Source organism: Spermophilus citellus (genome assembly GCF_964194105.1).
Source record: "Spermophilus citellus genome assembly, chromosome: 18".
Taxonomy (NCBI): Eukaryota; Metazoa; Chordata; class Mammalia; order Rodentia; family Sciuridae; genus Spermophilus; species Spermophilus citellus.
This window is the reverse complement of record NC_138200.1, coordinates 63,170,152-63,292,047: the sequence shown is the minus strand read 5'-3', so window position 1 is coordinate 63,292,047 and position 121,896 is coordinate 63,170,152. Positions and strand designations below refer to the sequence as shown.

Sequence of the window (121,896 nt, the reverse complement as noted above, 5' to 3'; positions counted from 1 at the left end):
ACACATTTCCCAATAGACTAGTACAGAAACTCATCCAGATATGTATGATGCCTGTTTCAAACAAGAAAAGGTCTAACATCTGGAGTTTTAAATTCTTCATTTCTTCATTCCCTCTTTCTCATTTACTCTCCACTTCCCTCTTGACTATAAATATCAAACAGACACCTCCTTTAGTTCTGTTAAGAGGAAAAGATGTCTATCAGCCTAAGATGGATGGGACTCTCCTGACACCCAGAAGAAATGATCACCTTGTTTTCAGGTGCTTGTACCAAATATGCAATAGATGAACTTTCAAAACTCAAGGTGTGAATGTTAAAGATTATCAAATTGGAGGTGAGTGAGGATTTTTGCTATACTCAGTGCTTGTTAGGGAAAAAAAAAGACACATTTGCTACTTTTTTTTTTTTGGTGGAAGGGTCTGTGATATGTTCCACTCATTGCTATGTAATCTTCTTCTTCCCACCAAATGAGCTAGTCAAGTTGAGGATAAGAATTTTAGGGCATGAGCTCCACTGACTAGTGACAAAACAACAATACAAAGAGAATACTGACATTATAAAAGGTAGCCAAGATCTGGAGTGTACAGTCCATCAATGTGATCCAGTCAGTATTCCAAATGGAGGCAAGTAGAAGCCTATATGTAAAATCCTACTACTGCTGCCTAGCAGCTACTTAAGCTATACTTAAGCCTTCCCATTCCACTCTTGGGCAAGTTACTTAACCTTTCTGAGTCTCCAGGACTCATCTATGAAATGAGAGTGATACCTTCCAGAGTGGGGTTTGAGAAGGCTTAACAAGAGGACATTTGCACAGTGCCAGGCACATAACAAGGACTCAATAGGTGGCCATAATTTACTCAGAAAAAAAAAAAAAGGAGCATGACAGGCCTTGCATGCCTCTGCACAATGTGCTGACAATCCTTCCTATAGGCCTGGGCCAGCTCAGTGCAAAAATCCAGTATTTCTTTGGTGATGAGACCTACTGTATAAAATTTCTGTGTTGAAGGTGAGGTCTTTCCCAGAACTTAATTATTTTCTGTACTCTAGAATCTGGACAAGGACTTGGGCTTTTCTCAGAACGACTTGGTCACAGGGCTGGCTGATTAAGCAAGGAACTGTCCATGCTGAGTCTCAGCTTGGCCTTTTGGACACTCCTGAGTTAGAGACTGGCTCCAGTTCAACTTCCACCAAGACGCCATTCCTGACCCTTGGTAAATTCTTTGCCCTCTGGAATATTCCCGGTTCTGCCTGTCTCTTTGGGGCCTCTTGGGATCTTGTAAGGAAATAAAGTGGGCTCCGGAACTGTTTTCAATATTTCAAAAAAGTCAGAGGAACTGCATGTGTCTATGCGACTTTGGCTAATGCCCAATAATCATCTTTGGGTTGGAATGAATCCAGCTCTGGATGACCTTGCTCCTGTGTAGAAGGGCGGGATCGCATCCTTTAACGGAACTGGAGGTGCCTTACCCTCTCAGGACTCGAAGGCAGGGAAATAAGCCGGCCCAGCAAAACCATCTCCAATCTGGAGCTTTGCTCACTGCTACCGCGGTAACGCTGCTCTGCACGCACTCCGCGGGCCAGGGAGCCGCCGGTCCAGCAGGCCAAGCCTTACAGCTCCCGAGAATGTCCCAGAAGAAGCCCCTCCCCTCCAGTAGGACCTGCCTCCCAGCCCAAGCGGCCCAGCCAGGCCTCCGCCCGACACTAGTCCCCGCCCCTCTTCCGCGACTCCAAACTCTTCCACATGTCCACGCCTCTCTCATACGTCCCCCTATCCGAAGACGAGTACGCCCCTGGAGTCCCCGCCCCCCTGCGCACTGCCCAATCATGACCCGCGCAGTCCAACCAGCCCACTCCCGCCGGGGTCGCAGGGCGGCAGAGGCGTCGCCGGCGACCCTCTGTACCCTTGTGAATATGGCGCTGCGAGCAGTCCGGAGCGCGCTAGCTGCGGCCCGCAGCTTGCGGGCAGCCCCTGCGCCCGTTGCGCTCTGCCCGCCGCGGCCCTGGGGGGTGAGGGCGGGCGCTGTTCGGACGCTGCGCACCGGACCCATTCTGCTCTCCGGTAAGCGCGGCGGGCACGTGAGCAGGCCGGCGCCTTCCTCCCTTCGGCTCGCTCCCGGGGCTGAGCTGCACGCGGAGAACGTCGGGCTCCCGCTGCTGAGTCCCTGGCGCGGAGCGAGGGTGAGCCCTGCCCCGCGCTTCAGCTCGTTGCTGGCCTCCCTCTTCCCTGCCATGTCTCTAGCTCTTGAGCAGGCGTGAGAAAACACTAGTGATCTTTGTCCCGTGGGTAAAAAAGTGGAGCCGGCAGGGGGGCCTGCAGGAGCCGGGTAATGGTGTATGGGCCAGCTCCCGCAGGTGAGTTGGCTGCTCGGGCTGGAGAAGCTAAGCAGGCATCACCAAGGTTCTTTGTGACTTTAGTAACTCTCGCATTTGTGTGCTCTTGTGAGACTAAATGTGGAGGTCTTTACTTTGTCTTTAGTTTGCTACATGGGCCACTACTGAGAACTCCCAAGTAAAATTAAGGAGAAGCACTTATTAAAACTGGATTTAGATTTTTACTAGCTAAAATGAGCGTAATGTTGAAAACAGCTGTCTCCTAAAAACGAAAAACGAAAGATAAAGTCTTCTGGATTGTTACAGAAGTTATAACGAGTTATAAAGTCTGTATTAGCCCTTGGGGCTGAAAAAAGACCTAACTTAAACGGACTTGAAATAACTGGGAAACCTGCCCACAAATGGCTTGGCCATTTTGCTGCTTTAGCACAATTAGCGAGTGGAAAAACAGTTCTCTTTCTTTATGCGCAAATACTTGCAAGACTGACTACATTTTATAAGAACTCAGGCTGCTAATTTAGGATCATAGATCAATATGGCTGTTGTCTCATTTAATTCATTGTTTTACAAATCTGTTGGAACTGGACTTGTTGATCATTTTACTCGAAAGTTTGAAGCATAGTCAATTTTCTTTTTTATATTCCCTCAACAATTTGTGACACATTCCAATGCATTACCAACTTGAATACAATGGTACTGCATTTTTCAGACAATTTATTTTCATGTCTACGGATTTTCTTTATACTATCTCTAGCTGTTTGCAGTTGCTAGTTATCTATAGTTAAATATTGTCCAAATTATCAATGCCCATTATCTGGTTAAGCACTTAGGTTTTAATTTTTGTTTATTATTTTTAATTGACACAAGAATTGTATGTATTATGGGGTAAAATGTACCTGGATTTGTTTGTTTTTTAGTTTTTTACTTTTTTGGTACTGAGGATTTAACCCAGGGGCTCTTTACCATTAAGCTACATCCTCAGACCTTTCTTTATTTTTTATTTTGAGACAGGGTTTCACTAAAGTTAATAAGGCTGACCTGGAATTTGCCATCCTTCTGCCTCAGGCTCTGGAGTCTGGATTATGGGTGTGCGCCACCGTGTCCTGCTGCATCTAGGTTTTTAAAAGCAGATAGATCCAACTTCCAGTTCTGGTTCTACCTCTTATCCGCTGTGAGACCTTGGGCATATGGATTCAACCTCTCTGAATCTGTTTTCCTCATAAAGTGGAGGCAATACTTAACCTCAGAGTTATTGGGTGAATGAAAGGAAATAATGTAACTGCTGTACACACATTCTGTCACTAGGGAACACTGAAAAAATATAACCTGTTAAATATTAGTGAAGCATCAAATAAATAGTAAGAAACTGACCAACATTTAATGTAAAACATATCTAATGACCTGGAAAGGGAAAAAAAATCTAAAATTTTAATGAATTATAACTCCTGATTTCTTGATGCCAAAAACCATGTTTTTTCAAGGCCAGTAAGAAAGTAATTATTTACCTAGTCTGTCCTGTTGGTCCAAGGGTTAAAGGAGAATTGTATTAACACTGCTTTTAGCCTAAGTAGCATGCCTGGTTAAAAAAAAAAAAAAAAAAAAAAAATCTATGGCTAAAGACATAAGTGCCCTTAGGTGCACTGATCTTTTGAAGGCTCTGCCTCCTCTACACTGGGGTTGCTCAATTGCTCAGTGATTGCCAGACAACCTGACTCCTGAGATTATCTTCACAATCAGACAAGATGGCCAGGACAGTAGTCTCAGACAGGTCATCTATTTGTATTTGTCCAGCCGTTACTTTCAAAAGTAAGGGTTTATAACTGGTAAAATCTAAAGTTCTGAAGTTGTAGCAGGACAAGAGGGACAACTGAATGTGTAGCCGAAGATCTATATATACCATCTATGTAGCCCAGAATCCCCCTTAAGTTTTTCTTTTTTGCAGTGCTGGAGATTGCACTGAAGGCCTCACAATTACTAGGCAAGCACTCCACCACTGAGCTACACTCCAAACCCTAGTATTCTTTAAACAGCAGTAGCTACTTTCTTCAAGGGCAGGTTGACATTTGATAAAAGAATTTTAAGATGGGGCTGGGGATGTGGCTCAAGCGGTAGCGCGCTCGCCTCGCATGTGTGCGGCCCGGGTTCGATCCTCAGCACCACATACCAACAAAGATGTTGTGTCCGCCGAGAACTAAAAAATAAATATTAAAAAAAAAAAAAGAATTTTAAGAACTTAATTTATAATTGTTTCAGGAGGCCAGTTTCATTCCTTATAATTAAGCTTCAGTTAAGATGTCTTAGGTCAACTCTACTTAAAGTGGCACATTATTTTTTTTTAGGTTAAATCTTTTGTTGTTGTCTCCGACACCCCAAATATGGGGGTCTCACTTTGCTGCCCAGGCTGACCTTGAACACTAGGGTTCAAGTGATCCTTCTGCTTCAGCGTCCATAATAGGTGGGATTATAGGTGTGCATCATTGTACCAGCAAGGTAAGGCCTTTTAAAGAAACAATGCCGCTGGTTTTCTGAAATATTGGTCTTCTGTTGTAGTGCGTAAATTCACAGAGAAACATGAATGGATAACTACGGAAAATGGTATTGGAACAGTGGGAATCAGCAATTTTGCACAGGTATTGTCTTGAAATATTTTTGATAGTGTCCTCTCATATAACTTGCTTACTTTATGTAGTACTTTCAGCCTTTTTAAAAGGCTCTTGGAAGAAAATCAGAGATAAATCAAGTAAAGTGTACTTTAGTTAGTTCAGTCAGTATGTGGTATTTTAAGAAATCCTGGGTTATTGCTTAAGAGTAGGAAACATACCTTATTCCAGAAGGCCATAGGTTTTATATTGAACAGTTAAGGAAAGAAGAAAAAGGAGCAAACAAAAGTGTTGGAGGGTTGCCAGCATTTTGTGGCTACTGTGATACCCACATGGCCTAGGGCCATAAAGAAGAGGGAAAACTCAAATAGGCACAGATTAACACATAGAAACCTATTTAGTTTTTCTCTACTAATCTGCCTATTTCCACGGACCTCATAGTAGCATGGGACAGTGACTTTCAATTAGATTTGTGTAAGGGGCAAGGAAGGCAGGAGAAGAAAGAGGAAGTGGGAGGACACAATTCCTCAGATATGCTAGATGGATTTTTGGGTATCGAGAGTCACTGACTTTATCAGCATACCTGTGTACCATGGGGTGCAGCACAGAGTGTTTGGGAAATACTGTGTAAGATGCTGTCCTTGCCTCCTGGAGTTTATCCATGAAAGTCACCCACATGGAAACGACATATAAACAACAGGTGGAAGGGGTTTCCAGGTACTGCCAGGGATGGTGGTCCACTCACCTGATGGAGAGCAGCCTTATCTCCTGGAGTCCATGTCTACTAGGACTGTGGTCCACAGATCCAGTGAGTAGGATACAGCTAGAGCAGTAGGGATCATGGCCTAAGTAGAGCTGCAGAGGTGGGAAAGCAGTCTGTTAGTGCTGAGAAGAGCTAGTAACTATTTGTAGCACATAGATTGTGCTGGGGGTCACTTCAGGTGAGGGGCCAGATTTGGCTGGTGGGTGGCCTGTTGCAGTGCAGCTTCTGAATGAAGAACAGATTGCACACTTTTAAAGGGTTGAGAGGAAGACCAAAGAATCTAGTCTCCTGAGTGTAAAAATATGTTGCCTGAATTACAGGGAATTCAGTGTTTTGTCCCTACTTACTGGGGAATTTAATTTGATGACTTAAAGAGTTTTTTGTTTTTGTTTTTTAGGAAGCTCTGGGAGATGTTGTTTATTGTAGTCTTCCTGAAGTTGGAACAAAATTGAAAAAACAAGGTAAGAGTTTTTCTCATCTTGGGATGTCACAAATCATGCCATAAATTTTCATTGTCTGTCTTTACCTGAACACCTAAGCGGTTTGTTGTTTCATAAAGGCTGGGGATAGGTGGACACAGGGTTAGTTCACTGAGAGTCATTAAGGACACCTCCACTTGGTGAAACTTTTTGCCTCAGTGTTTCGAGAGTCCGAAGAGGGGCAGGGTCTCCTTTGTTTTTGTTGAGAAAGAATGTCTCACCAGAAATCTCAGCAGAGGCTTTCTCACATTTTACCAGGCAGGTCTGGGTTGTTTTGTCCTGACGAGCTGTAAGGGATGGTGAGAAGGAGAATTTTGAGACTTGATAATGAAAGGCAGAAAGAGAGGGAAATGGCTCTTAATGCCACCCTCCTTACCTCTACACGTGTGGATTGGTACTGTATAATTTTGCTGAAGTTTATTAAGTTTAACAGGCTGGGGGTCCAGGTGGCACACACCTATAATCCCATGACTTGGGAGGCTGAGGTGGGAGGATTGCAAATTTGAGGCCAGCCTAAGCAATTTAGTGAGGTCCTGTCTCAAGAATGAAAAAAAAGGAGGGGGGGGTACAGCTCAGTGCTAGAGTGCCCCTGGCTTATGCCACTACCACATACACACACACAAGAGAAGGGGGTGGGGGGAGAAATTGCCTTTTGTTTATTTTCTAGTGTTTTGAGCACCCAGGCCATTCATTGATTGTTAACATAAAACCTGAAAATGCTATGAAGATGATAATCTCCTTTTTTTTTTTTTTGTAGTGGGGATTGAATCCAGGGGTGTTTGACCACCTGACCATTGAACTACATCCCCTGCACTTTATAAAAAATATTTTATTTTAAGACAGGGAGTCATCAAGTTGCTAGGATTACATGTGTGTGCCACAGGATGCTAATTTCCTTCTAAGCACTATTTTTAAAAATCCCACAAATTTTGATGATGTATTCTCATTATCACTTATTTCAAAGTATCTTTCAATTTCCCATCTGATTTCTTTGATCCACAAATTATTTGAAAGTATGTTCATTTTTAAATATTTGAAGTTTTTCTAGATCGCTCATTATTATTAATTTTAAACTTAAATTTGTTGTAAGTAAAGGAACATACTGTGTAAGATTTTAATTTCTGAAGCTGTGACTTACATTATGGTTCAGCATATGATCTTAGTGTTTCATGTGTACTTAAAAAGACTGCATTCTTTGTTTATTGAATATCTTAGTTTGGGCTATTGTAAACTGTACCACAGATGAGGATGCTTATGAGTATCAGAACTGTATTATAGTTTCTAAGTTCTGGAGGCTGGAAATCTGAGATCAGGTAATAGCATGGTTTGGTCTGGGTGGGGCCTTATCTGGGCTGCAGATTGCTATCTTCTGGTAACCTTATAAGGCATAAAGAAAGGGGGTCCCTTCTATAGGAACACTTAGCCCATTCCCAAGGGTTCTTCTTGCCAGAGGCCTCACCTTATATCATGGTGGGGTAAGGGTTAACTTTCAGTTGATTGATGGTACTGTTTCAGTATTGATGGTACTGTTCAAACTGTCCTTACACCAACAAATCAACTTCCCACTTAACTCCTGGTTAAGTAGAAAATTGTGTGGATGGCTTCTGAAAGATCTGCATTCTAAGCTGCTTTATAGGGAAACACTTCATTTCAAAATCTGGACCTACTTTCTTCAGTTTGCTATAATCCACATTCACCGAGTAGAACTATTGATCATCAGGGCCCAGTTTGTTCAGGGTTCTGGGTTATTCTTGTCCCAGCTGACTTTCTTTCCCTTTCTTCACTGCTTGGAACCACACATGCTGTTTTCAGAGGTTTAGTCCATAGATGGCTGGCTCCAAGCAGAACTTCTTGGTGGAAGGGTATGGAGAAGGAAGGTTGCTCAGCTTGTGGCAGTGGGAAGCAGAGAGAGTTAGAAATAGTTAGTTATATGCACTTTTAATAAAAGATTCTTAGTCTTGCTGATGAGTTGATCCATTTGCTGTTTTAAAAAATGGCCCCTTTTAATTTTTTTAGTTATAGTTGGACACAATACCTTTATTTTATTTATTTATTTTTATGGGGTGCTAAGGATTGAACTTAGGGCCTTGCACATGCTAGTTGAGTGCTCTACTGCTGAGCCACAACCCCAGCCTGAAAAAAATGTCCCTTTTTATCTCTGGTAAATTCTTGTTTTGAAGTCTACTTTGATTTTTTTTACAATACTGGGATTGATCCCAGGGCCTAGGCAAACACTCCACCAATGAGCTACATGCCTAGCTCTTTGTTCTTAATGATGCTATGCTAACTTTCAAGTGTGTTCCTTGAAGACGGCTTATAGTTTGGTCTTATTTTCTTGTCCATCTGACATCTGCCTTTTGATGATTATTTAGTCATTTTACTGTAATACTGATATATTTGAATTTAGGTCTTTGCTTTCATTTTGTCCTGTTCTTTTGCCTTTCTAAATTTTGGTGTTGGATTTTATTTTTTCCATTTTGTTTTAATTTTTTTTTTTTTTTTTTTTTTTTTTTTGTAGTGGGGATTGAACCCAGGGGTGCTTACCACTTAACTATATCCCGAGTCCTTTTTAAAATTAAATTTGGAGACAGGGTCTTGCTAAGTTGCTGAGGCTGGCCTCGAACCTCCTGCCTCAGCCTCCTGAGTCTCTGGTATTATAGGTGTGCCACTACAGCTGGCCTCCACTGGTTTTTAGAGTATACCTCTTTGTACTGTTCAACAGTTGCTCACAGTATGTCATATTATCACAGTTTATTTAGAGGTAATACATCACTTCACATAGCATGTCAGACATTTAGGACAGTGACTTTCCTGTCCATTCATTGTGCTGTTCAGTGTTCTGCATTAACAGATGCATATGCTCTACAACATGGTATTATAGTTTTTGCTTTAAACAATAGAGTGCCTTGTATAGAAATTAAGAAGAATGTGTTTTGTATTTATTCATATTTACCAGTTGTAACACCTTCTCTCCTCACTGTAGATTTGAGGTGTCATCTTGTTATCACCTTCAGTGCAAGAAATTGTATTTCTTGAAGTGAGGATGTGCTTATGCCTCCTTATTTATCTGAAAATGTCTTTGCTTCACTTATTTTACTTTTGGCCTTTTATTCTATAGATATACATAAAGATGAAATTCACTGGTATATTCATATATATATATACACATAGATTTTTCCAATCTTTTTAAAAAGTTTTTATGTTTTTTAGTTATACATGACAGTCTATTTTGACATATTTATACAAACATGGACTTTATCTTATTCTTATTAGGATCCCAGACTTGTGGATGTTGAGATTCACTGTGGTGTATTCACATAAGTACATAGGAAAGTTAGGCTAGATTCATTCCACTGTCTTTCCTATTCCTATCCCTTTGCACCTATTCTTGAAGGATATTTTTGCTTTGTATGGAATTCCTGGTGACAGATTCTCCCTCCCCTGTCCCCAGGGCTTCATAGTTTTCATTCCATTGTGGCTGGCTTCTGTTTTTTGGGATGAAAAGTCAGCTATTCTGTCATTCTCCTTTGAATATCAAATTTGGAGATTTATTTTGGTCATTATTTCTGCTTTTATTTTTTTCCTAATTCCCTCCTCTTGTGAGTTCAGTTGTATGTTTGTTGGATCATCTGATATGTCCCATAGGCCCTTTTGGCTCTGGTAACTTTTTTTAAAAATATTTTTCTAGTTGTTGAAGGACTTTATTTTATTTTTATGTGGTGCTGCTGAGGATCGAACCTAGTGCCTTATGCTTGCTAGGCAAGCACGCTACCACTGAGCCACAACCCTAGCCCCTGGCTCTGGTAACTTTAGCGTGGTTAATTTTGGTTGATTTTTCTCTTCACCTTCATTGGTCCTTTCTTCTGTTGTCCCCAGTCCGCTATTAGTTCTCTGTGTTGAGTGTTCTATTTTAGGTATTAGACTTTCCATTTCTAGAGCCTCCATATAAAATTTTCCATTGCAAGTATTCCTCCTCATATTCCCTCACTGCAATAAAGACTGTCTCTGAGCAACTTCCTAAGAGCTACTTGAAGTTTCTCTGCTAATTCCAACATATGGGTTATTTTGGGATCCATTCCTGTTAATGCCTTTATCCTTTTACTGTGATTCCATTCCTCCTACGGTTTCAGCCCCCAATTCCCAGCCACTCTGGCAGCTCTACACTCTCCTCTGACCCCTCTGCCGAACAAACTGTCTCTTTGCATGTGCAGTCACACTGTGTGGGAGTGAGATCTCACCTAGTTTGGTACCTTTCTGATTGCTCTTATATAATGTGGTCTGATATGGGGTGCTTCAGCATTACTGGAGCTCCTAAGGTTTTTTCTTTTTTCTGAGACATAGTTACTCAAAGAAAATTGAGTTTTACTGAACATCATAAACACATCTGGTATTCAGATAAAATCATCATTTGTTATTTTTGGTGTCCAGGACAGATAGGCTCACTTTACTGAGGGTATTTATACCTTCTAATAGGAGTTATGAACATGACAAAACCTATGTTTTGTTTTGTTTTTCCAATTAAAGAAATTAAAGTTTTTTTTTTTTGTTTTTTTTTTTTGGGGGGTACTGGGGATTGAACCAGGGATACTTTACCTCTGAGCTACATCCCCTGCCCCTTCTTCTTTTTTCTTTTGAGACAGAGTATTGCTAAGTTGCTGAGGCTGGCCTCCAACTTGTGATCCTCTTGCCTCAGCCCCCAGGAGCTGGGAATACAGGCATGTGCCACTATGCCAGGTGAAATGTAAAATTTTTAAAAATCACGATTTTAGGAGAGATGACCATTTCTCCATATTTTGTATTTTCAAGTCTTTGACTTGACGTTTAATATTTAAAATTTTTTTTCTCCATTTAGATGAGTTTGGTGCTTTGGAAAGTGTGAAAGCTGCCAGTGAACTCTATTCTCCTCTATCAGGAGAAGTAACTGAAATTAATGAGGCACTTGCAGAAAACCCAGGGCTTGTGAACAAATCTTGTTATGAAGATGGTAAGTTGTTTCTTACATTTTTATCCTGATAATCTAATGAAGTGTGTGTTAGTAGCAGTTTTCTCCATTTTATAAATGAATTGAGCTCCTCCTCTCCCCAATTTTCCTGTCAGGAGCATGCAGCCAGTAAATGGCAAATTTAGGATTAGGTTGTGGTTCTTTGCTTGCCATCTCACCCTTCTTTCTGCTGCTTTTTGATGCCTTTAACTGCAGCAGGTACAGTATGGGTCTATCTTTTGTTAAAGAAAGATGTACTTGGCCTTACATATTTGAATCCTGTATTTATAGTTTTAAATGACAGTTGTTCATGCTTCTTATAATCTAAGAGTTTTAAATTTTATCATGGTATACTCTATTCTGGCTGTAAATTCTTTCTAATTATAATATACAAATATATTAATTCTTAGTGCAGGAGAATCACAAGTCAAAGCCAGTCCCAACAACTTAGTGAGGATCTAAGCAACTTAGTAAGACTCTGTCTCAAAAAATAAAAAGGCTGGGGATATAGCTTAGTGGTTGAGTCCCCCTGGGTTCAGTCTCTGGTACAAAAAAAAGTTCCATAAATAATGTATTATTTGTGTACATTGGATTAATTCAAGCAATTGATCTAGTATACTAGAGGCACTCGGAAATTTACATATTGAATGAATTTGACCTTTTAAAAAGATAATTTGGGGGCTGGGTTGTGACTTAGTGGTAGAGTGCTTGCCTAGCATGCATGAGGCACTGGGTTGATCCTCAGTCACATAAAAATAAAATAAAGATAATGGGTCCACCTAAAACTAAAAAATAAATATAAAAAAAAAAAAAGCAATTTGGAATGTAAGCTTTTTGTTTTGGTTGCAGGTTGGCTGATAAAGATGACACTGAGTGACCCTTCAGAACTAGATGACCTAATGAGCGAAGAAGCATATGAGAAATATGTAAAATCTATTGAGGAGTGAAAATAGCACCCTAAATAAACTAGTGTGGAATAATTGCAGCAGTTGTCTTATAGAAGACTTAAAAACTATTCTTAACAATGCTACTGGAAGAAGATACCCCTTAACTTCCCAATGACTGCCAATAAACACAATATGCATCTTTTTTTACAATTCCTTATGATTTTTAGAGTAGGCACTAGGTTGATATCAGAATTCATGAAATTATCTGTGGTAAAAATACTTATAAAAAAGTATGTAATTCAAGGATAATCTTGTTATAAGCCTAATATAATACTGTAATGTGCTTACATCCATCCCTGGATCTGGGTCAATATACTTAATGATCTTCCACTTGAAAAAAAACTGGACATAGAGGAAAGTGTGTGTTGTACAGTGTCAGAAGAACAATACTGTCTTAATTTTATAATGTACTGCATTCACTGGTGTTATTTTTATACACTGAAACAGCAGCTTGCAACAAAATAAGAAATAAAATATTCAACTTCATTAATCATGTTTTTTGTTTTGACATTAATATTCCATTTAGTGACTCTGCTATTATTTATGAAAATGGTCCTTTCAACTTCTGCAAAGTCTTTTTTTTTTTTTTCTGTGGTGCTGGAGATCAAACCAGGGCCTTGAGCAGGCTAAGCATGCACCATCTATCACTGAGCTACATCCCCAGCCCTGGAAACTTAATTTTTGAAAAAAATATTTAAGCTATAACAATGAAAGATTTAAGGGAAATTTTCCTTTTAGTTACAAATCAGTGTTTTTCGGAAGTGAAAATTTAATTGCTTGATAGCATTTAACACTTAACTTTTGTCGTTTTTCATCATATTTGGTTAGAAGAGGAAAAACAAGGGAAGGAGGAAATTTTGATCTGCATAGCACATGGTGTCTTTAAGAAGTTAAACCATATTCAAAGGTTTCCACTTCAGTAATAGGAATAGAAGTGGACATGGTGGAGCTTTATGGGCTCAGGCGTTGACTGACTGAATACTCTTGGAGCTTAAGCATATTTAGAGTACCAAGTGGTATTTTCAGATGACTAACATAGCATATACCCTCCAATTTAGTCAATTGTAAAATGCTGACTTGGGGCAGGGCAGGTTATATATGTATAAATAAATTTATATGCATAAGGCACAAGCAGACACCTCCTCTATTTCCCCTTTTACTACAGGGAAAAGGACACATTTAGTTACTACCACCTGGTGGTAATAGCAAATATGAGAACTTAGAGAAACTGGGTGGGTAAATATAGTTTCTTTGCTTCTCAGCACAAAAATCATTATTTTCCAAACTGTGCTTAAGGCCAAGTGTGCCTTATCAAGGAAGTACCTGAGTCCTGAATGACTGTCTCCTTCTCTCTCTTATGAAATTACCAGGTTAATTAATCTGCTTTGGAAATAGGGATGAATAATAATTATAGCGAAGGTGATCTAATATATTACCTTTGATCTTTACAACCACCAGAGTTAGGTAGGACTATCCTTTATGTCCACCACTTCAAAGATAAGAAGGTGATAGAGATAAGAGATCTGTCAAATATTTGGGTGGTGATGGTAAGGGTTTTCATCTGTCTTGGTCTACTTTTCGACAGTCCCTTAGCTATGTTAACTACAGGTTGAGCATTCCCTAATCTTAAGAAGATCCAAAATGTTTCAAAATCTGGATCTTTGTGAATGCTAACATGATGCTAAATTGGGAAATTTCACATCTGATCTCATGTGATGGAAGGCAGCCAAAATGCAGGGACACTAAAAATACTCTTAAGATTACCTTCAGACTATGTATAATGAATATCATGTTTAGGCTTGGGTTCTATCACCAACAATCTTATTATGCATATGCAAATATTCCAGAATCCAAAGAAACCTGAAACACTTCTGGCATTTAGGACAGGTGATACACCACTATATAAAAATACTTAAATGGGAATGGGGGTAGGGAAGGGATATTCTAACACTAGGAAGCAGAAATGGCCAATCTTGACTATCATTTCTGAAAGAAGTGGGCAATCACTCCCATCCCTTCCTAAGGACACAAACAACTTTCAAAGAGCAGAAAATAGAGCAACTTGTTTTTTTTTTTTTTTACTTAACTATGAAGCCAATTTCATTGTCATTAATTTGTGACACCAAAAATAGACTTTTGTTTTTTGCCTTACCATGGTAGGCAAGAACTCTACTATTGAGCTACACTCAAGACCCTCAAAATCCAGGCTTTGGCCCTTCAAATTGACTAAATTAATAGAATTTTATTTCCCTGACCTCAAACTCCTCTAAGGTTTTGGCCTTAGCAGAGCACCTTAATAAAGGCCTTGATAAATGCTTTCTAGTAATATGAAATCTTCAGAAATGAAGTAGGTTGCCCTGTGTTAAAATTTTTCATATCACCCACCTCTCAGGTGCTTTAGAGGCTTACAGCATCAGGCTTTAGTGACACCACTAGAGGGCACTCTGCACAGACCTGGTATGGAAGTGAGGCTCGTTTTTCAGACCAGTACAGCTCCATTCATCAGCACATCACAATTTCTTATTCTTTTCCCCCAAGTTTTGCTGTTTTTCTGGGGCTGCTTGTAAGAGTACAGCCCATCCTAAATTTAAAAAAATACACTTAAAATAGTGTTTTTTAGGAGTCTGGGTATGTCATTCCATAGTAGAGTGCTTACCTAGTATGTGAGAGATCCTGGGTTTGAACCTCAGCACTGAAGGGGAAAAAAAAAAAAAGTCCTAGCTATAAGTGTCTTCATTACTGCTCAACAGTCATGTAGTTTTTAAGATCTAATCATACATGCCTTCCATCTCAGAGGGGACCCTTTCCATTGGGATTAAATTCTTCTGTGCAACAAGGCTTTACTGTTGAGCAAGTACCCATCTGTCTTCCCCCGCTTCTTTAAATAGATTTTATTAGAACATTTTTTAGTTTCACAGCAAAAGTCAGTAGAAAATAAAGTTCCTATATACTCCTTGTCTTTGTCTCTCCTGCACACCAAGATTTTCCTAGGTCCACTCATAGTTTTGTCTTTGAAACATCCCTTTTGCTAGAGTTCTACTTGTTTTTGGAATAATCATTAGTTAATTACTCTCCTTTAACATTTCTGATCAATTATGCTTTCAGGCTTTTGCCTTCTGGATTTCAACAGTAATTACAGAAGATTTCAAACAGGGGCATACAGGCACACTTACTATGAAGGAAATCAGTTTCCAGATCTTTAAATTTTCACATGTACCTAAGAGAATGTCCTTTCAGTAAAGTTGTTTAATTAGTGGTCATACATTAAATTTAGTTAAAGACTTTTGGTAACTCCCCCCAAACTGAGAAACACCTGCAACCACTGTTATTTGGGAGGCTGAGGTGGGAGGAACTCAAGTTTGAGACTATCCACAAGACCTTGCCTCAAAACAAAAAAGGGCAGGGGATGTAGTTCAGTGGTACAGCACCTGTGGGTTCAATTCCCAATGCCATAAAAGCAAAAGCAAAACAAACAACTGAGAAAGTAGCTTTATGACTGGATAACAAATCCTGCTAGTCAGGTGGATCCAAATTCTGTTTTTAAGAAAGGTGAAGGAGGACAAGCAAATTGTCAGTTGAAAGAACATTAAAATATTTTTTGGTTAATGATTACTATGTGAATTTTGATGTAAAAAGTTTTTAAGTTTGAGACACTGATTAACAAAACTGCTTCCATTTGCATCTTCATATTTTTGTTAAGATATCTCAACTGACATTCATGAAAAAATGTAATTATGGCTGAATCTACCTCATTTTAGCAATATAATACATACACATACATACATTAATGGAGGAGAGGAAAAGCTTTGTCCATTTCATTCTGATACACTTCTAATAATATTTTTTGCTTAATATTTTACTAAAATATTTGTCAACAGAGTGGGAATAAAGAATTATTAGGAAAAATTTAACTGTTTAGCCTGTGACCACCTTAGGAAAATTGTTTCCTTTTCAATTTATATATATATATATATTTTGTTGTTGTTGCTGAAAGCTATAACAGACTTACTTAAAGTAAGTCTTGACTATAAATATGTTAGAATAAAGAATAAAAATAGTTATAAATTTAAGGAGAAAAAGCAGTGGAAGATTATTCACTGTTTAGCTAGGTTATTCAGACATTTTAAAGTAGATGATTGATAGGTATCAAATTGCTATTGAACTTGGATTACTTTTAATTTTTTTTTTTTAAAGAGTGTGAGAGAGAATTATTTATTATTTATTTCTCGGCGGACACAACATCTTTGTTGGTATGTGGTGCTGAGGATCGAACCCGGGCCGCACGCATGCCAGGCGAGCGCGCTACCGCTTGAGCCACATCCCCAGCCCTTGGATTACTTTTAAGAGTGATAGATTTATATATATGTGTGTGTGTATATAGATATTATATATATATAATATATATTTTAAATTAAAAAAACCCTAAAAAAGTAGTTATTTTAAAAGAGTACTTGGTTCCAACATCATAATGTAACATACACAACATTTATTTCCATAGCTTTACATGTTCTTAAATCAATGCTGTAGGTTGCGGCTGTGGCTCAGTGGTAGAGTGCTTGTCTAGCGTGTGAGGCACTGGGTTCCATCCTCAGCACCACATAGAAATAGGTAAATAAAGGTATTATGTCCATCTACAACTAAAAACAAAATTTTAAGCAAAGCTTAAAAATACTGCTGTATATTCTGTACAAAAGCAGTAATACCTGGCTATCTTTCCAAACGCCTTTAATCTCAGTGGTAAAGAGGATTTAGACGCTAATGTTCCCCACGGCAGGGACATTCGCTTTCGGAGCCCTAAAGCTGAGGGGCCTTGGACTCAGACTCCAGGAGCGCCGGCCCACGGCTCAAAGCCTGACTCCAGGCAGAGGTTCCCGCCCCTGGGTGCACCCTCCAGAGCTCCAAAGCACCAATGCCACAGGCGGGCAGCGGAGGGGCGGTCTGCAACGTCGTCAACCGACTGCCGAGTAAGCACTCAAGGGTGGCTCTTCTTCCATTTATATGCCCACGTCACCAGAAGTTAAGTGTCAGTTGGTACTGCTTTAGTCAAGGAAAACAAACAAACAAACAAAAAACAAGGAACCCTCCCATGGGCTGCATCACCCAGGCACAGGTTCTCCGAAGGGCAGTGGCAGAGTCGCCCAGAAGGGACAGGTGGCAAAGCGTCTGGCATCTCCCAAACGCCCTGGAAGACACGGATAGTCGGCTCAATGTCGGCGATAGTGGTTGGCAAGCTCTCTGCCGGAGCAGTGGTCGCGTGGGTTTTTGACCGGAAGCCGGTCCCAACGTCCCGGCTGTCAGTCACCGCCGCAGGGTACCTGGCACAGCCGACTGGGCTACCGCCGCGGAAACCAGGGACCTTCCACAAGTCGGGAGGCGCGCGGCCGCGCAGAGCCTGTCGGGAGCACGCACGCCTCACGCTCCCGGCTTTGTTGTACGTCACTTCCGCTGCGACTAGAAGTGGGCCTGCCCCCAGCGCGGCCGTAACCCAGGACAACGGCCGGGTGGCAACAAACTGTGTCGCTCTAACCCGCCGGCCGGGACTAGCTGCTCCGGGGCCTTCCATCCTGCCTACTCCCTAATGAAGGTGTGAGCGGCCGCGTCCCCGACCCAGGGGCAAGGCCCCGGACCCTTCCACGGGCAGCGGAGAGAAGCCCTGCCCCGTTCGCAAGGAAGCGACCCTCAAGCAGAGAAGCAGAAGAGAGGTACTGCGGTCTGGGACTGGACCGGCGCAGAAGGGGCGGGGCAGTGGGAGGAGCCAGCGGCGGGCGGAGCCCTGGGCGAGGTCCGGGGAGGAGCTAGTGCGGTAAGCCCGGCCCTTGTGAAGGAAGGACGGTGGTCTAGTGGCACGGAGGAGGCGGGCCGGCCTGGGAGGAGGAGGGTCTGTGCGGAGAGTGGGGTCTGCGGGCGCTGTGAGGAGCTGCAGCCGGCCGGGAGCTGACGGGTCAGGTCCCACGTGGGCTGTGTGTCTTGGCTTGTGCTTTCCCCTGTGCAGTGGGAGAGCTCTGGAGACGCACGTCGCTTTACCGTGTTAGTCCCGCGTAGGCACTTAGTGAATTAAAGATGTGAGTCGAAAAGGCGGAGGAGTTGGAGTAGAAAAGGTCAGATCTGGAGGATGGTTGCAAAGACCCCGCTCCTAGGAAGGAGTCTAGGATTAATCCCGGCATCTGTGCCCCGTAGGCATATGATAAGCATAGGCACAGTTAATTTACACGGGAAGATAGTATTTGTAGTTGAAAATATGAACAAATTGTGCAAACTGGGAGGTGCATGTGTAGGACTTTGGGGCAGAAGCCCAACTACTGTGTTCCAAAACTATTTGTAAGTTAGACTGGAGTCCCATTGGCATTTTTCTGTAGAATCTCTTACCAGAAGGGGATGCCCAGGCTTTTTTAATCGGTTCATATGCATGAAGCAGAGCCCTATATTAAACTTAATTTCTATCCTGGCTAACAGTGTTTATATTCGTATATTTATTCATTCATCATACAGACTGACAGAAATTAGACTGGCTGAAATTTTAATGGTAGATTCAAGGTTCCTTCAAACTTGTAGCTTCTAAGAAAATGAGGTCTAGAAGCAATGAGTGTAGAGCCAGTGAGGAGTTGGGGCAAGGTGGTAGGGAGTTTTGAGGAATTACAGACTGCTTTTCACTTAAATACCCTGAGTTTTGGCTTCTCTTTGCTCTTCAACATTTTTCCCACTATTAATAGATTAGGAATGTGTCAACCAGGTGCAGGAATGTAAGGTAAGGCATTGTAATCTGACTATATTGACAAAGGTAAAATATGGCATGTTCGCTACCACTCATTTATTTTGTGCAGTCATCATTAATCAATCACACAACTTTTTTCCTGCAATGGTCAGGTTTCAAGGTCCTTCTCAACTATAGGTAGCCACTGGTTGTTTGGCATTGATAATTCTTAATCTATTCTTCATTCTTCATATAGACAATAAATATAAGAAAATTAATAGATTAATATAAAGAAACACTCCTACAACTCTTGGTAAAGTTTTTTTTTTTTAAGTTAGAATTACCTAAATTAATGGATCTAAAATCCTGTAGATGATATTTAGAAGTGTAGGCCAGGCAGTCGTGAGGTGAATTTGTAGCTGGTTTAGTAATTAGTAAATGCTCAAGTGGAAGGGATCCACAGGGTGTTACCCTTCTTTCTTTTTCAACATTTTTATCAGTGATGTAGATGAAAAAGATACAGCAGGTATGCTGGTCAAATTAAAGGAGTTTAAAGCAGAAAGGAATGTACAAATTCAAGGATCTCAGAGTTAGATTCTAAATTATCTAAGCAGATTAGTTGATGGTCCAAAACAAAGAAGGGGAAATTTTATAAAAATCTGATATATTTGGAGGCTATATCTAGCTAGAAAAAAGGAAGGAAAGAGAGAGGGAAAGAGAAGGAGAGAAAACAAAAGCATGAATATAGAGCGAAGACTGGGACTGTAAACCTTTCATGGGAAAAAAATCTTGAAGTTGTAGTTGACCTCACTCTTAGTGTTAATCAAGATTCGGATATAGATGGGCCTGGTGGTGCAGTCCTGTAATCCCAGAGTCTCAGGTGGCTGAGGCAAGAGTATCACAAATTCCAGGCCAGCCCCAGCAACTTAGTGAGGCTCTAGCAACTTGGTGAGAACTTGTCTCAAAAAAAAAAAAAAAAAAAAAAGTGTGGGGGGATGTTGCTGAGGATTTAAGTGCCCCGGGTTTAATCATCAGTATAAAAAGAGATTGGGATATAGCTATTTATTTATTTATTTATTTTTAGTGGTGGTGGTGGTGCAAGGAATTGAACCCAGAGTGCTTTGCCATTGAGCTATATCCCCAGTCTTTTTTATTCTTGCTTTTAAATTTTGAAATAGGATCTAAAGTTGTTGAGACTGACCTCAAACTTGAGATCCTACTGCCTCAGCCTCGGGATTATAGGTGTGTGACATTGTGGCAAATATATAGCTTTAAAAAATCTAGCTATATTTTTTTGTTTTTTTTTGGGTGTGTTTTTAACTGGTATTTAATATTTAATTAATAGGTGTAGATTTCAGATCAAAGGGAATTAGGTTTCAAAATAAGTGCTTCTAGTCAGACCATATTTGAAGTATTACCCTCATTTTCAGGCACTACATTTTAAGAAAGATATTGATACACAATTGTGCATCTTTAAGATGTTGAGGAATTTGAGATGTGTGTCTGCAGAAATGATAGCTTACCTCAGATATTTTCAGGACTGTTATTTGGGAAGAATACCCAGAACCAAAGGGCAAAATTTGCAGACTTGCAGATGTTTTAAGATTATTCTTACCTTGAAATTGTTAGTGGAATGAAAAAAGATACTTGTAAAGTAATGAGCTCTAAGTAGTACTTAAGCAGAAATAATTAAGCTGAATTATTATTGTATTAGTTTTCTGTTTTTGCCACATTCTCTGTTTAGGATCTCTCAAGGCTGAAGTCAAGTGTCAGCCAGCCTAGGTACTTAACTGGAGGTCCTGCAGAAGAATCCACTTCAGAGACAGACTGTTGACTGAATTCCGTGTCTTGCAGTTGTAGAACTGAGTTTCCCACTTAATTCCTCATTGTCAGCCAGGGACTGCTCTCAGCTCTTACATGCTGCCTACATTCATGTAAACCCTGTTTTCCTAATCTCTCAATTTGAATCATAGTATCTAGAAATTCTGTGGTGATGGTGTTAGGCACTTGTTAAGTGTTGGTTGTCCTTCCTTCCCTCGAGCTTACCTTTTTCAGTGTAGTTTCCTAAGAAATGAGACTCAGCTGAGTGCCTGGTCTTGTAGCAGCCCAGCATCTCTGAAGGCCCCTCCTACATTTTGGCGATATTACTGCATTATGAGTATGCACCTCAAGGTAGAACAGGACACTCACAGCCCTCACGCTTGTGAGCCAGGATTCCAGCATGTGACTTGGTTTACACCGGTTAGATCCTCACAATACATGCAGTGACAAACGAATAACAAGAAGTGGTCTTTTGCAGTGGAGTGAAAGAAAATTCTATTCTGATGACAGCAGATGCACTTGATGCCTTAGGGCTGGAGGTGGCAGAGTGTTGGGTTCCATTCCAAGTGTCTTCTGAGAGCTGAATCCCTGACTTAATTGTATTGAGTGATGTAGTTGGGCATTGTTAACAAACTTACAGCTTCATAGTTCTGGCTCTGTGACACACTCCTTCCCTGGGGCCATCTAGTAACCTTTGATAATTTTTCTCTTCTTATTATAGACCAGTGAGGATTCGGTGTCTATATCTAAGGGCCCCAGCTAATAAAAATTTACACTTCCAGTTTGAGGTCTCAGATTCCCAGATAAAATAACAGTTATGTAAGGATAATGTGTTATATTTATATGCACTTCATAGTTTATAAAGAGCTCTCGGGAATTAGTATTTATTTATTTGGTTGTTTCATGGTGCTGGAGGTTGAATGCAGGGCATTGTACTTGCTAGGTAAGCTCTTTACCATTAAGCTGCACCCCTAGCCCCAAATGTAAATTTTCATCTTTAACTCAAACTGTTTCCAAAGTATGCCTTTCCTATTAGCAACTGTCTACATTTGCTAATATATTTTTAACCTTTACTAATGTGTTAAATATGCTGTTACTCTCATTATGGGTTTCCTTTTTTTATTTTTAAAATCATTATATAGTAAAAGTGATATTCTTGTTGCAGAGGTCTTATGAATTTTAACTTGTATAAACACCAATCTCAATACCATCACTATAGTTATTTTTTTTTTTTTTTAGAGAATGACATAGGAATGGAACGTGCACTCCTATATACTATACAGCATACAGCATAACTTTTTGGGACTGGCTTCTTTTGCTCACCTTACTATCTTTAAGACTGATGAATGTTTTACACATATAAAGAGTCTGTTTCTTCTTATTGCTGAGTGGTGGTCCATTACATGGGTGCACTACAATTCCTTTGCCTCTTGACTCACTCAGGTACATTTGAGTTTTTTCCAGTTTAGAATGATTATGGATGGGGTTTTTGGAATACCCGTGTACAGATTTTTGTATGAGCACACTTCTCTAGAATGGAAAAACAGGAATAGGAATTCTGGGTAGTATCATGAAAGTATGTCTGTCTTCTTTTATAAGAAGTTGCTGAATGGTTTTCTGGAGAGGCTATGCCATTTTGCATCCCCCCCCCCCCAGCATTTTATAAAAATTCTGGTTGCTGTAGGTGGTATTTTAACCATCTTAATGTAGTGGTTTTAATTTGTATTTTCTTAATGACTAAGAAAATACTGTCTTTTCATGTACTTATTTACCTTGCTTAATATCCTTTTTGGTGAAGTGTCTGTTAAAGTATTTTGTCCATTTTTTACTTGGAAAATTAATTTTTAAATTTTAATTTGTATTTCCCCCCCATTGTTTGCAGAGTTCTTTACATATTCTGGATAGAAGGCCTTTGTCAAATAAATGATTGTTAAATAAATTTTCCCAATCTGCAACTTGGTTTTTTTTTTTTCATCCTCCCTCCCTCTCTCTCTCTCTCTCTCTCTCTCTCTCTCTCTCTCTCTCTCTCAGTATTTTTAGTGGTAGTTGGGCACAATATTTTTATTTATTTATTTTTGTGTGGTGCTAAGGATTGAACCCAGTGCCTCACATGTGCTAGACAAGTGCTCTACCACTGAGCTACAACTCCAGCCCTTTTCATTCTCTTAACAGAACCTACAGCAGAACAAAAGTTCTTAATTTTGATGAAGACCAATATATTGTTCTTTTTCTTTTATGGATCATGCTTTTGGGGTCATGTTCTAAGCACACTTAGCCTATCACAGAGAGTCATGAAAATTTTCTTCTAGAAGCTATGTAGTTTTCTTATACTTATATTTTTGATCCATTTTGAATTAGTGTTATTTTTGCTTATGGGTGGTCAATTATTGCAACACATTAGTTGAAAAGGGTATCCTCTCTGTATGTAACTGTGTAATTATTTTTTGGGCTTTTGTAAAAAACCAAGTAACCATTTTTGTGTTTCTGGACTCCATATTCTGGCCCATTGATCTTTGTGTCTGTTCCTTTATCAATGCCATGGTACTGTTTTTATCACTTTTTGTCTTAGACCTGGGTAATGTGATTGCTTGCTCCACTTTTTATTCTCTTCAAATAATTCAAAATGTTTTTCTTTAAAAATTTTGATCTAGGGGCTGGAGTTGTGGCTCAGTGGTAGAGCACTTGTCAGGCATGTGTGAGGCCCTGGGTTCGATCCTCATCACCATACATACATAAATAAATAAAAGAACCATTTACAACTAAAAAATATTTAAAAAAAATAAAAATTTTGATCTATTTATGAGCCATTGTATTTTCATATAGAGTATGAAAAAAATTTCAAGAGCAGCCTTATAATGTTCTAAGCACATAGTCTTATTGTCCCAGTATCTAGTACTTCCCTTTCCCAGAGACTCTGGACCCTATTTTAAGGGTAATAAAAGTCCAAATTGTAGGTAGTGATATTCACAGTGCACGTAGGTCATCTTCTTTGTCACTGCTGATGATAGTAGTACTAGTCACCAAGACCTGGCTTTTTTCACTTTTGGGAGATGGAAGAGGAAGTATATCATCTCTGCTTCTCTATAAAGTTAGGCAGTGCCCTGTGCTTTGTTCCAGCTAATGACATGTGACCTAAAGTCTTGAGTTCCTTCCTGGAAGAAACATCTAAGCCTTTGTGCCTTCTCATGTATGCCATCACATTCCCCCATCATGGCTGGCCATGTTTTCCAGTGATGGAAGCTCCCTCCTCCAGAATGAGGACAAGGTGGAGCTGAGTCCTGGATATTACACAGTGGACATATAGCATGAGTTAGAAATAAACTTGTGCTTTTTTTTTTTTTAACCATTGTAAAAGAATTAGAGCTGCTTGTTATTGCAGCATATCCTCAGCTACCTTGACTAGTACTAGATAGCTGAGGCCAAGAGCTGGTAACCATGCCAGATTGAGTAATGCTCTGGTAAGGCTGCCAGGGCCACCTTTTTCAAAAAGGACCTGTCTGCTCAAGTCATATCTAGGACAAACAAAGAAATAAAAAAAGAAAATAAGCAAACAAAACTTGAATTTATTTTATAGATCCATTTCTAACTTTGGTTTCATTAACATGGTAAAGTAACCATCATATTGCCTTCTTTATTAAAACAATACAATTTATACAGAGAAAAGCAAAGGCCTTCTCTGTGCTACATACCATACTCCCTTCCTGCTTGTTTCTTCTCTTTAGCTACTAGCCTTTCTGGAACTTGTGTTCTTGGTTCAGTGGTCTTCTTTTTGCAGTGGTTTTTCTTTGGGCAGCATCATTTATTTGTAAATGGTAGATATGTTCACTATTTTAGTTTATGTTGATTTTTCCCCCCCCCTCCGGTTTTAACTTTTATATGATATATGGGAGAAGGTGTGTCCTGTTGATGTGCCTCTACTATTGACTGGTAGCTGATAGAAGTCTTTGCTCATTTGAGAAGCAAGACACTTTGTACCTTAAGTTATAGATCGACTATGGTGTTAAAATTGTGGTTTTACATTTTTGCTAGATGTAAAAGAAAGAGGTGTTCATAAAGAGTCTGTACCTTTCGGTTCATTTACAAACTAAGTGATCTTAACATAGTGTCAAAGATCCAGATGGTAGTGTCTGTCTGTATTTCCAGCTCTTTCCTTGGCAGTTCAGTATATTCATTGAGAAGACCTTGTGACTCTGACTTAAGAATAATTGGAATTATTCATGGAGTTAACTTCCCTTCTTAAACACTATTATCTGACTAGGTGTACACCTGTTCTTTTCCAGTAAGTCTTTGTTCATGGTCTTTACTCCAACTTAAAATTCTACAAACCGTGTTCTCTCTCCTGTGACACCTTTATTTCAGTTTGCTTAAGGTCAAAATTCATTGTACCCTGGCTTCTACCATTATTCCATGTTTCATTTCTTGAACCACTCTGATAACAATGGCTTAACTTTTTTTTTTTATTATGGGAAATCTCACACATAAGAATAGAGTAGTACAGTTAAATCTCATGTCCTCATACTCATCCACATAAAGAGAATTCATGACACTTTTGTTTCATCATTCCCTCTCATAGCATAACCTCCTACCTCATCTGGCTTATGTTAATAAGATATTTTTAGAGTTCTCTGGCTGATCATTTTCTTTCTGTTTCTGTGTTTAAATGCTTCTAGAAGACTATTTTCTGGATCATGGTGAATTTCCACAGGCTATTTTTCTTAGACTGTTATTCACCTTCTCTATTTCATTTCCATATATCTTAAGTTCTTTGATCAGTTTATCTTTGGACATGAACTCCAGAGCCTGGAGCTCAGTCAGCACTTTCTCTGTACTTGTGGGTCTAGTCCCTCAACGTAGCTTGTGTGATAGAGTTTAATACCTTCTAGCCTACATGCGTGCCTTTCTACGTGTGCTCAGATCCTAGAGTTCTGCAGATACATTTCCCCAGGAACCACTTTTACTGTGATATTTGAGTTTTCTCTATGTGATATAAAACAGTTGATGGACTTTGATGTATGCCTTTTATTAGTCATTCTCAAACTGAATCAGTGGAAGCCAAGAAGTAGAATGGCATGAGCTCTTGATTTCCTTGAAATCTGTTAATTAGGTACAATTTTACTATCAGAAAATATTATATCAATTTAGATTTCTGCATCCAACATAAAAATAAAATGGTATACAATTAGTAAGAAATTGCAGATCTATTCTTTTAGTCAGTCTATGCTTTTTGTACATTTCTATTTGTTATCTGTTAACTTGTGATAGAAGACAAGAACCTGTAATAAAACTTGATGGTACATTTATAGGAGGAAAACTGAAATTAAGACTATTATGTACACAAACTGAATTTTTAAAAAATTAAAACCACTGACCCTGTTTTCTTTTTTATATTTATTTTTTAGTTGTAATTGGACACAATACCTTTATTTATTTATTTATTTTTATGTGTTGCTGAGGATTAAACTCAGGGCCTCACATGTACTAGGTGAACACTTTACTGTTGAGTCACAACTCCAGCCCCACTGATACTGTTTTCTAGTTGTGTAATACCTTGATTGTCTGAAGTAGCATCCAGTGATCTGGTGTGCAGAAATCTGACCTTTTGACAAACACTACTATGTTTTCTGATGTCAAAAAAGTCAATATAGATCCTTATGATTCTCCATTAAATGAGCAAAGTGCTTATTATAACAGTATTTATAACAAATATATAAAGTGCTCATAACCATTCCTGGCATATAGTAAGAGCTATAAGTTTTATTGTTAAATTTCTTTTGCTACTAGGTAATAGAACGTGACTAACTTCTCTTCTGGTACCCTATTGGGGACCAATTTCTGCTGCAGAATAGGGGCTTACCTGATATCGTATCAGGTAAGTATCTTTGGACATTCTACTTATTTCCAATATGATATAAAGGGAAATGAACATAATGTTCTTCCTTTGTCTGTGTATGGTTTCTCAGATTTTTCACTTGACATATGAGAAGTAGTTGAAGGAGTTGGAGATGGTTACCAGGATGAGAGAAGAGCAGGTGCATGGAACCATTTAATAGGGCTACTGTGATGTTGAGACAGTGGGCAGTCTCTGGATTGAGTACTCCTAACCCTTTTGTGCTGATAGGCCACTTTGTGATTCTGGTGCAGGCATTTTCAGAGGCATCAGACCAAGGACCACTGGGTGGAAGATGTTGATGGGGCCTGGGAACCAGTGTTGGTTCAGGTTAAGGAAAAATTTTCTACCCAAGCAGCCATTCTCCAACTTATTATTATTATTACTACTACTACTACTACTACTACTACTACTGGGGATCAAACCTAGGAGCATTTTATCTCTGAGCTATATATGCTGCACTTTTTATTTTATTTTGAGATAGTCTTGCTAAGTTGCTTAGACTAGAGTCAAACTTAGGATTCTCCTGCCTCAGCTTCCTGAGTAGCTGAGATTACAGGCATGTGTCACCATGCCTGATTAACTTTGTTGGTCTTTAGAATCATGTAGGTTATTTTTTAAAATCCCATCATCTAGCCAGATGTGGTGGCATGCATCTAAGCTACTTGAGAGTCTAACTTGAACCCAGGAGTTTGAGGCCATCCTGGGCAACATAGGGAGACTTGGTCTCAAACAACAACAACAACAAACCTAGTATCTATGCTTCACCAAGACCAATTACAATCAGTCTTTGGCTAAGGTCTTAAAATCAGTTTTTTTGTTTTGTTTTGTTTTGTTTTGTTTTTTTTTTTAAATAAAGCTCCCTGTGATTCCAAAGTATAGCCAAGCTGAGTGCATTGTTATTCCAGCTACTTGGGAGGCCGAAGCAGGAGGATTGCAAGTTTTTTTTTTTTTTTAATCCCATGCATTTATTCAAAAGATTTTATAGAAAAATACCACAGCATTGAAATATGTTCATAATATATAATGTGAAAAATTAGGTTAACAACTTGTACAACATCACTTCTAAAAAAAAACAGCATACATTTTAAAATATATTTCAACATAGAATAACAAAGGAAAGACTACACCAAAATATTAACAATGGTTATCTCTAGGTTGTATAATTGTGGGGGCTGGAGTTATTTTTATTTTCTTTTAGGATTGCAAGTTTGAGGCCAGTCTTGGCAATTTAGCAAGACCGTGTCTCAAAATAAGGACTTGTGATGTAGTTCAATGGTAAAGAACCCGTGGGTTCAATCTCCACTACCAAAACACAACAAAATAAAACAAAATGAAAAACAAAACCCCCGCTAGTTTGAGACCAATAAATTAGAGAAATTTGTCATTGGAACAGGCTAAGTAGTAAGCACCTTGTCAGTGAAGATAATCCAAGCACAGAACATTCTTCTTATTGATCTGTACATCCTAACCGTACTTAATCTCTCCTAAACAGCATCTGTGCCTTTTCTACATTAACCTCAAGCTTAAACTTATTTCACTATTTAATAAATGACTTTGCTTTTAAGACATATCACTGGGGACTTACACCTTGCTTTCAACCACTGAGAGGACATTTTCTTTCTAACTGTACACTTGTTAAGTCTATGTTCATTAGTCTATGGAGGTTCCCTGGTACACATGCGTTTGTAATTTGGAACAGAACAAGGTATGAGTGTGCTTGTAGAAGCTTCTTGGGGCCGGCAGTGTCTGAAGTGAAACTTTAAAATGTGAATGGATCCAGCTGGTTAGCACAATCTGTCTTATTTAATCATCTTTCTATTTATAAATACATGCTTTTAGCTTTTAGTCACTTACAGCATTTTTTCCTTTTACATTATGTTCATTTCCCTTTATATCATATTGGAAATGAGTATATTGTCCGAAGATACTTGCCCTTCCAAAGGTAAACAGAACTTTATTACCATTAATATGCCACTTTAAGCCTATATGAAAAAGCCACATAGTAATTAAACAGATTTGTTGTAATAAGTACTGATCTCTATCTCAACAGAAAATGAAAAAAATGGTTTTTGGGCAGGAATCATGTTTGGGTAAGAGAAAGCAAGGTGTGAATCCCCAGGGCCATTGGTCTCCTCATAAACACTTCCCTGGGAAGATGTGGCTGCTCTGCAGCACTCAGGCTAGACCATTGATGGTCTCTGCATAGATTTTTGAGTTAATTTTCACTGCTCATTAGTCCCAAAAGGGCCCCTCTGTCTGAGGGAGGGTGATGTGACCATTCCCCTTTTATAGATGGCCAGACAGATCCAGAAAAGTAACTTGTTCATGATCACACAGCTAGCAAATAGGATTGGAACTATTAGGCTATGTGACACCAGATTCTGCTCCAGTCAGGATCAAAACTTTCCCTAACCCTTTGATTAGAATTATCAATGCCAAGTCTCATTTTCCAACCTGGAAAAATGTCCACTAAGGATAGTATCTTTCCTGTCATCGTCATCACAGTCTCAGTGTTATTGACATTGTGGGTGCCTGCCTTATGCACTCTAGGATGTTTAGTAGTATTTGCTGGCTGCTACCTATTAGATGGCCCCACTTGTGACAACTACAGTGTCTCCAAATATTACCCCATGTCCCCTAAAGGACCACATCGATCTCAGTTCATAACCACTGCTCTAGGGATTATAATATACATCTTTATTTTTTATTCTGCTTAGAATTAGTATTGTACAACTTTATTGCAACATATAAAATCCTTGAAATTGTATTTGTTTCCCACTACCATCCTTTGTTTTATGAACTATAGCTGTTTACATCATAAATCCTATAATAGGAAGTTTTAAATTTTGTCTTAAATAGTCAAATGTATTTTGAAGAAATTAAGAGGAAAAAGAGGCTTCTGTGTTTTCCATTGTATTTGTAATTTCTGGCTTTCTTTATTCCTTCAAGAATTTCACATAATATTACAATTCTGTTCACTTTCTTATAGTGTAAGTTTGCTTCTTGAAACTAATTCTCTGTTTTTTGTTTATCCAGAAATGTGTATTTTGCCTCCTCTTTTTTTTTTTTTTTCTCCACTAGAGGCATGGGGGATTGAACTCAGGAGTAACCTCAGCCCTTTTTTAAATTTTTATTTTGAGGTAGGGTTTTGCCAAGTTGCCCAGGTTGATCTCGAACTTGGAATCCTCCTGCCTCAGCCTCTTGAATAGTTGAGATTACTAGATGTGTGCTACTGCACCTGATATTCCCTTCATTTTTTCTTTTAGACTTTTTTTTCACCTTTATTTTATTTATTTTTTATTTTTATGTGGTGCTGGGGGTCAAATCCAGTGCCTCACATATGCTAGGCCTGTGTTCTACCACTGAGCCACAGCCCCAGCCTCTGATAGTATCTTCATTCTTTAGGGTATTTTCACTGGTTATGAGTTTTGTGTGACCTGTCTATTTTCTTTTGCCATTTTTAAAACTTTTTTTTAATTTTTAAAATGTTTTAATTAGTTATACATGACAGTTGGCATTTTAATGAAGTCATTCCACTCTCTGTGGCTTCTGTTGTTTTTGATGAGAAGTTAGAAGTCATGTATTATTATTTCGTGTATGTGATGTGAAATTTTTCTCTATTTGGGGGATTTTTTTATCTTTGGTTTTTCAGAAATTTGACTCTCAATGTGGCTAGGTATGGTTTTCTTTGTATTTATCCTTCTTGGATCCATGGAACTTATGTCTGTAATAGCTTTTAACATATTTGGAAAATTTCAGCCATAAGTTATGTTTTCAGAAAGTATTTCTGCCCTGTTCTCTTAAAATACAATTTATATGTATTTTAAACTTTTTTTTTTTTTTTTTTTAACTTCAGGGGCACTTTACCACTGAGTCACATCCCTAACTCTTTACTTCTTACTTTGAGATACTAAGTTGCCCAGGCTGGCCTTGAACTTCGGAGCCTCCTGCTTGAACCTCCCAAGAACCAGCCACTGCACCTGGCTCTCTGTTCATTTTATAACTCTTTCTCTTTGTGTTTTTCACATTACGTGATTTCTATTGACTCCTGTCATGTTTAGGGTTGTCATTAATAATGTGCTATTAATTTTTCTTTGAATTTTATATTTTTAAAATTTGGCGTTTTCATTTTCTTTTCTTCTTTCCTTTCCTTTCCTCCCCTTTCCCCTTTCTGTTTTCCAGTACTGGGGGTTGAACCAGGGGTACTTTGCTTTACCACTGAACTACATCTCCTGCCTTTTTCAATTTTAAAAAATTTGAGACAGGGTCTCACTAAGTTGCTGAGAGTCTTATTCAGTTGTTGAGGCTGACCACAAATTTGTGATACTCCTGCCTTGGCCTCCGAGTTGCTGGGATTATAGTCATGAGCAACTATACCTGGGCTTTGTGTTTTTATTTTTAATAAATGGTTTCCATTTCTCTACTACATTTCCAATTTGAATATATTTTCATTTATGTCCTTGAAAACAGTCACAGTAACTGTTTTAAAAGCCTGTCTGCTAGCTCAGTGAAAAAGCACATGAATAGCACATGCCAGGCCCTGTGTTCAACCCCAACAGCCTGTGTGTTCCCATACACTCAATCCTGTCTGCTAATTTCCACAACTGGGTCATCTCAGGGGAAGTCACATTTTGTTTCTCTATGTGTCCTGTTGTTTTGGACTAAGTCTTGGGCATACACTGTAGCAACTCCGGATTTTATAATATTTCTCTGAAATATTAATTTTTAAAAATCTGGCAGTTATTTTGCCTGGACCTAAACTGTATACTCCATTTATACTGCAGGAGGGTAGCAACAGAAATTTCTGTTCAGTTCTTATCTGGGCCGCTTGGAATGTGAACCGTGCCTGTATAGTTCAGGGCTCAGCCAGAGCTTTGAGCAGAATTTCTGCAGAGAATTTAAGGATACCCTATACTCTAAAAGGGACATTTCTCTCCCTTCTAGAATTTCCCTCACTCCCCTTTCCATTTGCTTTAGTTTTCCTGAACCCTGTCCCTTGGTTCTTCAAGACAATGCCTATCTTCAGACACCAAAAACCTGTAGAAAACATGAAATGAACTCAGCCCATTTCCTTTTTCCAAGGCTAGACCCCCCTCCAGAGTCCTCCTGCTTTTTCATACTCTCTAGTGTCTTTGGGATTATTTTCTTTATTTTGTTCATTGTCTTAGTTGTTACGTTCTGGAAGGTTGGTTCAGTAGATGTTTCTTTCTTTAGAAGAAGCCACGGCTGGCTTGATTTCTTTCCAGTTCTTTATTCTCCTTTGCATTTCAGCCTTACTCGGGCTGATTCCTCTTATAGTCCATTTGGTCCCTTATGTACTGAAATGACATAAGCAGCTCCTAGGACTATACATTTTTTCTTTTGTGACTAGCAGGACAAAGAGAATATCTTTGACCTGTCAGTCTGTGAAAAAAATTCTGTAATTCATTTTGTCAGATGTGTGTGTGTGTGTGTGTTTTGCTGGGAATTGAACCCAAGGCCTTGCGCATGGTAAGGAAGTATTCTACCACTGAACTGCACTCCCACCCCTGTAATACATTTTGATTGAAAAAATTTTAAAAAGGCGTCATTTACAGGTAGTTTTTGGTAACTCAGTCTTGTGCAACTCTCATCATTGTCTAATTCTAGAACATTTTTATCACTCCAAAAAGAAGCCCCCTGACTTCCAATTTTTCCGCTTCTCATTCCCCTAGCAACCTTCATCTTTTTGTCTGTGAATTTATCTAATCCTGGATAATTTATATCACTGGATTCATGCAACATGTGGCCTTTTGAGTTTGTCTTCTTTCACTCAGCATGATGTTTTCAAGGTTCATCCATATTGTAGCATGTGGTATGTGTCAGAACTTCAGTGCTAGGGATTGAGCCCAGGGCCTTGCACATGTGGGATAAACTTTACCATTGAGCTATTGTTGGGTTTCATAATAATTTCGCTTCACTTAGTAAGGGGTTGTCAAACTGTTTTCTGAACATTTTCAAAAACAATTTTTCATCCCGACCAGCAATGCATGAAGGCCCTGATTTCTGTATATCCTTTCCAACACTTGTTTTGCCTTTCTTTCTTCTTTCCTTCGCTAGCACTAGTAGAGTGGGGACATATGGGTAGAAGTTTGGGAAGGGGAATGAACTTAATGAACACTGCTTTGCCAGCTTCCTCAGAAGCTTAGGGATGTCGAAGCCAGTATGGAGGTATGTGGGGAAAGGGAGGAGGTGGCAGGTGGGAGTAGATAATCACATATCATACTCTTCTCTCAGTGTCAGCACAGTACTGTTTGGACCAGCGTGGAGCGCAGTATCAGGATGCTGGAACCTCTGTATCGTAATGTACTCTTTGCCCCATCACAAGAGACAGCCAGTACTAAGGTTTTCCTGCCATCTTTTCTTCATTCCTAACTTTAGCTTTAATTACATTCATTGGTATTTAATTAAAATTAGTTTTATCTTTCATAATGTCAGTAGTTGGCAATGGATGATTTTATTTGTCCTTAGTCTTTTCCTGAATGCCTAAAAGATATTTCACCCGAGTTACTGAATTGCTTTAAAAATGAATATTGAAAATTAAGTGCAATCTGCATTTTCAAATTGCAGGAAGATGTTAAAAACTATTATCAACCATCCAAGTAATGGATCTCTATCAGGAAAGTGAGACTCATTTAGAAAATAATGAAAATAATGAAATTCAAAGCACAGAAGAAACCGAACTAACCTTCACTTGTCCAGATGGAAAGAGTGAAAAGAATTATGTGTGTTCTCTTCTCAACATCAGTGATATTACGCTTGAAGACGATGAAAGAGCCACCAAGTTGGTTATGGGCACTGGCTGGGAAGAAGCCGTGAGTGTTGTCTTGCGCTGGGTCATGTCAGTATTCCATGCAGGCCATTTCCCCAAAGTTGTGACTGTTCCCACAGCACGGGCAGTGGATGAACTGTGGAGCCTTGGAACAGAGGCAGAATCACTCGTGACAACAGCAGTGCCATTTTGGTGTATGTGGCCACTTAGTATGTGGCTAGCTCAGGACTTAGTGCTCCTGGTACATTTGTTCATTCACTTCTTAGTAGCCATACCCCAAAAGTGAAATAATGTGCCAGAAGTCATCAGCCAGTCATTGGGCAAGGCAGGCTTGTTGCTCACTACTATGCTAAGCTCCCCAAGAGACCTGGAGAGCCTGTGCTTGTGGTTCTATGTAGAATCCTGTGTGTTTGTTCTTCATGTGTTCTTAGAATCAAGAGTGGAATCCTAAAGTTAAAACTGAAAGGAGACTGGTCAAATCCAAGGTTAAATGTGAGGTTGCCAGGTTTAGTAACTAGAAATACAGGACACTCAGTAAATTTCAGAGAAATTCAGAGAAACAGCACTTAATTTATTTAGCATTAAGTATATTGCAAATGTGGTTTTATTTTTTACCTGGAAAACCCCACTTTCTTATTTTTTTGATACTGGAGATTGAACCCAATGGCACTTTACCACTGACTGCATCCTCAGCCTTTCTTTTTTAAAATATTGTTTAGTTGTCAGTGGATCTTTATTTTTTATATTTATTTATATGTGGTGCTGAGAATTGAACACAGTACCTCACACATGCTAGGCAAGCACTCTACTACTGAGCCACAACCCTAGCCCAAGGCTTTCTTATTTTTAAGACAGCATCCCACTACATTGCTTAAGGTTCTTGCTCGGTATCCCAGGCTGAGCTTTGAATCCTCCTGCCTTAGCCTCCTGAGTCACTGGGTTTATAATGGTACCCCTATTTTAACAGAGATCTCTCTAGCTAGGTTAGCCAGGGGACTAGAGGTTTGGGCACAGGTAGGCTCACAGGGCTCTTGTGCACCCAGGATGGGCCTCTGCTTGTTACTATCCTTCCAACTTATCCAGGGAACAGTGTTTCTTCACATTTAAATGCTTGGAAGTGGAATAAAAATGAACAGTTTATTTATTAGTTCTTTTTTTTTAATCATTACTGGGAATCGAACCAAGAGGTGCTTTGTACATCCTCAGTCCTTTTATTAGTATTTTGAGAGAGGGTCTTGCTAAGTTGCTGAGGCCAACCTCAAACTTTTTCTGAAAAGAAATAGTCTGCTTATCAAAGTGTCCATTTACAAATATTATTGCCTACTGTTTTAGTATTAAAAGATACTATTGCTAGCATTTAGAATTAACATATACTATTATAAATATTATTGCTCAGTGTGAGGCTAAAATAGGTATTAAAAGATTTTTTTTTTTTTTTTTAAGGTGAGTCAGTTTTAAGATAAAATTGGGCTGGGCATGGTGAAATACCTGTAATCCCAGTGACAAGGCAGGAGGATTGCAAGTTCAAGATCAATTTCAGGGCTGGGGATGTGGCTCAAGCGGTAGCGCGCTCGCCTGGCATGCGTGCGGCCCGGGTTCGATCCTCAGCACCACATAGCAACAAAGATGTTGTGTCCGCCGAGAACTAAAAAATAAATATTAAAAATTCTTTCTCTCACACTCTCTCTCCTCTCTCACTCTCTCTTTAAAAAAAAAAAAAAAAAAAGATCAATTTCAGCAATTTAATGAGGTCCTATGCAATTGAGTGAGACCCTGTCTCAAAATAAAAACATAAAAAGGGCTGAGAATGTAGCTCAATGGTAAATTGGTTCAAATAAGACTGCCAAAACGGGGATGTGGCTAAAATTGGGGCATCTTTGTTGGGTAATTTGGCTTGAGAAGTAATATGCTGGTTTATTTGCAGGTCAAAGGCTGGGGAAAGGTTTCTCCAACTGCCTGCATGTGGCCGAGGAAGAAACTAAAAAAGGCGAGGGTAGGAGAAAGTGCCAATAGCAGCTGCTTATTCTGCATCAGCCTTGCCCAAGCGAGTCTGGAAGCCAGCCCTCCCACAGAGACCGGGAAATTGGAAGCAGGGGCTGTGGCTGAGGGGGGCCTTGAGAAGAATAGGAGCAGTACCCTCCAGAGTCAGGGGTCCTATCAACGTCCTACCACCACGTCCAGGGAGGTTAACAAAATTTGCTTTCCCTCCTATGTTCATGGAGAAAAAAAAAGCCTGCAAATCAAGGAGTTTATATGGTGCGTGGAAGACTGGGCCACCCTCGAGACTAATAGTGGCAAGGCCACAGGGAATCTAAGTGGAGGTGCCAACAGAGGGCTTTCCATCTCTGACTCCTTGACTTCCAAGGCCCTACTAGTTCTGCCTCCCTTAAAACCTTCACCCTCAAGCGGCTTGGAAATTCTGGGTAAGAAGAGTAAGAGCGTGACTTGGCAACTGGAAGACAAGGTGCCGAGTGTGGAGAAGGATGAGTGTGTGGCTTGTGTACATGGATTGAAAACAGTGGATGGGAAAGATGAGAAAAGACCCCTTGAGGTGGCCAAGCTGAAGGTCCACGACACGCCACCTTTCCCTTCCCCAGCGCTCTGGACATCCCCGCTGGCTGATATTGAGCAGTGCTGCCTGCATTGGCCTTTCCTACCTGAGGAGAGCCCGCTGGGCCCTTCCAACCCCAGCCCAGTTCACTACCTTGCAACCTTACAGCTTTTACAGAAACGGGAAGTGCAAAGCTACAAAGCCAAATTCAGAGCCAAGGAGCTGAGACCACCCAGAAACACCCAAAAGCATGTTCTTCCAGGGGCCAGGCAGGAAAACCGACCCCGAATGCTGGAGACCGAAATGTTCCCAAGACACCTCTTGCCGTCCCTCACAGTGAGCAGAGTTGTTATCCCCATTTCCACTCACAGATTCCTCTGACTTGTCACAATAGAAGTCCTTAAAATAATCACTGCTTGAAATTAATTTGTCTATCTCCTCCTCCCTTCATATCCTTTCTTTTCTTTTTTTTGTAGTAGAACCAGAGGAAATTGAACTTCTTTGGGTGTGTTTGGATTTATTCTCTAAAATCCCATGTTACCTACCTCTGCTGCTAATCCATTTATAAAATGAAAATTGGCAGTACCAGCCCCCACCTCTACCTACTTTACTTCTCTGTGCCCAGTGGAAGTCATGGGGAAGGTGGACAATTCAAAGTGCCTCCCTCTACTGTCCTTGTGCCAGCCCAAGAGCTATTTGGCAGGGACTTATTCTGTCCCACCCCAGTGCCTTAAGCTATGTATCCTGGGTTGGCTCAGATTAAATTGCTTTCTGATCTTTTGAATAAGCAGTCAGTATCTGTCTACTGCTTCATTTTCTTTTTTTTTCCAATTTTTTAAATTGATTTTTTAAAAAAATAAATGTAGAATGCATTACAATTCTTATTATATACAGCACAATTTTTCATATCTCTGGTTGTATATAAAGTATGTTGACACCAATTTGTGTCTTCATGCATTACTTTGGATAATGATGTCCATCACATTCCACCATCCTTGCTAATCCCCTGCCCCCTCCCTTCCCCTCTGCCCTATCCAGAGATTGTCCATTCCTCCATGCTCTCCCACTCCCTACCCTACTATGAATCAGCCCTCTTTTATATCAGAGAAAACATTTGGCATTTGTTTTTGGGGGGTTGGCTAACTTCAATTAGCATTATCTTCTCCACTCATTTTCTTTTGTAACAAAGATCTGAAGTTCTGTTTTCATAGGAAATTTCAGCCTGTGTCCATGTGACGATCCTGGTGTCCAAGGTATCATATCCTTGCATCATGTTTTGGCCGGAGTTGCACAAAATCCAGTCTGAGGAGCAGGTTTAAGAATAATTATCCATTTACAAAAGAAAGTCATTGTCATCCCTGACCTGATGCTGATGCTTGGGAACCCTCAACCCTAGACATGTAGGGAATAAGCTGTTACTTTTCCCCCATCCTGCCTTTGCTTTCTTATTACCCCAGTGCATATTTTTTGAGATTGTATATAAATAAAACATTATAAAAAGTTTTATTTTTAATGACAAGTGATGTTATGTAGACAAATGGTCTAACCATTTTTTATGTGAATAACCATGAAGCTCCTTTGGAATTACATAGCTTGACTTGCTTAAGGCAGGTTGTGCCTGGATTCTGGACTTTCCATCTCCTAAAGAATGGAGTGAACAGTGTATGATTGTATTTGTAAACATTTGCAACGTGTTGACTGTTAGCCCGATGTGCTTTGTTGTGTTGATTTTTAAGAGACACCAGAAATGCTTGAATAGCACAGCCAACATTAGAAGGTCATTTGCACTTCCTCATAGGCTTGGTTGTGTCCCCCTGAGGAGGTCCATTCCCCATGTTTCTGGACAGTGGGGTATTAGGCCTTGTGGCTCTGGCATCTGCTCCTCTAAGTCAGTGACTGTAGAATCCCCTTTCTAAAGCAGCAGATTAGTCAATAAGCTCAATATGTAGAACTGTTGGAATCATGTGACAGGAGATGGTGACCCCCAGCAGGAGTGAGGGTCCAGAGGCCTTACCTGCTCAGCCTAGAGTACTTACCTTTTGAAAAAAATTTTTTTTAAATGGTACTAGGGATTGACCCTAGGGACACTTAACCACTGAGCTACATCCCCAGCCTGCTTTTTATTTATTTTGAGACAGGGTCTTGCTAAGTTGCTCAGGGACTTCCTGAGTTGCTAAGGCTGGCTTTGAATTTGCAATCCTCCTGTCTCAGCCTCCTGAGTTGCTGGGATTTGAGACCTTAAGGCAGTTTTAAAACACTAATCTAGGTTACAGTGGGGTTTTGTAATTTTAGGAAAAAGTTTTCCATTCAGATAAGAGTTGTAAATTCTACAGATTTGGGTGCAGTGGCATATACTTGTAATCCCAGTGACTTAGGAAGCTGAGGCAGGAGGATCTCAAGTTTGGGGCCAGCCTGGGTAACTTTGTGAGATCCTGTTTCGGAATAAAAAATAAAAAGGGCTGGGCATGTAGCTCTCAGTGGTAGAGTGCCCTGGGGCTAAATTCCCAGTGCCAAAAAAATTGTAGATTTTGATGAAAACATGATATGGAGTGTATGTGTTTATGTATGTGTATGTATTTATACTTATGTGTAGAGATATATATGTATAATATGATGTGTGTATAGGTACATTTTTTGTGTGTGATGTCAGGAACTGAATCCAGAGCCTCATGCATGCTAGGCATGTGCTTTATCACTGAGTCCTATATAATAATTTAGCACTAAGAGGAGGGTCAGTCTTAACAAAGGAAAAGCTCAAAATTACTGATGATTTATTGAGGGACAGGGATCTGGCTCATTGGCACAGTGCATGCTTCACATGTTTGAGGCCCTGGATTCAATCTCCAGCACCCACCCACAACAACAAGATTTGAGGTATCCTTTCTGAACAGATAATTATTTTGTCTAACAAAATATTGACTAGAAGATTCCTTTGTGAATAGATTAAGAATGTTTTGCATTTGGTGTCTCTTGGCTTAGGAAGTTATTCAAGTACCTAATAACTTCCCCTCAGAATCTTCTCTGCAGCCCAGGCTTATCTTGTTTCTCTGGGGATGAAGTCACTCCAGGCCTTGGCCCAGTTTTTGTTCGGATTAGCTCAGGACATCTAAACTAGTCCATTGCTGTCTCAGTCTAGCTAGATAAAGGCAAAATGTTGAAAAGAATATACCTTCCCATTGGGATCTGCATCGCTGACCAAATTTCTAGGGGACACTCTGTTTTAAGAACTGAAGAATGTTAAATGCAGGTGTCAGTGGCCTCTCTTGAGGGGACAATCTCAGGTTTGGTTCCTCTAGTCCTCTCCAAACCAAGAACAGAGCTTGTGTGTCATTCCTTGTTCTATTAATTTTAGTTATTAGTAAAAATTTCTTGAAACTTTCAAACTCGATCAAGTGAAATTTTGGCAGCATCACATACAGGATTCCCACAGAGCCTGAGGTCACTCATGGGCAAGCTGGGGGTTGAGGCCTGCTGTGGCTGCTGAGATCTGGTGAGGCAAGGTTGACTTTTTTTTTGGCAGTTCTGGGGATGGAACCCAGCACCTCACATAATGCTAGGCAAATGTTCTACCCCTGAGCTACCTATGCTTCAGCCCCATTGGAGCATCACTATTTTTTTTTTGGGGGGGGGGCGGTGCTGGGGATTGAACTCAGGAGCAGTCCCTAATATGGAGCCACATCCCCAGTCCTTTTTATTTTTTGAGACAGTATCACTAAGTTACAAAGGCTGGAGTTGAACTGTGATCTTCCTGCTTCAGCTTCACAAGTTTCTAGGATTACAGGAGTGGGCCACCACACCTGGCTTGAGGTGCCACTCTTGAAGGATAATGGGAAGGCTATAAATGAGAATAAGGCCTGGCTATATTTGGACAAGCCTTTGACTACTTTAGAAGACCTTCACTACTTTTAAATCGTATCTTATTCAAATCATTACTTCAAAGACCATGCTATACAATGATTTGAACCCAGAATCAAATTTGCTTTCAATCTCTTCCTCCAAGTACAGAAGTTTCAGGGCCCAGAGAGACCACAGAGCCCAGGTCATCTCACTTTGGCCCCACTGGCCAAGCAAGTACAACTTCAGGCTGCACATCTGGGGCTCATGTTCAGTGCTGCCTTGCGGTTGTAGCTTCAGGGTTACTGAAAGCAAGCCAGGGAAGGAAGAAATGGGGCTTTTTGACCCATAGTAGCCAAGGACCATCCTTTGTTCCATCCTTGAACACTGTCTGCCAGGCAAACCATGAGCCAGGAGCAGAGCCAGAGACTGAGCTCTTCATTACAAGCTAAACTGTGCCCAAAGCTGGGAACTACTAGGAGGCTTTTTTTTTTTTTTTCCACCCCGGCTCTGTCAATGGTCATTGCTGCTTTTGCCCATTTGAGGGGATTAATACCTGAGGTTCTTTCTGTCATTTTAGTGCAGTTGACTTGCCCACAAACCTTATTAAAGACTCAAAATGGTGAACAATTCTTTCTGTCCCAGATTTGTTGTGAATCCTGGCCTTTCCTGTGAGAGAAAAAAACAAAAACAATACTAAGTGAATTTAATATTTGTAAATAGTAAAATCCCTGAGGAGGTTTTTAAACATACTACTGATCTCAACCTTTTCTATTAACACATACTTTCTAAAGAGCACCATAACTTAGAGGACTGAATTGCATTTATAGAACGCTTCAAGTTCCACCCATCCCAGCAACTGGCCATCTTTAAGAGCAGGGCTTTTCAACCTAGGCCCTATTATCATTTTGGGCTGGTTCATTCTTTGTGTTGGCTGTCCTGTGCATTGAGAGATGTGGAACAGCGTCCCCAGCCTTGACCCACTAGGTGCCAGTAGCACCCCAGCTGTGACAACCAGAAATATGTCCAGAGTACCAAATGCCTCTGGAGGGCAAGTCACCTAGCAGAGAACCACTGCTTTAGGGAATCAGCAATTCTAGAACACACTGTTTTCTGCAGCTTCTCTGATGACCTTACTCACAAAGCAAGCAGAAGCCTTGATCAGAATGGGAAGGGACGCTGGGCAATACCCTGCTCATCTCATCCCTAAAGGCACAGGTGCCCTCTCTTGTGTTCTGGTCCTTTCTGATGGTCTTGTCCAGGTCTTTAGATAGTCTAAGAACAGTCTCTCAAGAAAGAGTAGAGCCCACTTCAGGAGCGGCTGTGGGCCTCCCTGCCTTCCTCCTTCAGGATGATGTGCACGATTGTTTTGGCAAGGTTTTCAGGATGATTCTATTAATATTTTTACATTTAATGCTATTATTCAGAATCCTTTAATGTTTAAGCAACAGATTCTTTTCCATGGTGACTGCTTGTGCTGAACAGGTGTAAATATTAAGAAGCATGTGATACACCTCGGTAACCACTGGCAAGTATATGCTTCATAAGAATACATGAAAGCAACCTTTCTCCCCTGAGTCTCTTAAATGGAACAGTTTTTCCACTTTTTAAAAAACTCTTGGTGTCACGTTAGCAGTGCAGGAAGGTTGTGACTGTCCTATGTCTTTGAAAGCAGAACTTTTTATAATCTCACTTGTTTTATTCTACATGTGCTCTGACAAGAACTAGAATCTAACATAGAACTTGAGACAAATACCACTTGCCCTGTTACTGTCCACAAATCTGTCATTTCTTTGTCTATTTCTTCAAATCCTCAGGATTGATTTCTTTAAATTTCAGGAAAATAGGAAATCAGAAAGATACTAATCATTGTGGTAGCTATTTAGCAAACTGTTTCTTGCACATACCTTGTTACAGAAGAGTGATTTAAATGGTTTTTAAATACATCACATCTTACTAAAAAAAGATACAAAAGAAAAAAGGATCAACAGTATCTTGCAATTCATTAACAGTACTCTCAAATATAGATAAAACAAAAATTATTTCCATGATATGACCTAAGATGGTATAATTGTTAAAGCAGGTTGCCAGAGTTTAGATGGCTTTTTAAGTTACGGAGGAGAGTTTTAATGGTTAAATATCCTTTTGTGAGAGGTTAATTCAGATGCACTGACTTCTGCCAAATTTTTATTTTAGCGAGGACACTGCATTTTCTGAAGTCACTAAATTTCTTATTGCAGCTCAAGAAAAAAGAAGATAAAGTAGTAGAGGGATCAATTTCAAATTCATTCCTAAGCAGCAACATGTTTGAGACGCACTCATAAAACCAAATATTGCTCCCAGGACATGGAAAAAGCAATGGATCACCAAAAAGCAGAGAGTAAAATGCTGTAAGCAGAAATAAGAAAATGTGAAACTCAGGACAATTACACATATCATGCTATGCTACAAAGCTCACTCCTGTAGGGAGTAACACTTGTACTTTTAAAATTTTTTTCCTCTTAATATTTTTTTAGTTGTCAATAGACCTTTATTTTATTTATTTATATACAGTGCTGAGAATCAAACCTAGGGCCTCACACATGCTAGGCAAACGCTCTACCATTGAGCCACAATTCCAGTATTTGATAATAACAAGTCACTAATTTAAGTTTTTTCAATTTCAGAAATATTTTATTTTGCTGATAAAAATACAACGTATTTTAATTATTTTGTTGTTCTTTTTTTAAAAAAATTTTGTAGCCAAGTATCCTGTAACTTTTTTTTTTTTTTTAAAGAGAGAGTGAGAGAGGGGGGGGAGAGAGAGAGAGAAAATTTTTAATATTTATTTTTTAGTTCTCGGCGGACACAACATCCTTGTTGGTATGTGGTGCTGAGGATCGAACCCAGGTTACACGCACGCCAGGTGAGCGTGCTACCGCTTGAGCCATATCCCCAGCCCCGTAACATTAACTTTCTTCAGAGTAAAATACCAAAAATTATAGAGGGGGCTGTGGCATTAAGTTCCTCATAGGCAAACTTATGAAATTTGTGTTTTTAGAACAAAGTTACAGATGTTTTTGTTATTTATTAGTAAGGCAGTTATAGTATTTTCCCTAGGTTGTCTAAAGTTTTGAATGAATACTGGTAATCTAGTTCAAGTGTTATATAGACATTGTTTTTATTTATTTACAATTTGACCTTCTCCTCCTTCCAAAAATGCTTGTTTTTAAATGTAGCCCATTTTAGTTAATGTTTGGAGAACCTATGGACCTTCTCCTCCATGTGTTCTTTCAACCTGTCTTAGTGTGTAAACAAATATATTGTGTAACTGTTAATAATAAATACAATCCCAACAACTGAGAATCCCTTGGATTTAACCATTACAAAAGTGAAGTCATTTTCTTTGGTCATATGAATATTTTACTTACCAGCCAGCATCTTCCTGAAGGAACTCGATTAAAACTCACATCACTTAACAATTGGAGTCATTTAGATGTTGAGAGTATGAAAGGGTATATGTTGTCTTCTCCTAGCATCAGATCTAATTAATGGCACTTCAGCATACTTGTGGTGACAACAAACATACATATTGTGAGGTAAAAGGAAAATGAAACTGCACGTACTATCCCTACGTTCCTAAAGTTAACTTAAGGTCCTTTAATGTACCAGCATTCTCTCCATCAGTATTAGCAAGTTTTGATGAGCAGTTTTGAACTGAATTACTATCTCTAAAATTGAGGCCAGAAAGGATTAAATGAAAACAATCCCATTATTTGGCAGAGTTAATAAAAGTTATTTCATGGCTAGACCAATACTGTTCAGTGTCTTCACATGAAAAAGTAATTTCAGACTTTACTCAGCATCTTTCAGGTAAGTTTACAAAATTTTTGTTTTCCTGTGACCTAAAGCAGTCAGATACACAATAGTTCAGCTTTCCTGTAAATTGGTGATGGAGCAAAGAAATAATTATTCTAGTCCTCTTGTTTTTACTCATAAGCCTAGAACCACCTTATCTAGAAACAAAGGTAGACCATTATAAAATGGTAGCATCAGGTAATGTGTGAATTGTAGTAATTGATTGCCATTTTTAGGTAAATTATTCACCTGAAATTTAAAAAGGAAAATTATTAGTCTATTTTCATGAAAAAAAGTAAAACAATAATGAAACTAACAGCACAGTTACTTTGTCATGTCACTTTTAGAAGATGAGTCTGTAAAAAAGCAACAAAATAAGTCATTTCATGAGCAGGTCAAAAAACTCACACAAAAAGAATTCTAGCTTCCTTTTAATTATTGAATTTCAGTTTTTACAAATGATCTTAGGACAATCCAGGTAACTAAAGTTTTGCGGGGGAACAGTTCTTGTACACGAAGAACAATCACATGCTCCACTTTTTGTAAATAACTATTGGCTGGATTAACAAACATCGTCACAAACAGAAGTAAAGCCATAGATCACTGCATATGTATTTACAAAAAGCCATAAACAAACATGCATTTCTTCTTTATCAGGACGACTTAAATAGATGTTTGAACATTAAGGCAGTGATGATTCTAAAACAATGAAAATCTAAGTTAAGGCTTTATGTTCATTTTGAAACTCATATTCATAGGCAACTGTGACCAAAGCAAAGTTATCTACTAGGTATTAGTTCATCTGCTTGGATATGTTATTAATCCATTACCAATTCTCTTTCAGACATATGGGATAAGCATTATTACCAACACTATCAATTTACTTTAATGAATCATTAGTTTCCTTCTTAAGTTCTATTTTGAGGAGTTAGGTTTCAGCAGCACAAGCATGTGCCACAGAAAAAACAGAGCATTTTTGGGTAAAGTTTGAAACACACAGGCTGCACTTGCCTGACAGTTGGGCAACAATTAAGAATTCAGTCTGGGCACAGTGGCACACACCTGCAATCCTAGCAGCTTGGGAGGCTAAGGCAGGAAAATCTCAAGTTCAAAAAAAAAAAAAAAAAAAGCCAGCCTCAGCAACATAGTGAGGCTCTAAGCAAAAAATAAAAAGGACTGGGGATGTCACTCAGTGGTTAAGTGCCCCTGGGTTTAATCCCCAATTCCAAGAAAAAAAATCAACAAACAAAACAAAACAGGATCTACTAACTAGAGAACTCCCAAAGCATACTTGATGCTGTCCTTGTCTCAAAATAGAAAATATTCTTGATTACTGAAGCAAGTTTGATAGTTTATTCTGCTAGCCTCAAGACACAAATGATATATTTATTAGACCTGTGTTTCTTTATTCAAGGAAAAGATGGGTGGTGGATGGAAGGAAAAGTAACTTTAAAATAATTGCAGATTGCACTCTCGCCCTATCAAGCTCAGAAGTAGTTTTGAAATCTGGGTTTGAGGGGTAGTGTCCTCTTTCCCTACTTTAACATTGAGGACAAGTCAGATGCAGCCTGTATGTGAGGTGCATGGTGGGAAGCAGTTCTGGTGCCCCACTTTGGTCTGCTGTGGAGTGCAGGAAGGGTGTTTATAGATGTGGTAATATTCATATTTGGTCTCCCTCCCTGGTAGTAGACAACTCCTAAAATCCTTGTTATTTCCAGCAATTTTTTTGTGTGCTAATGAGATCATTGGTAGCTGGCAGCCCCTAGGTAGCTTTATAATGAGGACTCATCACAGCAAAGACATGATTAGAGGGGTGGGATTATCTTCAGTCTTACCCTGCCTTAACCCTCTACCTTCTGGGAGGGGAGAGAGGCTGAAAGTTAAGTTGATCACGGCCAGTGATTTCATCAATCATACCCTTGAAGTTTCAATAAAGGCCCAAAAGGACTGGGTTCAGTGAACTTCCAGATAGTCAAACCTGGATTCCTGGAAGATGGCTCTCCTAGTGAGGGCATGGAAGCCAGTTCCTTCCCCCATACCTCACCCTGAGCATTTCTTCATTTGTATCCTTTGCAATAACCAGTAAATATGATGTTCCCCTGAGTTCTGCCAGCCACTCATGAATAAATTGAACCCAGGGAGGAGACTGTGGCAACCCCAATTTATAAGTGCTGGGTTAGACACTCTGGAGGCCTGGACTCCAGATAGTGTCAGAATTGAAGACCATTAGAGGACACCCAAGTGGCATCTGCTGCAGAGCTGCTTGCTGGTACATGGGGAAAACTCCCACACATCTGGGCACAGAAGGCTTCTGGATTGATGGTGGTATGAAAGCACAGGACCACACACCCCAGGATGAACTAACAGGCATGATTTAACAACCGTGTCTCCATAGTCTGGATGTAGTGCTTAGAAGAATCACTATTTACACTAAGTGCTTGCTGCCCTTTCTCTAGGCAGTAATAATTTCACAGCAACAAACCTCTTGTGAGGAAAGGACTGTTCGCGCATGTTAGCATCAGTAATAGCTCATGAGTGGAGGGATGGCAGTGACTACATGGAAACTTGCAAAAGCTGAAGACAGCTGTAAATTCCCTTGGTGTCTTCAAATCAGAAGAGAGATGGCAAAGCAGATGAAGCTGCAGCAACAGGAGTCTCCAACCACAGAAGCATTTTTCTAGAAGACATTTTAGGTGCAATTTAAGTATGTTACACTTTGCTAAAACATTTTGGAGATTTGGTAAGTTTGCACTCTACTACCTTGCAAGCTTGGCTTCAGCTAAATGGCTGTATTGGTTTTATAGGAACAAGATATAGTTTTAAAGATGGAAAGACTATCTATAAAAGGGCAAATGTATGCAACACAACAACAATCATTTTTAGATCAACATCTTACACTTTATAATACACTCACATTTATACACAAATTTGTGTTTACAAGTACAAAAGGCAAAAAACTGCAAAGAATCTAAGCAACTGCATCATCAGCTACATTCAACAGAGTTAATACTGTTGTCCCTGCTCCCATTATCTAAATCTGGAAGGAAATAATAAACACCATCCAACCTGGACTTCACCTTTAGAAGTTGGAGACTGCGTGCAACTCGGCGCATGTCTGAGTTTCCACAGAGCTGAACTGAGATTCCATCGTGTTCCAGGCCAAATCAGCTAGAAGAAAGTCATCCATTGCTGTCTGAGTTTCATTGCTGGTAAAGAACAAGCTCCCCAAGGTTTCAAAACCTGAACTCATGGTCTGTGTTTCTGTACTGTTCAACTGAACTTTGCTCTCTAGGGCAGATAGGTTTTTAGCAGCGGAGATTCCTTCAGTTTGGGTCTCTGTGTCTGATGAATCAGTGCTCATGGAAAAGCTGGAGTGTTTCAAGATGCTGCCAAGGGGCAGATGAGGGCTACTGTCCAAAAAGAAGTTTAAGTCTGTCTGCGTTTGCGTGTCAAACATCTCAAGGCCTAGGAAGTGAGAACTTCCCCTATACCCGTAGGGCTGGACAGATGTGTCTGCAAGTAAGAAGTCAGTTTGGGTCTCTATGTCCAGTGATTCCAAGACTGGCTCAGTGTTCATGGTGCTAAGTTCACTCTCTTCAGTTTGAGTCTGGATATTTGAAGCTGAGAAGAACTCTTCAATATCAAAATCTATTCCAGGATTCTGGGTTGAGCCAGATGGCAGCTGAGTGTCAGGCCCAGGGTTTGTGTCAGACAAAAGACTACGGTTATCCAATGTCTGATCGGGCAGATTACTTGACAAGATGTTTTCTAAATCACTTAATAAATCTATGGTTTGGGTCTGATTATCTGTCATGTTCTGTGAAGGAAGCATACTATTCTGTGCACTGAAGCTCAAAATGGGTGCAGATTTCTCAATATCTCGATTTAAAGTCTTAGGGTCATTCTGAGGTAACAAACCACGAGTTACTGTCTCTGCTACTAAGCTGCTGCTTATAATAGTGTCTGCAGGGTCACTGTATGATGAATGGACACTCTCAAAAATGTCTCTGCACATTCCAGCTTGGTCCATCTGTACTTGGCCATGTGTGGGACTTTGGATCCCACTGGTTTGGGTTTCTCTGGAGATCCCACCTGGCTGATAACAAGTGTCCATAAATGCATCAGTCTGAGCGGCTATAGATGAAGTTACCTTAGAGCTGGGCAGAAGCGTCTGGGTGTGAACACTAATGGGAAGGGACACTTGAGAATCAAATGACAGATCAGTCTGAGAACAAGATGATACAGAGGAATCAGGGCCAACCCACTGTGCAGAAGGTAGGAAGTTTTGTGAGGCATAGGACAGATCCGTCTGTACATTGATTGAAGAAATGCTGTTCTTCTGACACGTGTTCCCTAGTTCTTGTAAAGGATTAGACAGATTTTTACCCAAGTTCACTTGAACACCGGTACTAACTGGCTCAACAACAGGATTTATAATTTTTGAAAGAGGTAGGCTCTCCTTAAGAGAACAAGCCTCTGACTCTAGGCCAAGGATCAGGGTTCCTACTGACAAGGGCACTAAGTGCACAGCACCTGCAGTGGAGCCCTGATCCATACCTAACACCACAGGCTGGGCCGAAGAGTCGGCTGTAGGCACGAAGACAGGCACAGGAGAGAACTGCATGACTGGAAGTTTAACTAAAGCCACTTTGGGCTTTGGTAGAAGCAACTTCTGAGGATATCTCGGAGGTGTTGTGACACTCTGTTTTCTGGCATTAGAGCTGCAAGAATCTTCAAAAGAATTTACTAATTTTATTTCTGAAGTTTCTAGTTCTTGAGGATCTGGTCGAGGAGGGGGTTGAGTGCTCAATGGTTCAATGGTCTTATTAGATAACTTCTGGTTTTGTAGATAGTTTTCCATTTTCCTTTTTTTACTAGGTGGATCCCTAAAGACAATGACAAAGCAAAAAGAAAACAATTTTAAAATGCTGCTTTCTGAGCTGGGTGAGGTAATCCCAGCTACTTGGGAGGTTTAGGTGAGATGATTGCAAATTTGAGGCCAGCCTAGTCTAGCACGTGAAAGGCTCTGGATTCAAGCCTCCATACTGGGGGGGGGGGGGGGGGAATGCAGCTTTCTTAGACCATGACACTATGTCTTAATGATACATGCTACTGCCCTTATCACAGGTCAGACCCCACCCAAAGAAGACTATTCCCTTCTTGAACTTCTGGGAATGGGGCTTATTATGGGGCAGATATTCAGAAACATGCAGATAGGGAAGAAGAAAGCATATTTTTTTTTTTTTTAAATGCTGTAAGTACTAGAATTTAACCATAAGGAAGCCAAAAGAGGTATACATAACACAAGTTTCACCATCCGTAAAGTTGGAAGCTATTACAACAAATAGAAATTTACTTTTTCTTGAGTACTAGGGATTGAAACCAGGGGCACTTTACCACTGAGTTACCTCCCCAGCCCTTTTTAATTTTTATTTTGAGACTTGCTGAGTTGTTGAGGCAGGCTGTGAACTTGAGATTCTCCTGCTTCAGCCTCCCAAGTTGCTGGGATTACAGGCATGCACCACTGACTGGCAAGATGTTCCATTAAAAAATTTCTAAAGACCTAGTTTTCCCTTCCCTCAAAAAGAAGTACAGGGTTGGTGTTGTGGCTCAGTGGTAGAGTGCTCGCCTAGCACACGTGAGGCACTGTGTTTGACCCTCAATACCACATAAAAATAAAGTCATTGTGTCCCATCTACAGATAAAGAAAAATATATGGTAGTACAGAGTCATGATAAAACTTACTCTTCAGCAATCTGATATTCCTTACCAGAAGATGGTGGAAATTCAGATTTCAAATGGGCATAGTAAGAGACCCTGAGAGAGTTGGCAATAGAAAAAGGAGGAATAACTGGGTCAGATTCCAGAACCAGATACAATCCTTTGCTAGCACTGGTGCCATTTCCAAAAGCTCCCTTCTTTGATGTCATATTGCTTGTCCATCATTCCTTTTCCTCTCCTTGTACTGTTAGTTCTCCAGGAAGTTTCAGATGAAACTCCTCCACAGCTACTGACTTATGTGCCACTGTTTCTTTGCTCTTTACCTGTGTTCTGCAGGGATCTCGTGACCAGTTCGGTAGATATGAGACTGTAATGCCGTTCTGCTGGCATAGGGACAGCCGCATGTGCACTGGAAGGTCTTGCCACAGTCCTCTGCGTGCCTTTTCAAGTCCCACTCGGTACCATAGGAATTGCTGCACTTGCTGCATTTATGCTTCTTCTCGGCATGCATTTTCATAAAGTGCTACAGAGAGCAAAGAAGGAAGGAGGGTGAGAAACAGCCACGGCACCAAGTCCTGAGAACATCAACACACCCAGCTTAATAGTGACTTCACAGGTACAAACAGAACAGTCCACCCTCAAGAAAAGAACAGGGTAACTGCAGTTTATCACCAGACTCTTCTTAGGGCTTTAGCTTCACGCACAGAGGAAACTACTTTGGAATGGATCCAGGGTACTGGCCTTGAGACTGACCTACAAAGAAGTGCTGCAGGACAGGGAAAACAAAAGTCTTTAAGATGCTCTCCTCTGGACACCCTGCAGCAGTTCCTGAGGAAACATTCCAGAGCTTTCTTCCAGGCCCAAATACCTCTTTCCCTAGTGGCTGGGCCCCTCCCTCCTCTTAAGATAGCTGCTCCTGAAATTGTTTTTTTCCTGGATTCTGCAGGTTCTCACTTCCCTGGGAGGACAGTGGCTTTGTGTCTTTGCCCTAAGCCCTTGGAAGCAGATTCACCTAAGAGAACTATGAGCACAAATATTCTTGCTCTTTGATGGAGAGGTACTTCTCTTCCTCTCCAACCCACTCCTGGTAATGTTCCCTCCAAGATAAGCCTCCTTTCTGTCCACTGGAATTACACCCACACTCAACCCTTGTACCTACCACTTGGGAGGTACAGGGGCAGCAGCTTTAGCAAGAGCTTATTCTCAATTCTCTGGTAATGTTTGCTAAGTAATTAGACTGCATACTAGGTTTATACCATCTGTATATCATCCTCAGAGAAATATATTAAGTGAAATACCTGTTTTACGAGAGAAAACTGAGAAAATGGTCTGTCGGGACCTCTAGGGCATCCTTCAATTGGACAACAGTAGAATTTTGGTATGGTTTTCAAATCTTTTCTTATTGTTGGATTTACTATGCCATCCTGCAAAAGGAAAATTAAAAAATTATTTTCAAAACACCCACAACAGAACAGGCTGGTTGTAGAAATAAGGGAATATGTGAAAATGGGCACAAGCATTCTTTTTAGGGAATGGAAAATGTTTTAAAATTGGATTGTGGTGATGGGTTTACACATCCATAAATCTACTAAAATAATTGAGTTATTCATTTAAATTAAATATATTTTATAGCATGTAAATTATTATTCTCAATAAATTGTAAATTTTTCCCCAACTATGTTTTCTTAAAAAAATAAAATAAAATATAAACCTGACTTCTCTCTATCCCTTTAAAACTCTTCGAAACTTAAAATCCATATTCTTGCAGCTAGCTTCTCTTTTGCAAATGGACTCACACAGTTATTCATAGTCAAGATTGGGGTGTCACCTTTGGTCTTCTTTATTATTCTACCCCAAGATTCCTTGTCTTAAGTCCCTGAAAAAAACTTCGTTTGACTAGGGCCTGGGGACCCCCTATTCAATGGCATTTTGTCTTTCTCTGATCATTGCACTGCCCCCTAAAGTACCAAAAAACTAGTTGACACCTTTACACAACTGTTGATTCAGGCTCAGTTCTAAGCACTGACTACATACCAACTCACTTAATCCCTTTTTTTCTTTAATTTTGTATAGTTATAGACGGACAGCATGCCTTTTTTTTTTTTTTTTTTATGTGGTGCTGAGGATCGAACCCAGTGCTTCATGCATGCTAGGCAAGCGCTCTGCCACTGAGCTACAGCCCCAGCCCCTCACTTAATCCTTTTTTTTTTTTTTTTGGTGGCACTGGGATTGAATCCAGTGGTGCTTTACCACCAAGCTACATTCCCATCCCTTTTTCTTTTTTGGGAGAGGGTCTTGCCAAGTTGCTGAGGCTGGCCTTTTTGAACTTGCTGATGCCCTTCCTGTTCCCTTTCTCAAACACTGTCCCACTCAGCCTAATGCTTTGCCCACCTCCAGTTGGACCCACTATATCCATTCTTGGATGAGTCTCCTTCTTTGAAGGTTCAATTTGAGCCCCATACCCTTCTTCTACCTTCAGACAGAAATCAGGTAGAAGTGCATGTGGCATTGGAGAGGGCTGGGTTTGTACTGTTTCCATTACTGACTAGTGTGATCTTGGGAAGGTAGTTAACCTCTGAGCCAGTGTTTACTTATTTCTAAAACAGAGGGGACCTGCTTCTCAGGATTACCTGTAGCTTAGGTGTCTGGATTAGCATGGGCCCAGCCCAGCTCAGTGCTCTAGACTGTCCAGTTCCTTGTTCTGTCACCACCCTGAAGATCTTTCTCAGAATTCCGAGAGCACCTATGCTACCTTAAGAGCTGTCATTTTTTCTATAGTTCCCGTCTCCCAGACTAAGCCTTTTTTTTTTTTAATTTATTTTTTTTTAGTTTTTGGTGGACACAACATCTTTGTTTGTATGTGGTGCTGAGGATCAAACCCGGGCCGCACGCATGCCAGGCAAGCGTGCTACTGCTTGAGTCACATGCCCAGCCCACCAGACTAAGCCTTTTAAAGACAGAAATTTAACACACCTCTTGGAGCCATCTTCCTCCTTATAGAAGACAGCAGGCCACCTGCTACATGCAGTGCACTGGAGGTGGGGGTGGGTGCAGGGCTGGTCCCTGCCCTGAGAACCACCAGTGCCTGGACTCAGCCCCAGGTTTTCTGGTCTTGGAACTGGATTGGAACCCATATTTGGTTTTATAACCTTGCTGGATGACCCCAGTGTGCAGTCTGGGATAAGAACTACAATGTAGCTGTACGTCTGGAAGTTCTGGAGCTGGCCTGCTGTAATTTCAACTCTCTACCTGGCCACTTTATGTGACTAGAGCAAATTAAACTGGCTGGTCTACTTACCTACAAAGTGGGAGTAACAACACTGTGCATTTGGGGGTCGCTGTGGGGACTGAACTAACACACAGAAAGGCTTAGAACAGTGTTCACCGCACAATAAAGCAATTAATGTTGGCTCTGGCCACTGGTGGCAGAGGCTTTCCTTTCCTTCTTTGCTTTATTATGCCAACCAACTCAACACCAGTAAACTAAAGTGGTACTTTAGCTATTCAATTGGTCAAGTCTAACTGCCCAGGCTTTTCTTGAACACCAAATCTGCTGGCTCTAATAACAACTGACATTGTCCCTCATCCCCAACTTCATTTCACTCACCAATTCATCTAGTGTTTTGTTTTTATGGAAATCTTTTACCATTTATATTCCAGCTTCTAGGCTGTCACATGCTCCATAAACTGCTGACTGGCTCACTTCAAAACTTCTGATACATCCTCAGAGGTGCAAAGCAACCCTTTTCTTTCAAACTCCCTCCTGTGTCCACACCACAAACTCACCCTCTTCAAGCACCTTTTCCACCTCCCAGATGTTCCTTTCTCTCTATTCCTGGTTGAAGTCTTCTGACTCTGGACTGTGTTGTTAACCTCTAAATATGTCTTTATCATTCAGACTTTGCCAGATTCATCTCTCTCAAAATACAGCTTTAGTCATGTCATTACTTCACCCAAACATTTCTAACAGCCTAAGAGTATGACCCAAGTTCAGGACAAAGTCCCTAACTACACACTTTCTAGGTCCCTTTATCTTCTCTGATTACTCTTTTATTGCTTTGGAATCAAAGTGTTTCAGATTTTTAAATATTTGTATACACTCCAGCAGTTGAGCATACTTAATCTGAAAATCCCAAAATGTTCTAAAATATAAAACTTTTGAGCATCATTTTGGTACTCAAAAATTTACCAGATTTCAAGGCATTTCAGATTTTGGATGCTTGAGCTGTAATTATAATTTCATAAACCTTTTCATGAGCAGGGATTTACTTGTGTCTTCTATTGCATTTAGGAATATTCTGAAAAAAGTAAATGTCCAATATAAACTTGTGGCACTGTACTACACATATTCAAGTGGCCCCCTAAGCCAAAACTATATCTTGTGGCAATGAGGCCACTAAAGACAGTCATATTGGATATCAATAACCCCAACATTATATTTTTATATTTTATATTATGCTCCATAATATGTTCTTAAACCCAAAGAACAAAGAATCTCTAGCAGTCAAGAAAGGCCTATTTACTCCCACTCTTCCTGCCATTTTACAGGCCACAGTAATCACCTAACACTGTATAGCTCCTGAGCTTTATGGGGGCCAACTCCTCAGCTCCCCCATCACAGTAGTCCACTCAGTTTTTGAACCTTCTTCCCATTCTGGTCCTGAAACAGTAAGATCTTGGGTAGGCTGGGGAGATGAGAAATGGCAACAGCAAAACAAAACAAGAACCACAGTGAGAAAGCGGTGTTTATGTATAAACCACTTTATCTATATATAACTTACCAGATATGGTACTGCATCTTTTATGTGCATGATCGAAAAAAAGTCTACAAAAAAACTTCACGTAGAAATATTTTAAGTGACAGAATTTGAAAAATTATCTACAAGAGGAAACAATCCAAAAACAATATGGAAATAAAATAAAGGTTTACTAACAACTAAAAAAATGTTAAAAACAATCACCAATTGTTTTAAAAAATATGGAAAAATATACATACAAAAGAAAAGGGAAAAGGAGGGACATAGTTGTAAAGGATAAAGGGAAAGGTTTGTAAGGACGGTAGCAATTGCTGTCCAGCACCAGATCACCTTTACAGAAAGCAACCAAGAAGAAAGCTAGTTTGCTTTGTCATCTTACTCTAAAGCGAAAATCTGTAGTCTTTGCAAAATGTTGTCTACAAAGCAAGTTGGCACATTAAAAGCAAACCACTAGACTGAACATAATATAATATCCTCTGGGCCATGTTTTAAAAATATAATGTTGCTCCATAATAGGTTCTTAAACCCAAGGAACAAAGAATCTCTAGCAGTCAAGAAAGGCCTATTTACTCCCACTCTTCCTTTTTCTGGATCACTTTAGCTTCCATCCCAAATCATCATAGCTCCCATTTCTCTATGGATCCCACTGCAGGCAAGGTTTGATTAGGATACTTCAAATTTCCTTAAAGCAATGACATAGAACATGGAGATTAAGAACCCACATAAACCCAAAAAGAAGAAAATTCCTTCCAGCTTACAATTCAATCCCCCCATTCTTTCCCATTATCCTTTAGAAGGGTTTGTTAATCATTTACATTATGAAAGGAATATTAAAATAAGAACCATACAACAATGAATGGGGTAGGAACAAAAGATTATCATAACCTGGGAAATAAAAACAGAGGAAAGAAATCAGAATGATGCAAGTAGTGTAACCAAAACAATGAAAATTTCCACTGAATATAAGAAAGTGGATCGATCAGACATACTTAGAAATAGCTTTAGACCAGAAAGGGATTGCATGTACCTGATTGAGGACACCCCTAAAGCCACAGAGAACTTCCTGGCCAGCCCAAGTCCCCAGGCTTCTCTCTTGCCTCTCTCTCCTCCCAAACATGTTGATAACATCAGGTATCAAGAATAAAGTGTGAAGAGTTTTCCAGGCAGTAATCAAGCTAAGGGTATAGATTTGCCACCCTGGGGCACCACAATACAGGCATGTCTATTTTGTCACATTGGCTACTTTCATTAAAGAAAACGGACTCCTTTCCACCAAGACAGTGGATGTCCAGGGGCTACTGGCACTCTGGTTAGAAAGGGAATGGCCAGGTGCAGCAGCACATACCTGTAATCTCAGCCACGTGGGAGGTGTAGCAGGATCTCAAGTTGGAGGGAGACCCTGACTCAAAATAAAAAGCGCTGGGGATGTAGCTTGGTGCTTGCCTAGCATGTGTGAGGCCCTGGGTTCAATCTCCAGTACTATAACAAATAATCAGCAGAAGAATATAGCAAAGTGAGCTGTTTGAAAAGAAAAAATAAAAACAAAAATAGTGATGGTTCTGAAACAGAGTTTAATTCTTGCTTAAAAAGGTTGATCCAGGGCTGGGGATGTGGCTCAAGCGGTAGAGCGCTCGCCTGGCATGCGTGCGGCCCGGGTTCAATCCTCAGCACCACATAGCAACAAAGATGTTGTGTTCGCCGAGAACTAAAAAATAAATATTAAAAATTCTCTCTCTCTCCTCTCTAAAAAAAAAAAAAAAAGGTTGATCCAGTGACTTTGAAGGAATCTTTGAAATGTTCATCTTTCACTGCTCTACATTTAAGTTCAGAAAGAGATCCTGAGTATATTGTGCTGTCTTCAGATAAAAGAAAACTGAAAAGTGAATGACGAAAACCAAATGACTTCACCTAATTTCTAGGCAAAGGAGGATACTAGAATTCTGAAATACTTAATTCCATGTGAAGGTTTAACTATCAAAACCTGTATTGGGGGCTGGGGATGTGGCTCAAACAGTAGCACGCTCCCCTGGCATGCGTGCAGCCCGGGTTTGATTCTCAGCACCACATTACAAACAAAGATGTTGTGTCCGTCAAAAACTAAAAAATAAAATATTAAAAAAAAAAAACAACAACAACAAAAAAACCTGTATTGGTTCAAACATACTTTTTCTCAGGCCTATTTTATGTTATGTACTGGTCTCTTGTGGATTTCTGACCTTTACATTATTTTAAAAACATAATCAGAAATAAACCTACTCATACTGTCAAACTAGTCCTGAAGACTAAGTGGTATATTTATGTTAAACAGAGGCTTAACAACATCTTGAAAGTTAGAGTTCCCAACAGCAAATCCAGAGAAAAGAAAAATATAAATTGCTAAGAAATGCTGGTTAGAATAATTTCGTTAACACAAGAGAGGTTCCTGGACAAACTGGCAGCTTAGCTTTATGCTCAGAGACATACTTATGTCTACCAGCCAGGGGACAACACTGAAGGTGGATCAAGAACCTAGGTATCAGGCTGGAGAATCCCCGACCAACGTTAGATTTAGTTATAATTTAGTATGAAAGAGAAAACAGTACATTGAAGATCATTCTGGGAAACCCAACTCTTCTGTATAACACCACAGCCTGCCTGCAGGTCTTCCTCAGCATACCCCCTGCCTGACAGATTTTCACAAGAGAACGCTGTTATATCTTTGGTTCTGTTGGTGTAAAAGAGATCACCTTTCCCAGACAACACGTTTATCTGTTCCACTCCGGATTACAACCTCAGAATTCCTGTTGATCTTATCAGAAGTCGGGTTCGAAGATGGTTTCCTATGAGGATTTACCTGAAGCTCAGAACATGCAACACTTGGGTAACCGAGTCAACTCAGACGCTGGAGAGCTACATATACACAAACTTGCTTTACAGTGACTTACGTTTTCCTATTATGTCACTGCTGGCATGACAGTAATGACAGAAATTATGACTTAATAGGTTGGGGTAGGGCCAGTCCTCTGGATTTTTAATAGCCTTTCCATAGAGTGCACCAAAGGTTGAAAATCACGCCCCCTTTTACATAATGTGGGTTTCTCAGACCTGTCACGTTACACTGTTGCCCTCCTCACGGAAATCCACGGGAAGTCCCTGGGGTCCCATTCCTAAGCAAGTGACGGCACTTAGGGCCAAACCTGCAGCAGCTGCTTTCTAACAACTGGGCAGGACCCACTCGGCATCGCTGGCAGGCGGAAAGCAAGCGGGCAGCACCTGTTTCTCATCCACAGAACCCGGACAAGGCGCCCTCGCCAGGCGCGGCAGGGCGAAGCCACGCGAGGCAACACCGGGGCTGGAGCCGGGAGCCGCCGCCCCCGCGCGGCCACCCCAGCGCCCCAGGCCGCTTTGTCGGGCCGCCGCGCGGCGCTCACCTGGAGGCGGTGGCTCTTGACCAGGTGCATGTTGAGCGCCGGACTGTTGGGCAGGATCTTGCCGCAGCCGCGCACTGTACACAGGATGTTGGTCCGCACCGCCCGCGACAGCTCGCTCACCGACGGCTGGATCAGCTCGCGCGCGGGCGGCGCCGGGGCCGCGGGCTGCTGCCGTGCCGCTGCGGGCCGCGGCCGGCTGCCCCTCAGCCGGGACCCCAGGGGCCCCCACGGGCCCGAGGCGGCGGCGGCGGCTCCCCGCGCGGCCTCCAGGACGGGAGGAGCGCCCGCCGCCAGAGCCGCGGGCCCCGCCGCCGCCGCCGCCTCCGAGGCCGCCATGGCTCCCGCACGGCGCCCGACCAGCTCGCAGGCCCCGCCTCCGCCGCAGCCACTTCCGGAAGGGGGCGGGGCTGCCGGGCTTATTAGAATCCGGCCGGCACGGCGGCTGCGGCGCCACCTATCGGTGGCGGAAAACGCGTGTCCGCGGGAGCGCACACCCAGGGAGGAAGTGGAGGGAAAGCTTGAAGCCAGCAGGTAAAGAGTATTTGGTCCGGCTGATGGTTGGTTCTTAGCGTTCCTAGGAACTCGACCTCAGGCAGCAGGTGGAGAGAAAGAGCAACGCGTTGAGGAGCTCTGATTCCTAAAGATCATCAAGAACCCCAAAGGTCAACTGCACGAGAGGCAGTAACCCTAATTTCTACTGTGCTTCATTGAAGCATACCACGAACCAGGCTCTGAAGGTTGCACTTTCCACTTAGTATCTCATTTGTGTCCTCAAAACCACAGAAACAGGTGTGTCTCCATTGTGCAAAAAGGAAATTTAGGCTTAGGGAAATTAAGTAACTTGCCGGGTGTCATGGCATACACCTGTAATTCCAGAGACTCAGGAGGCTGAGGCAAGAGGATTCCAAATTTGAGCCTAGCCTGAGCAATTAGTGAGAGCTTCAGCAACTTATCAAGACCTTGTCTCAAAGTTAAAAAAAAAAAAAAAGGACCAAAAAGAAAAAAAAAAAAATCAAGTACCAAGGGCCCAAGGTCACACTAGGGATTAAATGATCATTGCAGTTGTCAGGGTCGATTCTTTTAAGGCATTCATATTTACTTGACTGTATTTTACTTGCTGAAATTCTATTTCTTTTCGGGAGACAGTGTAGTTCAGTACATGGAGATCTACCTAGAAAGACGAGGAATCCTGTAAATGGGAATATGTGGTGGTGGTAGACAAAAGGGAGGGGTGAGGATTGCAGTAAATTGGAAATACATCTTTAAAAGGGGTGGTGGCTGCTATTCATCTCTGGTATTGCTAGTTGTATGTGTGAAAGAACTTCCAATTTTTAGATATTAGCATCTGTAAGTTTTCTACTGCTAATCACAGAGGACCACAAAATTGGTATCTTAACAAATGTAACATCTTACAGTTCTATAGAAGTCTGAAATGGGTGTTATTGGCCAAGAGCAAGGTGTCAGCAGGGCTGGCTCCTTTTGGAGGCTCTGGGGGAGACTGGTTACTTACCTTTTCCAGCCTCTAGAGGTAGTCTGCATCCCTTGGCATATGGCCCTTTCTTCTCCCACCAAATCAGTGAGTTGAATCTGTCCCATCACATCCCACTGACTTCTTCAGTAGTTGTTTTTTCTTGTGACTTTTATTCTTTTTTCCACCTTTTCTTCTCACATTTTTTGTGGTGCTGGGTGTTGAACCTAGGGTCTTGTGCATGCTAGGCAAGCAGCTATTGCTGTACTACGTTCTACTTACTCTTGGGGACCCTAATGGTCACATTGGGCCCATCCAGGTGATCTTCCAATTGCAAAGTCCCTTTGGCTCCTAGGATAACATGTGGATTCCAGGGATTATGATGTGGATGCTTTGATGGGGGGCAATGATTTAGCCTAATAGTGTCTAGAATGCTGGCTGATTATGACTGCTGGCTTTTGCTTCAGTAAAACAAAATTAGTAATGCTATCTGCTTTATGAGATTATTAAAATAAGTCAATGGGACATTTAGCACAGTACTTGATACTTACTAAGTGTTCAATGAGCATTAGTTATTTATTCATTTTTGGAAAACTTTCAATTGACTGTGGAGGTCATTGACTCTGCACTTACTGCTGCATCTGTGTCCAAGCAGCATTTGAAGGGTGATGATCAAGTGCATAACTTGATGATTGGGTAAGCCCTTAGTACTGTCACTTTCGTAAGCAGGAGGCTGTCTGAGAAGGCCAGAGAAAGCAGTCTCAAGAGATTCCACTGTATGTAGATAATATGACTAGTGTCTTTCTTGTTCAGACTATAGATACATATTCCAACCATGCACCAGGGAGAGCTGTGAGCCCATGGGAAAATCACCCAGGAATCTAGGCTTCTGCTGATCTAACACAGGCATTCAAGCACTGGGCAGAATACCTACTTAGCATGCACACACAGGGAAAGATGCCCTAAACCATGACTATGGCCAAAGGGAAACTAGAATCATTAAACCCCAACAGACTTGGTGCCTCACTTGGGGATGACTGAAGTATCTGACAATTCTAAATTACATCTAAAAGCTACGTTCTCCCATTTAAGATGTCCTAAATAAAATGACATTATAAAGTATTATTTAGTCTCCTTTAGTTCTGACTTTGTTTTTATATTCTGTATATTAAACCTTTTTTTACTTTTATCAAAAGTAATAGATGGTCCAGTTTTTAAGCATCTTTACTCACAGACTGGTGTTTCCTTTCCTCCTTTTGGCTACTGGCACTCCATGGTAACTTTTCACCCTTCCTGCAACTGGAGAGTCACTTATTCATTCTTATATAGTAGTCTTAGCTTACTCATATTTTGTTCTCCTTTCTTGTATGCTCATCTGCCCAGATTTCCTCACCTTTTAATTTTATAATTGTAGAATGTTTGTGTAACATTAATCTTCTCTGGAACAAGATAGGGAATAGATTTAGATTTTAAAATGCTATTACAGAAGCATGTTATTTGGGGCTAGGGATATAGCTCAGTTGGTACAGTGCTTGCCTCACATGTACAAGGCCCCAGGTTCAATCCCCAGCACTACCAAAAAAAAAAAAAAAAAAGGAGTATGTTATTCAGTGATGTCATGAAGGATTTTCATCAAAAGTGATATACCAGTTTTTCAGTATCTTTATTTACAAATAAGTATTATAATGGTCAGTTTGGATGTTACATGTATGATAAAATGCATTATGAAAAGTATCATATTTACAATGAAACAATTATTTTATAAAAATGAGTCATTGGATATGTAACTTCCTCCAGTAACAATTAGTAGACCCAATTTTATTCTCTGAATGGACTAATTTTATGATTCTTCTAGAAGTTCTGAGTTGGGTATAGTTCCTTTTAAGTGTTCAAGGCTTAACAGAAGATCCCTAGAAAGGAACAATAGGAACTAGTCCTCCCTAGGATTGAATAGAGGCAGGAGTGGGGAAAAGGGCACTATATATGAGGCCAACAGGATCAACCACAGTGCCATATGCTTGGCTTCAGAGCATTCTGTGCTACTAAGGTCAATCCAGAGCCCAATACATATCCTGTGACCTCTCAAATGCCCACAACTGCTATATTTAGCAGGAAAAGTGGGAGAGGAGGCACAAGAAGGAAAGAATCAGTCCCAAAATTATAGGAACACTTCTACATTAGCAATACTAAGGATTAATTTCTAAAGTAAAGATTACTGCCAGAGGCTGTCCATCTAGCCATTAACTAGAATGCTTGTACACCATCACCAAGGAGCCCCTGGGTTTACAAAACCTTATACAGCTTATTTGTCTCTGATTTTAAAATAATTCATCCCCTTGTTTGGTATGCAAGTGAGCAGTGGAGAAAGTGGTGCATCTGCAATACCTGAAATACAAATAAAAAAGAAAAAGGTTATAATAATCACAGGAGCAAAGATGTAAGTCACTTTAAAAATGGTCAAGATTAGAAGGTGGATTATGATTTCTCCCCCATTAATATTATTCAATAAGAGAAAAATCAAAGGCAGGTCTGTTGTTAATTGGTCTAATCTGTAAAATAAAAATAAATCGATCACTCACCAGCTGGTGCTAAGGATTTCAATGCTTCCAAAAGATGTGGGCTAGAGAATTTTATTAGGCACCGGAGGGGTTCTTTCCTCTCAGCCAAGATGCCCCCATTTAAGTCACTTTTGAACTTCGTTTCAAGCTATCAATAAATATATTTATACATGACAATTATCAATTAGAATGGTAAAAGTATGAAATCAGATTATATATTTAATTATTGTCATCAAGAAATACAGTAATTAGGGGCTGGGGATGTGGCTCAAGCGGTAGCATGCTTGCCTGGCATGCCTGAGGCCCGGAGTTCGATCCTCAGCACCACATACAAACACAAAGATGTTGTGTCCACTGAAAACTAAAATAAATAAATAACTCTCTCTCTCTCTCTAAAAATAAATAAATAAAAATAAAAGCACGTATTAAAAAAAAAAAAAGGAAAGAAATACAGTAATTAATGGAGAGAGAGATCATTTACTTTGCTAACTGCAAAAATTCGAGCACCCAGCAGGATTAAGGACATCCAGCACAGAATAACAGCTGCACAGGGCCCGGCACAGGGAATGCTCCACTTTGGTTCCACCTGCACACGTCCTTCAGTTTGAATTCTTAGTGGAAAATTACTGCTGCCTTTGTATATACCATTTCAACACACTTCAATTTCTTACTAAGGAAGATGTAAAACATGTATAGAAGTAAGAAGCACAGTATGGGTCCCATGTGCACATGACCCAGCTGAATCAATTATCAACTTGTGGCCAGTCTGGTTTCATCTGTTATCCCATCTTCCATTCCCCACTGCCCACCCCCACTGCACTGTTTTGATGTAAATCCAAGACACTATAGAATTCTATCAGCATGTTTCTAAGAGATCTGGAAGAAGTCTTTAAAAAAACTGAACCTCAATACCACTACCATACAGAAACAAAACAAAAAACAAAACAAAACTCTGTATTATAAGTATCTAAGTTTTGCTACTTCAATAGGTACTTAAATTTCAACTATTCATTTAACTTAAAGTGATTTTTAGTATTTTAGTATTTAGAGATAATAATCTGAAATATTTGGGGGATGAATAATATCTGCAACAAATTCAAATGGTTCAGAATAGAAAGTGTGGCAAAATGTAACAACTGATGAATTAAAATGAAGAAGAAATGGATGTTCACTGTAGTATTACTGCCAATTTTCTGTTTTTCAAAATAGAAAGGGTACAAAAAAACTAGTAGCATGTGAGAATAAATGTGTACTTAGACTTTAGAGCTCTAAGATGTGTACAAAAGGAAGTTTGTGAATCAAATCTTTATATCCTAGACCAACTGCTCTTCAGCTTTAATGTGCAAAATCAGTAGAGAGCTTGTGAAAACAAATTGCTGACTCCCCTAACCTAGAAGTGGAATGGTGCCAGGAATCTACGCCACTTATGCATTTCCAGGGATTACTGATCCTGCCTGTCTGGGGACCTCACACTGAGAACCCCACTGTCCTGGATTACAAGCTCTTTAAAGGACATTGGTTAAAACCTGTCGTTAAGGGAACCCTACTTGAAAAGTTTCAATCAAGTTCTCTCACTAAAAACAAATCAAACCAAATAGGCTTTGGACCTAAGTGAGTAGGTTCAAAGCAGATTTTAAGTGTGTCTTGCAGCTGCAAGAATGCCAAATAGAAATAATTTTTTTTGGAGCACAGAAGGTGATATGAATATGAACATAGACTCAGAATAGGGTGATCATGATAGAAACCTTTAAGTTTTCCTAATGGTGGCAATGGGCTTGCATTAAACACCTATATCCCCTCTCTGGCCCTTGTGGTAGGTAGCAACACACTTCTGGAATAAGCTACATTTGCAGTATCACTATGTAATGCCAGCAAGGCTATATAATGAGTTGTTTATTCACTTTCTTTTTTTTTTTTTTTTTTTTTTTTTTTTTTTTTGTGCACTGTTCCTGGAAGTACTGCAATACCAGGTCGATGCGTGGAGTGGACGGAGCAAGCTCCTATTCCATCTCCCTGCTCCAAAAATCCATTTAATATATTGTCCTCGGATAGAGGACGTATCAGATATTAAACTGATAAGAACAGATACTACACTTGATCTTAGCCAAAAGGCCGAGAAGCGATAACACTTTCTTTTTTTTAACAAGTATTTATGAGCACCAATTTGCCAAGTACTATTCTAGGTGTGGATGGGCTAGAAGGTGTAACCTCGTCCCCCCAATAGAGATCAGAGCCAGTTATACATACCCGAATTAATATGTAAGAGAATAGGCAAATACAGAATTTCAAAAGGTTTCCTTTATGAACACAGAAACTTATAATAAAGAGATCTATTTAACTTATATTTATTATACAAAATTAAGGTGATCAATGAAAATGAAACATTTAAATTTGTTTTTTTCCACATTAAAAAGGTTTTTTTCTCTTTAAAAAATGCCAACAAGTTGCAGGTAATGTTTATGGCAACATCCTACCTTATATTGTGCAAATTCTAGTTGTGGTTGAGGATAGTCTCCAAAAGATTCTTGAGTTATTCTTTGGACTCTCTCGTTTTCTACCTTGTTTTCATGAATGATCCTTGAATCCACTGTAGGTGCAGGATTTTAAATTAAAACAGCCATTAGGAATATACTTCATCCTTATAGTATCCTCTTTATATTCCTAACTTTTCAAGCTATTCATATAACTTAAAATAATGTTGCCTGTTCCTTTTCTTGATTGTAATAAATTATTATGTAGGACACTTGGAAATTACAGGCCGATTAAAGAGAATTAAAATACCAGTAATTCTACCAACAAGAGATAAATACAGTTAATATTTTAGCCCAGCTCTTTTCACAATGAATAAAAAGATTGTGTGTGTGTGTGTCTGTGTATTTTTTTGAAGCCGGGATTATAAAATACAGTTTTGCATTCTGCTTTTTTGCTAACATGAAATCAACAGCACTTCCTATGCCACTGGAAAGTTATAAACATGTTGGCTTGCAACAGCTATATTGTTTCTATTTATTACTAATTCACCATAGCTTAGGAGATGGGAAAGTAAGCAATTTTTAAAACTTCATATTACACCAGGCACTTTTGTGAACTTCGGGGTCTACCTTATTAGCTACATATTCTTTTCTGTCAGGTTTTCTAGGGAGACACAGGCCATCTAAAAGTATCAGTACAGTCACTACTCTGACGTTCTCAAACCAGTACACTGGGATTGTGGGCTCACAGTCATTCAGGCCTGGGATTATGTCTGGCTCTGCCACTTCCTACCTATGTGCTTTGCCTGGAATTACTAAGATGTTCTGAAACCCAAGTTTCCCAATGAACAGCACTTGTTGATGGAACTACTGTGGAGACTGAGGAAATAATACAGATAAACATCTTGTTATTGTGCTGGACACCAAAGAAAAGCTCAACAACTATTAGTTAGCTGTTGTTTTTGTTATTAGATATCATTCTAGGAAATTCATAAGGAGACATATGGTAGCTTGCCTTTCTTCTTTCAACAAATATTTAATTTTCAGTTTTTCTGAAAGCAATAAATAGTTTTGAATCAGAATCTGAGTACATGTGTCATTACTGAGTAACAAAAATCTGAAAAGGGAATAATGCACTTCCAAATTTCAGTTTCATATGAAAACATACATACTATTTACATCTAGTCCCAGGCATCTTTCCTGTAGAGGTGTTGTAGAGTTGTGATTTTCAAAGGTCTAGAGGGAGGGGAGAAATAAAGAATATTTATCTAATTTTAAACCTTAAAGTACAGATATTAATTGGATTTAATATGTGAATGTATGCTAAATCTTTATTTTTTTTCAACAAAAGGACATCTGAGGCTACTTCCTGGCTGAGCTAAGCACTGCCCCTAATATAGGATGCTGGCAGATTATCAGGTGGGGCCTACAGCTTGGCTGTCTTGTTTGAGGAACTCTGTAATCTGTGATCATAAAAGTGAATTTGGAAGAAGTACAGGTATGATCTGACTTGTTTCCATCTTTCTGTGTTTTGTTTTTTATTTCCCATATTACATTGCATTGTAATCTCAATTTTCAGTGTGAGTGCAGAAGCTAAGGAATCAGAGACACTGACGTTTTAGCTTTCCAACTCTCTTCATAACCCTAACAAATTTACCGAGATCCCATTTGTGAAAATAACTGTCCTACTGTGAGTCTGAATCTCTAGAAGCTCTTCTCCCATCTTTCCCTACCGAAGCCACTGTTTTTATAATTAATATTCGAATATGTGAATTTCCTTAGGAATCAAACTGTCATAACAGAACAATTGGTATCAATTTGGTGGGAGGAGGGAGGACAGCTGGGAGAGAAAATTCTACACTTCTTCACGTTGGATTTTCTTCCTTAAAGAGAGACTTGCAGAGCCATCACTTCTTTCTACCAAGAACAGATGAGAACACACAAAGATAACATCTGTAAGGACTCAAAGACACATAGAGCATTGACCACCCCCCTACACACCAGCAAACATTTGCCACACACACAGGAAAATCCCAGAGCCTGTGAGTAAGGACAGATCCATCTTTGTCATTAAAGAACAACCACATATTTAAATAATTTTAACAAATAAATCAACGTGGGACTCGATAAATCCATGCTTTCCCTTTAATTTCAACCCATGTCACCTGCTTAACTGGTAAAACAAAAATTATGTTTCGATTTTGCATGAGAGTAATATATTTAGCTTCAAAAGACAGCATCAAGTTACTCTAAAGAGAAAATAAATTCTAATCAGAATGGCTGATTTGGAAACTGCGATCTAACAGACTCCAATGAGAAATGAGTGACATAAAACATGATACAATAAATTTATACAATAAATAAAAAGATGATAGTGAGAAATTATTTTGTTTTTGTTCACGTTAACTAACTGAAAGTGTTCTCCATTTCATTTAAAGTGATCTGTTGCAGGTGGAATCCCACCTGCACATTGATTCTGTTTCTAATGTGATTCAACATTAAAAATGGAGTTGCTGATTGGCTTACCTGATCATACTGTTTAAAAACAATAGCCTTGAGAGAGTCCAGATGTCGGCTTCTCAGATCCATTTTCACAATCTGATGGTGTTTGCTAGCAACTGTCAGTGCCTTGGATTGAAAATGAGCAACGCTATTAGGATTACTGTTGCCGTGTTTATAATATTTGTCAAGATTAAATATAGAGGCTACAATCAGTGAACAGTTTCCACTAAAAAGTGAAAAGAAATGGTCAGTTTAAACAAAAATGTGGTCACTGGCATTAAAGATTCTCATACAGGCAGGCAGTTTTAGAAACGTGATCCTATTTATCCTGTTCAGACTTAAAATGAAAAATACTCAAACGTTTTAGAATATTAGTCATCCAATGCTACAAGAGATTCTCATGCAAAAATAAAAATATTTTAGGAGAACCACTGAAGAAAAAGCTGTGTATTAAATGCAGTTTACAAGAGCTTCCTGTCACTTGGACAACAAGTTAGAAGACTGAAACAGAATTACTTGAATAAGGTAATTTACCTGGTCTAGAGGGTAGAGATAAGTTTGTCTTAAGATACACAGTAAGAATGAACATTATCCTTTTTTTAAGATATTTATTTTTTAGTTGTAGTTGGACACAATACCTTTATTTTATTTATTTTTATATGGTGCTGAGGATCGAACCCAGGGTCTCGCATGAGCAAGGCGAGTGCTCTACCACTGAGCCACAACCCCAGCCCTGAACATTATCCTTTGGGGTGATATTTAAATTACTTGTAGCAGGGTGCACTCACCTGGCTGTAAGTGGATGATTGTCCACTATGTATCCTGAATGAAGAAACCCCAAATGTAAAAAAGTAGAATTAAGTGTTAGAGGGAATAAAAGCAAGCAGCTGTCCATCTGCTATCCAATAAACCATCAAGGATCTTAAGTGACAGGCAACACACCCTGTACTGCCTACGGCTTTTGTGTTCCATGACAGTCTAGTGGGTAGTACTCCACTTTGCTCTGCCAGACTCAGGTGTACAAGGAGACGAAGCAGCCAGGATGATGGAGTTGCTGCCTTCCAACCAGATGAAGTGGGAGCTCTAGAACAATGGGAGGTGCTATGGTAGTTATGAATGCTAAAAGGGGCAGTAGCAGTTGCCAGGCCAATTTAGGGGTGGCTCATTTTGGGGAAAGATGTGAAAAACTCCATAATATGCAATGCAGAACCACAAAGAGTGGGATGCTCTAGACAAAAGCTGCATCTTAGGTCACAGCAATCTTCTTATGCACAAAATGTGGGGACAATGATTATGAATGTCAATAATGGTCCTTAGTAGACACATTGTACAATCAGAAAAAAAAATCACTGTATGTAACCATATGGAAATGTTCTGTTAAGTTAGAACACAAATTACAGAACCACATGTACCACCCTGGCTTTTGTAATAAAACATCTTTTGAAATGAAACAGAAAACTAATAAGTTATTTTGGATGAATGGGAATTAAGGGGGTATTGAAGTTTTAAAGACTTTTTAGTGTTGATTGTATTTGTTTTTTACATTAAGCATGTATTTCTTCTTTAATTCCAAACTAATACCTGATGCCACATTTCTACTTGTAGATAAAAATGCTTTTCTGCTCCTTATTTTAGAATGGAATTAAATGCAGTATTCTATATCAAATGCTTATTGAGTGGTTTAAATCCTTACAGACTTTGAGATGAGGATAATAGAAGGTTACAGCTAATAGTAATCTGTTCCATACCTGACCCAGAAGGGGCATAATGCTCTTCAGCTTGGAGGAGGTGAAGGCGTAGGGAGTCTGGGGGTAATGCACCACATATGTAGGTTTGTATTGGTTCGGCTTTGTACACTGTGTTCCCCAGGCAATTCGGATCCAGATTGCATTCTCCTCAGCATCTCTGAAGCTGATTGTCACCTTATTGAGAAAAGATTTCTTAAGTTTCTTGGTTAAATCTTATGTGGCACCAACTACAGATGTTTTTTTAGGAGCAAATAATATTACTAATTTGGCATGCAGGTTGATACCAGGTACAGTGGTGCATGCCTGAAGTCCCAGTGATTTGGGAGGCTGAGGCAGGAGGATTAAATCAGAGGCCTGCCTCAGCCATTTGGTGAGATTGCCTTAAAATCTGAAAAAGAGGCTGGGTATACATACCTACAGGTCAGTGGTAGAGTGCCTTTGGGTTCAATCCCCATTCCTGTGGGGGGGGGGGGTGGATTTTTTTTTTTTTTTTTGAGGCCTGGTAATTTTTCCCCTACTTATGAAAGTATTTTGGGAATCCTTGGGAAAACATTTTGATTGTTTTAGTAAGACACATTTATATCTTGCAAAGTCTTGTGAAAGAAAATATTTCTTAAAATCCTACAATAAGGATATGACATTTTAATTTTTTCCCTTCTTCCTTCCCTTGGTGTTGTGGTGCTGGGAACAGAATCCAGGGACTCATACATACCATGCAAGCTCTACAACTAAGCTTTATGCCAGCCTGACATTGCAATTTTTCCATAATTTCTTGGAGTTGTCCCGAAAGTGGTCTTCCACATATAAAGGTTTATAAAGACAATTTTTACAAATGAGATAGCACAGACCTAGTGCACACTATAAAGCTGGGTAGTAAGATTTCTATGTAGTAATGGCTCTTACACATTTAGCTCAGAAGCTAAAAAGTACTTAAGGAGGAATGTTAAATGACAAGAATATAGGAAGTTCTACTTGGTTTTCAGGTGTAGATAAATAAACTTGGAAATAAAATTACCAGCTGGACTGGAATTTAATAGCCCACTCCCAGTTCATCAGCTTGCCCTAGTCAACTTCCCCTTGGGCTGAGCCTGGAAAGGAGGAACTCGACAGATACACATGGCTTGCCTGCTCTGTTCCTCTCTTGCAGATCTTACTACAGGAAAAACAAGTTGTTACATGGTGGCCCCTGTGCTAGCAAACTCTGCCCCCTTGAATCTGGCTGCTTTCCCAAATCCCCTTGGTGCAGGAGACAAGGAGTTCTCCCATCCTGGGTGTGGAGGTGCAAACCTTGGTTGGCTCCCTTGGCAGCTCAGTGGACCTCTGTCAGCTAGAATAGAAGGGGGTCTTAACTCTGGAGAGCTTCTTTGCTTCCCATTACAAAAGCAACAATGCCTGTAAAATCAAGGGTGCTCCAGAGTTGTGCTGACCAGTAACAGAGCCATTAGCCACACGTGGGATTATTTAAAGGAAATTCATTAAAGTTTCACAAGATGAAATGTTCAGTTGCTCAGCCATAGTAGCCATATCTCGAGTGCCTAGCAGCTTTGTGTAGCTACTAGCTACTGTACTGGACAATGGTGACAGAGAAGATTTCATCACTGCAGTTCTTTTGGATGGCACTGCTCCAGAGAAAGAAGCATCAGGCCCTGAATGCACAGATGAGGGCAATTTAAAAACTACCTAAAGTGTTTGTCTTTGATACAGAGTAAAACATTGTGGAACACGACTAATTCAGTTTCTTACAAATAAAAAAAACCAAAAAACCCAAGACAGTAGCAGAGATGTCATTAAACTGAATTTTATGCTTACATTTTTTAATGCTCTCTGAAGAATTTTCTTAAATGAACGTTTGAATTGTTCCATGTCAAAAAGGTCAACATCTTCATCTATCAAAGTGAAAAGAAAAATTAAGGGAGTTACAATGTATTAAAAAAAATATTTGCAAAGGACCCCAAAGCTAAGCATCTTGTGCAGACTCAGAGCAAGAATGATCAGATCACACAGGGGCTTCCACTATCCGTGACATGGCACCACCGGGTGTTAAGTGTAGCAGTCTCCTCATTTCAAAAGAAAGTTAAGAGGACACACTGCTGTTCATCTTAAATTGTCAAGCTATCAAACCCAAATGTTCAATTTAAAATAGAAAATATTACCTGGTTCTTTACTCATCTGAAAAACATCCCAAACTTTTTGGTGCCGATGTACTTGAGTATCTGAGAAAAGAAGGGCTTATTTATATTGTATCTTAGGACTTTGAACTAATGTGCTTATAAATACATATTTTCAATAATATAACTGAAGGAAAAAAATTGTAATTCACAAGTTGAGTGATTCTTATCCAAAATAAACTTTTATATGGATTAAATTTAATTTTTTTAAGAGAGAGAGAGAGAATTTTTAATATTTATTTTTCAGTTTTCGGTGGACTCAACATCTTTATTTTATTTTTATGTGGTGCTGAGGATCGAACCCAGTGCCCCTTGCATGCCAGGTGAGTGCATTACCCCTTGAGCCACATCCCCAGCCCAATTAAATTTAATTTAAACATAAACAAATCCTAATTATCAATTCAAACCAACCTAGATAATACAGTTCGGTTCCATCACTTATTCTTAGAGCATTTATTATACCCACACAAATCTACTCCACATAATGCAGAATTTCTCTGTGTGACAGAGGAACGGACTCACCCTGCCTTGTTCCTTCCAAGGCACTCATACTACCTGATATTACATATTCAGGCACTCATTTATATACTACTTGTCTACCCAGCTAGATTCTCATGGAAATGAGGGCCTCATTCACACTCTAGTCCTAGATCTAAGCGCTGGGGCATAAAGCCTTCCGTGTGCATCTGAGAAGGAAGGGATGAAGGTGAAAAGGTAGTCTTTAGGAGTGCAAACTTGGGAAATAACCTAGAGAGTTAGCATGTTCAGCCCTAGACCACCCCTGCACTGACTTCCCTGTGTCAACCCAGACCAGGCTTCCTCCATCCCACACAGAGGGGTGTGGGCACCAGCACTCCTGGGCCCCACCTTACAGTGCTTCTGGCACTTGCTTTTCTCCCCTTTTCTTGGGTTCAGCATCGATTCTCTTTTGGTGCCTGGATATCCCCTTGCCCGCCTTCCCCTCCCATTATGGCAATGGGCCTAACAATTCCCACTGATGACCTGCTTTTGTCTAAAGCAAGGGTAAACAGGTACACTGTAGTGCCTACTCAAGAGATAGCACCCTAAGGTCTGTTTTTCTTCTAGTACACTCTTCCTTGGTCCTGTGGTTCACAATAGAGATGGTCTGCTAGTTGGTCTCTAAATAAGGTGGGTGCAACGATAGGAATAAAAATTATTTGTTAATGCCATTAAACAACAGTATCTAAAGGTTCATGAAATGAATGGCAAGGACTTAAATACAAAGGAAAATATTTCTTATTGAAAGAGAACACAGGCTAGACTAGTCCTTGGTTTCTGTGACAAATGTTATCCACCTGCGGGTGAAACTTCTAGGCTTCTCCTCTAGTCTCACGAGCAGACATATGTGCTTCCACTCGCCCCCTCAGGCTGCCTGAAAGCCCCTTCAGTTTGAATCCTGGTATTCCTTGCCCCACCAAACCCTCTGTCGCCTCCCTACCACTTCACCCAGGCCACAATCCTCTCATTTGTACCTCTCCAAAAGACTCCCACCGGCCCTCTCAATCCTCTCTGGTCTCTGTGCTGTAACTACTTCTTTCCTGCTCATAATCCTTCAAAGACTTTGAATTATTCTTAGGATACAGAATAGGCCAAAGGCCTCTCAATTTTTATTAACAGACTCCCCTCCCTGAACCCTTGAGCCCAGCTGGACCCTTCTCCTGTAGCACTGAGCTTTTACCACCCACCTTCTCTCTGCTCCTAGGTATACTTTCTCTTGTTTCTACCCTTTCCCCTCTTGCTCTTTAACCTCCCTTCTTACCTTTGCCTGGTTAGTGCTAACTCATCCTTTGGATCACAGCTTAAATAGTGTTACCTCAGGAAGTTTCCCTAAACCCCTGCAGAACAGTGGGTCCCACTGTGCTCTCATAAACCTAGTATGTATTTTGGTGAATTGTTTAACCTCTCTCTTCAACTGACTAAGGCATCTAAGGAAGTGTCACCCGTTCTGCTGACCACTGCCTAGCATACTTCTTGGTACACAGTAAGTGCTTAATATTTAAATAAATGCACGAGAAAAGGGAACTATGTGGATACACATTTGTGGCTTAGAATCCAACTGTTGGAAATGAGACAAATAAAATCAGAGGCAAGTACTCTTAAATAGATTCAGTTATGTCACAGTTGGAGCAAAGTGTTAATAAAGATAACATATGATATACTTCCCTGTCATAGAACTAACCAGTAAATACCAGGCCCTGTTCTAAATACTTGTCGTGCACTCTCTTATTTGCAATCCTCACTACAACCGTATGTGATATTATCATTGCTATTCAGATTTGTCAAGTAGAAATACTGAGACACAGGAATGTTAGCCACTTCCCCCCACCCCCACCCCCAACCCCGTGCTCACAGAGAGGCAGTGATGGAGCCATGAAACCAACCCAAGGAATATGGCCCTGTGGTCCACGTTCTTGGCCCCACATTGATAAAAAGTCAAAACCAAAACCAAAAACATATTTCTCAAAACAAAATCCAAGAAATAGAAGGGCAGAAAGGTGAGAAGTTACAGTGTAATAACAAATTCTCAAAAATGCATTTTCAAATTCTACAATAATATAAAGCCCAACAAATATTTTTTGCTTATGATGTGCCAGTTTCTGTGCCAGGAACCCACACATTCTCACTGATTTCTCACAACAATCCTTGAAGTAGGTACTACTCAGCTCCATTTACTTAGAAGTCGAGGTTTAGAGAAGTGATACAACTTGGAAAAGGGTACGAGACAAGTAAATGGCAGAGCTAGGACTGGACACCAGGTTCCCTTGACTCTAGAATCTGCATCCATATGTACACAGTTGCCTCTGATAAAACTGAGTAAATACAAATCATCAAAACTTACAAATGATGTCTAGAAGGGCTGCATCGTTTATACTCGCACACTTCTCCTGGAAAAGAGGATAAACAGGAAATGAGACAGGCTTGGTGCTACCCCCTTAAAGCACACTTTAGGACAAGTTAGAACAGACTCAGCATGCCCTCCGCACTCCACTGACCACCTGTCTCTCATCCACTTTCTCCTGTTCACCAACAGACAAACCTGATTCTGGTTGTAGTCCAGGCACTTAACAGCTATTCTCCCAGAATTTATCCTCTATCACTTTTTTAAAAAATACATATTTTCAGTTGGAGATGGACACAATGCCTTTATTTTTTATTTATTTGTATATAGTGCTGAGGATCGAACCCAGTGCCTTACACGTGCTGGGCAAGCGCTCTATCACTGAGCTACAACTCTACCCCCTCCGTATCACTTTTGACTTTTTGTTCGTTTATTTTTGGTGTCATGGATTTTTAAAAATCAACTTTATTAAGGTATAATTAACATAACACTAAGCTGCACATATTTAAGCTTAAAATTTGTAAATTTGGACTTATGAATATACCCATAAAAATGTCATCACCATTTAGACAGAGAACACATCCACCAACCCCTGATATATATATATTTTTTACTCCCCTTGCCCTTTTTCTTGGTGTCTTTTTTATCCTCCCCTTCCACCCTTCTCAGTCCTCACCTCTCACTCCCACCCCTGGTTAAGACCACCACTGATCTGCTTTGCCACCACACATCTGTTTGCATTTTCTGGAGTTCCATATGGACTCCAGTTCTAACATGTCTGTACTCGTCTGTGTGTTACTGGGGATCGAGTCCAGTGGCTCCACCACTAGATTCCATGCCCAGCTCTGTTTATTCTTTGTCTCACTAAGTTGCCCATGCTAGTTTCAAACTTGTGATGCTCTTGCTCCAGCCTCCTGACTAGCTGGGATTACAGGTGTGTGCCACTGTGCCCAGCTTTGTCTGGCTGCTGTTATTCAGCATAATGATTTGATACCTAACCATATTTGTTCATCTATGAATGATTCATTTCTTTTTTACTGCTTAGTATTCTGCTGCATAGATTGATCATCATTTGTTCATCTATTTATCTGCTGATGGACATCTGAATTGTTTCCAGATTTTGGCTATTATGAACACTGCTATATAAGTGTATATATATTTGTGTGGACATGTTTTCATTTTTCTTGAGTAAATAAATGCCTAGGAGTGGAATGGCATAATCCACGGTATGCATTCACTTTAACTTTTAAAGAAATTTCCAAACTGATTTCCACGGTGGCTGTACCATTTGTACTCCCACCAGCAGTGTGACAGTTCTAGTTCCTCCACACATCAGCTACCAATAGAAGTATGATCAACCTTAAACTCTAGCAATTCCAATATGTTGGGATATTTTAGGGTTTTAAATTTCATTTTTCTAAAGATTAATGACTTTGCACATCTTTTCTTTTCATATGCTCATTTGCCATCCATGAGTCTTCATGGGACAGTATGTGTTGAATTAAATCTTTTGCCCATTTAAAAAATTGGGTCATTTTCTTATTATGGAGTCCTGAGAAATTTTTTATTCCTGCAGTGCTGGGGACTAAACCTAGGACCTCATGGATGCCAGGAGAAGTATTCTAACACTGAGCTACACACCCAGCTGGAGTTTTTAGAATTTTTTTATATGCTGTAGATACAGACTTTTATCAGATGATTTCAAAAATAGTTTCCACCAGTCTGTGGGCTTATCTTTAACAATACTATTCAAAGAAAAAGTCATTAATTTTGGGAACATGTAGTCTGTCAACTTTTTTTCTTTTTGAATTGTTTCTGGCATTGTACCTAAGAAATCTTTGACTAGTCTAATGACACAAAGATTTTTCTCCTGTTTTCTACTACGTTTTAAGATTTTTAGGTATTACGTTCAGGTCTTAGATCCATTTCGAAGTGTATATATATTTATATACACAAATATATATATATATATATAAAGAACTTCAGTCCTTTTTCTTTTAAATATATGAATATCCAACTACTGCAGCACCATTTATTGAAAAGATTATCCCTTCTTCACAGAATTACTCTTTTTAAACTGATCAATAGTACTTTAATTAAAAGTTCTTGGCAATGTTTTAGTCTAAATTTTTCATAAACATAACTAGTAAAAGATATAAGTTAAACAACACCACTTTAGAAAAAATTTGCAAATTGTTAGACCAAGAATTAATTTGTTTTTATTCAGTTAATAGGTCATATTACTAGATCCCGGTCTTTTTTTGTGGGGTGGGGGTTGGGAGAATCTTTTCAATGAAGTAATTGAGTCATGACACCACAATGAATGTATAATATACAGAATTGAGAGAGATTTAAAATGCCATATAATTATTTCGGCTTTTAGATCACTAAAGTCAAGCTTTGCCTGCTGGTTATTATCCCTCATCCCAAATAATCATTTAATATGTACTGATGCTTCATTGTACTGATGCTATTCAAGGTACAGATGTAAGATCTGTCCTTCGGATCCACAGAATTACTCTTTGAATCTTTATAAAGAATCAGTTAACAACAACAACAAAAACAAGATGACCTAAGAGTAGAAGAGGATGGCTCAGGGACTGGGAAAAGGGGCTGGTCTGGAGGTAGAGAGGGGAGAATGGGAGAGGGTAGAGGGAAGCATGGACAGGATCAAAAATGTGTCAACTTAAAGTTTGTCAGTCATCTTGAATTTGGGTAGTCTTAGCTCTCCAACTTTTATCTTTTTCTATTTTAGCTATGCTGGGTCTTCGGCTTTTACATACAGATTTCAGAATCAGCTTGACAATTTCTATAAAAGTGCCTGCATAATTTTTAAAAAATATTTATTTTTTAGGTGTAGATGGACATAACACAATGCCTTTATTTTTTTAATAAGGTGCTGAGGATCGAACCCAGGTCCCGCCCATGCTAGGTGAGTGCTCTACTGCTGAGCCACAATCCCAGCCCCCCTGCATAATTTTGATTGGGATTCCAAGGGATTCTCAGAATAATCAGGGGAAAACTGACAACAATATCAAGTTTTCTGACTTACAGTCTTTCTCTCATTTATTTAGGGCTTCTTTAATTTATTTTAGCAATATTTTGTAGGTTTGTTTCTATTCCTATTTGTAGGAATTGTTTTTATTCCTATACATCTTGTTAAATATTTCCCTAAATATTTCATACTTTTTGATGCTAACATAGATACACATGTATTTTTGAATTCTAGTATCCAACTATTATTACTGGTATAGAGAAATATAATTAATTTTTACATATTGATTAATTTTTATATACTGCTAAATCCATTAGATCTAATACCTTTTCATTTTTCATATTGTTGTTCTGTTTTCCAGCATCCTAAATTTTGTTGACATCTCTTATCTCTTGGGGTCTCCCTTTATTTCTGGCCTTGGAGAGTTATGCTTCAAAATAATAAATCTTTCTTAATGACTTGTAAATATTCTTTTTAAGTTTTAAAATCAGTTTCTTCAACTCTAAGGGAAGGAAGAAAGAAAGCAGCAGCATGCTGCTGTTCAAGCTGAGCCTTTTTTCCTGCAGGTCAGCCAAGTGCTATATGGTTAAGCTGCAGCCCCTGCCCTGAGTCTGATTTTTAAACACTGTTACCTCACACAGCCCAACCAAGTCCTGAACCAGACATTCCTTTCTCTGCCGGAAGTTTATGGTCTGAAGTTGGTTTTCAGATAAAAAATCCCAGGCTTTTAAGATTGTCATCATTTCATTCATGGGGATTTTCAAGATGGTCCTCCTGATAAATTCAGCAACAGTCTCATCCATCTCTTTGGCACTTCAACAAAACAGAAACAAAAAGAGCACAACAAAGTACCAATCAAATATTAAAGTTTAACTAAACCGTGAGTTTTTCAGTATCATATTTCTAGCTAGGATTTTGCTTTGGAGCTCAAATATCCAAATGTTTTCCCCCTTTCAGCCACTCTGCAAACAAAGGATTTAACTTTTAAAAAAAAGTATTTAAATATACCTTAGAGTTTTATAAAAATAGGTTTCTTCCCCACGGGTTCATATCCTGCAAGTTTGATCCCCAATGTAATAGTAATGAGAGTTGGTGAATCTTCAAGAGGTGGAGGCCTAATGTAAGGTACATTGGTCACTGGGCCAACATCTTCAGAAATGATGAATGTCTTCTCATGGCAACAGGTCAGGTCTCAGACTGGATGAGTTCCCTTGAGAGTGTGTTGTTCTAAAGTGAGTCTGGCTTTCCCCACTTGCTCTCTTGCTGCTTCTCTAGCCATCTGATCTCTCTTCTGTATGTGTTGCTTTCCTCTAATACATGCTGCCATGAAGCCTTCCACCATGCTGTGATGCAGCCAAGTAGCTCTCACCAGAGGCCACCCTATGGTGGACTTTCAATCTCTAAACTGTGAGCTAAACAAACCTCTCTGTTTTATAAAGTAGGCAGTCTCAGATATTTTGTTATGGCAACACAAAAGAGACTAAGAAAGCACTATTGCTCCTTTCTTGGCTAGAGTACTCTGATCTTTTGATAGAAAGGATATGTAAATCATTCTTTCATTCACTGACTCATGTAACCCATTTCTGAGCACTGTATGGTAGGAATTTCTCAGTATTGGGATAATTATATTTTTAGCCAGGAAAAAAAAAAAAAAACACCCATGGAACATCCATTCTACTGAGCACAGAGACAACAGGAAAATCACAAAATATGTTAAAAGAGGAAAATTCTCTGAAGAAAATAGAAAAGTGAGGTGTGAGTAAAGAGAAAATTAGGCCATATAGAGGTGATGACATTTGAGGCAATCCTTGGAGGACAGGGAGTGAGTCATGCAGTGGAAGAACCTTCTAGGATGAGAGAACAAATGCAAAAGTCTTGAGGCCTATGGACTTCAAGGAACAGTGTGGACAGAATTAGGACCATGAAAACAAAAGTCTAACTTGTTGACTTGTCTAGATAGAGGACCACCTTCCATTAAGGTCAAGACTAGAATGTTCACCATGATCTCTAAGGTCCTGTATTGTCTGGTCCTTGCTTTCTTAGCTTTCTGAGTTCCAGCTACACAGGCCTCTTAGTTCCTGCAAGACAGAATGACCCCTCTGGTGATGTGCCATTGTACCTGCAATTATCCCTGCCCAGAAGATTCTTTTTGTATTCACTCATATTCATGGGATTTCCTGTTGTAAATCAGGTATGTTAGCTTCCTTCTGCTGTAACAAATACCTGAAATAAACAACTTATAAAAAGCAAAGATTCATTTTGGCTCACGGTTTCATTCCATGGGCTTGGCACGTGGCTCTGGACCTGGGACAGCACAGGACATCATGGAGTGTCTGCCAGAGATCTTTTCATCTCATGGAGGCTGGGAAGCAAATGGAGAGGGAGAGTGTCTGGATCCTAGTCCCCCAGTAAAGACCCCCCCCCCCCCCCAATGACCTAACTTGCTTTCAGGAGTTCCCACCCTCTTCTACCTCAGCCCAATTTCCTTGAAGTCCCCAGGCCTCAGCTCCTGAAGATTTCACCACCTGCCAACAGTGCCTTAGGCTGGCAACCAAGCCTTTAGCATGTGGACCTTTGGGGGACATCTGAGATTCATATCACAATATCAGGTCTCAGCTTGGATGGTTTATCCGCAGACTTGTTCTGAGGACCCAATCAAAATTATTTCCCCATTTCCATTGCTTATTGTCTTTACAGTACTATCTGAAATTAACCATATTGTTTTATTGTACCTATGATATTTTATTATGCTCCAGGGCACTATGCCTATTTATTCATAGCTATAACATTAAAATGCACAACAGCTACTGCCCATTCAGTAATTCAAGTCAGTCCAAGAATCTTCTCACATGTACGGGATAAATACTTGTGGAACAAATAACTAGACACTATCCCTAAACAACATGCCTGAGATACAACCTGGGAAGGATTTGGATTCAACAGTTAGTGAAATATCAAACCAGCTTCCCCTATTAGGAACACTTGGGAGGGTTCTTAAAAATGAAGATGCCTGGGGTCCACTAAATAGAATTGGGGGAGGGCACATGTAAGTAAGGTTGGAGATTTAATATTTTTTAAGAAGCACATCAGATGATTCTTAATCTTAGGTCAATTTTGCAGAATGCCATTCTAAAGAAGTCTGGTAAAAGATCACACAATCTCACCAGCAAAACGACCTTTAAAATCTGTCTACTTCCTAGTGCTTTTCGCACAGTGTTCGACATAGAGCAGGTACTTAAGGTGTATTTGTGGAATAAATAGATCAGAAAAAGATCCTAAGTAACATTCCTGTACACATGCACTGCTGCAGCAGAGCGCATACGTGTGAAAGACGAGAATGCGTGAACAAAACGACGGAAGCGAAGGGGAACTAAACACCAAAACAAAATCTCAACTCCAGGCACCTTAGAAACCCACAGCTGAACACAGCGTCTTCCGCCACGTGACCTCAGCGCGGCTTGAAAGCAGATTTGCGCTTCACGCAAGGTCCCGCCCCACGGCGGGCGGAAGTGAGGTCACCCGCCCTCTTCTACCTCAGCCCAATCCAAAGGCCCCACCTCTTGCCCAAGACCCAGAGCCAAACCAGGGCCTTCGGACGTGCGTCAGTCGCAGAAAAGGCTCCCTGGTGGTCTGGGGTCTGGCTTATCCGAGGCTCTCACCACTCTCCGGCCCGATCTCAGGCCTCCAGGGCTGTCTTACAGATCCACATCTCCAGCAGTCCCCTTAGCAGCGGTGCCCGCCGAGGCGCCTTCAAACCCACCAATGGCAGTTCCCTCCGCCTGCAGGCTCCGCCCCTGGAGCGCACATTTTGTCCTGCGCCCGGGGCATGGAGGCCCGCGAGGGCCGCGACGGAAGTGAGGCTGGGTGAACCCGCGGCACATTCCCCGGGAGAAGAGGTTGTGGATATACGGGGGCCTCGGCCACGAAGCCCGCTTCCTTCACTGGTTGGCCGCACGGGCGCTGTAGTGCTGGTGGACACGCTCTCTTTCCCCCTTGGCGCCGCGGGATGGGCCCGTCCGGGCCGCCTTGCGCATGCGCCCAGGCCGCGACGGAGGCGGGGCGGGTCGCGGCTGGGAGTTCGCTTCCTGCGGGACCGCTGTGCAAGCCCTGGGCACCCGGCCTTCAGGTCTCTGACTTTCGGCCGCGAGTCGGTGAGTCCTGGGGGCGCGGGGGAAAGGTTCTGAGAACCTCGGCCGGGCCTCGCCGTGTCTGTGCCCGCGGGGAGGCCGTGACGCCCGCGTCGCTCGGGTGGCCTGCCCTTCGCGGTGCCTAGGTGGCTGGGCGAGGAGGTCCCGGCGGAGCCACGGGCCGGGCAGTTCTCAGTGGTGGCTCAGGTGCTTCACCAGTGCTCTGCCCTCCGCGTGCGCTGGGGACATGCCGCCGCCCCGAGCAGCCCATGGGTATCCTGCACTCCTGACCCTCGGCGTCCGCCCGCCCCTCGCGAGTCTGGTGACCTTGGCTGGCCCTCCGCTTCCGAGTCTCGGCCGCCGCGCCTGCATAAAGGGTGTTGTCCTCGCGTCGGTTTCCGAAGCGCAGTTTGAAAACGCTGGGAGCGCCTGGCAGGCTTCATTATTGCTGTCACTGGAGCCTTCTAGGGCGTCTTTTAGCTTCAGAGTTGCCCTAATCCGACTCGCGACGTCAGAACGGGCACGATCCCCATCGTTGCACTTGTCAAGGAAAGTAGACGTTCTTACCTTTTGCGGGCTTTAAAGATGACCGTGCTGGTCTTCACAGGAGACGTCTTGGGTAGTCTTAAGGAAGCGGAGAACTTGGGAACCTTAAATGAATGTAAGTGCAGTAGCAAGGGCCCTCTGGTGCGGCACCCTTTCCCTAACATAGAGTTGATTTAAAACGAGTCCTCAGTAGCTTCCCCTAATCATTTATCAGTACTTGCTAGGTGCGAGGTCTGTATCTTTTTTGTGTGTTAGGGTGCGAATTATTTCTCAATCTCTGATAAACGTAAATTCAGCATTCAACACACACTCGTTGGTCATTTTCTGCATGTATTTACAGGAGCATCCTGTCAGTCATCTCTGCACCTTCCACATGTATGGGTTAATGTCGTCTTTGAAATCTTCGTGACTTGGCAGAGGGCTTCGCACCTAGCAAGTACTGATAAATGATCAGGGAAAGTACTGAGGGCCCAGTCCTTGTGCAGTTATTTGGAGAAGTCATTGTTAAGTCCTCCCTAGTCAGCCTCCTGGTTGCTGTCAGTAGCAACAGGTCTCTACCCTAGGAATGATATAGTTCAGATTCGGTTGCTTTGCAGCAGTGATGAGGAGTGAGGAGGGTGGACACACTCATGCTGTTTTTGCTACCTCTGGTGCAGCGTGGTTCATAGTTTGAAAAAGTTTTGCAAGTACTCATTTAATTAGTATCAGGACTTTATGAAATATAGGCTTTATAATAACCATTTTAGGAAACATTAAATATTGATATTTTTTTCTAGAGAACAGATCTTAAAGAGACCCTGAACAAGAGACTTTTCTGACCTTTTTTTTTCTTATTTTAAAATAATATTAGAAATTTTAACTGTAGTATAAATTTATTTCTGGTACAGCCAAACAGTAGCAAGGTATTTCCAAAGAAAAAAAACAGGTGGCATTAAAATACAGGGTTTCCCCTGTGATTATAGATATTCCAAAGTCTGTTATTGGAATACTTATCCCTTTTCTTTGTGTTGAAGTTCTCTTTATTTATTTTCTAGAATTGTGCCATCTTGTGGTTGAAGTGTGCTCTCAGAATATTTATTAGGAACATTTTGCCTCACAGTTGTGGTAAATGATGAGTAAATAAAATAAAATTTTAGTTTTTATATTTTTATTGAGAGTACCCTACTGCTTTCACCCTCCCAGCCAATCCTCAAGAAAAAGTTAAAATTGCTTTATTAGGAGCTTTATTAGCCATATAGTAAAATACCAAGGTTTCACAATGGAAAATTTTTGTTTCATTGAACTATCTTAGTATCCTTGTGTCCATACTTGAGGAAGCTGGAACGGAGAAGGAGGTGTAATTGTGACAAGTTTATCCTTCTGGTGACTTATAAAGATCAGTGTAAAGGTGGAACTGGAGTTTTGTTTATATACTTTCTTTTAGTTTGTAAGAAATACTTTGAGTTATAATAGTGTTACTAGAATAGACTTTTAAAAATGATTTCTGGTAAGATTGAAGTTTTGTGTTTAATACAATTTGGATGGGATTTATTACTCTCACTGCAAACACTGTGCACAGGGTCTTATTACAATGAATGTTCCCTTCACTTTTGTTTCTACTGTGGTATTGATGTTCATATTTACTTTGACACTACCTTTCTTTTAAAAATATTTATTTTTTAGGTGTAGATGGACACAATACAATTCCTTTATTTTTATGTGGTGCTGAGGATAGAACCCGGGCCCTGCCCGTGAGAGGCAAGCGCTCTGCCGCTGAGCCACAATCCCAGCCCAACACTACCTTTTTGAAATTGTTTTCTGGTGTGTGTGTGTGTGTGTGTGTGTGTGTGTGTGTGTGTGAGAGAGAGAGAGAGAGAGAGAGAGAGAGAGAGAGAGAGAGAGATATGCTGGGTATTGAATCCAGGGTCTTGCACCGGCTAAGCACATACTCCTCCACTGAGCTACACCTCCAGTCCTTCTGGATTCTTAGTCATAGCAAGTGTTTATTCTTTGGATGTGCATTTTATTTTTGGAAGTGGCTTGAAATAAATTAATTGGGAACTTATATTTGAGAAGAAACTTAAGAATGTGATGAAGAATATACCCTATAATGTCCTATGTTGATGTAGCCAGTCTCTTTTGGGCACATTATAACAGATAAAACACAGGTGCACATGGCCTGTTTTGTTGTTAGACTCCCATGAACGTGACATCTGCTTTTGTACTTTCACCCTTTGGTTCCAGTTTTGTCTTCAGACACATCACAGAGTAGATTCAGGTCAGTCTTTCACACCATATGACTGAGAACTTCAGAGACACACATGCCACACTTACTGTTCACTATTTCAGACACACAAATTGTTTTAAACCTGTGAGATACAAGTCAAAAGTTAATTCCTTTTTATGGAAGAGGAGACAGATCTCAAATTAGTAACCAAAGTTATATAACTTAGGAAAGTCAAGTCCACAACTTTTGTCCTAAATAAATCTACACACATTTTCCTTCAAATTCAATGACCTTTTTAATCTGACTGTTTCTTATTTGAATCTCCTCTCTGTTGTGGGCTTCTCTAAGTTGGTAAGTAGTCCCTGTTTCATCAGTGGTTTTCTGTTTTAATCTAGTGTCAGACCCATTTCTAACATGAACATCCCTCTCCATGCCTGGTCCTAGTGTTCAGATTGTCAGTATTCTGTGTAGGCTGACCAGTGACTAGTATAGTAATATTCTATTTCTTGATATTCATAAGCCCTCTATTAATAATAATACAGGAAAGTACCATATTAACGTCTTTGGAATTTAGGCCTGGAATTAGTGCCTAGTGAACTAGGCCAACCAGAGGTTCTTTGGGAAGTTTTTTTCTTTATTATTTTAGTTGTAGATAGACACAATGCCTTTATTTTTATTTATTTATTTCTATGTGGTGCTGAGGATCGAACCCAGTGCCTCACTCATACTAGACAAGTGCTCTACCACTGAGCTTCAACTTAGCCTAAAACAGTTTTTTTCCTGTCTGAATTTATTTCATTCACAAACTGCTAAGAAGGTATGTCTTTACTATTTTGAACATGGGAAAAATCCGTCAGGATTTTACAGTGTGACCTGGGACTTAATTTTTCTATGAAAATGTGGGTGATGCATGTTTTGACCTACAAAAAGGTAGTTTCTTTAAGGTTCAGCTGAATTTAAAAGGGTATTCATTTTCTATGGTTGTTGGATCGTTAAGACTGTCTAGCACATTAATTCACCAAATTATTTTCTAAACTAATAATGTTGATACCATCTTATGGTTTTGAAGAAATTTAAAAAATAAGAATATGGAGTATATATCTAGATTTTTCTTCAGTTCATTAAAAAATGCCTTGAATTCTGAGTGTTTAATTAGAGTAGGAAGACAACTACAGAAAGTATCAGCACTTGCTCATCTGTGTTCTGAGAGATCAGCACTGTTGTCACACTTATAGTCGTACTTTGTGTATTACACCCAAGAGAACAGTAGTACATCTGTGTATGCACTGATGTTTGGGGAAAGCCAGGTGACATGGGGTGCGTGGAAGAGAGCATAGCATAGGCTCAGGGTGGGTAGAGGAAAAGGGGTGGGAGCTATCTATCTGAAGAAAACATGGTGGAAAAAAGATGTGGTGGAGGAAAGAGGGAAATGATTTGTATTACAAGGAATTAGATAAGGGTGAGTGTTTAGAGCTTTACTTAATTCATACCAAGAAGAGTAGGAGAAGGAAGCAGAAACCATTTTATTTTTATGAAATAGTCATCTAGGATAAAAAATTAGGAGAATCCCATAAATAAAAGAATACAAATATTATTTGTCAATTAAAAATAAAATTTGGGCTGGTGATGTGGCTCAAGCGGTAGTGCGCTCGCCTGGCATGCGTGCGGCCCGGGTTTGATCCTCAGCACCACATACAAACAAAGATGTTGTGTCTGCCAAAAGCTAAAAAATAAATATTTAAAAAAATTCTCTCTCTCTCTCTCTCTTTTAAAAAAAAAAATAAATAAAATAAAATTTTAGGGCTGGGGTTGTGGCTCAGTGGTAGAGCGCTCGCCTCACACATGCGGGACCCTGGGTTCGATTCTCAGCACCACATAAAAATAAATAAGTGAAATAAAGGTATTGTGTCCAACTATAACTAAAAAATAAATATTTTTAAAAAATTTTAAAAAGGAAAAGGGAAGATTTCTTATTGGTTCCTTGGCTGGATTAACAGTAGCTTACGTGTTTGAAATAAATTTTTGTTATGAAGAGAGGAGAATATATTTTATTCTATATTTTACATTGTGTTTTTACATACCAGTATGTGTATTTGTGCTTATATACAGTGTGCATGTATATAGTATCTTAGCACCAAGTGTCTCCTCAAGTAAAAGATGCTCCTGGACTTTCAGTGGGTTGTGTTCAGATAAACCTATCATAAGTTGAAAATGTAAGTAAAAATATGCATTTATCATACCTAGGCTTACATCATAGCTAGCCTGGCCTTTCTTAAGTATGCTCAGAATATTTATACTAGCCTCTAGTTGGGCAGAATCACTTAACACAAAGACTATTTTATAATCAAGTGTTGATTATCTCACGCACATACACAGATGGGTGTTTTGTAGACCTGATGGAATGTGAAAACCAAACACAACATCCAAAAAAGTGATGGCAACACAATAAGTACACTGTAGAGTATGTGGTTCCCCTTGTGATCATGTGGCTGGGAGTTATGCTGACTGCCACTGCCATCATCAAGAGTGAGTGTCAGGGTATTGTGCTGCATACTGTTTGCTCCGGAGAAGAGCAATGAAGTACGGTTTCTGAAGTTATGGCCTTTGCACCATTGTAAGTCAAGAAATCAGTAAGAACAGTTGTAGATAGGGGACTATCTGTGTTTACTTTGCCAATTAAAGAGGTTATTTCTGTACATCATAAGCTTGTTTCTGAACTGTACAGGCCTACATTTGAGGTCTAGTTGATAGAACTGTACAAAAACATTATCAAATAAATTTACAGAATAAAATGTTAAAGACATTTTTTAGGTGGCTAAGCTAGTGTTTCTTTTTGGAGACAATGAGGTGGAAACCAGATAACTTATACATAAATGTAGGTACGTAATATTAGTACAACATTAGATGACTTACATTGTTGAACTACATACAATTTGATTCTCCTGAAGCAATAAATTTCTGTTATAAGACTTTGTAATCAGTGCTAGGTAAACAAAATTTGAACTTGGCTGCCTTTCTGTTTTTCATTCAAATAAATTCTTAGCTGGGTGTAATAGCTTGATTCGTGACCTTCACCTGTGGTATGTTTGTGTGTGATAGAGAGAGTGTGTGTGTGTGTGTGTGTGTGTGTGTGGTCGTAGTTACTGAATGAGATAGTGATCTACCGATAAAGTTCCAGTCTGAATTAGCTGTGCTGTAGTCCTTTGAAATTGTTTGTTCAAATATTTTTGTTGTTGTTTTTGTATTTGTTGGGAGTGATGGGCATTTTGAATTTTTCAGAACTTATAAATTAATATATCTTTTTTTTTCATTGTTCTTATTTTTTCCACGTGTTTTGTATTGGTGTGTTATAATTATACATCATACACATTGGTACATGCTCCCCCTGATCCTTTTCCTCTATTGGTCTTTATCTTAGAGATTCATGAGATAACCCCCCCCACCCCTTTCTTTTCCTTTTTCCTCTTAAACATATGAGAGAAAACATGACCCTTGGCTTTCTGAGTTTCTGTGTTTAACATAATACTTTCAAATTTCATACATTCTTGGAAATTTTTTTTTAGATATTTAAAAAAATATATTTACTTTTTAGTTGTAGTTGGACTCAATACCTTTATTTTATTTATTTTCATGTGGTACTGAGGAGCGAATCCAGGGTTTCACACGTGCTAGGCAAGCGCTCTATCACTGAGCCACAACCCCAGCCCAGAACTTTTTTTTAAACAGCCTTTATTGAGGTATAATTTACTTTTCATAAAACTCGACCTTTGTAATATTTTAGTAGATTTGTAGAATTGTGCAACCATTGCCACAATCCAGTTTTAGAACACTTTCATTACTGGAAGAGATTCCTTTGTTCAGTTATAAATTAATCATCACTCTCATCTTTAGTCCTAGGCAATGATTTGCTTTTTGTATCTGTAAATTTGCCTTTTATTTTTCTATACATTGTATACAAATGGACTGATGCAGTATATAGTCTTTTGCATCTGGCTATGGGCTGTTGAGGTCATCATTGCTAGAGCATGTATCAGTGGTTCATTTCTTCTAATTGCAAAATGGCATCCCATTATGCAGATATACCACATTTTGTTTATCCAATTCCCTGGACATCTGGATAGTTTCCAGTATTAGCTGTTATGAATAATACTGCTGTGAACATGCACATACATGTCTTTGGGTGGATTTATATTTTCATTTCTCCTGTGTGCAGTTTCTCCATATCCTAACCAATGCTTGGTATTGTCTGACTTTTTGATTACAGACGGTCCCTGACTTAATGATGGTTCGACTTATGAGCTTTCAACTTTACAATGATGTGCTAGCAATACATTTTCAGTAGAAACCATTCATCGAATTTTGAATTTCAATCTGTTCCCTGGCTGGCGATATGCGGTACAATACTCTCACTCAGTGGTGGGCAGCAGCTGCCAGCTATAGCTCCCAGACAGCCACGTGATCACAAGGGTAAACTCTGCAGTGTACTGTGTTGCCAACACTTTTTGGATTTTGTGTTTTGTGTTTTTGCATCCCATCATGTCTACAAAACGCCCATCTGTGTCTCCTGCTTCTGGTGAAAAGAAGAGGAGGAAGGCAATTACTCTTGAGATGAAACTCAAAATAATTGCTCAGCATGAAGGTGGCAAGCCAGTAATGGTCATTGCACGGGAGTCAGGACTGTCACAGTCCACGATCTCAACCATCTTAAAGGATAAGAAACGAATCAGCGATGCAGTGAAATCGTCAGCATCAGTTAAATCCACTGTCATTACAAAGAAAAGAGCCGGGCCAATTGATGATATGGAAAAATTACTTGTTGAGTGGATAGATGAGCAGATACGAAAGCGTGCACCACTTAGTCTCCTGATGATCCAGGCTAAGGCAAGAAGTCTTTTCAATATGCTGAAAGAACATGCTGATCCTACATACACACAGATGTTTACTGCAAGTCATGGGTGGTTCCAGCGCTTCAAAAGGCGTCATAATTTTCACACTGTGAAGGTCAGTGGTGAGGCAGCAAGTGCCGATATTGAATGTGCTGAAGCTTTTAAGGAAGAGCTGCATAGGATAATTGTGGATCAGAAATATTTACCAGAACAGATATTTAATGTTGATGAAACAAGCTTGTTCTGGAAGCGTCTGCCTGAGCATACATACGTTCCTCAGGAGTACAAGACAATACCAGGATTCAGAGACCATGTAACTGTGCTTTTGGGTGGAAATGTTTCAGGATTCAAATTAAAGCCTTTTCTCATCTACCACTCAGAGAACCCTAGAGCATTTAAGAATGTGAGCAAGCATACACTTCCTGTTTATTATCGCCATAATAAGAAAGCCTGGATGACTTCAGTGTTGTTTGAAGACTGGTTTTTGAACTGTTTTATTCCACAGGCAAGAGAATATTGTAGGCAAAACAATATCCCATTCAGGATTCTTCTGATCTTAGATGACGCTCCAGGGCATCCACAACATATTGGAGCCATGCATCCTGATGTAAAGGTGGTTTATTTGCCACTCAACACAACCACACTCATTCAACCAATGGACCAAGGTGCAATAGCTGCCTTCAAAGCACACTATTTACGCCAGACATTTGCTCAGGCTGTTGAAGCAACTGAATCTGGCCAAACACTCCAGGAATTTTGGAAAGGTTTTAACATTCTAAATGCTATCCAGAACATTGCTGCAGCATGGGAAGAAGTCACACAACAGTGCATGAACTGCATTTGGAAGAAAGTTTTGAAGACATATGTGAACACATTCAAAGGTTTTAACAAAGGCCCTGCTGTTGATGATATGGTAAGTAACAACATATTAACTCTTGGGAAGCAATTAAAATTAGACATCCATGAGGACGATATTCATGAAATTGTCAGCATTAAAACTGAAGAGATTTCCAATGAGGAACTGATTGAACCAGAGAAGGAAAGAAGTAAAGAAGTTAAAGCAGAGGAAGAAATTATATGGAAGGCACCAAGAAAGTTCACAGCAAAGAAACTGGCAGAGGCATTTGCTACTATCAGCAGCGGTATGCGGATGTTAGAAGAAATGGACAGCAATTACGAGAGATACGCAAGAGCTGACAGGCAGATTCAAGATGCTCTTGCTTGCTATAGAGAAATATATAATGAAGAAAAGAAACTGACTGTACAGTCAAAACTTGATATCTTTCTGAAAAACACTATGCCTGCTAAACCGTCAACAAGTGTCAATGCCTCGGTGCCTTCCACCAGTTATTCTCAAGTCTCATCAGAAGAGAGAGGAGTCAGTACTCTTGTCGCTGTAGCATCCACATCATCCAGCAGTTAATTTTAGTTGAGTGCATCAAACATTCTTCAGGGCCAGTGTGTTTTCATCTGTGTACATTAATGGTGAGTACTGCATAACTACTGTTTCACACTTTCAGTGTACTGTTCCATAATTACAAGAGATATTCAATGCTTTATTTATAAAATAGGTTTTGTGTTAGATGATTTTGCCCAACTGTTCGCTAATGCAAGTGTTCTGAGCACATTTCAGACTGGCAAGGCAAAGCTACAGTGTTCATTGGATTACTGTATTAAATGCATTTTTGACTCACAGTATATTTAGATTAAAATAGGTCTATCTGGGTATAACCCTGCTGTTGAGGAGCATCTGTGTAGCTGATAGGAGTGGTGATATCTGATATCTCTTTGTAATTTTATTTTATTTATTTATTTTTTTAAAGAGAGAGAGAGAGAGAGAGAGAGGGAGAGAGAGAGTTTTTTTAATATTTATTTTTTAGTTCTCGGCGGACACAACATCTTTGTTGGTATGTGGTGCTGAGGATCGAACCCGGGCCGCACGCATGCCAGGCGAGCGCGCTACCGCTTGAGCCACATCCCCAGCCCATGTAATTTTAATTTGCATTTTCCTAAAGACTAATGAGGTTGAGTATCTTTTCATGTGCTTAATTAATTATTCCTTTATTTTTTGTGATATATTCAAATTTTTGCCCATTTTTTTTTTTTTTGCTGTTGGGTGGGTCTGTTTTACAAATTGGATTCTTGGTCTTACTGAATTGTAAGCATTTTTTTGTGTACTAGTAACAAGAATACAAATACTTTATCATATGTGATTTGCAAATATCTTCTGGTTTATAGCTTGTCTTTTAAAATAGATTTTCTATTTTAGAATAGTGGTAAGTTCATAGCAAAGTTGAACACAAAGTACAGAGCTGCCATATATCTCCTTCCCCCATTCAAGCACAACAAAGTTGAACACTAAGTACAAAGCTGCCACATATCTCCTTCCCCCATTCAAGCACAGCCGTCAACACCCTGAACCACACTGATACATTTATTATAGTTGATGATATTAACTTGTCATTATTCTTCGTGGTGTTTTTTTGAAGTGTGAAAGATTGTGGTTTTGATAATATGTGAATTTTTATTTTATGGTTTGTGCTTGTGATATATCAGAACTTTTTGCTCAATCTAATGTTTAAATTTTCTCCTGTTTTCTTTTTCTTTTTGAAAAATTCTAATAATTGCCATCTTAACCATTTTTAAGTATATAGTTCATGCCAGGTGTAGTGAAGTTATGATCACAAATTCCAGGCCAGCCTGAGCAATTTAGACCCTGTTTAAAAAAAAAAAAAAGGACTAGGAATATAGTTCAGTAGTAGAGTGTTTTTGGGTTCAGTCCTCAGCACCAGGAAAATAAAAAACACATTCATAATGTTGTTCGACTATCACCACCATCTATCTCTGTAACTGTCTCTTACCCATTAAACAGTAACTCCTAATTCTCCTCCCCCTGCTCCAGGTAAACACCATTCTACTTTCTTTCCTTTTTAAGGAAATAATATGAATTTAAATAGTATGAATTTCTTTCCTTTTTAAGGAAATAATATTCCATTATATGTATACCATATCATGCTTGTCTATTCATCTGTCTGTGGACACTTGGGTGGCTTATTTTAACTGGGGAATAATGTGTTACATTGGTGTAATAGGACCCTGCTTCAGTTCTTTTGGATATGTATAAGCAGAAGTGGAATTGCTGGATCATATGGCAACTCTGTTTTTGATATTTGATCAGCCACCATACTGTTTTCTACTGTGCACTGTTTTACAGTCCCACAAACACTGCACAAGGCGTCTGTTTTCTCCGTGTCTCTAATACTTCCTGTTTTCAGTGTAATAATTAATTTTATGGACATAATTGCTCCACTTGAAAAAAAATTCATATATGCTTCTTATTCTACTTCATTGTCTAACCAGGTGTCTTAGCAGTTGTTAAGAAGAAAGCAGTCTGTATTAATTCATACTAATATGAGACTAACTAATAGTCCTTTAGCCTTCTCAGGAGAATAGGTGTTTTAAATGAATTTATAAACCAATTCTCTTAATAGGTGTAATTTCCTCTGAACAAAATGAGGAGTAATCAATTTAAGGAATCTGAGGAAAATATTTGAAATTAGGCAAGCTGTTTTTGCTTGGGAGCTCTTATTTCCACTTATTTCTCTCTATGGTTCCTGCTTCTGGATGCAGGTTCTATTAAACACTCCTGATAACTTGCTGAGTATGTGAAATCATTAGATAAGGAAGCAGAGGCTAATATTTAATGTTTTGCCTACAAGCCTCACTGCTGGTTAATGGTTAACATTCTTTTCCGATGAAGGTCATTTGGGGTTCTTATTGAAATTTTATTAAGTGGTATTCACAAATGTATTCATCCATATTCAAGACATTCTTGTATTCACAGGTTGCACTGCTGTGATCATCACCTCCCAAAGATGCATCCTGACTTATCTTCGCACTTGCACACTGAAGAATGCAACATCTTGATTAACTTGCTTAAGGAATGTCACAAAAATGTAAGAGTTCAGAAAAATGACCATAAAATACAAAGAAACTTAGGTACAACACACTAATGTAAAATGTTATCTCCGTTAATGGAAAGAAATGATAATGTCTTACTAGTGGATCTGAGCTTAGTAAACATTAGCAAATGATGTAAAATTTTTCTTTTAAAGAAACCACCTCTTTTTATGATTAGTAAAAATAAAGCCATGATAGTTTGTTTAGAGAACTTCTGAAACAGTATGTAGTAGTTGGAAACTGTGTTCTTACAGTGAAATATCTTTTCCATTCTTAATAATAGAACAGTTCAGCTCTGACTCTTCTGATCATGAAGGAGTTATTCTAAGATTATCTGTTTCTTAATGGCTACCATTCTCTGTTTTATGGTAATTAAAACATTTTATATAATTAGATGTTAGTTACATTTAATTTATGACCAGCCTAATCTGATGGATTTAATTGTTAGTGAAATGGAAGCAATTCAATGGTTAGACCTAAATAGAGGGCTGGGGATTATAGTCCAGTGTTACAGTGCTTTGCCTAGGATGTATAAGGCCCTGGGTTCAATCCCCAGTACTGCAAAAAAAGAGGAGGAAAAAAAAAAAGGAAGAAAAGGAACCCATACTTAGAATGCATTAAGTCAAGCTGACATTTTTATAGATATTGAATATTTAGCTTTTCCTCCTACATTTGATGCATGACATAGTTGTAGGAAATATTTGTATTTTACTTCGCATGGTGAATTAGTTTCTTTTCTCATGATACTTATAAACTTTCAATGTATCTCATTTAATAATAATACTTAAATGAATAAAAATTAAAGACCAAAAGTCAGGTACTAAGAAATACTTAGCCTGTGAAGTCATATTTTTACTTGATGACAGTATACTTTAGGTAAACCATTTTCACCATACTTTTATTTATTTATTTATTTTTAGAGAGAGAGAATTTTTTAATATTTATTATTTTAATTTTCGGCGGACACAACATCTTTGTTTGTATGTGGTGCTGAGGATCGAATCCGGGCCGCACGCATGCCAGGCGAGTGCGCTACCCCTTGAACCACATCCCCTTCACCACACTTTTAAATTAAGTCTCGGGAACTGCCCCACTATTCCTGAATTGACTCAGCTGATAATTGAGCTAGACTGCATAACTGAAACACAGCTTCTGATTTTATTTTTTATTTTTATTTTTTTTGGTAGTAGGCATTGAACCCACGATGCTTTATCACTGAGCCACATCCTCAGCCCTTTTGAATTTTTATTTTGAGACAGGCTCTCACTAAGTTGCTTAGGACTTAATTAAGTTGCTGAGGCTGACCTCAAAATTGCAATCCTCTTGCTTTAGCATTCTGAATCACTGGGATTACAGGCATGGGCCACTGTACCTGGCACAACTTCTGATTTTTTAAGTAAAAATATAAAATGTTTACTTTTTAAAAAACAGGAACTGATTTTTTTAAAATTTTTATTTTTTTTAGTCGTTATTATCTCTCTCTCTTTTTTTTTAATATTTATTTTTTTTAGTTTTCGGCAGACACAGCATCTTTGTATGTGGTGCTGAGGATCGAACCCCGGCCGCACGCATGCCTGGCGAGCGCACTACCGCTTGAGCCACATCCTCAGCTCCTGATTATTTATATTGACTCAATACAGAATGTTTCAGCTCTGTATGTAGTGAGTTATAGTAAAAGGAAAACAGGGAGTGTCCACTACCAGAAAGAAGCTTTGGAGAGAAAGAGATTTTGTAGGGTAATATGTTAGTCTTATTCTTAATGATTTTGCCAATTTAACCTTTAGAAGTGTGTTGTGTTTTCATAACATTATGCATATGTGAAGAAATGCTGTTTTTTCATATTTACTTCCTAGGTTAACCAGATTAAGGGCTTCAGTTTTTCAATCCTTGATTTTTAAGTATTCTTTGTTACATGTTATTTGCATACTGCTCTTTGGTCCATGATTTTTGTGCTGTTGTTGTTTAATTTTTATTTTTGTGGTTGTAGATGGACAGCATGCTTTTATTTCATTTGTTATGTGGTGCTAAGGGTGCAACCCAGTGCTTTACATGGGCTAGGCAAGCACTTTACCACTGAACCACAACCCCAATTTTTTCGGTGGTGCTAGGGATTGAACCCAGGTCCTTGTGCATGTTAGACAAGCACTCTACCAACTGAGCTATACCCCTAGCCTGGTCCATGACTTTTTAAATAGGAATCAAATATTACATTTTTTTTTCATTTCAAAAGGATTTCTTATAATGAAGGGGATATTTCGGATCATTGGAACTAAAGATAGACTTTTGAAGAATTAACTTTTGAAGTATAATTTCATACAGTAAAACAGCTATTTAAGTGTACAGTTTGATTTTTGACCAACATAAACACCCATGCAATCATTGTCACAGTTGAGGTAAACAACATTTCTTTCATATTAGAGTTCCCTGTGTGGCTTTGCAGTCCCCATTTCTCACCTTGGCCCAGGTAACCCCTGAACTATTTTTTGTTAATGTAGATTAGTTTTGCTATTCTAGAATTTGTTATAAATGTACTCTACATTGTATGTTTTTATGTATTGTTCCGTATTTTTTGAAGCTAATAGAGTTTGTTGGATATGTCATTAATTCATTCATTTTTATTTCTGAGTGGTATTCCATTGTATGAATATGCCAGTTTGCTTGCCTATTGATGGATATTTAGGTTGTTTGCAGTTATGCTGTTTTGAATAAAGCTGCTATGAACATTTGTATACAAGTATTTGTGTGGATATCTTTTTATTTCACTTGGGTAAATCCCTGGAAGTGGAATGACTAGGTGGTGTGGTAAGTAAGTGTTTATAAGAAACTGCCAGACTTTTCCATTCAGTACTATTTTATGTTTCTACCTGCACCCTATTTTCTTTTCTTTCTTTTTTTTTTTTTTTTAAAGAGAGAGAGAGAGAGAATTTTTAAAAAATATTTATTTCCTTTAGTTTTCGGCGGACACAACATCTTTGTTTGTATGTGGTGCTGAGGATCGAACCCGGGCCGCCCACATGCCAGGCGAGCGCGCTACCGCTTGAGCCACATCCCCAGCCCCCTGCACCCTATTTTCACCAGTACTTAATATTGTAAAAATTTTTCACTCTCTCCAACCTGTGGGTATTATAGTAGTGTTTCCTGTTGGTTTTAGATTGTATTTCCCTGGTGGCTAGTGATTTTGAGCATCTTTTCATGTACTTATTGGCCATTCATATAAAATCTTTTGCCCATATTTAAAAATTTGTGTTATGATTGATTGGGCATGTAAGGCCTTTAATAAGTTTATTGTAAATATTTTTTCCAGCACAGCGTTCATGTGTATCCCACACCTGCTATCTCCTATGAACACATTAGGAAGGTATGTTTGTTGTGGTTAATGAACTAATAGATACATGATCATTAATTAAAGTCGTGCTTTGTTCAGATTTCTCAGGTTAGGTGTTGTCCTGATTTCCTATTACAGGATTTCCTCAGGACACCAGGTTGCATGCTTTTGTTGTAACTCCTCAAGACTACTCTTGGTTGTGGCAGTTTCTTTCTTTGTTTTTGATGACTTGATAATTTGAGGTTTACTGGTCAGGTATTTTAGGATGCTCCTTTATTTGAACGTGTCATGTTTCTCATGGTTATACTCACGGTGGTATGAGTTTGGGAGGAAAACCACAGAGGTCAAGTACCATATTCAGCACACGTTGTGTTGAGGTTACACATGTGTGTGATTGAACTCTTTTGATGTTGATCGGGATGGCCTTATTAAGTAGTATTTGTCTGACTTCTTTCCCTTAAAGTTACTGTTTCACACCTTCCATAACTCCAGAAGGAATTCACTGTGCACAGCCTATATTGAGGGACTGGAAGTTAGGCCCTTCCCTCTTTGAAGGTGGAGTGTCCACATAAATAATTTACAGTTCTGGAGACCTGGTGTCTTCTCCCATTTATTTATTTACATCAGTGTGGACTTATGCATATTTGTTTTATACATTGTGTTATAATCCAGTACTTCATTTTTGCTCACATTATTTCAGTTGGGAGTCTTTCAGTTGGGTCTTAGACTCTAAAACATAAAAATTTCTATGAACTGACAAGAAATGTCTTCCAGGATTCTTTGAGTGAAGAAAATTGAAGTGTGAGAGTGTTTACAGTATTCTAGCATTTCTTTAGAAAAGGAGAAAGCAAAACTACTTGGATCTCTTGTGTGCAAAAAGACAAAATTCACCTGAAATTAATGAGATTCATTACCTTCTGGGGGACAGGTGGGAGCAAGGTCAAGAGAATGGGGGAATGAAATTTCTGATGGCATCTCTTACATAATTCTTGCCTTTTTAATCTTTAATGTTTTACATGCTAAGTTTAAAAAAGGGTGAGAAAGGATGGGAAGAAAAACAAAAACTGGAATACAAATAACAAGTGAACCTAGCTTTTTGAAATGAGTTATCTAGTCAAGGAATAAATGAACTGACCCAAGTAATTTGAATATAGGCTATAGTCTGAAAGAGCTGTTGTTGGTAGAGTTTGGGTTTTGCAGTGTATGGATCAGCAGTTCTGAAATTGGCTGCTGTGTATTTCAGGGTTGAGCAGTAAGGAAATACTGCAGATAATAGGAGACAGATTTCTCACAAACTCATGCCCATTTTTTCACCACCTTGGTTAAGCCAGCATCAGCGCCCCAAAGCTCTCTGTGCTCCCTGCAAGACACCCCCCAAGAAGGATAACTAGCCATTTTAAGTCCTTACAGTAGATTTCATTTCTACCTGGGTTTATACTTGATGTAAGTGGAAATGTACATATGTGGATACTTTTGTGGTTTACTGTTTATTAAAAGCTCGAAATTCTACCTGTTTCCTGCATTGTCCAGGAATATTAGACACATGTTAAACAAATGAAATTTCAGTTTAATCACTGGAATGAATGGATAAAGTTGTCTTAAGATGTCTTCCAGCCCTGAATTTGTAATTCTGCAGTTTAATCTCTTTGTTGACTAAACCATCATTTCTCATGCTCCTTTCTGTACTGGAATTCTACAGCGCTCTCCAGTCCTTGAAGCGCAGGGCTGTTTTTTATCTCCACATGATCCTAACTTGCTGTGCTTTTATCATTCTTCCTGTGTTTTATGGTTCTTCTATGGTCTTCGAAGCCGAATGTCATTTTCTTAGCCGTCAGTATCTACAGGCTGCTTCTGATCTACTGGCCTGTTTTGCCTACGTTTGTCAGCAAGACTTAGGTTATCTACAGTTAAAATACAGAATTTAGAAGAGCTGTTTTCTTCAAAGCTATGTGCAACCCTTTAATGTTATTTTTTCTGATTTATAAAAGTAATGTGTAAGTAATAGATGTCTTTGGAAATAGTGTTTTAAAAAGCCTAAGAAAGTGCAAAGCAAATAAAACTACTTTTTTTCTCTACCACCCAAAAATAAGCTCATTAACAATTGGCTTTATCAGGCTTTTTTTTTTTTTAATGGTTTTCCTTTTTTTTTTTTTTTTTTTTTTAATTTGGTCTTCTGTTAGGGTGTTCAAATGCCCACATCTTTTCCATCCTGAGAAAATGAATACATAAAATCCTTTTGTAATCCCAGTTGTCTGGTAGCCTTCATTGCTTTTGTTGGTGTGAGCTATTAAAATAATACTTTCTCTTGTGCTGGGGCTGGGGCTCACCTAGCACGTGCAAGGCCCTGGGTTCGATCCTCAGCACCACATAAGAATAAATAAAATAAAGATATTGTGTCCAACTACAACTAATAAATAAATAAATAAATATTTTAAAAATAATAATAATGCTTTTTCTTCAGTTTGGCTTCTGCCTTCTCTACGGTGCTAGGGTCACTAGTGACTGCACTGTTGTTAGTCTCACAGGGCCTTTCCGTTGTTTCCTCACTCTTCCAGGCTGGTTTGCTTCCTTATCAAAACGTGCTTTTCTAGGCTTGTACCGTACTTCTGTCTTCTGTGGTCTTCCTTCTGTTTCTTTGGCCACTCTTCTGTATCCTTGGCAGTCTCCCCTCTATTCTTGCCCTGTTTTTCTCCTATACCTCCTGGAAAAATTCATTCACTCCCATGATCTCAGAGACTAATATGTAGATATTTTCCCCCCCTGAATTACACGTCTGTTTACCTCGACTCTAGTGGACTTAAATGTTATGCAAATAAACTCAATAATGTCCAAACCCAAGCTCATCTTCCCCCTTTTTAAAAATCTCTTTCTGTCTTCATGACATTTCCTTGTCCAAGCCAGAAGCCAGTGTCATCTTTAATTTGTCCATCAGCCTCATCTATCATGTGAACTTACCAGGTGTTGCCCAATTCTTGAATCATTGTTTTCTATTGCCCATGCCACCAACATAATCCATGACAATCCGTGTCTGATTAGGACTTTTATCTGGTCTCCTGTTTTTCATCTCTAAATCTACTTTTCATGCTGCATTGGGAGTGATTTTTCAAAAATAAGTTTATTGCTCTCCTTAAATGACTCCCTTTGCCTGAGAATTTTTTTTTTGTTTTTGAGCTTTAGTCTTCATAAAACCCATCCATAGGTAACTCTTGGAATCTACCTCTCTCCCATGACTTCTCCCCACCTTCCTAGTGTTTTCTTTATGTGGTGGAGAATAGTATTTCCTCTAAGCCTTTATACTTGCCTTTGCTCACCTTAGAGCATTCTCACTGTCTCTGCTTAACCATTTCCTGAGCCAGGTTTTATCATTCTCCAGGTTTTCTTCAGCTTGGTTGGGCCATTTCCCCTCTGTTTTCTCCTTTCCTGGCCTAGATTATCGTGCCACAGTCACTATACTCCATGCACATTCATAAAGCATCTCCTGCTTCATGGCAATTCTTTGGGTTTCAGGACTCCTTTACATTCTTGAACATTACTGGGGCCTCCAACGAGCTTTTTACTTAGATGGGTAATACCTATCAGTATTTACTGAATTATAAATTAAAGTTGATAAATTTAAAAATTATTTAAAAATAGACTGTTTCACATTAGCACTAATTTTCATAAAAAGTTTATTATTCAATGAAAGAAAGTGAAAAGGATGACATTGCATGTGCATTTTTACCATTCTCTTATGTCTGTATTAATAAAATACAGCTGGCTTCTCATATCTGCCTGTATGTTCAATCTCTTGTGACAGACTTCATGGAGCCCTGGGAAAGGTTCTGTGCCCTTGTGAGAAGTTGAAAGTGAAGGAAAAAAGAAGGTCCTAGAATCATTAGGAAAATAGTTTTGTACTTGTACATCTCCAGAAAAGGTCTTGCAAGTTCCTCAGTGTCCCTGGACTAGACTACTATTTTATGGCAGTTGCTTCATTTTTTTCTTCCCTCTTCCTGTGTGCTGAGATGGGGCCAAGAATGTTCTTGCTCAGTGTCTGGGACATAGTTCTCCACGTTAAAGGTTCTCAGTTGTCTCCTGATTGACTCACTTATTCAATGCTCAGTTGGTTTGGATCTCTAGAATTAGATACCAGGCACCAGAGACAGCTGCCCTGTGTGTACAATAGAATTGCAGTCCACAGGCATTTTTGTACCAGTTTCACTGGGGCATTGGGCTTAACCTTTTTCACATAATGTCACAAGAGTATAATTTCTTCTTTGGACTTAATGTTGAGGTGAAAGGAAGCATATTAGTGCTTGTATGTGGATGATATGAACAAATGTGCACTAAACTGAAATATTATCTTGCATTCTACGTGTCTAATATTTTTTTGGCTACGTTTATTATTAGAAGGGGTGAAAATGCATTGTCTCTCTCTATTTGTTGCCAAAGAAGTAGTTTGAGAAAATACACAGGAAATATTTATTCTGAAAAGGCCATTAGGTAACAAATAGGAGATGTTATACTATCTTTAAATGTTTGCCAGAAAGATTCTTGACCATTTATTCAGTGTGGACCTGAAAAATGCTTATAAAGTGGCAGTGAGGAGAAAAAAGAAAGAGTAGTAGGCATAGCTTGCTAATTATATGCTGTCTGGTTTCCATGAAAGCCATAATTAGAAAGAGAAGGGGGAAATGTGCTTACTACAAACACAAGTTCAGCATTTACGGTCTGTCATTACAGCAGATGGCTGTGCTATCTGACCCACCCTTAAAAGTTGTGATGTGTAAACACTAATTATGGTCCTACTGAAATTCAGATCCTTCCTCTTAGCCTGCTTTACAGCACTGTTACTTTTTGCCTTCAGTCATAGGATTTGAAACCGGGAGGAATTTTTTGTTGTTGTTTTGTTTTTTCAACAAAGCAGACTTAGATTTCCTTTTATTATAAACTAGTGGCTTATTTGTATGGCTTATACTGTGGGTCGTGTAATGATAGTGTGTGTCTCTGATGTATTTTGGTGACATTTTGAATGGAGGCAAATGAGGAAATGCTCTGGCACTAAGCATTTTATTAAATAATTACTCTTAAGGGACAGAGTGCTTGCTAGTGAAGTCACTACTTATTTCACTGTAGGCACACTGCAGCTTGACAGCAGTCCCTGTCTTAGAGAATGGATTGCTCTGAGCTTTTAACGTGTCCCTTCAGGAAAGGGGTATGAGGTGTTAAACTTTGACACTCTGTCTGTGTGAGGTTTTGATGGGCTAGGAGACTTTTCTGTTATCTAGGTAAAGACCTTTGTTTCATTCCACCTATGGAGCATTTTTTTCTTCTAGGTAGCAAGGACCAGGATAAGACTGTTTATATATTTGGTATATTTAACTATTATTTATTTGCTTCTTTACAAAGGAACACAGTAAATTCAATTCCATAAGAATTAAATTCTGTGTGCCAGAGACCTTGGCATATTATGGGATGAATATTTTACCCCTTTTCTTCCTTTTAGCACAACATTCTGAAATTTTTTGGTCATTGCAACGCTCTTGATCGGGAGATGAGAAAATGCTTGAAGAATGAGGTAAGAAGAATGTCAAAGGCTGGAAGTACTTGAATAACAGAACATGTAAAATATTATGTGTTGTTAACATTATTAAAGTGTCCTTTAGTTTTGGTCTAACAGAACATTTGTATGTATGACCACCCATTGAAAACCCAGAGGAAAAATGAAAGTCTCCTTTGGGGACGGTTTAGAACACTGCTGTCTTTTTGACAAACACACACACACACACACACACACACACACACACACAGAGAGATGAAAACTTTCTGTTTTCCTGGAGAATTCAAGTTGGATCAATTTTAAGATTTAAGAAAGTTGAGTCTCTGATCAGACTTAGTTGCATCAATCAATTAGCCCTTGATCAGCAGATGACTGAACTCTCTGGGCCTGTTTCCTTACATAAAGGAAACAGCTTTAAAGTCCTGAATTTCTTCATAGTTATGCTGTACAAGTCAAAGGGCTCTTATTGGACTTGTTTGGGAAGGTGTCATCTTAAGTTAACTTAGTTAACTTACTTTTAAGTTATGACTTGGCTTTGGGCAAATAGCCAAAATACCTAATTTGTTGTCTATTTCCTGGAACTGCTAACCAAGCAGAGGGCATTTTAAACCTTTAAAAAGAAATTTAATTCCATTTGTAGTCTGCATTTCAGGTTTTTATGTTCAAAACCTTTAAAAACATGTAATGACTAAAAATATATGTGTATGTATACATACATAATTATGGATATGTGTACATATACACACATAATATCGACAAAAAGTCTTTTCCAATTTTCATTTTCTGTATTTCAAACTTATTTTCTTTTTTCATCTAGTCTCAGATGGAAAGGTTGAAATGTTTGAAACTGCCCAGCATTTATCTTTCTTCTTTTTGCATATTTTCTACTCTGGGTTTTTTGTTTGTTTGTTTTGTTTTAGCTTCTTAAAATCTCTGTTTCAAGCTGGGCCCCATGGTACAGGCCCATAATACCAGCAGCTTGGGAGGCTGAGGTGGGAGGATTGCAAATTCAAGACCAGCCTCAGCAATTTAGCAAGGCCCTAAGCAACTTAGCGAGACCCTGTCTCCAAATAAAATATAAAAAAGGGCTGGGCATGTGGCTCAGTGGTAGAGCATCCCTCAGTTCAACCCCAGGTCCAACGAAAAGAAAAAAGAATCCCTGTTTCAGTGTGACATTATCATTACTATTTGAAGAACTTCCTGGAGTTCTGTATTAAGGGTGATAATTTTCTTTGTGTGCATAAATATGTATATTAGTGTTTTAAAATGATTGTTTCCCTTTGTAGTGGGGATCAAACCCACGGCCTTGCACATGCTAGACAAGTGCTATGCCACTGAGCTACAGTCCTACCACCCCCAATGCCCCCCCCCTTTTGAGACAAGGTCTAACTAAGTCACCTGGACTGACCTTGAACTTGTATTTCTTATGCCTCAGTCTCCTGAGTAGCTAGAATTAGAGGTGTGTGTGACCACAACTGGCTTTTAAAATGATTGTTTTGGAAAGATGTTTTCCTTCATATATAAAAGCTAGTTCGTATAGAAACGAATTTCGTATGGAAACGAAATCTAGGACTAACTTAATAAACTTATGAACAACCCATACTATTTTATTGATATAGCTGGTGTGGTGGTAGTGTTTTTACATGCTTTCAATTGTACGGCTTTTTCCTATGTTTAAATTTTTTTTCCTCCAAATCGTTTAATAATTTTGCTGTGGTGATTAGAACTCGATGCGAATTTTTCCCCCTTGTTGATCCTGAGCTCTGTCAGTGACTATTTGATAAAATGTTGTAGATATTTTGTGTTTTCTTTTTCTTTTGGGTGGAAAAGGATTAAACAGGATTTAATCCTGTACCAGGATTAAACAACTCAGGGGCACTCAACCACTGAGCCACATCCCCAGCCCTATTTTATATTTTATTTAAAGATAGGGTCTCACTGAGTTGCTCCTTGCTTTTGCTGAGGCTTGCTTTGAACTCATGATCCTCCTGCCTTAGCCTTCCTAGCCACTGGATTACAAGTGTGTGCCACTGTGCCTGGCTTTGTGTTTTCTTTTTTTACTCCCATCTGCTACTTTATTTATTTCTGGTGTTGAGGATTGAACTTATGCCTCACTCTTGCTAGGTGAACACTCTACCACTGAGCCACAACCCCAGCCCCATATTGTTTTTTCATGTAGCTTTCATGACTTATTTTCTAAGTCTTCTATGTACTTTCTTAAAAATTATTTTTTTTAGTTACAGGTAGATACAATAACCTTTATGTATTTATTTATTTTTTACGCGATGCTAAGGATCGAACCCAGTGCCTCACACGTGCTAGGCGAGTGCTTGCTGAGTCACAACCCCATGCCCTTCTGTGTATCTTTATATTGCTTCATTACCTACTTTATAAATGCTTTTCTGTCTGGCCTTTCATACTCTAATCCTCTGAAACTATGGTCTTTTATTTCCTCTCTACTTAAATGTTAACTTCAGATGCTTTCCTCCTACCTTTCCCTTCGTGAGTCATGGAAATACTTCATTCCACGAAGTTTTTAGCTAGAAAAAGGGCTGGGTGTTTCTTTCTGGGCCTCTCTCTGCTGTTTTCTTACTGTTTTTGTTCTTTCTATTGAAATAATCACTGATATTACTTTTGCATCATCATCTTTGCCCTCTGTAATTATTTTGTTTTTGGGGGGTTATCCTGTTTGTATTATTTGATGGGGCTTTGTAAATGACTAAATGACTTCATAGTCATTTCTTTTAATTCTATGGAGATATCTTAAACATATATTTTAATATAATTTGCTCTGTAACACATTTAGTGGGCCTATGACAAACTACTGTTCTGAAGACTTACCTACCCTTAAGAACCTCCTCCTATCTTGATTGCCAGAGACAGTCCAGTATCAAATTCTATGCTTAGAGTCTGTACCTCCATGTTTATTTTTGGTTGGCTCCTCCAATAACCTTATGAGGAAATTTAATGTTTGACAGATGAAAAGAATGATTTTTGTTGAAAGGACTGTGATTCTGTGATTCATCTATAATTTGATTTAGCCTTTTGATGAGGAAGGCAAAAATTATCATTCAAAAAGATTTGTAGAATCCTTCAGTGAAAATCTTTGATGGAGAAAAATTCTTAGATTTTCTAGCCCAGCTCCTTATATTTGAGATTACTGGCCCAGAAAAGTGAAGTAACTCTTCATGAATCCCCATATTTTAAAAACTGTTCAAGAGTAGGGGAAGGGTTCCAGTCAAGTCCTTGATTAACTCTGTCACTAATCTTTAGTTTCTGTGGCCTCTGTTTCCATATCTCTGGCTCCTAGAAGATTTTGATGTTCAACTATTCACATATACTCATTTTTTTTTTTCCTGTTTGAATTTACTTTAACTTTTCCTCTTCTGCCCAGGGGGAAATATTGATTCTCCTTTAAAATATGTTTATATTTCTGTATATGTTGTAAGCATTAAATATATACATATAAAACACTATATTCAGGTTTTTGTGTTCTAAACATAGGTTAATAACCATTTATTTGAGAAAATCTTTAAGTGCCTCGCTCTGTGTTTTCTGTTATTCATAACAGTACTAGCATGGAAATGTTCAAGGTGAAAATTGCATTTTAATCCAAGTTGATTATGGAAATTTAGGATTTAGGGAGAATCAAGTTTGATGATTGTTCATGATGAAGAATCTTAGGAAGTTCAGCTGGCTATAAATTTCCATATGAGTCTATAGGATAATGTGGCTGCTAAGAGCCATTGATTCTTAGTAATACTTAGAGAAATGTACTGTATGACTAGGACATAAGAACTAGGTTCATTATACCATGTCTGTCAGACTATGTCTAGTAGGATATTGTGTTTAATTCTAGTGATTTTTAAATATAAAAGTGAGTTGATGTTATAGTGGGGTATAAAATAAAAGTCATTTTACAGATGTTAGAAGACAGAAGCAATGTGCTGTGGAACAGTTGTAGAAACCCATGCTGTTCAGCCTGAAGAAGAGGAGTGGGTTATAATTCATCAGTTATTTGAATATAGCAGGCAAGAAGAAACAGAAGACAACAGGAGAGATTACAGGGATATACGTTTTGGTTCAATATGAAAACTTTGAATCAAGTAGAACTGTCCAACAGTTAAACAGGCCACCTCTCAAGGTGGTGTGCCCCTCTTAACTAGATGTGTTTAGCAGAGTTAGAGGACTACCTGGACTGTGAATTCTTTGAGAACAGGGACAGAACTCATCCCTCTGAAATATTGATTATTGAATTCTTATTTTGGGAGGCAATCCATTCAGCAACTATTATGTACTTGTTAGGATGTAAGTGCTACCCTGTATAGAATGAGTGTTGTACTAAATGTCTCAGATTCAGTAAAATTTTTTAAAAATATACAATTAAAAAAATTTTTAGTAATAGCATTTATTATTTGGCTTATCTGGCATAAATGGTGACATCATCTCCCATCTCTTCTCTCCCTTTTTCCTTCCAGTACATGGAAAAGAGGACCAGGAGCAGGGAGCATGGCAATGCAATGCGAAAAAGACTTTTCAGTCCTCTGGAGGAATCAGAAAAATAATTTACATTTTTACGGGATATCTTGGCCGAGAGAAGACCTGAGGACTGTTGATTGATAGCCAAAAGAATCTTATCTCATTTGTTGTCCAGAATCTTTGAACAGAGAGTGATCATTGAAGAGTCAAACCATGGAGAAATATGAAAAACTAGATTCTGAGCATTTGAGCAGAGCCTTCAGTAGTACTATCAACTCCCAACAAGCCCGACTTCCTCCATGTTTTTGCTCTTTGTTAACATCCGTGTAGTGTTTAAATAACCTATCTCCTTCAATAAAGTAATTCAAATAATTTTTTTTTTCTCCTTTCTTTTAGACTTTACTAGAATTAGCGCAAAATGGTGTCAAGAGACTTCCCTTTAAAGCAACATGGCAATGGTGAAGATTAAACATTGATGACATAACCTGGGGCAAGAAGAATTCTGGGAAAATCCCAGCTGCGTTAACTATACGGAAACATTCCAATTTTATTGTTTTTGAACAGTAATTTTCTGGGGGATGTGGCTCAGTATAGAGCCCTTGTCTTACATGTGCGAGGCCCTGAGTTCAATCCTTGGTACTGAAAAAAAGTCATTTTATGAAAATGTTCATAGTTGACCCCTCTGATGATATTTGAAAAAGTTGTATCAGTATTGAACATGTACAGACTATTTTCCTATCTTTTTCTAAACAATACAGTATAATAGCTATTTACATAGTATTTACATTTCATTACGTAATGTAAGTAATCTAAAGATGATTTAAAGTATACAGGAGGATGCATGTAGGTTCTATGTAAACGCTATGCCATGAAAGGACTGGAACATCTGTGGCTTTGGGTATCCAAAGGGATCCTGGAACCAGTGCCCCCTCAGACACCATGGAACAACCCTAATGAACATTGATAAGATTGCATCTGGGGCTGGGGATGTGGCTCAAGCGGTAGCGCGCTCGCCTGGCGTGCATGCGGCCCGGGTTCGATCCTCAGCACCACATACAAAACAAAGATGTTGTGTCCGCCGAAAAACTAAAAAATAAATATTAAAAAAAATAGTTTAAAAAAAAAAAGATTGCATCTGGGTAGGATTTAAATCTTGGACTTGGCTTCCTCATTTGGTTGAATGTGCCCACTGTGGGTGCCAGTTACTCCTGGGTCTTGACCTTAGAACAGCATGTCTCCTTTGTGCTACGTATAGGGTTCTTTACACATTCAGTTCTATCAGTTATCTTATCAGTGTTCCTTCTGCCAGTTGTTTTCTGAGACGAGTGATAGTTTTGAAGTTGGTAACTCCCAGTCATGGTGCAGTAGGGGCTTGGTCTTCTCAGGTGTCAAGAAACAAATTGGCCTGTGAGCTTCTTGCAGTGGAATTCTGTGTATGATGTCCAGCATGAGGCCATGTGGTGTTTAGCAAATAATTTCCCTGTTGCAGAAGTGTTCAGGAAGCTGGGCATACTTAGCAAGGTGTTGCAGAGATTAGTAGACATTTGGTAAAGAGATGGAAAGAACCAGAATTAATTCTTGAGGTCCTTTCCAAGACAAATTTTATGGATATTTTTTGTCTCCTCATGTGTCAGTCACTACAGATTCAGAAATGAGACATTTTGCCTCCTGAGTCTTGTAGCAAACTTACAGTTGACAACTATAATCATGAAAGTTCCATGATAAGGGAGGTGGCATAAGAAAACATAGAAAGGGTACTGAACGCCCAGCCTTAAGGAAGATGGAGCCATTCCAAGAAAGCTAGTTAGTAAAGGTGATCTTTGACAAACATGACAATGGAATGAATACCTTCTGAGAATTTCAGCCATTTGGCATGACTGGAAATATGTGTGTGTGTGGGCGGGGGGGCTGATAATGAAAGAAGATCATAAACAGCTTTGAATTCTCTTGAGACTTTATCTTCAATGTTGGTGTGACTGGCTGCAGATGGTAATGTGATTAGGCATTTGGAGAGAGGGATTAGTTGGATGTTTCAATTTGTATTTTGGTAAGATTTTTCTGGTTATAATTTGAGGAATAAAATGGAGAGCAAGACAGATTACGTCAAGAGAGACCAATTACAATTTTGTTCTAAGGAATGAGAACCTGAATTAAAGAAGTGGCTTTCATGATCTACAGGAATGACTAGCCAGGTATGCTTGTGCATGTCTGTAATTTCAGCTGTTTGGGAGGCTGAGGCATGAAGATCACAAGTTTGAGCCCAGCCTCAACAATTTAGCAAGACCCTGTCTCAAAAAAGTAAAAAATATAAAGGACTGGGGAAGTATCTCAGTGGGAGAGTGCTGTTGGCTCTATTTCAGCTATATTTCTGCTCCATGAGTCCAAAGTAACCAGTGATCTCTTAATGAATGTTTATGACTGGACTGACTCTCCAAAAACAACAGAGAAGAGAAAAAAGGCACTTATCTATAGCATTTGCCAATGTCCGTGGTGTAAATACTCCCACTATGGAGGATTTCAAACTACTAACCTGAAGGTGAAGCTGGGAAGAGATGTAGCCAGTAGACTTTTCTGAGCTGGCAGAAAAGGCCCTGCAGAAGGAACTGCAGTGCATCAAATCAGTTGATTTCCCCTAGTAGTCATCTTTCCTACCTCGAGTGTTTTGTCTGTTGAAAGTATCTGTAATCTGTGGGGTACGCTGCAATGAGGTGGTATGATTTTTGACGGCCCAAGCAGCTGAAGTCCAGGCTCCTGGGGCAAGTCATCTTATGAGGAATGAAGGACCTTGTGCCAGGTAGATTTAGGAAGGAAATGGGACCAGCTTGTGCCATCATGGTTGTATTTGTGCTTGGGAGCAGAGATCAGATAGATGCCTCTTGCACTACCTACCACCCTCATGATCACATAGATTGCAGCCATCTCAACGACTGAACCTTATAAGAGTGTTGGACTCCCTGTAAGTTACCAACCTGTGTGACTCTGCAGGGTGCTCAGCCTCTCAGGATTTCATGTCTTAATTTTTAAAATGAAATTGTTGAACTAGTTTTACTTGTTTGCCATAGAATCCATAGGACCTCAGGTCTAAGCACTAAATGTCAGTAGGGGTAACATTCTTTTTTGAACTACATCCCCAGCCCAAGTAACATTCTTTTGCCATAGAACATTTTGTGATTGTGAGAGTAATAGAATCTGGGTGTTTGGTGGTTTTGTATTGCTTCTCTTTCCATCTAGGACTCAGCTTACTGTGCCTGCATCTCTTACAACTGTAGGAACCAGTTTACTAACTGGAAAATAGACTCTGAGAAGTGTTGAGACTGAGGTTCAGTGGAGCGCCAGAGTCCTGCTTAGGACTGCTTTTCCTGGTGGTGGCTGGTCTTCCTCTGGACCACCCTTAGTACTTCCAGGGAAGACATGCCCTACCCTCTAAGCCCAGCATGTGACTTTTAAGGTTTTACTCTTTGATAATTCCATCTGATCCTGACGCTTATAGAATATAGTTACATATTCAAGGCTGTGGCAATATGAATTGCATCTACCCATCCAGTTTCCTCTAAGCAGAAAGTTTGAGGAAGAGGAAAAAATGCAGTGGAGCAGGAGCATCAGGAACAGGGAGAGGGCAGGGTCAAATCCCACCTTGGAAACCATAGGAAGGACCCTGCATGTTATTTGGAGGGCAATGGAAACCCATTAGGAGTTTTTAAGTAGAGATTGGCTATGATTTATTTATATAGGCACACTGGGGATTAAACCCAGGGGCACTTTACCACTGAGCCACATCCCCAGGCCTTTTTTTTTTTTTTGGATATAAGAGCATGTGTCTGATATTTATTCAAGGAATAAATATTTCAAATTCCTTTTTTTAATATTTATTTCTTTAGGTATAGATGGACACAACACAATACCTTTATTTTTATGTGGTGCTGAGGATCGAACCCTGGCCCCGCCCATGCTAGGCGAGCGCTCCACCACTGAGCCACAATCCCAGCCCCTCAAATTCTTAAAGCTGTTAATCCAGTCCTTTATTTTTTATTTTGAGACAGTCTCACTAAATTGCTGAGACTGGCCTTGAACTTGCAATCTTCCTGCCTCAAGCTCCTGTGTCACTGGGATTATAGGCATGTGCCACCACATCAGACTTTCATTTATTCACATATTTTAAAGTTCATTTTGGTTACTGGGTAAAGAATGGTTATGCTTAGGGGCTGGGGTTGTGGCTCAGTGGTACAGCGCTTGCTGAGCATGTTTGAGGCACTGGGTTTGATCCTGAGCATCACTTAAAAAAAGAAAGAAAGAAAGATATTGGGTCCATCCATATCTAAAAAAGAAGAAAAAAAGAATGATTAAGCTTAAGCCAATTCAACCCAGTGATAATACCTGTTACATAGAGTAACAGAATTTGTTGAAATGTATGTAATGGCAAATTATCAGACACAAAGTAAGGGCCCTCTTAATTTTTGTATTCTAAGTGTATTCAAATAGGGGTATTAAACACTTCTCCCACACTTTGGTGGGATGCACCAAATCACTTGAGATGTTCTATCTGGATATGGCTCCTGCTAACTGGTGAAGGGATCAGGGGTGTAGGGCTTGGTAGGAGGTAGAAAGAAGGGCCAGGATACTGTGTGCCAACCTGGCCTATTCCCTTGCTGCCTGTATATCCTGCCTTTCCACAGAGGAAATCAGTCCCCAGATGTGAGTATATCTTTCCCTTCTCATACTACCTCTGGCTTGAGTCATTTTTAGTCTTACCAATTTTCTCTAGTTTATTGTGAATGAGACTGGAATCTCTGTCCTCTCTAGAGTAAGCATACTCTCCTGAGGATTTCCAAATATTTTTAAAACATTTCCACTTGCTGTAGAAGTCTAAGGGAGACTTAGAGGGAGATTGGGGTAGGGAGGAGCAGAGGTCCTCTGTCTCTTACCTTTATCAAGCACCTGAAGCTGTGCTGAGTGCTGGTAGGACACTGATGAATGAGATGGACACAGTGCAAATGAGTGCTTAGGTCAGGAAGTGCCACCCAACTCTGCCTAAGAAGTCTGGCTCTGGCTTTTCTTCTGGGGGCAGTGGGAAGGCATTGCAGGGTCTGTGCAGAATGAAGAGTGAAGGAATAGATTTCCTTCACTTGTCAACTTCTGGTGCCCTCAGGTCATAAGGAACAGTTTCTTGGAAATTGGAGAGCTCAAGCCAAGGTTTTCCTGAGAAATCTAGTTTTGTAGAACACTGTGGGCCTGATGCTCTGGTCACAACAAATTTATTAATGCCTTATTGCAAGAAGTGGTACACAATTTTATTTAAGCATAAAGATAGAAAGTTGAGCTGTTTTTGACCCTTCATAAATGGAGTTTAAAATCAGGTTAATCTTCATAGAGTATTCTGCTGAAAGCCACACGATAGTTTTCCCAGGAAAGAACTTGGGTGAACCAAATGAGAAATTGCACATTGACCTGCCTGGTGAACAGACCAGAGACCATTCTGTGCTTGGCATAAAAACCCTAAAATAAGTTGCACAGTCACAAGGGGCTGCCCTGCCCACTACACCATGAGATTGAAATTGGTACCTTTTAAATTTTATTATACCCAGGGATTCAGACATGCCCAAATCTTCCTTAATCCCCAACCTTGCCAGCCTCCCCTGGAGAGGTCACCCTAGGAGGTAAGTACACAGGGGAGAGTGGCAAGAGAAACAAAAGGAGGTTTTGCCATTACACATCTCTTCCACAGTGGTATGAGGGATGGAGCAGGTGGCCCAGGCTGCAGTCCTGTATGTTTCCTTTCGCTAGGCTCAAGGCTGATCTCTGGCAGCAAGTCACATGGGAAGACAGGAGACTGGGGAGAGCAGAAAGCAAGTGGCCCAGTTTCACTAACAGAACAGAAGCTGGCTCAGCAGATACTCCTGGCGGAACAAGAGCTAGGGAGAAGATCACATCATGGGAAGGATCTTTAATGTTAATGTTGCCATATTTTTAAAAAATGAAATGTTTTAAGTTTTATAGACAGATATACAGGCTAACATGAACACAATCCACTATCTAGATTTATTAGTGTTAACATTTTGCCACACTGGTTTTGGTTTAGGTATTTTTTTTTTTTTTTAGAAACAACACATATAAGACCTCCTGTATCTCTCATCCCATGTCTTTTCCTCTATCATAGGTAATGTACCTTAATGATAAATTTCATTCCCAGGCCTGATTTCATGCTGCTTCCATGAAATAATCATAAAAAATGGATTATTTTGCATATATAGACATTTTACTTAGACGACATCATGATGTGTGTAGTCTCTGTAGCCTTTTCACAAAATATGTTGATAAAGGAAACTTTTTATTCATTTTGACTGCTGTAGTAGTGTTCAGTTGTGTGACTGTGCCACTATTGAAGTGTTTTCCTTTTTTTTTTTTTTTTTAGAGAGAGTGAGAGAGAATTTTATTTATTTATTTTTTTTTAGTATTTGGCAGACACAACATCTTTGTTTGTATGTGGTGCTGAGGATCGAACCCGGGCCGCACGCATGCCAGGCGAGCGTGCCACCGCTTGAGCCACATCCCCAGCCCTTTTGATGGGGATTTAGGTGTCCAGGTTTTGCTACTATGCATGGTTTCAGTGAATCTTCTTACATATCCTCTTGGGCAATCTGGGAGTGTCTCTCTCAGAGTGTAAGCCTAGGATTTTAATTGTTGGGTTTTAAGGTATACATCTTCAGGCTTACTCAAAGTTGCCAAACTGTACCCTATTAATTTATTAATTTAATTATTTAATACTTCCTAATGACATTGTTTATCTATAAACATTGTATGCCTCTTGACTCATTCAGGTCTTTTTAAAAAATTTTTTTTTCTTTGTCAATAGATCTTTGTTTTATTTATTTATAAGTGGTGCTGAGAATCAGACCCAGTGCCTCACACATGCCAAGCAAGTGCTGTACCCCTAAGCTACAACCCCAGCCTGCTAATTTAGGTCTTTTATGTCTTTGAATAATAATGTTATGATTTTTAAAATAATGATCTTATAAATCTTTTGTTAGATTTGTTCCTGAGAAATGTTTTTAAAATTACATATTCTAATTTCTTATTATTGAATGGGAATGAACTGATTTCTGGGTTTTTTTTGGGGGGGGTGGGCATACTGGAGATTTAACTGAGGTGTGCTTTACCACTGAGCCACATCCCCAGCCCTTTTAGTTTTTTATTTTGAGACAGGGTCTCCCTAAGTTGCTTAGGGCCTTGCTAAGTGGCTGAGGCTGGTCTTGAACTTGTGATCTTCCTACTTTAGCCTCCTGAGCCGCTGGGATTACAGGATTACACCATGCCCGACTCTTGATTTCTGAATATTGATGTTATCTCCAGAAAGCTAGCTGGACTTTCTTATTAATTCTGACAGTCTATAGAAGATCTTAGATTTGTCTGTGTAGACCATCATGTTCCTTTTGAATATTAACAGTTTTGAATTGTTTCTTCCTTTCCAAAACTTACACCTTCTTTTTAAAAATCATAATCAGAATGTCCAGTATAGTATTTAGTAGAATCACATCAGCAGACTGACGTTAAATCCTAACATGTGATAAGTAAATTTTCAGTAGGTGTTTGAGAGACAGACACCTGTGCCTGAAAGAAGTTCCCTTTCATGGTGGATACTGCACGAACTTGCCCAATCTCAGTTCCATTGTCTTCTAGATATCTTTCCATACTTCAGAAGCAGGAAAGCTAAACAGCTGCATTTCCACAGATTCCTTTACAGGAAGGATTCCGGATAAGAATTAGTATGTATTAGTCATTGAGATTTGAATTTAGACTTAAGTTGAGGGAGAAGCAAGGTGTCTCTTTTGCTGGTGTGTATCATGGCAGGAATGATGGGGTTGTAAAGTCAGCAACTAAGCCTCAGTTTTTCCTTATTTTCCAGACAGTTTTCTAATTGCAGTCTGGATTTGGGAATTATTCTGAATTTTCTTCATCCCTCTAAATAGTTGGGTAAGTTATTTGATATCTTGTACCAATTTGCACACTTGACTCAGCAAAGGCTAGAGTCCTCTGCCCGACTCCTGAGGAGCGTGTAACTTAACTCACTTTTTATTCCTTATGATTATTTTCTGTTTCAGAAATTTTTTTATTTTTTTAATCCCTCAGTAGAGATTGTTTTCATTTATAAATTTAATATGTATTTAGTATTGCCAGGGGCTGTTCATCATTCCATCTTGCATTCCTATTCCTTCTAGATTTAATTGTTTCTGAAAAACATACCTTAGATATTATTGTAGTCAAGGTCTGTTGCAAGTTACCTATTGTAAAGATTCAGGAATTGTGTGAAAATCTCTTCTGTTTCTCATGTTGCATGACATTTTCATTGGCTATATAGCCTTTAAGTTTGTCATTTTCTCATCATTTTGAAGATATTTTCTTACTGTCTTCTGGTTTGTAGAAAAGTCTGTTGTCAGTCTTCTAATTACTGGCTCTAATTTTTTGAAGGTAATCTATCAGGATTTTTCTCTTTTTTGGTTACTTTGAAGATCTCTTTGTCTTTAGGGCACTGCTATTTCTTTTCTTCTTTAGTTTAGTACTAGGGATTGAACCCACAGGTGCTGTACCACTGAACTACATCTCTGGTCCTTTTTATTTTTTATTTTGAGACAGGGTCTTGCTAAGTTGCCCAGGCTGGCCTTGAACTTGCCTCAGCCTCCCAAGTCACTGGGATTGCAGGCATGCACTATCATGTCCGGCTGACTCTTGCCATTAATATGTTTTAAGAAATTCCCAGCTAACATTTCTTTGTTTTCTCCATGCTTATTATTCTCTATTTTTAGAGTCCCTAGTAGATCTTGGGCCTTCTTAAACCCTTTTCTGTATCTCTTAAATTTTTTAAAATTTTAAACATTACCTCTTTATAATTTTCTTGAATCATTTTCCAATTTATTAATGATCTCTTCTGCTTTATTTTCTCTGCTGCTTAAATAATAAATTGAGTTTTTAATTTCAGTTACTATAACTTTCCCTTTCTAGAAGTTCTCTTTTAATTCCATCTATAATATTTTTATGGACACTTTCTTTTCATATTTTTCAATTTTTTTTTGTATTTTATTTAGAGTTGCTTAGGGCCTCGCTAAATTGCTGAAGCTGGCTTTGAACTCATGATCCTCCTACCTCAGCTTCCCGAACCTCTGGGATTACAGGCATTCACTACCGTGCCTGGCTTATTTGTTTTTATTTTTATTTTTATTTATTTTTATTTTTTTATTGGTTGCTCAAAACATTACAATGATCTTGAAATATCATATTTCATACATTTGATTCAAGTGGGATATGAATTCTTATTTTTACCACGTGTACAGATTGCAGGATCACATTGGTTATACATCCATGTTTATACATCCTGTCATACTAGTGTCTGTTGTATTCTGCTGCCTTTCCTATTCCCTTCCTATCCCACCTCCCCTCCCATCATCTCTCTCTACCCCATCTACTGTAACTCATTTCTCTCTTTTTGCTTTTTTTTCCCCTTTCCCCTCACATCCACTTCTATGTAATTTTGTATAACAGTGAGGGTCTCCTTCAATCTTCCATGCAATTCCCCTTCTCTCTCCCATTCCCTCCCACCTCTCGTCTCTGCTTAATGGTGATCTTCTTCTCATGCTCTTCCTCCCTGCTCTGTTTTGAGTTGCCCTCCTTATATCAAAGAAGACATTCGGCATTTGTTTTTTAGGGATTGGCTAGCTTCACTTAGCATAATCTGCTCTACTGCCATCCATTTCCCTGCAAATGCCATGATTTTGTTATTTTTTAGTGCTGAATAATATTCCATTGTGTACAAATGCCACATTTTTTTTTTATCCATTCATCTATTCATGGGCATCTAGGTTGGTTCCACATTCTAGCTATTGTGAATTGTGCTGCTATGATCATTGATGTAGCTATATCCCTATAGTATGCACTTTTTAGGTCTTTGGGGAATAGTCCGAGAAGGGGAATAGCTGGGTCAAATGGTGGTTCCATTCCCAGCTTTCCAAGGAATCTCCATACTGCTTTCCAAATTGGCCGCACCAATTTGCAGTCCCACCAGCAATGTACAAGTGTACCCTATTCCCCACATCCTTTCCAGCAGTTGTTGTTGTTTGACTTCATAATGGCTGCCATTCTTACTGGAGTGACATGGTATCTTAGAATGGTTTTAATTTGCATTTCTCTGATTGCTAGAGATGGTGAGCATTTTTTCGTGTATTTGTTGATTGATTGTATATCCTTCTCTGAGAAGTGTCTGTTCAGATCCTTGGCCCATTTGTTGATTGGGTTATTTGTTTTCTTATTGTTTAATTTTTTGAGTTCTTTGTATACTCTGGATATTAGGGCTCTATCTGAAGTGTGAGGGGTAAATATTTGTTCCCAGGATGTAGGCTCCCTATTTACCTCTCTTATTGTTTCTCTTGCTGAGAAAAAAAAAAACTTTTTAGTTTGAGTATGTCCCATTTGTTGATTCTTGTTATTAATTCTTGTGCTATGGGTGTCCTATTAAGGAATTTGGAGCCCGACCCCACAATATGTAGATCGTAGCCAACTTTTTCTTCTATCAGACACCGTGTCTCTGATTTGATATCAAGCTCCTTGAACCATTTTGAGTTAACTTTTGTGCATGGCAAGAGAAAGGGATTCAGTTTCATTTTGTTGCATATGGATTTACAGTTTTCCCAGCACCATTTGTTGAAGGTGCTATCCTTTCTCCATTGCATGCTTTTAGCACCTTTGTCTAATATAAGGAAGTTGTAATTTTGTGGATTGGTCTCTGTGTCCTCTATTCTGTACCATTGGTCTACCCGCCTGTTTTGGTACCAGTACCATGCTGTTTTTGTTACTATTGCTCTGTAGTATAGTTCAAAGTCTGGTATCGCTATACCGCCTGTTTCACTCTTCCTGCTTAGAATTGCTTTTGCTATTCTGGGTATTTTATTTTTCCAGATGAATTTCATGATTGCTTTATCTATTTCTGCAAGAAATGCCATTGGGATTTTGATTGGCATTGCATTAAACCTATAGAGTACTTTTGGTAATATCGCCATTTTAATGATATTATTTCTGCCTATCCACGAACAGGGTATATCTTTCCATCTTCTAAGGTCTTCTTCTATTTTTCTCTTTAGAGTTCTGTAGTTTTCATTGTATAGGTCTTTCACCTCTTTTGTTAGGTTGATTCCCAAGTATTTTATTTTATTTTTTTTGAGGATATTGTGAATGGGGTGGTTGTCCTCATTTCCATTTCCAAGGATTTGTAACTGATATACAGGAATGCCTTTGATTTATGCGTGTTGATTTTATATCCTGACACTTTGCTGAATTCATTTACTAGCTCTAGAAGTTTTTGGTAGAACCTTTTGGGTCTGCTAGGTATAGTAGGATCATGTCATCTGCAAATAGTGCTAATTTAAGTTCTTCTTTTCCTATCTTAATGCCTTTAATTTCTTTCATCTGTCTAATTGCTCTGGCCGGTGTTTCAAGAACTATGTTGAATAGAAGTGGTGAGAGAGGGCATCCCTGTCTTGTTCCAGATTTTAGAGGGAATGCCTTCAAATTTTCTCTGTTTAGAATGATGCTAACCTGAGGTTTAGCATAGATAGCTTTTACAATGTTGAGGTAAGTTCCTGTTATCCCTAGTATTTCTAGTGTTTTGAACATAAAGGGATGCTGTACCTTGTCGAATGCTTTTTCTGCATCTATCGAGATAATCATATGGTTCTTATCTTTAAGTCTGTTGATATGGTGAATAACATTTATTGATTTTCATATAGTGAACCAGCCTTGCATCCCAGGGATGAATCCTACTTGATCATGGTACACAATCTTTTTTATATGTTTTTGCATTCAAATTGCCAGAATTTTATTGAGGATATTTGCATCTAGGTTCATTAGAGATATTGGTCTGTAGTTTTCTTTCTTTGAAGTGTCTTTGTGTGGTTTCGGAATCAGGGTGATGTTGGCCTCGTAGAATGAGTTTGGAAGAGCTCCCTCTTTTTCTATTTCCTGAAATAACTTGAAAAGTATTGGTATTAGTTCTTCTTTAAAGGTTTTTGTAAAACTCTGCTGTATGCCTATCCGGTCCTGGGCTTTTCTTGGTTGGTAGTCCTTTAATGGCTTCTTTTATTTCCTCCATTGATATTGGTCTGTTTAAATTGTGTGTATCCTCCTGATTCAGTCTGGGCAAATCATGACGTAAGAAATTTATCAATGTCTTCACTATCTTCTATTTTATTGAAATATAAGGTTTCAAAATAATTTCTAATTATCTTCTGTATTTCTGTCGTGTCTGTTGTAATATTGCCTTTTTCATCCCGTATGCTAGTAATTTGAGTTCTCTCTCTTCTTCTCTTCATTAGCATGGCTAAGGGTCTGTCAATCTTATTTATTTTTTAAAAGAACCAACTTTTAGTTTTGCCAATTTTTTCAATTGTTTTTCTTGTTTCAGTTTCATTGATTTTAGCTCTGATTTTAATTATTTCTTGCCTTCTACTATATTTGCTGTTGTTTTGTTCTTATTTTTCTAGGGTTTTGAGATGAAGTGTGAGATCATTTATTTGTTGGTTTTTCTTTTTTTGAGGAATGAACTCCAAGCAATGAATTTCCCTCTTAGAACTGCTTTCATTGTGTCCCATAGATTCTGATATGTGTGTCTGTATTTTCATTTATCTCTAAGAATTTTTAAATTTCCTCCTTTATGTCTTCTGTAACCCATTGATCATTCAGTAACATATTGTTCATTCTCCAAGTGATGTAGAATTTTTCCTTCCTTCTTTTATCGTTCATTCCACTATGATCAGATAAGAGGCATGGTATTATCTCCACACCTTTATAATTTCTAAGGGTTGCCCTATGGCATAATACATAGTCTATTTTTGAGAAGGATCCATGTGCTGCTGAGAAAAAAGTATATCCGCTTGATGATGGTTGATATATTCTATATATGTCGGTTAAGTCTAGGTTATTGTGTTATTGAGTTCTATAGTTTTTTTTATTCAACTTTTGTTTGGAAGATCTGTCCAATGGTGAGAGAAGTGTATTGAAGTCACCCATATTATTGTGTTGTGGTCTATTTGACTCTTGAACTTGAGGAGAGTTTGTGTTCTGAATGTAGCAGCACCATCGTTTGGTGCATAAATATTGATAATTATTATGTATTGTTTTTGAATGGTTCCCTTTAACAGTATATAGTGTCCTTTTTTATCCCTTTTGATTAACTTAGGCTTGAAGTCGATTTTATTTGATATGAGGATGGCCACCCCTGCTTGCTTCCGAGGACCATGTGAGTGGTATGATTTTTCCTAACCTTTCACCTTCAGCCTGTGCATGTCTTTTCCTATCAGGTGAGTCTCCTGGAGGCAGTATATTGTTGGATCTGTTTTGTTAATCCAGGTTACCAGCCTATGTCGCTTTATTGGTGAGTTTAAACCATTAACATTTAGGGTTACTATTGATATATGGTTTGTACTTTCTGTCATGTTTGTTTGTTTGTTTGTTTATTTATTTTAATTTGGTTTGTTTTTCCCTCTTTGATTAGTCCCCTCCCCCTTTACTGAGGTACTTCCCACTGTTGGTTTTGGTTGTTGTTTTTCATTTCCTCTTCGTGTATTGTTTTACCCAAAATGCTTTGCAGTGCTGGTTTTCTGGCTGCGAATTCTTTTAACTTTTGTTTATCATGAAAGGTTTTTATTTCATTGTCAAACCTGAAGCTTAATTTTGCTGGATACAATATTCTTGGTTCGCACCCATTATCTTTCAGCGTTTGAAATATGTTTTTCCAAGATCTTCTTGCTTTCAGTGTCTGTGATGAGAAATCAGCCGTTAACCTAATTGGTTTACCTTTGAATGTAATCTTCCTCCTTTCTCTTTTAGCTTTTAATATTCTCTCCTTGTTCTGTATGTTGGATATCTTCATAATAATGTGTCTTGGACTCTGCAGTCTGGCTGGGCACAATTCAGGAGCCACTTGTCAAAAGAAACTAACTTTATTTTTAGAACCACAAACGACAAACAAAACAGCTCCTCAGGAAAAAACCCTCAGAGCCCAACTGCCACCACCGGCTTCCCACAAGCCTCTCACCCCCACACAACCCTCACCACCTCCCACAATCCTCCTGTTCTTGAGGCTGATTGGCTGGGTCACGTGGGCGGAGCCAAAGAAGTCCCCCAATGAGCAGTTCCGTGGAGGAGCCAATCAGCGAGATGTTGCTGGGGCCGCTGTGAGCCAATCATCAGCTGGCAGTCTGAAGGGCAGGGAAACAGCCCAATGAATATCACCGCAGAGGAGCCAATCAGCTAGATGTTGCTGGGGCCGCTGTGAGCCAATCATCAGCTGGCAGTCTGAAGGGCAGGGAAACAGCCCAATGAACATCACCGCAGAGGAGCCAATCAACTAGATGTTGCTGGGGCTGCTGTGAGCCAATCATCAGCCGGCAGCTGGAAGTTTGCTGGCAGCTGGAAGTTTGCTGGGGCCCCTTTGGCTGTGGCTCTCAACATCTCCCCCTCTCTGTTGGTCTTTTGTGGTTCTATATGTTCAGCGTCCTGTAGGCTTCTAGGATTTGGACATCTGTTTCATTTTTCATGTCTGGAAAGTTTTCTAAAATTATTTCATTTAACAGATTGCTCATTCCTTTGGTTTGGACCTCTATACCTTCCTTTATCCCAACAACTCTTAAATTTGTTTTTTTTTATGATATCCCATATCTCTTGGATGTTTTGCTCATGGTTTCTTACCAGCCTTTCTGAGTTGACTAGACTCTTTTCGAGATGATATATTTTTTCCTCATTGTCTGACTTCTACTTGATCTACTCTACTAGTAATACTCTCACTTGAGTTTTTAATTTGTTTTATAGTTTCCTTCATTTCTAGGATTATTGTTTTATTCTTTTTTATAACCTCTGTCTCCCGGTAGAGTTGTTGATTTGCTTCTTGAATTTGTTTATGTAATTTGTTGTTGAGGTGTTCTTTTATTGTTTGCATTTGCTGTCTAATGACGTCTTTAAGATTCCATTCCATCTGAAGCGGGTATGCCTTGAGTTCTTTATCTGACCATTTTTCTGATGCCTCTAGGTTCTCCTCTAGATTTAGGCTGTCTTGCATTGTTTGTAATCCTTTTTTTCTTTGTTTTTTCATGATGCTCGCTTTACTTTCCAGCTCTGTTTGACTGCTGTGTTACTATTTACTCCTATAAATTTGTTTTGGTTTTGTATATCTTCGGGATCTTTCCTTTGTGATGGGAGTCTATGTCTAGAGATGTTGGTTTTTATTGTACTTTAAAGCAAATTCATTCATTTCATAAATGACATACAGATTCTGATGGTGTATCGCGATCTGTGCTTTGTTCTTAGGACTTTATGTTTGGGTTGGGTGATGTGATGGTATGGGTGTTGGTATATCTTAGCAATCTTGGAAGATTGCTCTACTGAAGGGGTATATTAACAGGAGAATGGATCGGAGTATTTGGGGGTAGCTAGGGACTTGGGAATACTGTAGACCACCTTGGAACATTCACGTATATGCATTTAGTAAATTACACATTATTGAAGTCGTAATGCTTGGGAGGAAAGGTAGGGGAAGGGAAAAGAAGAAGTCACTAAAGAGAGAGAGAAAGAAAAATAGGAAGAATAAAAGAAAAGGGGAAAAAATTAAAAATTGGAAAAAAAAAGATAAATGCAGTCTTAAGAGTTCGATCATCTTCTCTTCCAGTAGGTGGAGCTGTGCCCTCCAGGCCAAGCTTCTGCTCTCAAGACGCAGGACACAGTCCCTGTGAGACGGCTCCTCCCCCCCAGCTGGGCGGCTCTCCAATCCTGGTCGCCCAGGGCCGTTCTTGGTCTCCAGCGCCCCCCGCTTCTCCTGCCAGCCAGGCCCCACTCACCAGTGCCGTTCACCACAGATCTAGCCACACTTCAGGCCTACAGCCCCCTGGGTGCCCTGTTCTCTTGAACGACTGGGCACTCTCTGTTTGCTATCCACCCAGACCTGGAGGTTGTGGAGCGGGGGCTGGGGGCCGACCGCTTATTTTGCCTAATTCCCTCCGGTGGCCGCGCCCCAGGAGCTGGCGAAAAATGCCTTGGCTGTCAGCGCTGGAGGGAGGGGGAATTGGAGGTCAGGTGTGCCTCCTGTTTCCCTGGGCTCCAATAATCACGCTCACGGAGAGCTGGGGAGAGGTTTCTGAGATTCCCCAGCTGTCTGGGGAGGGGGGGTTGAGGGTCACACTCCTGTGGTCGCTGGTGTTGCTGGGGAGTGGTCCCATCCACCCAGCTCTGATGACGGCAGGTCTCTGCCAGGGTGCAGGCTGCTTTCCTTGCCGGGGTGTCCGGTGGGAAGGGCGGGTCTGGTGTGCCTCTCTAAACCCTACCTCGGTTCTCGGACCGCTGGCCCCTGGAGGCTCGTTGGCACCACCTCAAAAGACCCTCCAAAGCTCCAACGTTTTGTTCCTCTAGTCCGCTCGAGGGTCTCTGTAGCGCTGAGTCGCGCATCAATCAGCCGGTACCCCCACTGGCGGGGTGGCCTGGATTCAGCGGTGCCCGAGCAGGCTGCGGCCTCTGAGAAGTTGAAACTGCTCGCCAGGTACCACCTCAGCCAACCTTGCTGGAGGTTCCTGAGCAGACCGGGTCCAGTCATTCTGAAGTCTCTTGGCCAGCGTAGCTGCGGAGGCCACGGGA

At 39.5% G+C, this 121,896-nt stretch overlaps 5 protein-coding genes across 13 annotated transcripts; 3 read left to right on the top strand and 2 right to left on the bottom strand.

Moving 5' to 3' along the window:
* Positions 1-963: 963 nt before the first annotated feature.
* GCSH (glycine cleavage system protein H) lies at positions 964-14,791 on the top strand (the record flags this gene model as incomplete). 2 transcript variants are annotated; one of them, XM_081273123.1, is made up of 5 exons in its annotated part: positions 1,824-2,058; positions 4,881-4,960; positions 6,091-6,154; positions 11,025-11,156; positions 12,003-14,790. In XM_081273123.1, the coding sequence occupies 5 exons, from the start codon at positions 1,824-1,826 to the stop codon at positions 12,098-12,100; spliced, it is 609 nt and encodes a 202-aa protein (XP_081129249.1). In that variant the 3' UTR covers positions 12,101-14,790. The 2 variants fall into 2 exon arrangements, with proteins under 2 accessions (XP_081129248.1, XP_081129249.1); XM_081273122.1 differs by lacking the exon at positions 4,881-4,960 and having other exon boundaries at positions 964-2,177; positions 12,003-14,791.
* Positions 14,792-17,664: 2,873 nt separating this feature from the next.
* LOC308637074 (uncharacterized protein C16orf46) lies at positions 17,665-49,697 on the top strand. 2 transcript variants are annotated; one of them, XM_081273121.1, is made up of 3 exons: positions 17,665-17,802; positions 33,091-33,335; positions 35,217-37,326. In XM_081273121.1, exons 2-3 carry the CDS (start codon positions 33,126-33,128, stop codon positions 36,222-36,224), a joined length of 1,218 nt encoding a protein of 405 aa, XP_081129247.1. In that variant the 5' UTR covers positions 17,665-17,802; positions 33,091-33,125; the 3' UTR covers positions 36,225-37,326. The 2 variants fall into 2 exon arrangements, 1 of the variants encoding a protein (XP_081129247.1); XR_014019546.1 differs by lacking the exons at positions 33,091-33,335; positions 35,217-37,326 and adding an exon at positions 49,572-49,697.
* On the bottom strand, positions 46,592-57,767 carry ATMIN (ATM interactor). Its single transcript, XM_081273120.1, has 4 exons — positions 57,403-57,767; positions 50,534-50,659; positions 49,559-49,758; positions 46,592-48,400 (listed from the first exon to the last, which is right to left on the bottom strand). Exons 1-4 carry the CDS (start codon positions 57,736-57,738, stop codon positions 46,594-46,596), a joined length of 2,469 nt encoding a protein of 822 aa, XP_081129246.1. The 5' UTR covers positions 57,739-57,767; the 3' UTR covers positions 46,592-46,593.
* Positions 57,768-60,528: 2,761 nt separating this feature from the next.
* CENPN (centromere protein N) lies at positions 60,529-79,869 on the bottom strand. 5 transcript variants are annotated; one of them, XM_081273115.1, is made up of 12 exons: positions 79,730-79,869; positions 78,441-78,534; positions 76,805-76,985; positions 73,178-73,223; positions 70,303-70,362; positions 69,959-70,035; positions 68,150-68,323; positions 66,426-66,527; positions 65,072-65,135; positions 63,903-64,015; positions 61,450-61,576; positions 60,529-61,255 (listed from the first exon to the last, which is right to left on the bottom strand). In XM_081273115.1, exons 2-12 carry the CDS (start codon positions 78,446-78,448, stop codon positions 61,173-61,175), a joined length of 1,035 nt encoding a protein of 344 aa, XP_081129241.1. In that variant the 5' UTR covers positions 78,449-78,534; positions 79,730-79,869; the 3' UTR covers positions 60,529-61,172. The 5 variants fall into 5 exon arrangements, with proteins under 5 accessions (XP_081129241.1, XP_081129242.1, XP_081129243.1 ...); XM_081273116.1 differs by lacking the exon at positions 79,730-79,869 and adding an exon at positions 79,577-79,609; XM_081273117.1 differs by lacking the exon at positions 79,730-79,869 and adding an exon at positions 79,495-79,601.
* Positions 79,870-80,159: 290 nt separating this feature from the next.
* CMC2 (C-X9-C motif containing 2) lies at positions 80,160-105,611 on the top strand. 3 transcript variants are annotated; one of them, XM_081273113.1, is made up of 5 exons: positions 80,160-80,323; positions 91,782-91,893; positions 95,202-95,255; positions 100,705-100,776; positions 105,237-105,611. In XM_081273113.1, the coding sequence occupies exons 2-5, from the start codon at positions 91,813-91,815 to the stop codon at positions 105,321-105,323; spliced, it is 294 nt and encodes a 97-aa protein (XP_081129239.1). In that variant the 5' UTR covers positions 80,160-80,323; positions 91,782-91,812; the 3' UTR covers positions 105,324-105,611. The 3 variants fall into 3 exon arrangements, with proteins under 3 accessions (XP_081129239.1, XP_081129240.1, XP_081129238.1); XM_081273114.1 differs by lacking the exon at positions 95,202-95,255 and having other exon boundaries at positions 80,179-80,323; XM_081273112.1 differs by lacking the exons at positions 91,782-91,893; positions 95,202-95,255; positions 100,705-100,776; positions 105,237-105,611 and adding an exon at positions 87,316-89,495 and having other exon boundaries at positions 80,220-80,323.
* Positions 105,612-121,896: the final 16,285 nt, after the last annotated feature.

Coding starts and splice junctions, on each gene's coding strand:
- CMC2 (XM_081273112.1), top strand. CDS start 87,588: ATGTCTACAAAACGCCCATCTGTGTCTCCTGCTTCTGGTGAAAAGAAG.
- CENPN (XM_081273115.1), bottom strand. Junction 66,528..68,149: donor TTATGCCCCTTCTGGGTCAG/GTATGGAACAGA, acceptor TTTCAATCCAAG/GCACTGACAGTTGCTAGCAA. Junction 61,256..61,449: donor GAAATCCTTAGCACCAGCTG/GTGAGTGATCGA, acceptor TTTGTATTTCAG/GTATTGCAGATGCACCACTT.
- LOC308637074 (XM_081273121.1), top strand. CDS start 33,126: ATGGATCTCTATCAGGAAAGTGAGACTCATTTAGAAAATAATGAAAAT. Junction 33,336..35,216: donor GCACTGGCTGGGAAGAAGCC/GTGAGTGTTGTC, acceptor GTTTATTTGCAG/GTCAAAGGCTGGGGAAAGGT.
- ATMIN (XM_081273120.1), bottom strand. CDS start 57,738: ATGGCGGCCTCGGAGGCGGCGGCGGCGGCGGGGCCCGCGGCTCTGGCG. Junction 49,759..50,533: donor AGTTTTCTCTCGTAAAACAG/GTATTTCACTTA, acceptor TGCTCTCTGTAG/CACTTTATGAAAATGCATGC. Junction 48,401..49,558: donor GAGATCCCTGCAGAACACAG/GTAAAGAGCAAA, acceptor CATTGTCTTTAG/GGATCCACCTAGTAAAAAAA.